At 33.9% G+C, this 144,179-nt stretch overlaps 1 protein-coding gene across 1 annotated transcript; it reads left to right on the top strand.

Annotated features, from left to right (window-relative positions):
* Nucleotides 1-45,507: 45,507 nt before the first annotated feature.
* SEC63 (SEC63 homolog, protein translocation regulator) lies at nt 45,508-115,076 on the top strand. The gene is made up of 21 exons (XM_051997490.1): nt 45,508-45,718; nt 68,735-68,834; nt 72,162-72,276; nt 74,084-74,196; nt 83,565-83,626; nt 84,206-84,264; nt 86,461-86,511; nt 87,205-87,313; nt 88,999-89,093; nt 89,268-89,400; nt 90,807-90,899; nt 93,597-93,751; nt 94,275-94,422; nt 97,768-97,850; nt 100,514-100,573; nt 100,859-101,029; nt 102,553-102,711; nt 104,418-104,519; nt 107,830-107,928; nt 112,196-112,300; nt 113,976-115,076. Exons 1-21 carry the CDS (start codon nt 45,595-45,597, stop codon nt 114,117-114,119), a joined length of 2,280 nt encoding a protein of 759 aa, XP_051853450.1. The 5' UTR covers nt 45,508-45,594; the 3' UTR covers nt 114,120-115,076.
* The last annotated feature ends 29,103 nt before the right edge of the window (nt 115,077-144,179 follow it).

The following is a 144,179-nucleotide window of genomic DNA, read 5'->3' as shown; positions in this document are numbered from 1 at the left end:
ATGCTTATGATATTGTTTTACTCAGAATCTAAGTACAGTTAGGTCTGATTAGTACTTGAACAAGAGATCACCTGGGCCAGTTCCAATGGTCTTGGGATGAAGGGAATCATCTACCCCCAGAGAAAAGACTGTGGGAACTGAATGTGGACCACAATATAGCATTTTCACTCTTTTTGTTGTTGTTTGCTTGCATTTTTTTTCTTTCTCATTTTTTCCTTTTTCATCTGATTTTTCTTGTGTAGCAAAATAATTGTATAAATATGTGCAGATATATATATATATATATTTATATTGGATTTAACATATATATTTTAAAACACATTTAACACATATTAAATTACTTGCCATCTAGGAGAGAGGGTGGGAAGAAGGAGGGAAAAATTTGGAACACAAGGTTTTGCAAGGGTCAATGTTAAAAAATTATCCATGTATATGTTTTGAAAATAAAAAGCTTTAATAAAAAAGAGATCACCTAGGAATCCCAGACACTTGTAAACTCAATCATCTTAAAGTGAAACCATGTCACTGGGAGATGGGAAAAGGAGTGGTAGTGACAAATTACATACAAATGGAAGTAAACCCTGACACAAACTCTATTCACCTTGTGTGGGGGCTATTTCAGTAGCCTTCTGGTTAGATTTTATGCCTCAAATCTTCTCAGACTTTTATCTACCTTTCATTCAGTATCAAAGTAATCTTACTAAAGTCTAAGTCTAACCATTTCATGTCCCTATTCTTCCAATAAACTCTAAGACTCCCAGGATCAATATAAAATTCTCCATTTGGCATTTAAACTCTTTGATCACTTGGTCCCTTCCTACCTTTAAACGTTACTACAATGCCTGGCACATAGCACTTAATAAGTGATTCTTGATTTAACCTGACTTGTTTTGGACAAATTGAGTTTGAGAAGCCTATGGGACACTGAGTTGGAAATGCATGATAGGTGAAATCAGATAGAGCCTCACATCAAGGCTGGAGATAAAGAACTAAGAATGATCCACAGAGAAAAGACAATTGAACCTAGAAAAATGGATAAAATCACCAAGAGAAACAAAGAGAGGGCCCAAGGAGTTTATAGAACACATAAACTTAAGGGACACGTATGGGACAGGTGCAAGACCCCCTTTCCCAAATTAACTAATTACAGACATCTTCAGGTACAAAGAGAAAGCATTATTTAGTCCCTGCAGGGAGAGGCCCAGGCATATACACCCAGAAGCCATCCTAACTCCCATCATATGGATGGGACCTTGCCAGCTTCCAACTTACTGAGATTTAAAAAGCAAAAGACCCAAGCCTTTACATTGGATAGACTAAAAGGATGTACTCGTCCTTGATCAATGGTCACCAATGTTGTCTGTTCTCATTTCCTGTAACTTCCTGTCACTTCCTATAACTTAAAGTCTGACCTTTTAGAGTTATGTGACTTCCCAGGGTCCTTCTTGGACCCAGAATCCAAGGCCTGATCTCCCAGTTCTGGGAATAGGGATCATGTGACTTAGGCCTAGTCTCACACTGAGAAAACTTCATCCAATCAGTCCTATTCAGACAGGACATGGACAATATTGAATGAGACCAGGTGAAGTTTTCTCAAAAAGTCTATAAGATGGAATAGATCACACCTTAGCTCTAAGTCACATGATCCCATTTACAGAGGTCTGCATATTACAGGAAGTCACACAATCTTGATGAGGTTAGTGGCAGTCAGAGAGTTGTTAAAATCTCCTGATGGTTGGCACAGAGGTTCTTCATGAAAGAATTTATGAAACCTGAAATATTAATTGGCAAAAATGAAAATTTGTTGTTGGATAGGAAGCCAGTTCTGCTAAGAGACTGACTTCTTTAGTAGCAAAGTCCTATTAAGGAAATGGAGGCTGACCCTGAGAAGAGAATGCCTTCTCAGCAGGCAGGATCCTAGCAGCTGCTTTAGACCTTCTGCAAAGAGTGAGTTTAGAAACTGCTCTTTAAAAGGAGAAAAGGAAGCCAAAGTTCCTAGGCCTAGATGCTTATCAGTATCTGGCCCAGATCTCCTATTGGAATTAACAACACTTCAAAGGGGTGCTTTTTGACCAAGATTTCTAATTGAATCAAAGGGTCTGGTCTAGCATCCCAGAAAGATAACTTATCTGGGGGGAGACAGATCAAAAAGGAACACAGTTTCAGAGTGATAATATTAAAGGGAATATACACTTTCAGAGTAAGAATCTTAAAGGGAACACAGTTTCAGTAAAATGAACAATTTCCCTCCCTCTTCAGTCCTAAGGACTAGAGGTCTCTAAAGGTGATACTTTGATGATACTTTAGGTCAGCTTCAGGAAATGACAGGAAGTGACATGACTCACAGGAAGCACACAACATTGGTGATGTACTTTTTAGTTCATCCAATGAAGACTTGGATCTTTTACTATTTAAGCAGCTTCACTATTTCCAGCTTGCCAGGTCAGGCCCATGTTGGGAGGTAAGATGCTTCCCAGGTGTGCTTGGGCCTCTCCCTACTGGGACTAAATAAATGCTTTCTCTTTGTACCTGAAGATGTCTCTGATTAGTTAATTTGGGTAAGGGAGTCTAGCACCTGTCCCACACAATCTTACTAAAAAAGAACTTCCATCCAGCAAGACAAAGCACAGTTAACAGCCAAAGTGAGCATGAGACTTATCATCTTTTAAATTTTCCTTTGAGTAGGATCAAAATAGGGCTAGCAGTACCACTTAGTGGCTAAAACATTAAAAAAAATGGAATCACTAAAGAGAGTTAACTTTTTAGATAATTCAAAACTAAATCTGCCTTCCTGCTTTAAAGAATGCTAAACTGGGACATTTTTACTTCATGTTTTCAGTCTGTTAAATGAACATTATTTTTTTTTTTTTGATGTTGTTACTTGGGAAATTGGGGGTTTAATTTTTTTTTAATGCTGGTTTAATATAAATACAGTAATTGAAGTGCCAAATCACCTATGAAGGATAGAGTTTGAGGAGACTGAGGTAAGAGAAATGCCCTTTTCTTCAAACACTCATTGATTTGCAAAAAACAAGTAAAGTGAGAGCCTGGTCTACCATGTTTAAAAATGGAGGAAAGCTTCTATTATAGGAACAGATGCTTGGGAAGGACGCTGGGAGAAAGGGGAAAACACTTAATGGTAATTATTATACTGCTGACTGAATACAATTGCCTTTCAACAGGATAACTCCTTTGTAGCATTGAACAAAGTCAAACATCTTTCAAGCTCTTGCATTGGAAATCTTTGTATTGCTACCTGTGACAATTACCTCTGAAACAGACTCTTGGTGGAGAGTGTTCTTTGCCAGCTGATGCTATTTACTGGCTGTCCTCTCTTTTCAAACAAAACAAAACAAAACACTTTTTTAAAGGAGGTAGGGGGCTAGAGAGGCGAGAGAGAGAAAGCAAGAGCTGGAGAGAGGTCAGATGGAATATAAGTGCTCTGCTACTTGCTCTCTTTCATCAGCACAAGTGAGCTACCCACAGATCTCCCATTTGTTCCAACCCTTCCCAGGAGCTCTTTGCAATCTGAAAGCAGAGCCACTATCAGTAAAAGCCTCCCAACTAACAAAGACAGAAGTTAGATGAAGGAGTTTTGACATATGATCCACTAGGGGTGATGTCACCGACAGCTGACCTATCATAAGACCTCAGTGACAAGGCCAATAAGAAACCCATTTGTGAGTTTGTAGTGCCTCACTCCCCTGCCAGTCCAGGCTTGGAAACAGATTGACTAACATAATGGAGTAATTTTGTAATCTGTCATAATGCTATAAACTAGAGCCTCACAGACTTTGACCCCTTACAGGTATAATAAGCTCTTTTATTCAGCCGCACATGCTCTCTCCATGGGGAGGGAGAGAGGGGGCCCTTCCTCTAATTATATATCCAAAGCATATGTTTTGCCCAGAAACAAAGCCTTATATTCATTAGTAGCAATCTTATAAGCTAGTGTGTTTTTTTTTTCCCCTAGCCAGTTAACTAATTGACAGTTAGGAGCCTGCATTAGTAACACGCTGCGCTCATGTAGTCACTTAATCCGACAGTTTTATTAAAATTGTAGGCAAGCCTTTGTGGCTGGGGTCTGTCAGCATTTATTCGGAAACCTGCTTACCCAGAGGTCTTAGCTCAGCTGTAGGAAATCACTTTAGCAGAAAATTGTTCTCTTAAGTCCCCTGGCCCAGGAGTCAGGTATATTATTCCTAGAATCACAGAAAAAAAAATTTTCTCTTAAGTCCCCTAATCCAGGAGTCAGATATATTATTCCTAGAACCATGGAAGAAAATTGTCTTCTTAAGTCCCCCAGTCCAGGAGTCAGGCATATTATTCCTAGAACTATGAAAAAAATTGTTAAGTCCCCCAGTCCAAGAGTAAGGTATATTATTCCTAGAATCACAGAATACTAGAGCTGGAAGAGACCTCAGAAATTATATAAATTCAATCTTTTTGCTTTCTAGATGAGGAAAGAGAGAGACGCCGGAGAGGTTAAGTGTCTTGTTCAGTATCATAAAAGCAGTAAGTAACAAAGAGAGGGCCTCTTTCAAATCTTTAAATCAAAACTTCAAATCCAGTAGTCTTTCCATTATACCATATCGATAGGAAAGGAGGCAAATTCTAATTCATTTATTTAATAATTCTCATCAATTCTAGTCTATTAACTCTATTATGATCTTTGGCCCCTTTAAATATACATCGAGGAACTCCAAGATAAAGCTAGTCTGTTAAAAAACCTTTAGATTTCCCCTTTCATGTGCACCCCAGGAAAGGAAGGACACAAGTAGGACCAGGGAGTAGTGCCTGGGAGGAATTGGTCCATAACATCTCACTCCTTCTGATTTTCATGAATTGTTCCACTTGGGTACCAAGATCAATTATTTCTATGTTCTCAAAGATCTGCAAATATTGCTAGCACTCTAAATTTCTGCATTTTGTGAATAGCCCCTGTTAACCAGTTATTGCTCCATATAAAGCTCCCTTTGGGAATATACGATGAATTCTTATTTATCAGGTAAACACTTTTTCTGGAAGTCAGAAATGAAAGGGTATATTAAATAGTATTTAAAATATCAATGAATTTGAACCTTTGTAGTATAATGTATTCTTTGATGGTAGGGATTTTTTTTTTTTTTTACTTTGACTATATAATGCTAGCATAGTACCCTAAATGTAGATATTGATCAATAAATACTTGTTGGATTGAATTGCTGAAATATAAACTTCTGTTTGTCTCTGACTGGCTCAGAAGTACCCATGCCTGAGGGGTTAATATGAGAACCAGTCTGTTGTATTGGATAGAGAGCCATTCTTAGAATTAGGAAGAGCTGGGTTAAATTCCAACAGGACAGCCGTTGCCTTTGTGATCCTTGGAAGTGATTTAAATTTTCAGTGCCCAAGTGATTCTCTAAGATAATAGTTATAGAAGTTATGAAATAATGGCTAATCTTCTATGACAAAGGGAATTGCCTAGCTAGGATCTCCTAATACTAATCAAGAGATAGATCTAAATATCTATCAATCTATATATGTGTGTGTGTGTGTGTGTATGTGTAAATATGTATATATAGATGTATGAATTAATAGATACATATACATATTACATACAGCATATGTATATACACATACATATATCTTTCAATTTACATATTTTCATACATATTACATACAGCATATGTATATACACATACATATATCTTTCAATTTACATATTTTCTTATCTATAATCCATTTCCATAACATGCTTAACAAACCATTTCTTGTTCTTCTACCCCAACCCCAACCCTCTGCCCTAACATGTATTTCAAGTCAAAAAAGAAACTGAAGGCATGAAAATCTCTGTGGACACTGATGTAATTCTTGTAATTAAGTGTTTAGTCCTAGCTGTTTTAGTAACAGAGGAACATAGGTTCAGAGCTGTAAGAAACCTTAGAGGTCATAGGGTCCCAAAAACCAGGAAACTGAGGTGCAATAATGACTAGAGCTAGAGCTATGACAGCATATGAAAGAGGAACTATAAGGAGATTTAACAGGATTAGCTTTATCTTGGAGTTTCCCTATCTATATTTAAAAGAGATAGAAATCATAACAGAATTAGAGTGGTGTTGATGAGAATTATTTAAGTCACTTACACAAGGTTCACAAAGCTAGTAAATATCAGGGCCACTCGAGCTTTGAGTCCAGGATTTTCTTATTCAAAATATAGTGTGCTATTCACTAGTTTTTCCTTTTTGTCTTTTTTTATGTGAATATTACTCTGCTTTCCCAACATTTCTCAAGGATAAGGAAAACAAGTCTCAGATATAGTATTTTCCTTGGAAAAAAAGGCTTCCTCTTAGATATAGGAATAATTTTTTTTTTTACTATTTCTATTCTTAAAAATAATTTTAAACGATTGGTTATATAGAGCTTTAAATATGATGCATGAGTCTATTGATTTGATATTAACATATTTGTGTTTATGAAATCACTTTCAATAAATAAAATACAATAATGACCTTGGAAGAAACTATTTAAAAAAATACAACTCAAAGGATCCAATGGGAATGACTAATAAAGTAAGAGCTCAGTGATTTGAATAGTAAAGACAAGTAACAGATTCCTGGATGAATGTGGAGCATAGCATCATCCCTGGGCAAGAGGCATTTCAAATAGGTGATGGCAACCAGTTGTCTTTAGATCTTAATAGACAACAGTCATGTTCTTCTCCCTGGATGATTACTTTGTTGTAAAGTGTTTAGCTCAATGCCTGGAATGGTATAGGCATTTAAGAAATGTTTGCTCTTTCCCTTCTTCTCTGCAACTGCACCTTCTCATTTCTGGTGATAACTATTTTGTGTAGAACTCATTGTATTTCAATATTTTTATAGGTAAATCTTCCCAGGAATAAAGAACAAACTAAGTTTTAAATTAAAGATTTTTATTTTCAAAATATGTGCATGGATAATTATCAGCATTCACTCTTGAAAAACCTTGTGTTCCAATTTTTTCCCTCCCTTCCTCCCAATCCCCTGCCCTAGATGGCAAGTAATCCAATATATGTTAAACATGTGCAGTTCTTCTATACTTAGTTCCACAAATATCGTGCTGCACAAGAAAAATCAAATCAAAAGGAAAAAAATGAGAAAGAAAACAAAATGCAAGCAATAAGCAAACTAAATTATAGCCTCCCTGAGGAAAGAGACCCTATCTTATACTTCTTTTGTGTTTCATCCTCTAGTGCCTAGCACAGTGCTAAACACACATTAGGTTTAAAATAAATACCCAGTGAGTGAATGAATGAATGAATAAATGAGTAGTTTAGCCCTTTCTAGGTCATAGTATAGAATTGAAATCCATCTGAAAATCCCGCTTCACTTGGGTAAATACTATTCAGGTTCAAATAGGTGATAGCTCCCGGAAATTAGGTCTTTTCCAAAGAGAAAAAAATCAGCGTGATTGACTCATATGACAAAGAAGGGGCAAGGTTCATAATGCAAACCACATCATCCACAGCTTGGAAACAGAGGAGTATAACAATAGAGTCTCAAGATAGATGTTGGTGTGATGGCTAGATTAGCTGGAAAAAGCCAGATGCTTCAGAAGGCTGTATCAGAGATAGAAGTAGAAGAGGCAATGTGGCAAAGTGGATAAGAAGTGGTTATGCCACTGTCTCCTTGAATTGTCCTACCTCAGTTATTCTGCCCCAGTCTCCAGGCTGCAACACCATCCTTCCCTTTTAATCATTAGAATGTTTGATAAGGATAAAGATCTTCTATCTTAGACATCGCCAGAATGTTCGGTGCCTCTCCCCGTTCTGTCATCCCAATTTATCAGAATGTCCAGTGCCTCCCCTGTTATGTCAGTGTTCTTGTTAATCATCAAAACCCTATAAAGAATCTTTGAATCCCACATTCTTCACTGTATACTTGGAGACAAGAGTCCGATCCAAAATCCAGTCAATTAAACTCTCCAATAAATTAAATTATTATAACTCTAATCTCTATCTTGCCTCACTTTCTCTAGCATTACAGAAGGCAGGAGAAAAATATTTATTAAAGACCTACTATGTGCCAGAAACTATGCTAAATATTTTACAAATATTATCTCATTTGAACTTCTCAACAACCCTGGGGAGGTAGGTACTATTAATTTTCTGTTTTTTATAATTGTGGGAACTGAGGAGGACAAATTATGTAACTTGCCCTGGTTACACAGCTAATAAGATCTGAGGCTCAGATTTTCCTGTCTACAATCCAATGCTCTATTGATCATGCCATCTAGCTGCCAAGAGGGTTATACTGGAATTAGGGAGAGAGCCTCTTTGATACTAGCTGGGCTGCTATGGGCTGGAGACTGAACCCTCCTGAGTCTCTGCTCTCAACACATTATCTGACACATCATGTTGTGGTTGTGGTCACCATTTGGGTCCTTTTAGCAATATCCAACATTTTGAGACCTCATTTTCTTAACAGAAATATTAGAGTGGCTTGCCATTTCCTTCTCAGCTCTTTTTACAGATGAGGTGACTGAGGGACAAGAAGGAGGAAGATCTGAGTTAAATCCCAACATGATACCTATTGGCTTTGTGATCCTTGGAGATGATTTAATTTTTTAGTGCTCAAATGATTCTCTAAGACAACAGAAGTTACAGAAGTCCTAGAACAATCTGCCATGATGTAGGGAATTGCCTTGCTAGAGCTCCCAATACCAATAAAATAGGTCTAGATATGTGTGTGTGTGTGTGATTTAATGCTCCTCAATTAATGTAGTCAAAGGAGGTAATCATGAGATAATGAGGTGCTAATGTGTTAACAAGGTGTTCACACTTTAGGCAGTGGGAAGCTCTAGATTGAATTAGAAGGGCAGCTTGCTATTAGCAGACTCCAATAGAGGAGGGATTATGCTTTTAAAAAGCCCAGGCTTGGATTAGGACTTTATCACCTGTAATTCAGAGCTATCATTGACAGTCCTCTGGTAAGAACATACAGTAACAATAAACATTATTCAGAGTTCAGATAGAGATCTGCTCAATTCTTATAGTGCCTGCCAGAGAGGTGCATGGGTATGAGATTGAATTACAGGCATCTCTGCCGGCATTATATTTGATGATGCTCAACAGGGAGGGTTAAAACACGGCATTTTAAAATTGCTGGCAAGGTTTAATCTTACCCTCAGCATTTAGAGTGAATGGATTTGATTTATTGATTCAGGCTGTTCAAGTTTTATAATTTAAACTGTGTTGAAAGCTGCCACTTAAGGAGACTCTTATGGGAAATAAGAATAAATCCATATGGGGTGAAATCATAGTAATTTGCGCTGTTACAGCATAAGCTAGTTTATATTTATGTAGCCAAAGTTACTGGTACAGATGAACCCTGTCACAAACAGTTTCCTGCTTTATTCTCTATTTCTTCCTTCTCACCAACACCCTGCTTTGCCTTCATTTTCCAGATTCTAACTGACAGAGAGCCCAGAAGTACAGAACTGAATACATAACCACCAAGGGATGCTATCATCAAGGACAGCTTTCATAAATTAGGTTGGGGGCAGCTAGGTGGTACAATGGATAGCACACCAATCCTGAAGTCAAGAGGACCTGAGTTCAAATCTGGTCTCAGACACTTAACACGTCCTGGCTGTGTGACCCTGGCAAGGTCACTTAACCCCACTTGCCACAGCCAAAAAAAAAAGTTGGGACAGTCTAATTATCTGGTGGGACTTTTAATAGGGCAGAAATGGTACACTGTGGCAGACTCTCAGATTTCTGGTCTGATCTATCTTCATTAGAAGATGCAGAGAAAAAAAAATTGGCCATGTTTTATTGTTTCCTGGAATCAATCTGCTGAGATTGATACTTCAATGTTAACCACAGGCTTTACCTGGCCATCAGACAGGAATTCAGTATACTCCTTTATGGGAGTGATGGTGTGAGATGAATGTGGTGGGTGATTCAAAATCTCCACCCTCTTTAATCTATAAAAATATGGATGCCTAGAAAATGGGGCATGGAGCCATGAGTTAGCAGTTATTATTATTAAGTTTCTAATAAAGTTATGTGTGTTCAGAGAGTAACATTTAAATTCATCAGCATTTAACATAATATTACAGGTAGGGCTTAAGAAGAAAACCAAATTGCCCATTCACATTTTTTAAAGCATGCTTTTTTGTTGTTGTTGTTGTTGGTATAGAAAGTTTCCAGTGAGAAAATTCTTTTTACCAATTCATATTGGTACCAGTTTATATTCTCAGAATTGCCTGGATCACCAAGTTATTAAGTGCTTTGCCCAAGGTCACAGCAGCATGACATGATGGATAAGGCACTAAACTTGGATTCAGGAAGACCTGAATACAAATCCTTGCTAGCTTTGTGAATCTGAGCAAATCACTTAACTTATCTTTTTTCTTATTTATGAAATGAAATGGTTAGACCCTTTGTTCTTCTAACCTGTTAGTTCTAAATCAATGCTTCTAATATGTCAGAAGCATTCAGTCAGTAGAACTTCAATCTAGAGCTTCTTAATTCCTGTGCTAACTCTATCCTTTATTGTTATTCACATCAGACATCTTTTCAAATCAGATGGTGACAACATAGCTTACTTGGGTTCAGAAATTCAATTTAATTAAACATAGATTTATTGAATCCCTTCTATGTGTTATGTTCTATGTGATGTACTAAAGGAGGATAGTGCTTCTAACTGAAAAAAATGTATTAATTGCTCTTCCACCTTTTGCCAATTAAGAAGCTATAAGGAAAACCCACATAAGTCATCAGCATTCTTATATATCACTAACAAAACCCAACAGTTAGAGTTACAAAGAGAAATTCCATTTAAAGTAACTACTGATTGTATAAAATATTTAAGAATCTATCTGCCAAGGGAAAATCAGAAACTTTATGAGCAAAACTACAAAACACTTTCCACACAAATTAAGTCTGATCTAACCAACTGGAAAAATATTAAATGTTCTTGGATTGGGCGAGCAAATATAATAAAGATGACAATACTACCTAAATTAATCTATTTATTTAGCGCTATATCAATCAGACTCCCAAAAAACTACTTTGATGAGCTAGAAAAAATAACAAAGTTCATATGGAAAAACAAAAGATCAAGAATTTCAAGGGAATTAATGAAAAAAAAATATCAAATGAAGGTGGCCTAGCTGTACCAGATCCAAAATTATATTATAAAGCAGCAGTTACTAAAATCATCTGGTATTGGCTAAGAAATAGACTAGTTGATCAATGGAATAGGTTAGGTTCAAAGGGCAAAACAGCCAATAACTTTAATAATCTAGTGTTTGACAAACCCAAAGACTCCAGCTTTTGGGATAAGAACGCATTATTTGACAAAAATTGCTGGGAAAATTGGAAATTAGTATGGCAGAAACTAGGCATTGACCCACACTTAACAGCATACACCAAGATAAGGTCAAAATGGATTCATGACCTAGGCATAAAGAATGAGATTATAAATAAATTGGAAGAGCATAGGATAGTTTACCTCTCAGACCTGTGGAAGAGGGAGGAATTTATGACCAAAGAAGAACTAAAGATCACTATTGACTACAAAATAGAAAATTTTGATTATATCAAATTGAAAAGTTTTTGTACAAACAAAACAAATGCAGACAAGATTAGAAGGGAAACAATAAACTGGGAAAACATTTTTACAATCAAAGGTTCTGATAAAGGCCTCATTTCCAAAATATATAGAGAATTGATCTAATTTATAAGAAATCAAACCATTCTCCAATTGATAAATGGTCAAAGGATACGAACAGACAATTCTCAGATGAAGAAATTGAAACTATTTATAGACATATGAAAATATGCTCCAAATCATTTTTAATCAGAGAAATGCAAATTAAGACAACTCTGAGATACCACTACACACCTGTCAGATTGGCTAGAGTGACAGGGAAAGATAATGTGAAATGTTGGAGGGGATGTGGGAAAACAGGGACACTGATACATTGTTGGTAGAATTGTGACCACATCTAGCCATTCTGGAGAGCAATTTGGAACTATGCTCAAAAAGTTATCAAACTGTGCATACCCTTTGATCCAGCAGTGTTTCTACTGGGCTTATATCCCAAAGAGATTTTAAAGAAGGGAAAGGGACCTGTATGTGCCAAAATGTTTGTGGCAGCCCTGTTTGTAGTGACTAGAAGCTGGAAAATGAATGGCTGCCCATCAACTGGAGAATGGTTGAGTAAATTGTTGTATATGAACGTTATGGAATATTATTGTTCTGTAAGGAATGACCAGCAGGATGAATACAGAGAGGATTGGAGAGACTTACATGAACTGATGCTGAGTGAAATGAGCAGAACCAGGAGATCATTATATACCTCAACAACGCTACTGTTTGAGGATGTATTCTGATGGAAGTGGATCTCTTTGATAAAGAGAGCTAATTCAGTTTCAATTGATCAAGGATGGACAGAAGCAGCTACACCCAAAGAAAGAACACTGGGAAATGAAGATAAACTGCTTGCATTTTTGTTTTTCTTCCCGGGTTATTTATATCTTCTGAATCCAATTCTCCCTGTGCAACAAGAAAACTGTTCGGTTCTACACACATATATTGTGTCTAGGATATACTGTAACTTATTCAACATGTAAAAGACTGCTTGCCATCTGGGGGAGGGGGTGGAGGAAGGAAAGGGAAAAACTGGAACAGAAGTGAGTGCAAGGGATAATGCTGTAAAAAATTACCCTGGCATGGGTTCTATCAATAAAAAGTTATTTAAAAAAAAAGAAGCTATAAGGAAACATGAATTGATGGAATAAAGAAAAATATTTACAATATAAAAACTGCCTTTTGAGGGAGTGCTTCTTATGCTGGGAATCAAAAGTTTAGGGCAAATTTTAACAATTGACTTGTCAATCTAGAATTGTGATGGGAGGGGACATAGATTTGTGTGTTTATATTTTCACTTATGTTTGCATGGAATATCCACAAAACTATTACTATTATCTATTATTGGCACCTTGATAAGGCTATGATCTCTTCAGGGAGAGTAATTCTTCATTTTATATAGATCATAATCTCTTCATACCTTCTCAACCTGTTGGGTTCTCATCCATATTTTTTGTAAGTCCTCCATGAAGGATTCATTCTTTTTTTGATGAGACAATTTGATGGATTGATCATTCAGATACATAATTATTAGTAAAGAAAGGAAGGAAGGAGAAAATTTTATCTAAGAGCCTACTATGTGCTAGACACTGAGGTGAACACTTTACAAATATTATCCTATTTGATTGTTATACAACCTTGGGAGGCAGGTGCAATTATTATCCCCATTTATAGTTAAAGAAATGGAAGCACAAGTTAAGTCCTTTGCCCAGGGTCACATGGCTAGTAAGTTTTTGAAGCCAGGTTTGAACTCAATTCTTTCTAACTACTTCATTATTAATAAGCTATGAAAAAATGACAAAATAGATGGGAAATATACCTGAAATAGAAAAATAAAAGAGAACCAAGTGATGAAAAAACAACAATTTCATTGTTATGCTCATGATTGTTGTTACAATGAATGCTGAAGAATCTGGGTTTAAGGTGTATATTTGAGAAATTGTGCCTCAACATGACAAATATGAAAATATATTTAAAATAATGAAACATATTTAACCTATATCAGATTGCTTGATGTCTTGGAGAGAGAGGAAGTAAAAAGAGGGAGGGAGAAAAATCTGGAATACAAGTCTTGTATTCATTTTTACAAGCTATCTTTATTGTGTTATTGTGTTATTATTAAAGCTATCTTTATATGTGTTTGGAAAATAAAATATTACTGAAAACTTAAAAAAAGAGATATTGTGCCTGTGATATAATGGTCCCAATATTTTGAAAGCACATGTCATCCTTTTTCTTTCATTTATATAGCATTGTCTATCATTTCCAAAAGGCTAGAAATGGAGAATGAAGAATTAGATGTTGAATAATTTAACAGACCTGGGATCATGGGCTCATATTGCCTCTACCCCCAATGTTTTTATTCAGATATAATTCTGGTTTAATTGGTCCTCCCAGAAAAGATTTTAGGGTATTTTAGAGTGTATTCTTATATCTCTGGTTCATTCCCAAACTCAGAAAATCTCAGAGCTTCATTATGGGGATACCACTAACTAATTACCTACCTATGTGTTGTCATCAATTCCCTTTGCAAGCACACATTTCACAAAGCTCAAAAGAGAGGAGGGAAGTAGGGAAGGAGAAGTTTACTTAACAGCTATAGGAAACACACAGAATTCTTATGCTAGGTTATAGAAAATATTTGCCATTGGACTTTTAGTTGAGATGGCCATACAAAAAATCCTAGAAAAGCCCCACTGTCCTGCAAATAATCCAACAAAATTATATAAATGTCCCAGAAAAAAGAGTGATAAGGGAAAAAATATAAGCTCCTCTCTCCAGCTGGGACTATACATACTTCCAAATTAAGACTTTGAGCAGAAACAAAAGAGACAAAACCCACCGTGTATGGTCATCCCAGAGAGGAGCATGAGGAGCCATCAAATATTTTTTTCATAGGAGAAGAGGTTACATATTTGAACTTATATTTTAGGAATATAATTTGAACAGAGATAATATGGAACCATATAGGATTATCACAGGGAACTGTGATACCTTAGAAGACTGTGGGTTCAAATCTCATCTCTATTCCTTACTATTTGTATGATTTTAAGCAAACCACTTAACCTCCATGGCACTTGATTCCTTCATCTAGAAAATGAAGGAATTGGATTAGATATTCTCTATAGTCCCTTCTAGTACTAAATCTGTGATCCTACTTTCTTCTTCTTTAGTTTTGTTAGCAAACATTTTAATAACAAATTCTCTAATCAAGGTTTTTTTTTCATTTTTTATGATAACTTTTTATATACAAAACATATGCATGGATAATTTTTCAACATTGACCCTTGCAAAAACTTCTGTTTCAACTTTTCCCCTCTTTCCCTCCACCCCCTTCCCTAGATGGCAGGTAGTTAAATACATGTTAAATATGTTAAAGTATATGTTAAATACAATATATGTATACATATTTATACCTTATGTGATCCTACTTTCAACACTGCTCTCCTAAGTTCCCCCTGCTTTTAATCTTAGAGTTAGTTGTTTTTGCTGTCCATATTTAGTCTGACATGAAGTCTTGGTAATATATTTTGTTTCTGTTTTTAGCTCTGCACTTTCCATTACATTCCTACAGCCCTAATCTCTGCCCTAACCATTTTACATTATTTAAACAGCCTCATATCCAGTTTTCAGGACCTTACAGTGTGACCCCCTCATCTTTTTTAAGCATCATTTTGATCATATCCATCTCATTCTTAGAAGCCTCCAGTAGCTCCCAATTGCCTCTTGAATCAAATTAAAATTCTAATAATCAGCTTCAAGATTCTCCACCAATTAGTTGCCCTCACCCTCCCCTAACTGAGAGGAGATTTTACTGATAGTCTTAATGGAAATCTTTCTTCCTTTATTCCTCCCTACCTCAAATTTGGAAATAATCCTGAAAAAGCAAAATTATGAAGTATTCAAAATTGGTCTTCAGTATTCTTTAATGGTGAGAGTTTTAGGCTTCAAATTATATGCCTGCTTGTATCTATTATGCCTATGTACAAGGCCAGCCTTAGTCCTAGAGGAACTTTCTTTTTAAAAAAATTTTAAAGGTTTTTATTTTCAAAATATACACATAGTTTTCAAAATTCACCCTTTCAAAACCTTGTGTTCCAATTTTTTTTTCTCCCTCCCTTTTCCCTGTCCCCTCCCTTAGATGGCAAGTAATCCAACATATGTTAAACACGTGCAATTCTTCTATACATATTTCCACAATTATCATGCTGCACAAGAAAAATCAGATCACAAAGGAAAAAAATGAGAAAGAAAACAAAAAGCACACAAACAAAAAAGTGAAAATATTATGTGATGATCCACACTCAGTCCCCACAGTCCTTTCTCTGGGTACAGATGGCTTTCTTCATCACAAGACCATTGGAACTGGCCTGACTCACCTCACTGCTGAAAAGAACAAAGTCCATTACAGTTGATTCTCACATAATCTTCTTGTTGCTGTGTGCAATGATCTCCTGGTTTTGCTCACTTCTCTTACCATCAGTTCATGTAAGTCTCTCCAGATCTCTCTGAAATCATTCTGTTGATCATTTCTTACAGAACAATAATATTTTGTAACATTCATATACCATAACTTATTCAGCCATTCTCCAGCTGAGGGGATTCAGTTTCCAGTTTCTTGCCACTACAAAAAGGGCTGCTACAACCGTTTTTGCACATATAGGTCCCTTTCTTTCCTTTAAGATCTCTTTGGAATATAAGCCCAGTAGAAACACTACTGGATCAAAGGGTATGCACAGTTTGATAGCCATTTGGGGATAATTCCAAATTGCTCTCCAGAATGGTTGGATCAGTTCACAATTCCACCAATAATGTATTAATGTCCCAGTTTTCCCACATCCCCTCCAACCGTCATGTAAGGCAATCTCAGAGGTATGTAGTAGTACTTTAGACTTGTCTTAATTTGCATTTTTCTGATAAATAGTAATTTAGAGTATATAATATGACAAAAATGGTTTTAACTTTTTCATCTGAAAATTGTCTATTCACATTCTTTGACCATTTATCAATTGGAGAATGGCTTGTAGTCTTATAAATTTGAATTAATTCTCTTTATATTTTAGAAATGAGGCTTTTTATCAGAACCTTTAGATGTAAAATTTCTCCCCCCTCCAGTTTTCTGCTTCCCTTCTAATCTTGCCTGCATTGGTTTTGTTTGTATAAAAACTTTTAAACTTAATATAATCAAAATTATCCATTTTGCATTCCATAATATACTTTAGTTTTTCTTTGGCCACAAATTCCTTCCTTATCCACGAAACTTTTTTAAAGATGTTAATTTCAACAAAAGAATATATACATATGCCGTTTAGAGTAATATCCCCTTAAAAGTCTCTTTAATAGCCAATGTCTTTTCCTTATACTTTTCCCAGTTTGAAGAATTTATTTAAAATAAATATAACTTGTGGTGATTTTTAATTGAATGTTATTTTCAATGTAAATGGATATTGTTTTCATAAACATTCCAAATAAAGCTATTATTAACTGCTTGATCATTTAACAATTTAAGGCCAACTTTAAGGTTATAGCTTATATTGTGTTAATTTAAATTCATAACAATAGTTCACATGTATGTCGTATTTGAAGGTTTGCAGAGTGCTTTATGTATAATGTCTCTTTTGACTATCATAATAATCCCATGAGATAAGTGAAATTTTGAATCTCACTTTATAGATGAGGAAAGTAAGACTGAAAAGGATGAATTAAGTTGTCCAAAGTCACCTAGCCGGTAACTATCTGAGGCAGGATTACAATTTATACTTTTGAAATGAACAAATGCTACAAATCAAAATGGAGTCACTCCTTAGTCTGAGTCCAGTACTCTATTGTATTTATTAGCCATAGAAGACAGATAAAAGGATGTACTGACTACATTTTTGTTCTGGATGTTCTGGATTTTGTTCTAAAACCATTGGTTTCTGTTGTTGGCTTTGATTCCAGTAGCTGTGGCTTATTTTAGTTACCACTGATATGGATATCTCATCATCTTAACTCTATTTTTTAAACTTTTTAAAGGCATAAATCTGCCTACCCCTAGAATATTGGTAAGATGCTCCATACATCATTCATCTGCCAGTCTATTCCCTACTTTGGTTCATCCTCAGCTTTCCTGATGATTCCCTAGATTTCTGATCTGAAATTCCATCTTGTTTGTTAATCCAACCTGCTTCTCAGGTTCCTACATTCATTTCCTTTTTTCTCTACCCTTTTAATTCTTGATCTTGTTTGTTGATAATGACCTGATCATTACCCACTTCCTCTTCCACTATTTGATTCAGCTTTTTGATCATTTCTGCTTTTGTGCATTGTAGAATTGACCTCAGTGGTTTGACTACCAGAAAAAAGCAAGCACTCTTGACATAGCCCCTAGCTCGAGAGGTATTGGAAGCTGAAGAATGTTACTCTAGTAACAGTTTGAGTAGAAGAAAATGTTATCTTTCAGTGCTGGGAATCCTCACTGGAGGAAGAAAAACACTGATTCCAGCTACACCCAGTCCTTTCAATCTTCAAAAAATACCATTTTTCCTTATGAAAAAAAGAGGTAATTTTACTTTTGGACTGATTCTTCTTGGAGGTTTTACTGATTGATCCAGGAAAGACTTTTTGCTGAATCATCTTTTGATTGATAAATGAGGTATTACTCCTCAAATCACTCTATCTAGATCAAGACTTCTTAAATTTTTTCCACTTGTAATCACTTTTTGCTCAAGAAATTTTTATGTGACCCCCAGGTCACATAGAAAATAAGTATACAAATCAAACATTTATTGATAATCAATCATAATTATGCAACCCCCTCATTCAATTACAAGACCTCATATGGGATTGCAAGTTACAGTTTAATGAGATCTAAAGAATTTGAGGACTTCCCAAAGGAGCTCAGGCAGACTTTCATAAATCTCTGAGGACAAAGCCACCAAATTAGGTAGCTTCCCCATTAGGAAAAGTGAACATTATAACTCTAGAACAGAATATTTCATTAATTTTAGCCAAGGAACTGATGTAGAATGAGTTGATACTATTGATCCACTTAATGGAGAATAGTTGGTAAAACTCATTATGCAACTTTTTGATAGAAAAACCAGATCCCATATCACCATTCCTTTTGGACATCATTTGGACATTGAAAACTGGAATGAATAAATGAATTAGTGAAAAAGTATTTATTTAGTCAGACTATTCCTCATTTTGGGGACCCCAACACTTCTATCTCAATTGACTAGGAAAATCCATGCAAAGAAGAGGGAGGGGAATTCAATCAAGGAGTGGAAGAGGGACTGACTATGTTGTAGCTGACTTAGCTATTTAGCAGGATGCAAGAGGCATGGTAGAGGGAGGATCACTAAGTAGGTAACTGTCAGGTTCTGTGGTAGGGGGAGTATTAATATGATTAGGAGGAATAATAACCAAGGGGCATGTTGGCAAATATTTAACAACCAGCTCACTTAAAAAAACGCAAGCATAATTTAGTTTTAAATTTAATTAGTATAATTAACATTTTCTTCATCACTTTTTTAAGCCTAGATAATCAATAAAATAATAAATCAAGCCCTGATTTATGGGATCTACCAGTTTCCAAGTTGTAAGTGAAAATTTAACAATGAGTTATTGAGTGTTTGGACAAGCTAGTTTCAGTACATGACTCCTTCTTATGGAGTCATGTGTTCCTGACAATGAAACTTTCAGTCCCAAAGCCAAGTATCTGGATATTGGCCCTTTTTGATCTGAGAGATGTAAGGGAACTTCATATATGTAGCTTTGGCTTGATGGGAGCAAGTGCTGATACAATCTGAGCAAATACCACTGAAGAGTATTCTCTGCAGTTAGGCCTAGGTTATTATAAGAACATGCCCTTTAGAGATTCCTACTTCAGGTGGAAAATCATGATAAGCAGATTCCTGGACATCATCTGCTCTCCCTGGATGTCATCCCCTTGTTTTGAGTTCTCACCTTTCAATAGCTAATATTACAATCACTTTCAAATCACATTTAGGATCAAGATGCAATGTTTCATTACATTTAGCCCTTCCCCCTTTGTATTCCATTCTGCCACTACTACCTTTATTATATTGACAATGCAGAGCTTCCTGTAAATTATAGGGAATTTTGACATGTTTTTTTAATATTACTGAAGCTCCTTTCTTCTACAATTATGCAATTAGTTTGCAACTAAGAACTAATCAGTGCCCAACCAGTATTCCTTCCCTCACCAAAATAAAAAGAAAATCTGACATAATATATGTGTATTACATATAGCAATATATAATATATATACATATATGACATAATATAATATAGTTCATGGAAACAAATCTCAAAAGGAACTAACTTCTGAGAGTATCAGGTCCTCTCTTTGAAAAAGAAAAATGGTGGGGGTGAGGGCTTCACTTGTACCAGAATTACAGACCATCAACACTATGAATATGAGAGACTAGTACTTTTTCCCCTAATATTTGGAAGCTAGGCAGTAGAAAAAGCCTTGGATCTGGAGGCAGGGAGACCAAAACTTGAATCCTACTTGAATTAAACCTGACTTTTTGATAGAATCCCAAACATCAATCCTACAATCAAGATGATTGAGCTCCTTTCTGCACTATTTTGAACTAGAAGAATTCCTTCTTTCTACCAATGATACACATTATATTGTACTAAAATTGTACTACTTTCCAATAATAACCATAATAATGATGATGATAACTAGTGCTATAAGGTTTGCAAAATGCTTAAGAATCTTAACTCATTTCAGGAATATGAAATGCAATTAATACATTTAATTAGGGATCCAAAATAAATGGAATGCCTGAATAAGCCTGACAAATGCACAACTTATAGGGTCTATTATTATTATTCATATTTTCAGTTTCCCTCTATTTCTGTAAATAATTGAAAATTGTGTCTTCTATATAGTCAAAAAGGATCAAAGATTTAGACCTGAAAGGTAGCTTAGGATTAATGTATATAACCAACTCATTTTTACAGATGAAGAAACAAAGACCTGAAATATTAAGGGACTTGTCATATACATAGTAAATACCTGAAGCAATGTTTGAACCCAAATCATCCTGTCTTCTGACAATAATTTTCTCTATACCAACTGATGCCATAAATAAAATCAATAGGAGGTGTACTTTTCTCTGTTTGGAGTGCCAGTGGTTTTGGCTCAATGAGGCTGTTACCAATGTCTGTCTCTCTTTTTGTCTGTTTGTCTGTCTCTCTGTCTATCTATCCACAAACATAATTATTTTCAATTATTCAACTTAACATTCTTTATCTTGCTTGTTCAATAGGAAGATATCGGAGGCAGGAGCTCAAATTTTGTATTCTTTGATTGCCATCTGCTGGTTGTCCTCTATATTTAGAAAAGTATTCTAAGGAATATTGGGATAGCTTAGTTATTTTTCAGCAGTTCTCTCAAACACGGATATTTAAATTTTTAAAAATATTTTATTTTATTTTATTTAATAATAACTTTATATTGACAGAATCCATGCGAGGGTAATTTTTTTACAACATTATCCCTTGCACTCATTTCTGTTCCGATTTTTCTCCTCCCTCCCTCCACCCCCTCCCCTAGATGGCAAGCAGTCCTATATATGTTAGATATGTTGCAGTATATCCTAGATACAATATATGTTTGCAGAACTGAACAGTTCTCTTGTTGCACAGGGAGAATTGGATTCAGAAGGTAAAAATAACTCGGGAAGAAAAACAAAAATGCAAATAGTTCACATTCGTTTCCCAGTATTCTTTCTTTGGGTGTAGCTGCTTCTGTCCATCATTTATCAATTGAAACTCAGGTCTCTTTGTCAAAGAAATCCACTTCCATCAGAATACATCGTCATACAATATCGTTGTCGAAGTATATAATGATCTCCTGGTTCTACTCATTTCACTTAGCATCAGTTCGTGTAAGTCTCTCCAAGTCTCTCTATATTCATCCTGCCGGTCATTTCTTACAGAACAATAATATTCCATAACATTCATATACCACAATTTACCCAACCATTCTCCAATTGATGGGCATCCATTCAATTTCCAGTTTCTAGCCTCTACAAACAAGGCTGCCACAAATATTTTGGCACATACAGATCCCTTTCCCTTCTTTAGTATTTCTTTGGGGTATAAGCCCAGTAGTAGCACTGTTGGATCAAAGGGTATGCACAGTTTAATAACTTTTTGGGCATAATTCCAGATTGCTCTCCAGAAATGGTTGGATTCGTTCACAACTCCACCAACAATGCGTCAGTGTCCCAGTTTTCCCGTATCCCCTCCAACATTCATCATTATTTTTTCCTGTCCAGATATTTAAATTTTAAAAAATAAACTGTTGGTACCAAACCAAACCAAACAAAACCATTCAAGAATCTTAATAGAAGAACTTGAGATCACAAAATACAAAAGAGTTAATTTCAGTCATATGAAATGGAAAAACTTTCACATGAACTTAATTAGTTCTAATTAATTTATACGAACTTAATTAGTATCTGAGATAGAATGTTGTCAATTGGGAAAAATATTTGTCTCAAATATCTCTTATGATCTCCAAAGCACATAGGGGATTAATCCAAATATACATATAAATAACCCCAGAACCATTCTCCAATAGATAAGAAGGGTCGAAAGATAAGAACAATTTTCAAGAGAAGTCCAGCTATTAATAACTATATGAAAGATCCATATCCATACACTGGTAATCTGAATAAAAAATAAAACAATCCTAAGGTTTCACTTCTGATTCAGAAAACTGATCAAAAATGATAAAAGATGGAAATAGTTAAAACTGGAGGAGCTACAGGAAAGCAGGAACAATAATTGCCAGTTAATTTTTTTCTTTATTAAAAGGGAAGATTGATGGATGAGTGGGAGAAAAATATATTTGGAAATGAATATTATGTAAAAATAAAAAGAATCAATAAAATCTTTAAAGGGTAAAGAAAACATGCCTCTTAAAAATACCACACCTAATACAATTGTTTATAATTCTATACATCAGCAAGCATTTATTAAATACTTATGTGCCAGGAAAGGATAGAGTAATTAAGCTTGAAGACTGGAAGACTCATCTTCCCGAATTCAAATCTAGCCTTGTCTAAGGCTAGACACTTCCTAGTTGTGTGACCCTGGGCAAGTCCCTTAATCCTGTTTGCTTCAATTTCCTCATCTGTAAAATGATCTAGAGAAGGATATGACACACCATTCTTGTATCTCTGACCAGAAAATCCCAAATGAAGTCATTAAGAGCTGGATATAACTGACATCACTGAATAACCAAAAAACATCTGTTTGTAAAGGTCCTTGAAGCACTTGAATAAAATACAAGGTTGAGTATAATAATACTATATAAAAGTGCCATTGACTAATAATGGCTCGTAATCACTTTGCTATTACCTTATAACCAACACTAACACAGGCTACTATAATATTGTTCAGTTAACCTGTTATTTATTTGTCTTTCAACGAAGTCAGGAGAGGTGAAGGTGATTAAAAATAACTCAACAACAACAACAAAAAAATGTGCCAGCACTAATGGGCATGAATACCAAAAGAGATTTTTAAAAAAGGAAAATTACTTATATGTATAAAAAAGTATTCATAGGAGCTCTTTTTTCAGGGTTAAAAAAAATTGGAAATTGAAGGGATGCCCATCAGTTGGGAAATGGCTCAAACTGTGGCATGTGTTTGTGATGGAATGTTATTGTTCAATGGGAAATGATGAGCAGGATGTTCTCAGAAAAAAAAGTAATTTGGAAAGTTCTCACTGAGCTCAAGCAAAGCAAAATATACTGTATACAAAGTATTAGCAACGTTCTGGGATAGCCAATTGTAAATGACTTTGCTATTTTCAGTAAACTGATTGTGTCCGAATACAATTGAAGTGTTCTCTCTCTCTCTTTCTCTCTCATCTTAATTTTTCTTGAGGGTTTTTAATTTCACTAGAGTAGGAGATCTATGTTTTCTTTTGCAACTTGATTTTTATAGAAATGTTTTGCATAAACTTCACATATGGTTTCTTAATTGTGGGTGAGGATAAGGGAGAAAACTAGAATTCAAAAATTTTAAAAACTAATATAATTTTTTTATTTTGAATGTTACTGTGGGAAAATATTAAATAAAAAATCAAACACTAAAAAAACTTTAAAAAAGAAAGATAAAATAACTGCAATATTAAAAAAAAAAAAGAAGGTGGTATATGGAAGGATCATCAAATAGGGAAGTAGATGATTTGTATCTGAGAACTGACTGTGCCCTTGGCTAATGGTGTGATCTTGAGCAAGTTACTTAACTTAACTTCAAAGTCCTTACTGGTGAAATGAAGAGCCTAGACTGGATGACTTGTAAAGTTCCTTCAAGCTCAGACTTCTTTTCATTGTTAACTGTTCATTTTAAAGAAGAAGATCATTGGATTATAAATTTAGAGTGGGATTTGCACTCAGTTCTCCCTTACTCCAACCAAGTACTGTACTTTATACACTATAAGTAAATGAGCAATTTATGGAAAAGTTGAAAGTAATGGATGAGGAGTTAGGATAGATGCCCTGAGCAATGTTGTTTCACAGCTACTTTGTTCATTTATTACAAAGGGTAGAACAGAACATTCCCATGTGTGATCTATTTCTTTAGCAATTCTTTTGATACTATGTTCCCTTCACCCAAGGACTGGTACTTGATCATTCAGAAAAAGAAAGGATGAAAAGCTGAGGAAAGGAGCATAGATATAATTTAGAAAACTTTCTCATTTTACATATGTGGCAAATAAGGTTCAGAATTGTGATTTTTCCAAGGTCACACAGTTAGTTAGTTGAAAAGACTGGACAAGATCTCAGGGTTCTCTATTCATATGAAGTTCAACACTTTTGACTGCACTGAGATATTCAAGGTAAGAATTTCAGGATAAAATACTTTACAAAGCACATCATTCTTGAGCTAATTAAATTATAATGTATTATGGGGTCCTCCTCTAAGGTTTGAGGCTTGCTTATAATATACTAACCATATAATCTTGGGCTAGTCATAGCTTTTTTGTTCTTCTAGGAAGTTTTTTAAGATTTAAATTATAGATAAATTATTGATGCACATACATATAGAAAAGTTCTATACCAGAAGTTCCCTCCAATGATGAGATCACAAGTTTATGCCAAAAAGAAAAAAAAGGAAAGGAATATACAAGAAGCACAGGAGATCTACAGTAGGAAAGTAGAAAGAAGTTGTGCTTTTTCTTTAGTAGTGAAGTGAATGGAACCTTTGGTCCTAGAGTCAGGAAGAACTGAGTTCAAAGCCAGTCTCAGACATTTACTAGTTGAGTGACCCTAGGCAAATCACTTAACCCTGCTTGTCTCAGTTTCCTCATGTGTCAAATGAGCTGAAGGAAAAAAATGGCAAACCATTCTAGTGTCTTTGCCATGGGTGGGGATCATGAAGCAGTCAAGACAAAATAAATGACTGAATAACAACAAATACCATCTGTCTATATAACTTGAATCAATATAGCTTAAATCAGATACAAGGCTGAGTATAGTTATTACCTCATCAAGTTTTCCTCACCCATCAATAATGGTTCATAATTACTTTGTTAATATACTGTAACCAAACACCAACACAGACCTACTATAATATTGTTTAGTTAATCTATTATTTATTTATCTTTTGATAAGAAATTTTTTTCTTTTCCTACCATCTGTCTAGGACAGTTAGAGAGTGCAGTGGATAAAGTGTTGAGCCTGGAGTCAGGAAGACCTGAATTCAAATTCACCTTAGTCACTTAATAGCTGATCCCAGACAAGTTACTTAATCCTGTTTGTCTCAGTTTATTCATCTATAAAATTAACTGGAGAAGGATATGGCAGCCCCCTTCAGTGTTTTTGACAAGAAAACCCCAAAATGGGGTCATGAAGAGTTAGATATGACTGAAATAACTGAACAACAAAAATATTTTTTGAAGTGTTACTTCTTCTTGTAAATTTGACTAACATCCACTAGCATAAACATTTTTCCATGCAAAAAAACAAAACCAGAAAAAGAGGATTCCATATAAAACTATTAATATTCACTATATACAATTGGGATTTTTTTGTTATTACAGTTACATATTTCAAATTTAATATTGTCATTGCAACATTGTCATACTTGCCTGTGCATGCTTCTAAATTTCCTTCTGCTCTATACTGTTTTATTTATATTGGCAAGAATCCATTAATACTCTTCTGTTTTTTTCTTCCTTTTAATTTTAGAGCATGGCTATTCATTGCCTACAGGATAAAATAGAAAATCTTTGACTTAATAATATTCAGGGCAATTTATAGTCTGCTTTTTTATTGATAACCATCTCTCTGTTCAGAACCTGAGAGTCTTGTTAGAAGTTTTCCCTAAAAAAGTCTGTTGCATTCCTTTAGACTCTTTTATATTCTTTTGACAAGAAAACCCCCAAACAGGGTCATGAAGAGTTAGATATGACTGAAATAACTGAACAACAAAAATATCTTATTTTAAAATGTTATTTCTTATTATTATGAATTTGATCAACATCTACTAGTATGAACATTTTTCCATGCAAAAAAAAAACTGAAAAAGAAAATTTCATATAAAACTATTTATATTCACTATATACAGTTTGGAATTTCCTTTGGACACCTTTGGACTTTTGTATATTCCTTGGCTTTTCCTATAATGTTCAACCTCCACTCTAGTAAATTCAAATTCTACTTTTCCATCAAGGTTCAATGTCTCAAGGCAGCTAGGTAGCTCAGTGGATAGAGCATCAACCCTGAAGTCAGGAGGAGCTAAGTTCAAATATGATATCAGACACTTAACACTTCCTAGCTGTGTGATCTTGAGCAAGTCACTTAATTCCAATTGCCTCGGGGGCTGGGGGCTGGGGGAGGTTCACTATCTCCTGCCTCCTCCATTACAGCTTTTTTGACCACATGATCTGGACATGATCTTTCTGTCCTGTTCTCTGTAGTACAATAAGCTAGAGACTCTAAGTCTGTATTCTACTACTACTACTACTAATTATTATTTATATGTTGCTTTAAGATTAGCAAAGTTCTTTATGTTAACTCATTTGATCATCACAATTGTATGATAAGTCTATCACTTATAATGGTATAGTATGTCTATTACTAACCCCAGTTTTATAGATAATGAAACTATACAGTGGATCAAATGATTTGATTAGGATTACATAGCTAGTAAGTGTCTGAAACTTGCCTTAGGTGTTCTATATTCTAACAGGTATTTGAGTCTCACATAGGTGTTCCTGATGCTAAAACCTGTATTAAGAATGCCTTATTACTTTAATTAGTGTTCTACCTGATATTGCTTTATTTTTACTCCCTATATATAAAGAATTAGATTAAGGTGTGGAAAATCATTAAGATATCTATGTCATCTACTACTAATTATGCAATACCTTAATCTGGTTAAAAGTAAAATGGTCAGTGTTTTCTTCGTTTATGCATGAACTGTGATGGTTTAACTTGACTGGTTAATTCACTTATTTAATATGTATAAAGCCCTTTCTTGTCAAAGTAAATGCTTGACAAACATTTTTATTTTGTGTCCTTCAAAATGCTATTTATATCCCTGCCTCTGCTTCAGTTTTCCACTTTTCTCCTCTCTGCTCTATTCCTCTATTTAAAGGTGATGAAACTGGGACAGGTAACAACAGAATCTTGATTTGATTCCAAGTCTTCTAATAGCAAAATGAGCTGGAGAAGGAAATGACAAACCATTACAGTATCTCTGCCAAGAAAAATTCAAATGGGGTCGTGAAGAGATAGACAAGACTAAAAATTACTGAACCTAATAGCAAAGTCAGTATTCTTTTCATTTACTACCTGTGTGACCTGTGTACCACTTGAACCTCATTTTCTTCATCTAGAAAGTGAAGGGGTTAGATTACTCAGGACTTTTAAAGCTTCAAGACCCCTTTTCACCCAAGAAATTTTCATGTGACCTTGAGTACACAGGATAAATAGATATACAAATCAAACATTTACTGATAATAAATCATAATTTCATGACCCCCACTTTCAGTTCCAAAGATCCAAAAAGGATCATGACTCAGTTTAAGAAGCTGGTGACTAGATGAACTCTTTGATCTCTTCTGGCCTAAATTTATTTTTCTACTTTTAGGAAACTGTTTTAAAATGCTAATTTTGAAGTAATTAAGGAATATTTTATTTTATTGGCTTTATCAGCATATATAAACTATTTTCCCCTCAGAATGTATGAATTAATTTAGGAAATAAGTTATCAGATATTGTTTTCTTAGGCTTGAAAGGGAAAAAAAAATGTACAAATCATACATTTTCCTTTTAAAGCAGCCATTTTAGTGATTCCAGATTCCTTCCCTGGCTCATTGTTCCTGATCTGAAGTGCTCTAATAATAATTCCCATCAACTAACTATTTAAATTCTGCTGAATATGTATCATCATCAAGTCCACCACCTCCGGAAATCATTTCTACATTGCAAATACTGACTTCAAGAATATCTTCATATTCTTGTGCCTTTCTAAATTCTGTTTTCAAACAAAATGGACATTTTTGTAGGGTATGAGATTTTGGGGACCAATTCTATTTTAAAATTTATTTTAAAGTTTAAACAAAAACTAATAAGATAAAGCTCTCTGTGTTCTGCTATACTACATGTAACTTATTATATCATGGTTTCCAATAACATTCATATTCTTGATTCTGACATGGAATATATTTTCTTTCATGCTTTTCTTACATAATTAACTCACTTAGTTCAAACCCTTCATTTTTAAGATGAGGAAGGCCTAAGGAGATTGTGACTTGTCTAAGGAAATGGCAGTACAGCAGGGAATAAAACACATCTTTTGACTTCAGATCTGCAGCAATCAAATTCAGTTACTCAGGCTTCAACAAACCAAACAACATATAATACTTGGGAATAGACTTTCCATTTTATAAGAACTGCAAGGAAAACCAGAAAACAATTTGGAAAAAATAGGTTTAGATCAACATCTTGCATCTTATATCACAATAATTAATGAATTTAAAACCATTAATAAAGACCTACAATGTTTTAAGCACTAGAGATACCATCAGAAAAGCAACATAGTCTCTACTCTCAAGGAGCTCATATTCTAATGGGAAAAACAGTATAATTAGGAAGTTTCAGGAGGTAAGAATGAAAGACTCAATGGTTCTTAGAGTTAATTAGCAAAACAGAAAGTAACATCTTTCTTGATGTCTTTTTTATAAAGCCACATTCATTTCTGATTTTGAATCCTTTTCACTATGTTAAGGACTTTGTTGATAAGGATATATTGTCTGAGAAAAGATAATGACGAATATTGGAGGGGAAGTGGGACACTAATATATTATTGGTGGAATTGTGAACTGATCCAACTATTCTAGAGAGCAATTTGGGACTATGTCCAAAGAGTTATCAAACTGTGCATACTTTGATCCAGCAGTGTCTCTACTAGGTCTTATTATTCCAAAGAGATCTTAAGAGAAGGAAAGAGGACCCACATGTCCAAAAATGTTTGTGACAGCTCTTTTCATAGTGGCAAGAAACTGAGTGGCTGCCCATCAGTTGGAGAATGGCCGAATAAGTTATGGGATATGAATGTTATGGAATATTATTGTTCTGTAAGAAACCATCAGCAGGATGATTTCAGAGAAGCTTGGAGAGACTTAGATGAACTGATGCTTAATGAAGTGAATAGAACTAAGAAATCATTGTACACAGCAACAAGAAGACTAGGATCAATTTTGATGACCGTGGTTTTCTTCATCAATGAAATGATTCAGACCAGTTCCAATGATCTTGTGATGAAAAAAGTCAGAGAGAAGACTGTGGGAATTGAGTGTGGTTTACAACATAGCATTTTCACTCTTTTTTGTTATTTGCTTGCCTTTTATTTTCTTTCTCATTTTTTCTGTTTTGATTTGATTTTTCTTGTGTAATAAGATAATTGTATAAATATGTATGTATATATTGGATTTCACATATATTTGTACTATATTTAAACTATATTGGACTACTTGGCATCTAGAGGAAGAGGTAGGGGAAGGGGGAAATCAAAACACGAGGTTTTGCAAGGGTTAATATTGAAAAATTAATCATGCATATTTTTTTTTGTTTTGAAAAATAAAAAGCTTTAAAAAGACAAAAAAGAATATAATGTCTGTGTTTTCAGGAACTGTGATTGCTAAGAAGACAGGGGCTGTAGCACCTACAGAAATAGGGTATGTCTCTATAAGCATTACTTCTAAAGGTCTGTCAAGATACAACTAAAGCATAAAAATAGAAGAAAATGGAAGGAGATTCTTTCTGGTGAGGCATATTCACACATATATAATTATTATATACAATAAAAGATAATGTTATTAGATGATATATAATAGATTGCTGTATTATTGTAATATTATATATATGTATATACATATATATTAAACAATGGATAGAGCAAAGAACTAGAAACAAGTTTATGCCCCTCAACTGGGAAATAGTTGAAGAAATTGTAATCCATAAATATAGTAGAAAATTATTGAGCTATTATGGTGCCAACATTCCAGAGAGTATCTATATCTCATGCTTTGCATAGCATCCTAACATCTCCACCGAGCTTTTCTTTTCTTTTATGCCCTGCCTTTCTTCATTGCTTCATCCTGTCTGCTTCACTTCCCCTAAGGATTAGAGGCTTACTATTATAAAGACAAGAGATGAGGAAATTCACTCCTCACCTTTCACTTGAAAGATTGGGGATAATGGGTATGAAATGTTGCTTATACTGTTTTGTTTGAATGTTGGTTTTTTTTCCTTTTTTTGACATGAGGAGGGTTGATGTATGCACGTAATTGTTATCATATTTGAAAAGAAATTGTAAGAACATGAAGTAAGACTCCTGAAGGTATCAAGTCACTCGAAAGCCATTGGTTTAAAATTATTAATTCACTAGTTACGGTTCTGGTTAAAAAGGTTATATAATATCTTAGCAAGGAGTGAGCACCAGATCTGAGAAGATGGAGATATCCATCTCCTGGTTCTATCAAAAAAAATGACAAAAGCAAATAATCTTTTCTAGGTGTCAGTGGCAAGTATTATAAATTTATCAAGAACTATGCCACAATTATTAAGATTTTTTAAAGACAATATTTCTCATGGATATATAATTGAGAAGAATTGAAAGCAAAAATAAAAAAGGTGGCAACCCTTGTTACTATTTCTAAATTACTGGCACAAAAATATGTGAAAAATTTTTATAAAATTTTAAGGACACACACACACACACACACACACACATATACACACCACCCATTAGTCCCCAGGCTCTTTTTTGGAAGGGTTCCCTGAACTATCCCAGGGAAAAAGAGGTCTGTCAATTGAAAGGGATTTAAACTACTTCTCCGGAATATATGAAGTCCTCTGAGGGGGCAAGGATCTCGAGACCAAAACAAATCTGTTCTGTCTAAAACCAGACAGATCTTGTCAGGTAAGTTGTCCTGAATGCTGGATCCAAAAAACTACTAGATAAGATAGTACTTCCCTTTTATGGGATAGCATCAATTTGTGGGGAAGTTGGACACCTGACATGGTGACACAATTGTTGAACATTAGGAACAAATCTCTTGCCCTGAGTACAAATTTGCCAGTTGGAGGCAGGCTGATACTCGTATTAGCAATGCTGTTCTTGTCCTTAATGATCAACATCAATATGGTCCTGTACTTAGTAATCTTCTGATACATTTTCCAACCTCTGCTATTCTTGTAACGGTTTCAACCAGATTGTTTGTATTATGTCTTATAGATGCTGACATGTCCCATAAACAATTGTTTGCAATGGAAGATGTTAGCAAAATTCCTTCATTGAGTCTGACCCCAAAGGTAAGAGCCTTTGATTGCCTAGTTCTAGACTATCTGATCTCCAGGCTACTTGGCCAGACTCATGGCTATTGCTCAGAAACTAATGCAGATGAAGATCTTCTTTGTCTTATCCCTTAAGGCTCTCTCACATGCCAGCCATGAAACTTGGAGTTCAGCCAACTGGAAGACTTGCCAATACCCCTTCCCCCTAGAGTATCTCCTCTTACTAGATTAATGACTGCTGGATTCAGTTGTGGATACTTCACTTGTAGCACATGAGATTACTGGTCAATCAGACAAAATGCCATTAAGATGAAAGCCAAGAGCTCTGTCTTTAGCTGCTGAATGATTTGCTTTCAGTCTTGTTAAGATGGCAGTCCGGCTCATCCAGAATAGTCAACAATATCCAGAAAATTCTGGCTTGGCTTTTCTTTACCTTCTGGGTACAGTCTCTTTTGGGTCCATGTGGGTGGGAGTTCACTAAAGGACAAAATGTTCTAGGGTATGGATTGGACGCTTTGCTCATACAGCACAGCACCTTCTGTGATAGGTACACCATGTTGGATAGACCTGTACTAGTGTTTCCCATGTGATAAAATAATTTTTAAAGTTTTTTAAGAGATATGTTGAAAGTGTCTTTGTATTACTTTTTCTGACCACTTTGTGAGTGCTTGCCCTGTGTGAGTTCTCCATAAGATAATTTTTTTTGATAAATGTACATTTTATATATCACTCAGTCCATAAGAGGCAACTCTGATGATCCTAGGGTTATCTGTTCAGTAGCAATTAGGGCCCAGTAAGAGGTAAACAATTGCTTTAAAAATAGCATAATAAATGTCACTTTGGGGAACTTGGAGCTCTAGATACCTAACAGCAACTTATTCTGCCCACTCTATGACATCTGCCAAAGTTTCTACTCAGTTTCTAGAAAGATGGGCTGCCAGGGTGAAAAGGACACAAGGGAAGAGGCTGCTGGATGGCTGGCGTTGTACCTTCCAGCTCTATACTTATTCTGGGCACTATTTGAAAGACATAAACATATGGGTGGTTGGATAAATTGAAGCCATTAGGATACCTAGGTGAGGAATGTGGGTTCTCCAAAACTTGAAGAGTCCAATAAATCTCTGACTTTTTTCTTTCTTTCTTTTAAACTTATTATTTAATATTTCCCCTCAGTTACATTCAAGATAATTTTTTACATTTAAGATTTTTGTGTTCTAGTCTCTCTCCCTTATCCCCATACACAATAAGAAATCACATGTGAAGTAATGCAAAACATTTCCATGTGAAAATAAACAAACAGATCTCTCACCCTAATGAAAATAAAAATATTCAAGAAAAATTAAGTTAAAAATAGAGAGATTGAGAATGCTTCCATCTGTATTCAGCCTTGATCAGTTTCTTCTGTGTATGATAGGTGTTTTATCATTAAGTCCTTCAGAGTAGTTGTGAATGATTATACAACTAAGAATAACAAAGTCATTTACAGCTGGTCATCTCAGAACATTGCTATTATTTTGAAAAATATCTTTCTTTCACTTTCCAGGTTGTTTTTTTTTTTTTTTTTTTTCCCTGTGAGCATCCTATTCATGATTTTCCGGAGAACAATAATATTCCATCACAGAAACTTGCTTTGAAATTTTTTTTTTTACATTACTATTGCTTGTAAGGACTGAAACTCCAAAAAGGTGTGCTTGAATCAGACAACCGAGCACTTAAGGCTAATTATCTATTCTATGTGAAACAATAACTCTATTAGCATATATTTGGATAAATGGCTCTTCTCACCATTGATGCTGGCTCAGTGTTTGGTGTTAAGATAATCAGAGCAAGGATTGGAGGGCGGAGGGAGAGAGGCCAGAGTCACTTGGTGGCAGTACCAGGAGGAGGGAAGTTGGTGACTCCGGACTCCAGAATCGAGGATTCTGCTTGCCTGCCTCTTTCAGTTCTCCCCTTAAAGACCAAGGGCTTTAATTCATCCTGACTCTGGCTGACCCCGAGGCCTCCAGGGAGCTAGTCTGTACTTTACAATTGCTAATTGTATTTCCTCCATTTATTCTCTTCTCTCCTCTCACCCTGTCACTTCTTTAAGTGATTTGCTACCGACCACTTCCTCCCTCAATATGCCCTCTCTTTTATCACTCTCCCCCTTTCCATATTCCACTCCTCTCCTATTTTTTTCTGCAGGGTAAAATAGATTTCTATACCCCTATTGAATATATATGTTATTTCCTATCAGAGCCAACTATGCTGAGAATAAGGCTCACTCACTCACCCTGCCCTCCCTTCTTCCCCTCCAGTGTAAAAGCCTTTTCTTGTCTAGCTTCTTAAGATTGTGGGGAAGCAGATGTCAATAACTTATTGCAGACTGTGCTTAGAGTCTCTGGGTCTCACCTATTACATCCCTGTAAATTCAACTGAACAGGCTGGACCCCAGATTTTTTAAGTCTTGATTTCCTACTTCTTGTCCCTCAAAAGGCTCACCATCTGATCTAGAGCCTCTTCCACTGGGTTTTCTTCTGGCCCAATCCACATTATGTCATTAATATATGCATCAATACCCTCAGAAAGAGAGACCTCTTTCATGTCTTTGCTCACTACAATTAGGATACCTCAGATTGGGGTTGGGGATAAAAAGGCTTCTAGTACCTAGATACTTGATATCATAGTACAATTTTATTAGCACCTCCATAAGCTGCTCACAAATTATTTTCTTATAATCTCTGTTTCGGGTCTAGTGTTCTCTTCTCTAAAATATGATCGTTCTCCAAGAGCAGGTTTCTTGGGGGGCTTCTAGGAGCAGCTTTATTTTCAGTTCAGTGTAATAATCACCTCAAATGCAGCCAGGAGTTAAAGTCCAGTCCTTTATTGTCTCTTCCAAAATAGCCCAGTTAGTTTTCTTAGAGGCCTATCTCTCTCCTTGGTTCTGAGAGCTCTTGTTGCAGTCCTTTAGTTCTTCCAGCTTCTGCCTTTAGCTCAACTCTGACTCCTGGCTTCTCAATCTCTCAGAGTGCTCCCAGTAGACTTGTCCTTTTATATGCTCTTTTAATGTGAACTCAAAGGTTGACTCCTATTCTGAGAGTGGGATTGCGGGCTTCTGACTTGTGAATCTTCTTTACTCCTCTCTAACTTGTGAATCTTGTAGAACTCCAATGAGTACTAAATACATTAGTGAGCTAGAGAACTGTTAAGTACCATGCTAAATTAGATAACTGACTTAGCACCTTGTAAGAATTCTAACATCAGGGTCCATATCTAAAGCCCCTTCCTGAGGATATATTATTCCTTTCCACTCTTCTTTAGGGTAAGGGAAGATGGTGAAAGTATGTCACACTCCTTCCCAAAAGAAAGTATTCCTTATTGTCTCACCCACAAGAATAGAGAAAAAAAAATCATTGGCAAGATTGATAGCCCCATATTACTTACCCTGAGTCTGAGTTATTTTATCTGATTTATAATATTTATTTTTTTATTTTTAAAGCTTTTTATTTTAAAAACATATGCACAGATAATTTTTCGATATTGACCCTTGCACAGCCTTGTGTTTCAGATTTTTCCCTCCTCCCCACCTCCTTCCCTAGATAGTAAGCAATCCAATATATGTTATACATGTAAAAATGTATGTTAAATCCAATAGGTGTAAACATATTTATACAATTCTCTTGCTGCACAAAAATCTGATTTATAATATTAACAAGAAGAGAAACAATAGTGGAGTTAAGCATGGTGATGTTATTCAATGGTCTACAATCCACTGCAAGCTGCTGGATATCATTTTTATAAGTAACACGGGGTTGTTCTAAGGTGATCTGGGATAACAAAGTATACTAGCTTCTTTTATCTCCATTATGGGACAAAACATGTCTTTCACTTCTATGGGGACCCAGTATTGTATGCAATAATAGTTCATGTAAATTCTAAGATATCTATTTGGTCCCACAGTACTATGCCTGGAGGTTATTACAAAGGCCCTCACACATATACTGAGTCTGTAAAACTCCTTTTCTCTATAGCTTTCTGTAGTCTTCCTTGAATAATCCAAATTGGGCTTTGGAGGATACCTTAGGTTTGGGTGGGGGTAAAAGGGCTCCTTGGACTCAGGTATTTACTATCTCGGTACACTATTATTAGTCTCTCCATGGTTGCCTATCAATTATTTTTTAATAATCCCTGTTGCAGGGTCCATATCCAAAATCTCTTCCAGGGGATATATCATTACCTTTTACTCCTTTACAGGATTTTTGGTGGGCTCTATATTTCTTTCTCTCCCATACAAGTGCCTATTGACTACAGTCTTGACTTTCTGTTGTTATTTCACAAATTGAATAGTCTACACCTGTATGGTTGTGTTATGAAGACACTCATACCTTGTCTGAAGCTATTTCTGTGGGGATCCCTCTAGAAGGCAGGATCTAATTGTCCCTGAGATTAGTTGGGCAGGTAAGTGGTAGGCTTTGGGGGAATGCATAAATTCAATTCATCAAACCCATTTCCTTTAGGAATTTCATCACTTCCCTTATAAATCTGATAAATCAGCTGAAAGGGGAATTCATCTTTACAAATCTGTTGCAATTTTTCAGTCCTTTTCAGTTGTGTCTGATTCTTCTCTGCCCCATCTGGGGTTTTCTTGTCAGAGATAATGCCAATAAATTGTGGCAACTTAGACAAACAGGGTCACACATCTGGTTAGTGGTAAGGCCAGATTTGAGTTCAAGAAGATTTCTTCCTGGTTTCAGGTCTGGCACTCTATCCATTGCATTACCTGAAGCTATGCCAAATGTAGATATGGCTCTAATGGCAGAGCTTCTTAATTCCAAGTTGATGTTGGTTTGAAATAGACACAAATAATTGAATATTTAACAAAGGTTTACTTTGCATCAATGTGGCAAAAATATGCAATGAGTCTATAGTAGTACTTATCTTTTCTGGATGAAGCCCCTACCTCATCTCTGTATTCTTCAGGGGATGGAGACTCATGTGGTTTTAAGTACCCACCAGGTCTGAGAGTGGCAGATTGATTGCATGTGATTGGAACTTTTTATGCTCCTACATGACCAGAAATTTATGCAGAAAAACTGAGGTCAGTGTGTATATAGCAGAGTTGGAATTTTGTCTTCTGTAAAATCTCCCTCAGTTCTGAGTGGGAGGAAAAAAATGTTGCATGGAAGAGAAATGTTGGTCCTATCATAATGGATAAATGACACAAATAAATATACACGAAATAAAAGGAAATTTGGTTAGAAAAGCACTAGCTGCTCATGAGATCAGGAAAGGTCTCATAGGATGTGGTATTTGAAATGAGTTTTAAAAACAAAAACAAAAACTAGGTATTTTAAGACATAAAAGTATTGAGGGAAGGAATTCTTGCCACAAGGGCTAGCTCCTACAAAGGCTCAAGGACAAGAGATGGAATTTGTATGTGAGGAAGTAGTCCACATTCAATAAAATTGTTATAAGTAACATTATTTTAGCATAATATTCTAAGTAAGTAACATTATAAGTAACAATGCTGGTGACAAAACATTGTAAAGATCAGAGAACAAAATAGATTTAATGATTAGTGTGGTTCAGGTTTAATTTGGAAAATATTTTGATGTTTTTTTATTCTGGTTCAATAATTTAAAGCACATATATGTGTACATATGTATGTATACATGTATATATACATATAGATAGTTATTTCTAGGTTTTTTGTTTTTTGTTTTTTTTGCTGAGACTATTGGGGTTAATGACTTGGCCAGGGTCACATAGCTAGAAAGTGTTAAGTGTCTGAGGTCAAATTTGAATTCATGTCCTCCTGACTTCAGGGCTGGTGCTCTATCTACTGTGCCACCTAGCTGTCCCTATTAGTTCTAGATTTCAAAGCAGCATCATTGATATTTGAAATTTTTGTTTAGTTCATGGTTCAGGAAGTAAATATATAATCATGCCCAGATACATTTTTCTACTTCAAAGGGGCTAGGGAGCCTCCTTCTGGGAAAGCCTTAGAATTCCTTAGAGAGACTTGGGAACACATTGGGATATTTTATAACTGGCTATAGTCTTCAAATTAAGTGGTGCAAAGCGGCCTCTTTGGCTGCAGTTGTAGAACCAGAACTGGGAGTACCTTCAGAAAGCCCCAGTCTTTTCCTTTTCCTTGGTTAATTCTCTTATTTGGGTTTGACTTTTCCACTAGCATTGTCTGGTGAGAGACAATACTGTAAGAAAGAGGAAGAGAACTTGAGGCTGACATATAGTCCCATGAATATGGGTTTCATCTCTTTGCCTCCCTTGTTATTTTCTTTCATTTTAAGTGAAAGAAATTGGAGGCTATGACCTTGTAAGCTTTTAAAGATAAGAGATTCTGGAATCTGGAAGTCTAGAGGGACAATCCATGCTGGGTTTTGCAGTCAGCCCAGTCCAAGAAGGGAAGACCTCCTAGATTAAGCACAGTAGCAACTAAGACTTATGCTGTCTTTGGTTATGAATTTGTTAGGATCAATGGTATCAGAACTTGTTTAAGTGTTAGTCCATTCTCCCTAGAAGGAAAAATGACATAGAGCAGAGTGTGCCCTTCACATTCATCAGTGTTTAGTTTTTTGTTCTTGCGATGTCATCAAAGTATAAAATTAATGTATATTAGTTATTTAAAGGAAATTGGAGTAATAGTCACTTGTGATTCTCTCTCTTTCTCTCTTTTGAAAACATTGGGAATCAGGGCTTTAGTATACAGCATTAGTGAAAAATACTTCAACTCTCAAGGACACGCCTAGAATCTTGAGGCTGACCATAATCAGGATAATAAGGCTAAATCACACAGTTTCTCTGAGTGAAGCCAGCTACATCTCTCATTTAGGCAGATGTCATTCTGTTATAGTATATGTATATATTCAGTACATATATATGTATATATACACACAAATGTACACAAGCTGTCATTCTATATATTATAGATGAAATAAACATGTATATTATGTATAATATATATATTTTATAGGATGATAGAAATTAAGAGTTGGAGGGAAAGGGAACTTTAAAGGACATGTAGTCCAACTCATACCAAACTAAGAACTCCTTCTACAACATATAGGAAAAATGTTTAATTTGCTCTTGTTTAAAGAAACTTCTTAGTGAAAGGGAACACTCTCCTTCCTAAGGCAGATCATTTCAACTTTGTATAATTTAAATTATTAGATTTTCCTGACAATTCTATTTAAATTAGACTCTCTGCAGCTTCTACCCATTCTTCCAAGTTTTCCCTACTGATACTAAAAACAAATATGATCCATCTTTCATATGACAGCCATTCATATACTGGAAGGTGGTTATTGAGCCTTGAGAGACAACATGGTACACCAGATATTGAATTCCATTTCAGGCACTTATTAGCTGACTGATATAGAAGAATCACTTAACTTTGCAGAGTCCCATTTTTCTCATCTGTGAAACAAGGATAAACATTCTTATACCACCTACTTTACAGCTGTTGTGAGAGAAAGCTTGGCAAACTTTTAAGTGCCATATAAATGTAAATTATAGTGATGTTACTTTCCCTCTTCCTTCCACCATGCTGCCAATCTTTTCTGTTTAAGGATGACAATTCCTAGTTACTTTTACAGATACTTTCATAGCACATTCTCGAATCCTTTATCCTATTCACCTTCTCTTTGCTACATCCTAGCTTATCTCTCTCTTTCTTAAAATGTGATATCTGGAAAAGAATACAGTTCTTTAGATAACCAGAGCAGAATAAAATGCATTTTTTTTTCTTTTGCTCTGAAAACAATGCCTGTCTTAATGCAGTCTAAGACAGAATTAGGTTTTTATTTGTTTGTTTGTTTTTTTTTTTGGTTGCCATATCATACTATTGATCTTGCAGTCTGATAAAACTCCCTGGTGTGTGTGTGTTTCAAATAAGACCTCATATTAAACCATGTTTTCCCTATCCTTATTTGTAAAGTTGAGTTTTTTAACTCAATATACAAATTTACATTTGTCTTTATTAAACCAATTTTATTAATATAGGCTACCATTTTAGCTGATTGATATGCTTAAATTTAAAGATTACATCTCTGATATCATATTACCTGTTCCTATAAAGTTCTTGTCACATGCAAATATCACAAATGTTTTAGTTGTTCCATCATTGAAGTCACTGATAAAAAAGGCCAAGATCGTACACTAGAGACTACCTTCCAAGTTAACATTGGACCTTTCTTTAATGACTAATTGGGGATTGATTATTCAACCACTCCCAAATCTACCTAATAGTTTTGACACTGAACTTATATCTCTTCATATTTTCCACAATGAAAGCAACAGTTATTTTTCAAATACTTTGCTGAAATAAATATACAATTTAGACAGCATCCCCCAATCTACCATTCTTGTTATCCCATCAAAAACAATGAAATGAGATTAGTCTGGCATGACCTGTTCTTGATGAAGTCATGCTGGCTTTTAATGGTTACTATTTCTCTTTAAATACTTATAAACTATTCTGTTTAATAATATGTTTCAGAATTTTGCCAGAAATAAAAGTCATGCTGACTTGTCTATTATTCATTTTTATTTTTTTAAAACTAGGGCAGCATTTTTCCTTCTCTAGTTTTATAGGACTTCTCCCATTTTCCACAGTTTTTTGAAAGATCAGCACCAATGTCTCTATCAGTCAACAAACATTTATTAATAACCTACCACATGTTACTATGCTAAACAATCACAGTTGCCAGTTCTTTCAGTACTGTAGGTCACAGTGACTTGAACTCATTGAAAGCACTTAAATGATCTTTTTGTTTGATTCTTTCTAACTACATCATTTTAAAATAATTTTTATTTATGCTTCCCAAAGAATTGAGTAGTTCAATCTTCTCACCATTTTTTAGTCATTATCATTCCATATGCTACAAGCATTATTCTTGTTTCTTCTTTGATCTTCTTTATTCCTTCTTTGATCTACCTATAGTACCTGCCTTACAGGGCTGTTTTGAGGATGAAATGAGATATGTAGAAAAATTTTGTAAAATTAAAAATACTTTATAAATGTCATCATCTATTATTATGAAAGCTGGAAGAAATTTGTCTGTTTTTATCATTCATCATTAGCCTTCTCTTATTCTGGACTTTTCCCAGGACCATGGTAGTCTTCTGTATTCATCCATTCTCAATTATTTGCTTTTATTTCCACCTTCCGTATGGTTCTTTTTAAAACCAGAATTATTGATGTAATAATAATAATAATAATAATAAATTTTGGCCTCTTTATAATTCCCCCACTATCAGAATAATTTTTTCACACCTTCCTATCCCTCTAAGGATAACTTCTGCAAAATGCTTTGGTTTGATTTGATTTGGACTTTATCAAATGAATCATTTGTTCCAACTTTTGGTTCACTTTTGTTTTTAGACCTTGGTATAAGTCCAAAATCTCAATAAAGAAATCACTGTGGTATGAGAAAACAACTGAGGGAGAATATTTAATGTCAGCAATTTCTATTGCTTCCACATTGTAAAGTTGAAGTATTATTTTTAAGGCAAATCTGATTAAAATCTGTATAAACCAATCACTCAAAATGACCAATTTTAAATCATTAAAAATTACTGATGGTAGATTATAACTAAAATGACCCGATAAATTAAACTGGAAACAGAAAGTATTTCACAGTAACTGCTCACATTAGCACAGCCAAGATGATTAACTTAGGTACGGAGGAAGGCAGGATATTCACTGTGATTGGCACTGAAAAATCACATACACTATATTTACTCACACAGACCCCTATTTCTCTCTGATGTATTTCTCTTTAAAATGGATGGTGAGAGAATTATGTAAGCTCAGGCCTTCAAGGAGCAAGTTTGAAGCAGAAAAAAATAAAGTCTATGGGAAAATTATGCACAGGAAACATTTTTCTTAATTTTCCTCTTAGAATAGGTGTATAGGAAATACCAAAAGAAGAGGGGGAATGGATTAAAGTAAATATGGTCTACAAAAAGAAAAATTTAATTGATGATAAATATATAAAAATGTAATAACAGCTTGGCAAAGCCATTTACCATACAGTGGAAGCCCATTTAACTAGTTGCTTTGGATTATACCACAGATGTAATATTGTCATTAAGCAAAAACCCCAGCAATTCTCTTCCTTCAAAGTCATCTAATAAAGAATGATATCATAGTATAAATATGAACTGAAAGATATTTTATAAAACAACTATAGAAAGTATTTCAATCAAGCCACAGTTAGGGATAACTTTGAAGTATAGACAGATCATCAATACAATAAGTATAAAATGTGGAGTTCATCCTGTACCGATATTTCAAGAGAATGCAAGACCTCATACAGTTGCTTATTTATACATTTATTATTATTTCATTTATTTTAATAAAATTAATATCTCCTACTTTGCTATAAACAACTTGAAGACAGGAGAGTGTGTCATATATAAATGTCATATATAAACTCTGTATTGCAACAAGGGTTAAGCATAAGTTCTTCTATATATATTTTCCATGGTTGTCATGCTGCAAAAGAAAAATCAGATCAGAAGGGAAGGAGAAATGGGGGGGGAGAGCAAAATGCAAGCAGACAACAACAGGGAAGGTAAAAGTACTATGTTGTGATTCATATTTGGTCCCGAAGTACTCTCTCTGAATGTGCATAGCTCTCTTTGTCACAAGATCATTGGAATTCAACTTATGAGTTAAAGACTAATTCTGTCCATTAGCATTTAGAGTTCAAAGGAGCTTTAAAATTCTGGTCAAATCACCCCATTTTATAGATGAAGATACCGGAACAAATTGAACTTTAATGATTGCCAGTAGAGCTGGGATTCAAAAGCAAATTATATAATTACAAATCCAATAGGAAATTTTTGTTAAGTACTTTGTTAAATAATAATAATCTTCTCCTTTATGAGTCCCACAGTACTTTGTTCCATATATTACAAAATGCTTCATCTTAAGGCCATTTATGTTGTTTTCTTTCTAATTTTTATATTAAATGAAGTACAGAATTCATATTTTATCTAAATGTTTGTCTCCCCAAATAAATATTGCTCTGAAAGAGAACAGCTCTTTATAACTGGAAACTGAGTGGATGTCCATCATCTGTGGGAGAATGGCTCAGTAAGTTATGGTATATGAATGTTATGGAATATTGTTGTTCTATAAGAAAAGATCATCAGGATGATTTTATAGAGGCCTGGAGAGACTTACATAAACTGAGGCTAAGTGAATTGAACAGAACCAGATCATTGTACATAACAACAGCAAGATTATACTATGATCAATTCTGATGGATGTGACTCTTTTCTACAATGAGATGATTCAGGCCAGTTTCAATGATCTTGTGATGGGGAGGACTGTCTGCACTAAAAGGGAGGACAGTGAGAACTGAATTTGGCCACAACATAGAGTTTTCACTCTTTTTGTTGTTGTTTACTTGCGTTTTGTTTTCTTTCTGATTTTTTTCTTCCTTTTTGATTTGGTTTTTCTTGTGCAACAAGATGTTTGTGGAGGTATATATGCAAGAATTATGCATGTTTGGCATATATTGGATTGTGTGTCCTCTGGAGGAGGGAAAAATTGGAACACAGGGTTTTGTAGAAGTGAATATTGAAAATTATTTAGGTATGTATTTTGAAAATAAAAAACTTTAATTAAATAAAAAAGGTTAAGCATAGTGTTCTGCACCAAACAGATGTTTAGTAAACAATTTATTTGTACCAGATGACTTATTTAATGAATCACTGCAAATCTGATGCTGCACAAAACAAATAAGAGCCTAATAGTGGCAGAGGACCTAGAACAAATGCGAATGTAGAAATAAAATAAATAATATGGTGGAGTAGATAAAAGTACTTTACTTGGTATCAAGAGATTCAGGGTTTTTTTTTTTTCCCAATAATATTTCATTTTTCAAATTCATGTAAAAATAGTTTTCAACATTCATATTTATAAGACTTTGTGCTCCAGATTTTCCTTCCTACCTCTCATCTTCCCCCTCCCCAACTCAGCAAGCAGTCTAACATAGGTTAAATATGTGCAATTCTTTTAAAATTTTCATATTTGTGCAAGAAAAATCAGACCCAAAGGGATCATGTGGAAGAAACAAACAAAACAAAACAAAACAAAAAGGTGAAAATATTATGCTTTGATCTACATTCAATCTCCATAGTTCTCTCTCTGGATTCAGATAGTGTTCGCTATCCCAAAGACACTCAGTTTTTAACTCTGCCTCAACTACTTACAAGCTACATTGATCATGGACAATGATAAATGTCCTCATCAATGAAATAGGACTAGCAAGTGTTATCCTATCTCTCTCCCTCTCTCCCAAAAACTCTTTGTAAACCTTGAAATACTAAAAAAAAAAAACAAAACCAGAGTTGTTATTTCACAAGTTGGAATAGTTTCACGAAAACCAGTTGGACACCTTACAGATCTAGTTGTCTATTACGTTTAGATCACAATAGAGAGGGTGGAACAAGGAAACTTCCTTCACTCTCCCAACAAAAGAGCATATGTAAGTTATATGGGCAATAATCCTCTCTACATCTAAATTTTGTTTATAGCTATTCTAGTTTCAACTGTTAAATCATACTTTAGTTTTACTACATTTTACTTTTTTAAAGAAATTTTCCATTTTATTTCATTTGATCCTCCCAATGTGATGTAGATTGAACAGGTATTATTTCCAACTCAATAATAATTCTCATTTACAGTGGCCTTAAAAAAACAGAATGCAGGTTTTTCACAACTTTGTGAAGTAGGTAGTAAATGTGTATGAGAATGACAGAGTAACTTGCTCTGAATTCTACAATTAGTAAACATCAAGGTCAGAATTTGTCATCTCATTTAATACTCACAGCAACTCTGCAAGGTAATAATAATATATTCAATCATATCCAACTTTTCACCATCCCATTTGGGGTTTTCTTGGCAAAGATAGTGGAATGATTTGCCATTTCTTTCTCCAGTTCATTTTACAGAAGAGAAAATTGTATCAAATAGGGTTAAGTGATTTGTCCAAAGTCCACAGCAAGTCAGTGTTTGAGGCTGGATTTGAATCCAGATCTAACACTTTATCCACTGTGCCACCAACTGCCAGTAATAAAACAAGTAATAGTTTTTATTTATATAGTGCTTACTAGATGCCAGGAACTTTGCTAAGAGCTTTACAATCATCATGTCATTAGATCCTCTTAACCTTCAGACGTAAGTGACATCATTACCCCCATTTTGCAGATGAGGAAACTGAGGTAGAGATGAAATAATTTTGCTCGGTCACCCAGCAAAGAAGTACTTGATGTTGGATTTGAACTCCAAGACAATGTAAATTTAGTCATGGAATAGTTGTGGAAAATGCATTTTTAAAGTTTTAAACGTGTTTTATGGGAGCTCTTTAAGAAAAAAAGTTTTTATGCCGGCCTCGCTTAGTTTTCCCTGATAATTCTCCTGTCACTTTCCCAGAACTATGCCCTTCATTTTATGGATAAGGAAGCAGAAATTGAGGAAAGTCCAGAACCCGCTACACAGTTTTTTTGCTTGGATCTACCGGGATGGAAGAGGCAAGGCACCTGAGGCAGGGGCGACCGGCTTGCCAAGGCAGACAAGTGTCCGGAGAATCCCTTAGGGCAAACGTCCAGGGACAAGTTCCCAACGTCCAAAGCTGCTTCCGCCATTCTCCCAGAAGCTCGCGCCGCCGGAGCGGGGAAGGAGGGGCTATAACAAAGGGGGCGGGGTTTGAGAAAGGGGAGGTGCTTAGAGGTAGGCGGGGCGTCGCGTGTGTTGGGCGGGGTCTCGTGAAGTCCCATCCCGGACCCGAGCGCCCGGCTGCGCACGCCACGTCTCCTTAGCTAGTGTGTGCCGATGAGAGGTGGAGGAAGTGGGGGATGGGGGGGAGGGAAAAGAGGGGGGAGGGAGCAAAGTATCCTCTCGCGAGAACTGGCTTAAGCGGCGGCGGCGTGTCCGTGAGTGTAGCGTGGGGGGCGGCGGCGGCGGCGGCGGCGGCGGCGGAGGAGCAGCCCTAGCTGCGCCACACGAAGCCTGGGGGGCTGGGACCGGGACCGGCGCCGGGGCCGCGACCGCGCAGCAGGGTCGTGGTGGCGAGAAAGGGGAGGAGAAAGAGGAGGAGGAGGAGGAGGGGGTCGCCATGGCCGGGCAGCAGTTCCAGTACGATGACAGCGGGAACACCTTCTTCTACTTCCTCACCTCCTTCGTCGGGCTCATCGTGATCCCGGCCACTTACTATCTCTGGCCCCGGGATCAGAATGCCGGTGAGTCCTGCCCCGGCCAGGCTTGGCCTGACCCCGGGACGGGCCCCACTATTGCTGTACCTGGGTCCTGGCGTTACCGCACGTCGGTCCAGCCCGTCCCCTTTCCCCCCCTTCTGGGCCTGTGACACTCTTTCGCCTACCTACCCACCCACTGTGGCCGGTCAGGCCTGACCCAGCCCGGCCGGGCCCCAGGCCTCTGACTCTGCTCCTCGGGCGTGTTTTCTTCTGGGTATTCCCTTCCCCCCAATCCCTTTACCATTGTCTTTCCACAGGAATTTCGCTTTCTTCCCTTATTGTTCCGGGCACTCATGGAGCTTTGTCTTTGTTCTTCCTCCCTCCCCATTCTCTTGTTTTTCCTCTGTACTTTTCGGTGGCTTATTAGTGGGGTTTGGATTTGGAAGGGAGTGGAATGTAAATTAAAAAGGTAAGGAAAGAGTAAAAAAGTAAGGACGGAAACCAAATGCATAATCACAGCTTTCATCACTCCCCAAACCTCTTCCATACCATCCTTCAACCCACGCCCCCCAAATATATCTGGTGCAGCTGTTCCAGATGTTTTGTGAACCGTCTGGGCTGGATGACATGTTTACTGCTCTAACTGCTGGCTTCTCTTTCTCTAAACTCCCCCCTCCCCCCCACTTCAAAATGGATTTTTTCCAATTTCATGCCTGTATCTTATATGCCTGCGAGCAGTTGGAGTTGGAAATTATGCCATTATTCTCTTTCCAAGACCAAGGCTTTCCTGTTTATATGGAAAAAGTGAAAGCATGAAGGAGTTAAGTCCCTTTTAAATAATGACCTTATTAGTGGTTTTGAGGGAGCTAGTCTGTTAAGCCTAAGTCTTTCAAGGTAGATGACATGGTTTAGACTGTCTCAGCTGGGTGATTTAGAAAAATTTGGGGATAATGGTTGAATTTCATTTGTTAGGTATACCAAAACAGATGGCAAGTGAAGTAATCCTTCAGAGGCTGTTAAATAAACAATATCATGACCCAATGGATTGTTTATGGCATAGGTCGCAGAAAACATTAGTGACTAGAGGATTTTGTGTGTTAAAGATATTGAGGAAAAGTTCCTTTTTAACCAGTAACCATATTAACTTGTTTAAGCTACAGTACTCTAGGGTCAGTGAGTGTTGGAAAAGTAAAATGTTGTCTAGGTGGTACACATTTACTTTGGGAAAGTTGATGACAGTAGAGCTGTATGTAATTCAGTTCAGAATTTCTCTGGGTTTAACAGTCTGGTTTGAACCATAGAATTTTGCTTGATGTAATGGAACCAAATTGTGTTCATCTTTGTGTTCATTAATTGTAATAAGATTAGATATGTGTCCATTAAATGCAAAGATTTGCCTAGAGTTATTAGACTTAATGGTTTTCAGATGCAGTAGTTAGCGTAAGAAAAATAGATTTGGGATTATTTTGCTTTTTTATATTCTGTGCATTCAAACCTGTGTTCTTGGGATTGAATTTTAATTGTATACTATCCATAAGCTTAAGCCCATTGCAATGAAAGCATTGTATTTGTGGGTGCTTACTTTTATAAAAAATGTATTTATTTTAAAAGATGTATTTATTTTTGAATATATTGTTTTTTTTAAAAAATTGTGACCATCCTTATCTGTTCTGGTTAGCATCATGCACTGATTTCAGAGATCAGTAATCAGTCAGCATTTAGATTTTTGTGGTTTCTTTAATATTCAGAAACTTGATATTTGTCTGAAACATTTATATAGTAGTTTTTAATTTTGAAAACAAAGTTTGACTTCCATTTATCCATATCAAGTATCTCCACACTTGATCAACTCTGCAAAATGGGCAAAGTGATATTGGAAAGAGCTGGGACTTTTGGTTGGTGGAGATTGGGCAGTCTCTAACTTCGCAATCAATATTCCTTGCTCTCATTTTCCACTTGTGAGAGTGTCTTAGTCGGAATATGACCTTTGCCTGGATACATACTTTGTGCTTACGTCTGTTTCATTATAGTGAAAATGAAGAAATACAAATTCAAGTTTTATTATAATAGTAAATAGCACTTGTATTTTTAAAAATAACTTTAACATAACTTAGATTGCCTCTGTAATAAAAGGCTGGTAAGAAAAAGATGCGTCTCTGAACTTAGAAGATAAGCTTTGAATTAATATTACTTTAAAGTTGGAGCATTGTGATATCTTGAAGCATATGGTACTCAAATTTCACATGAAATTGCCATCTATAAATTAAATGCAGCCTTTGACTAAACTTTTAATTTTTAGAACTGAATAAAGTCTGAAAAAAAGAAAATAGCTTATAAGAAAAGTTAACTGAAATGCATTTTAAAAGGTTTCAGCTGGAAATGTTTTTCTGTTTTTCCATGACCATCATCTGTATCAAAAAATCAGTTTTATAGGCAGTTATAGCCTTAATAGTGATTATAATAATCTTCAAAAAGATTTCTTTGTTGTTTTAGTGGAGCCCATATATACTTCTTCTCAAGGATGTCTTTAAAAAAAAAATGTCCTATCACTTTGATATTTTGAAATCATAAGTCTCTGGACTACAATAAGTACCATTCTCAGTTGACAGATTGGGATAGCTGAAGCTTGGAGAAGCTTAATGGCTTATCACAGGCAGGTCTGGTATGATCATTTATGTTACTTAGACTCTAACAAGCTATTGTAATCCTTCTATCACACAAAATTTTAACCTGAAGTTTGACTGCTTTAAAAGAAATGTTTTGATAACTGCATTTTTATATAATTGGCTTTTTTTTTGTAATACTATATATTTTATTCATTTAACATCATTCTGAGAAAGGTCTCATAGATTTCATCAGACTGCCAATGGTGATCCATAATAAACAACACCCTTTCTCTTACAGTTTAAAAAAAAAAAAAATCTAGTGTGCTAAATGTAACTGTAATGGATACACTTTTGTGGTGAAAGAAAGGTCTTATTTTCTCTTTCTTTCTCAGAATTATTTGCATATTTGTTCAGAAAAATGACTGGAGGCTTCATCAGACATGAAATGTAAAAAAGTAATTTGATTTATGTAATAATATGAAGAGCAAAAAGTTCACCACATTCTTTCAGAAGGAAGGATAACCTTAACAAGTTTGTTAATTTTTGAGATTAAAGATATCTTTAGTAAAGTGCAGGGACAATTTAGTAGGTTAAAATTTTCCTTTAGTAAGGCTATAAGTAAGAGAGACTGCTCTGATGTTCTTAGAAGTTTTCATATATTCTTTTCAAAATTGAATTTAATTTGAGATTAAATACAATGTATCATGATCACTTAAAATTGAGATTTCATTTAAAACTTTTAATGTCATCTTAACTCTGCATCACCTAATATTTCTGACATTCTCCAAATTTTTATGCTTTGGCTTTTTATAGATGTTAGTTATGTAATTTAACACTATGTTCAGGAATGTGTTAAATTTTATCCTGTCTATTACTTTTAAAACAAGATTGTATTTTAATATTATGTTGTGCAAATTTGATCATCATACTTGCATTCCAACTCTTACAGTTGAGAGGGCATAGCTTACCAAATACTCTTTACTTTTAGATTTATTTGCCTAGAGTAAAATGTAAAATAACTGAGTATAGTTTTTTGTTTTGTTTTTTTTGTTTTGTTTTTTTTGCTGAGGCAATTGGGGTTAAGTGACTAGCCCAGGATCACACAGATAGGAAGTGTTAAGTGTCTGAGACCAGTTTGAACTCAGGTCCTCCTGACTTCAGAGCTGGTGCTCTATCCACTGTGCCACCTACTTGTCCAAGATGTCAAAGCCTTTTTTTTTTTTTTTTTTTTTTTTTTTAATTCCTCTCCTAGGTTAAGGATTGCAGATATTTGGAATACAAATAAAATACACTTTACCTCTTTCAGAGTTATAAGGCTCTGTGGAAAATGACTTTCTTCTACTTAGGTAGTTATTTCTACTAGTTTCTTCTACTTTCTTCTAGTTAGGTAGGCATCTGTTCTAAATAAAATTCAATTATAGTTTCTTTTCATCAAAATTGATAACATAATTGACTTCACAGTTTAATTTCTTTCTTCACCATCTCAGCAATGTGGATGAGCACTTGTTTTGACCTTGGAATTTGAGTGTGAGAGTCTGATTAACTTAAAATCTGTTCTTGATACTGTTATAGTTTTGATGATCTATACCCTTTTCCTATCTTTTGGATTTTGTGCACAGCACATGTGTCAATTTATAGAGAGAGGAATTAGAAGCTCTGATTACAAATCTTAGTTCCTTCCCTAACTTGCTGTATGACTTTGGACGAGTCACTTAACTTCTCTTGGTTTTCAATTTTAGTTCTTGCATTACCTACCTCACAGGGTTGCTGTGAGGAAAGCACCTTTAAACTGTAAAATGCTCTATAAATGTGGATTATTATTATATTACCAGGGTATGGATCAGAGAGGGAAAAGAAGATGAAAGTCACCATAACAGATTGTTGGAAGGGAGAGTTGAAGCAAGCTATTGGCTATAATGAAGTCTTAGTCTTATCTTTGCTGTGGGTTTTGCTATTTCTGATTAAGAATGGACTATAATAATACCTTATTGAAGGAGGTGTATGTTTAATTTTTCTCTCATTAGTAAACTTGTTTGTGAAGTTTTACATGTCATAAAAAGTAGCCAAATAGCAAGATTGCTTTATAAGCACATTTTGTGACTATAGCCCTAGAAAGGACTCTAGAAATCGTCTAGTGCAAACTGAAACCTTTAATAGGTAGTTCCCTAGGTGGGTCATTGTGTTAGAGCTAGAAGGAATCCTAGAAGTTACTTAGTTAGAAGACCTTCATTTTGCTAATGAATAGATTGTGATCCAAGATCGTTGTTTTGTCCAAGGTCACTGAAGAAAGTAAGCAATAGAGCTAAGATTGAAACAATGTATCATAACAGGCAGAAAGCAAAAGCAATCTTAGGTGTCTGGAATAGAAGCATAAGGGAGACAATAGTGTATGATACTTGGTCAGACTACAAATTTAAAGAGTACTTAGTTCATTTTGAGGTGCTTTGAGTCTCGAAGGACATTGACAGGAGTTATAAGGCTCCTTAAAGAGGATGCTCCAGGATGTTGGCTCTTAAAACTGCACTATGCTAAAATTGAGTGTTTAATTTGGAGAATGGGAGTCTCAGTGAAGATATATGCTAGCTGTCTTCTCTTTCAGAGGCCTTTCATGTGGAAGGACTTATATTGTTTTGCTCTGCCCAAAGGGCTGTTCTAGGAGCATTGGATCAAAGTGGTTGAGAGGCGTATTTCATCTTGTTGTAAAGAAAAAAAAACTTGCCCACAACTACAATTTTTAAAAGTTGAATAGATTTCATTCCCTATAGATTTTTGAAGAAGAAGCTTGATTGCCAGTTCTTGTAGAAGAGATTCCTTCTTTCTTCTTATTTACCTGTGGGTTGTTCTCAGGTGACTCTTTAAATCTCTTCCAATTTTGATCCTGTGCTTCTGTGTAAAGGTCAAGGGACTTGTGTAAAGTGTAGTAAGTGGTAGAGCCAGTCTTCTGACATCATGTCTGGTGATTTTTCTAGCACACATTTTAGAGTGCCTTTTCTCTCTGTGGTCTTTTTTTTTTTTTTTTTTTAAATGACCTCATCAGTTCTTTGAATTTAATGATGATCTCTATGCCAGTGATTCTTAGATCTATATTTTCAGACCTTATCTCTTTTGTACATCAATCTCACCATATGCCCATTGAACATTTCACCTGAATGCCCAACAGAAATCTTCAATTCATCATATCCAGAACAATGCTTACTTACTACATTTCCTTTTAAACTTACTCTTCTTCTGAACTTTCCTGTTCCTATTGAGGGGATCACCATCTGCTGAGCAAACCTTGTGTCATACTTAATGTTTTCCTTATAATTCACCCCACGTCCACCTCAGTTGCCAAATCGTGTTTCTGTATATATAAAATCTTTTGGATATTCTTTTTTTCCTATCATAGCCACTATCCTACGTCTGGTCCTCCTATTTTCTCACCTGTGCTATTATAGCAGCCTCTAATTTCAAGTCTGACCATGTTACTATTCTACTTAATACATTTCAGTAGTTCCTTATTACCTCTAGAATCAAATTAAAAACATTTCACAAACTGTCCTACTTTTTTCAGCTGTCTGATAACTTAGTCCCCTTCATGCATAGTATGATCCAGACAAACTGGCTTCTCTGTTTTTTTTTATACATGATATTTCATCTCCAGTCTGTTTGCCTTTTGCAGAGGCTTTCTTCCATACTTGGAATGTACTAACTCCTCACCTTTGGCTCTCAGAATCCCTGCTTTCTTTCAAGGCTTATTCAAATGATATCTTCTTTATGAATCCTGTCCTCATTGCATAGCTGCCAGTGCCTTTCCTCCCAATTCACTTAGTCATATCTATTTTGCATATATGCCCATAGAATGTAAGCTCCTCAAAAGCAAGGAGTGTTTCACTTTGTGTTTGTATTCCCTGTATTTAACACACTTAGCACACAGAAGGTGCTTAATAAATACTTGTTGGGTTTATTTTAGAGTTGGAAGAAACCTTAAAGATTAGTGGTTTGATTTTTAAATAGCTCTATATTTAACAAAGAATTCATTGTTTTCACATTTGATTCTCAACAAAGGAAGTAATAAAAGTATTCCCATTTTGCAACATTGAAAGTTGAATTGAAAGCATTGAAAGTTGAAACTGACATTGAAAGCTGAATTATTTGCCTAGTGTTGCAAGTTGATAAGTGACAAAAATTGATTGGAATTTAGATCTCATAATGAATGTTCCTTCCACTATATATTGCTTTAACTCTAAGTGAAAGATTTTAAATTACTAACAAAATTATTTCAGATGTTGTATATTTAATGAAAACAAAACCTTCATTAATTCTTTCAAAATTAAATGCTATTCCAAGTTCACAGAAGTATTTGTGTTATACTTACATTAATTAATATGCTGATTTGTGTAGTAGACACACAAGATCTGGCAAAAGTCAGAATAATTTTTTTAAAGTAAAAAGACAAACTTTTTTTGAAAAGATAATATATACCTGTTTGAGCTCAGATTGCAAAGATGTTTTACTTTATTTTAGTTATTTGTGGTTTTCAGTTTAATCATTCTATTTTTTTTTTAATCTAGGGATGGAAAAGTGGTTTTTCTTTTTTAAACTTACATTTGTTTCATGTTGAGAATAAGACTATTTTCTGTATACCAGATTTCAGGAATAATGTTACACCATTTCACTAACTCTAATTGCATTCTTTATTGAAATGTATTGCTGGTAGCAAAATGACCCAGTTTATACTGTTAAAAATTTCTTTCCTATATTGCTTTGGGTGCAGGAATAAAAAAAATTTTTTTTAAACTTTCAGACTATTTCTCCATTCTCCCAGCACAGCATTATTTTCTTGGTAAGGATTTTGGATTCCAAAGCCCCAGTTTTTCTTTTTGCAAAATGCTTTTTCTTTTCCCTGACCCATTTTTGACAATTCAAGTAACTTTGATATTTTCTTGTATTTTAGGTTCTATAATAAATAGAAAGTCTTGAGCTCATTGAGAGATAGGTTTGTATATCTTTTTTTCTTGTAGCAGTGTAGATTACATCTACTAGAAAAACATATCCCAAACATTTTCTGCTCACATTTTTTCCCACTCCGTTACTTTTTCTGCTAATATGCCTTAACTTTTTTCTATGATTTTTATCCTCTTTGTTCTTTTCCCCTTAGTGAAATTTCCCTCCTTCCCCCACCCGTTTTGGTTTATTGAAGAAGGCCACTTCTTATTTGATCAAAGATTGGAATTTCCCAAAGGAGAGAAGACAAAAGATTGGGTATAGTGTAATCATGTTTTACTGATAGTTTTGACATTCTGGAGTGAGGAGGTTGGCGAGGTGGAGGAGTAGGTCATGATTTGATGAGATAAGGAGCTTCCTTTTTCTGTATTCTCTTGGTACTTCTTTACCTTATTTCCCTTTTTTCCTTCCCCAAATAATTCCAATAATTTCTCTTTGTTTTTCTAATATCTGCCTGAATGTACTGGGCCCTACAGTACAGGTGTTTGCAGTTCTTCGGAGTCATTGCCTGTATTCTATAGGATTTATATAATGAATTCAGCACAGTCAGTTTATCTACAATATACTTTGCCTATAATCTTTAATTTCACTTGACCTTTTATGAAGAGGAGTTAATTATTTTTGTCTCATCCTCATCAAATTGCTTCACTTTAATATCATTAAATTTGTTTTCTTATTAAAAACAAAAGATGATAGTTACCTCATAATGAAGCCTAATTATGAGGTGACTCCCACAATATCCAATCAGGCCCTATGCATGCATGCATGCACATATTTATTCCTGTGGTTTTATGATAAGTGTAGATACCCATACTGGAAAATCTAGTCCTTATAATTGTAACATATTAAAAAATACAGTTTAGAGATAGAAGGAATGTTAGAGGTTATCTAGTTCATCCATTAAATGCACTTAAGTGGCATCCTGAAATAGAGTGCCAAGCTAACATTCAGGAGGAGTCATCTCCCTGAGTTCAAATCTGGCCTCATACAATTTTTGGTTGTGTGACCTTGGGCAAATCACTTATCCCTATGTGCCTCAGTGTCCTCATCTGTAAAATAACCTGCAGAAGGAAATGATAAACCATCTAGTGTCTTTGTTATGATCCTAAATGAGATCATGAAGAGTCAGATACTACTGCAACTACTGAACAGCAACAGTCCAGCAATTGCATTTTACACATAAGAAAACTAAGGCACCGAGAAAGTATGTGATGTGTTTATTAATAAAGTCACATAGTAGTAAATATCAGTCACGATCTGAACTGTTTTTTCTACTATACCATGCCATCTTGATTTGTTTTGAGGTGACAAAATTATAGTTTTTGTTCTGTTAGATTTTTAAACCTTTGAAAGAAATGCAGTGATGTATTAAACCTAAATACTACTACACAGAAAATAGGGAATATGCCATTGAATTTTCTTATGCTCTTGGACAAGGCATTTTCCATTTAGGATTTTTCTTATTTAAAACTGTGAATAATACTTAAATGTAAAAATATTTATTATCTTTATGGCTTTGAAAGTATCCTTTGCAAATAGTTTTTTTTATCGGATCCTTTGTTCTGAGAGGTGTAATAACTAAGTTAAAGGAATCAATTATAATAGCTATTTTAAAATTAAACTAATTTAGGTAAATTTAGAATACAACAATTCCAACTTCACTGAGAGGCAGCATGGTGTAGCAGATTGAGAGTTAATCTTGGAATTAGTAGCTCTAGGTTCAGATCCTGCCTATGATACATTCTGGCTGTGTGATCATGGGCAAATCACATATTTTCTCGATGCCCCAGGTGATTCTCAGTTCCCTATACTGATTTAACTACATGTCTGGATCCAAAAGAGAAAAAAAAAAAACTTTTGTTTTATGAATGGCAGAGCTTTTAATGCATAATTAATTTAGAATTTGCCTTTAGTTTCTATGCCACTGTGGATGGAGTGTATATTTTGTATCATGGAGAGCATTATGCTGTGCTAGTAAAGACTGACTGAATAAATATTTTTCATACACTTGATTTTTAGTTTCTGGGTTGGAACAGTGGGATACCTATGTGCATGAACAAACAATTCAGGCTTGAAAGTCAGATGTAGTTTGTATAGTGATTTGGCTAATTGGTTAGGAGAACTATGGCAACATCATTATTCTGAACAGATCAAGAAATCTGCTTAGTGTTGTCATAATATTACAAAAAATAGTATTGTATGCCATTCGTTGGCATAATAGTGAATTCATACTTAAATAGTGAAGGAATTTGCATACTACTCCCAACAGGATAGTATGAGCTACTGTTGGGGCAGGGCTTGACTTGCCTTTTTAAAAAATCTTTGTATTTCTAACGCTTATTACAAGCCTTTGCCTGTGGCAGGTCTTTAATGCACACTTATTGAATCAGATTGTTTTGTGATTAGAAAGTGATGTTTCATTTGCTTCTCACAACAACTTTGTGATAGATGGTACCTCAGATATTATGCCCATTTTGCAAATGAGGAAACTGAGACTTAAAGTAGTAGTGTTACTTGCTTACAGCTTAGGATTTGATCCCAAGGCTTCTTCTAACCAAGTTCAATCTGTATCCTTTCTAGTGCAATAAAATGGATATAATATTTAAGAAACTTGCTTTCATTAATACCTGAAGTAAAATTTTTAAAATAAAATTTTTAAATTTTAAACCTGACATTTTAAAAATGCTGATTAAAAGTGTATTATAGTGGAAAGAATATTGAATAGAGTAAGGAGATTTAAATTGTATTCCTGGATATTCTTTTACAAGCTGTGTTATAATAGGTAAATCATAGTCTGTAGTCTTCAGTTTATTCATTTATAAAATTAAGGCATTTGATTTAGTTGCTTTCTAAAAGTCCTTTTAAATATAAAGAAAATGACCTGACAATTCAGGTATCAACTTATAGCTTGTTGGATTATATCTATTTGGGAAAATTTTCAGGTATTTTAAAGTTCTGAAATATTACATATGAATCTCACGATGTTAGAGCTACAGTGGACCTGAATGATTCAGGGATGTTTAACCTTTTTTTGTATTATGGACTTCTTTTTAAGTTTGGTAGAGCTAATGTGACCCTTTCTCAAAATAGTGTTTCTGAATAAAAAAAAATAAAATATGTAACTTACAAAGGAAACCATTTATATTGAAATACATTTACACACACATACTCTCAAGACTCCAGGTTAAGAACTTTTGATCTAGTCCAAATATTTCTCCTCCCCCACTAAAAAGTAACTATATAGTTGAAAATACTCTTGGTTTAGGTAGAATGTGACCTGTGCAAAGATATGCCAGTTAGCATTTATTGCATGTGATATAGCCAAACCTTGACACGCAGTTGTCATAGTCCAACATTCTTTCTATTATATATACTATGCTGATGGTTTTGTGTGTGCACAAAAGTTTAATTTTATGAAAGTTATATAAAACATTTTGGGAAATAATTTTAGTTAAGGAAATGAAAACAGTATTTGTATTTTAATTGTTAATATTTGTTATCCTCCCAGATCTGATCTTTCCCTTAAAGTCCTTTAAACATTCTTAAACAGGATAAAGCTAGAAAACTGACCTATTTAGAAATAAACTAGATAGAGGTATCTAGAACTGACAGATTTCTAAGTTAGATCCAATTACAATCACACCTGTAATTGCCTGCCTACTGTATATAAGTTGTATCTTCAAGAGCTTTGTCCTTGAACTGAAGATTTGTTGCTGATTTAAGATATTACTGTTTAAGTTAAGCTCTAAGAAGATCATGGGAAAGGGCCCAAACTTAATGACATAACTACTTGGAAATCATTTTAGCCTTATTTCAGACTACTACTTGTTGTTTCCTAGTTTTATTCTATATATCCTACCTTCATAGATTTGATGAAGGCTATCTCCTATGCTTAGCATATACTATCTGAAACTGTATTAAAAAAGCCTCTTTCTAAAGACTCATTTAAGATTTGTGTTATGAAACCATAGACCTTCTAGCTAAATGTATTTTCTATTTTTCTCAAATTATCTTGGATCATTAGTTGTGTGGGTCATATTTTATCTACTTTTTATTGTATTTAGGTATATATTTTATCCATTCTGCCATTTATCCAAGAAGTAAGGGATTGGGTCATTTTTTCATTTCTGTATATTTAGGACCTAGTGTACATATTCTTCAGTTTGTTCAAAGGGTTCTAAAGGCCTGGAACAGAACGAGTTTATAATGATTAGCCAACAAGTTAGATGAACAGTGTCGTAGATAGAAAGGATAGGAAAAATAGTAATAGATAGGGGAAATGGGAAGAGAGAGAGGGTGGGAAGGAGAGAAGGAGGGAGAAATAAGTATGAGAGAATTTTCATTTGTGGTCACAAGTGTTCTATCCAGGCAGATTGTAAGTTTCCTTAAGGTAACTCAGAAGTATTTATTGCTATAAATCTGAGCTCAATTGAATAGTAGAATACTTTTTTAGTTCCATTCTAAGATAATGACACTAGCTTATAGCTATCTGTTCACTATTCTTATTTTGGTAGGTCATCACAATCAAAAGACAGTTGTCATAATATTAAAAAGAAAATTGGGGGAAAAATAAGTAATAGTTCAGAGAATTAAGTGTAATGGGAGCACTGATTTCATATCTTGGAAGTATTATAATTATTAAGATTTCCAACTTTGTGTTACTTGAAGGTGATATGAGAAGTTTGTTAAAAGTGCTGAGGAAAGTAGTTTGGAGTTGGAATGAGAACATTCGCATAGGATTCTCATTAAGTCAAAGCTTTTTTTCGCCAAAGCAGGCAGGCCAAATAGAGTGGGTAATAACAGTTAGGGTCAGAGGAAGAAAGCTTTTATACCAAAATTTTGGTCCTAACCCATGTTAGCAATACTAAGGCTACAAAAAAACAGTTTTGTTTTTTTCCCCCAGACAACAGCTTAGCTTCAGGGTCTGTTAAAAACAGTTAGTCAAAACAGGAACTTGGCTGCCTGGGTTCAAGGAATAGCTTAAAGGCAAGTATTCCTTCTGTGGGCCCAACAAATCTAAATATAGTTATGTTTGTGATTTTAGAAAACATTTATGTTAGCAATTTTCATAAGTTAGTTTAGGGTCCAGGGTTAGGTTTCACTATGTCCTCTACAAAGAATTATAGATATTATTTGGAATATGAAATCCTTTTCTTGTTGAATTGGAAAAAGTCAACAAAATGTCCTAATGAAAGGTGAATTAATTAATTCCCTGTTACTGAAGTTACACAAATTTTGATCCACCCTTGGAGAAGCATATCATATCTTTATTAAATGTCCTCACAAGGTTTTAATTCTGTTTAAAACAACTTCTTCAAAACTAGTCATGGACCCACACTTAACACCATACATCAAGATAAGATCAAAATGGGTTCATGATTTAGACATAAAGAACGAGATTATAAGTGAATTAGAAGAACATAGGATAGTTTACCTCTCAAATTTGTAGAGGAGGAAAGAATTTGTGATCAAAGAAGAATTAGAGGTCATTATTTATCACAAAATAGAAAATTTTGATTATATCAAATTAAAAAGCTTTTGTACAAACAAAACTAATTCTGACAAGATTAGAAGGGAAGCAATAAATTGGGAAAACATTTTTACAATTAAAGGTTCTGATAAAGGCTTCATTTCCAAAACATATAGAGAATTGGCTCTAATTGATAAGAAATCAAGCCATTCTCCAATTGCTAAATGGTCAAAGGACATGAACAGACAATTTTCTGATGATGAAATTGATACTATTTCTACTCATATGAAAGGGTGTTCCAAATCACTATTGATCAGAGAAATGCAAATTAAGACAACTCTGAGATACCACCACACACCTGTCAGATTGGCTAAAATGACAGGAAAAGGTAATGGTGAATGTTGGAGGGGATGCAGGAAAACTGGGGCTCTGATGCATTGTTGGTGGAGTTGTGAATGGATCCAACCATCCTGGAGAGCAATTTGGAACTATGCTCAAAAAGTTATCAAACTGTGCATACCCTTTGATCCAGAACTGTTACTGGGCTTATATTCCAAAGAGATATTAAAGAAGGGAAAGGGACCTGTATGTGCAAAACTGTTTGTGGCAGCCCTGTTTGTAGTGGCTAGAAGCTTGGAAAATGAATGGATGCCCATCATTTGGAGAATGGCTGGGTAAATTAGTGTTTATATGAATGTTATGGAATATTATTGTTCTGTAAGAAACGACCAGAAGGATGAATACAGAGAGGCCTGGGGAGACTTACATGGACTGATGCTAAGTGAAATGAACAGAACCAGGAAATCATCATACACCAATAACAATACTATATGAGGATCAATTCTGATGGAAGTGGATATCTTTGGCAATGAGGAAATGCAATTCACTTCCAATCAACCAGTGATGAACAGAATCAGCTACATGTAGAGAAAAAACACTGGGAAATGAATGAGGACTGCCTGCATTTTTGTTTTTCTTCCCAGGTTATTTTTACCTTTCTAAATCCAATTTTTCTTGTGCAACAAGAGAACTATATAAATATGTATACATGTATTGTATTTAAAATATACTTTAACATGTTTAACATGTATGAGACTACTTGCCATCTAGGGGAAGGGGTGGAGGGAAGGAAGGGAAAAGTTGGAACAGAAATGATTGCAAAGGACAATGTTGAAAAATTACCCATGCATAAGTTCTGTCAAAAAGCTATTAAAAAAAAAAAAGAGCAATCAGCATAAACAAACTGTTTAAACATGGGAAAACAAACAATTTCTTCAAGTCAGGATTCCCAGTCCTTAAACAGTTGATCCAAAGCAATAAAGTGGAGACTGAACATAATATATGGGCATTTCTTTGCAAAAATATACCAAGAAAGCACTATTGGTTGACAAGGAATAGAATCAAGGACTTCACTAATTTATTTGACTATATTCTGATAAACATTTAACAACTTTGTTACTGAAAATGTTATGTGTTTAATAAACTTTTATTACAAATTAATGTTCTATTTTTTATCGCACATATATGGTAAATTTCAGGAGTTATTTCTTTTCACTTTGAAATGTGGGTATGGGAAGGTATACTAGAAACCAAAAGATAGGGGTACTGAAAAAGGCTGGGAACACCTATTATAGATTATTATAGATTAAGTATTTTATTCTTTACTAAAAAAAAAAAAAAAGACAGTGGAGTAACTTGTGTTTTTGGGATACTTGTAGTGACCATTTCCCATGCCTGTGAGGGGGGATACTATCCCCTGATACTATTCCCATGTAGTGACCTATTCTTATGTAGTGACCAGTTCCTAGTGCATTTCTAGAGAAACTCATGTAGCTCATCTTTGTATTTAAATTAACATGATTTTAAAGGTATTTAGTACTTAATGATTTAATCCAATCCTTTCCTTTTACAGATAAAGAAATTGAGACCAGAAAAGTTAATTAATTTTTTAAAAAATGTACCAAACTAGTTAGTATCAAATAACTTTTTCTTTTTCTTCTTCTTCTTCTTCTTTTTTATTTTTTGGCTGTGGCATTTGGGGTTAAGTGACTTGCCCAGGTCATACAGCTAGAAAGTATTACGTGTCTGAGGCCAATTTTGAGCTCAGGTCCTCCTGACTTCAGGGCTGATGCTCTATCCACTGTGCCATCTAGCTTCCCCAGTAGCAGATAACTTCATGATTGTGCTTTTTTCCTATTATGTTGTGTTGCCTTTAAAAAAATTATTTCCTCAGCATTCTGCCATGGGAGACTAATAAATATTTTTTTCAATGAAAAAATCCCCCCCCCCCCCTGAAATCTTTGAAGGGAAAAGAGAAGGAGTAAAATTTTTAATATACCATATAAAATTTACTATTATATGAGAAGTTTTTAGCTCCTATTATATTGGTATGTAAAGATTTATTTTTTTCCCATATCAAAAAGAAATCTATTCGCCCCATCCCCTCCCATATAGTCTCACAAATCTGGTACTGGGGCGTTTATTTTGTACTAAAAAGTTCATTTACTTGCAGTGGCTTTGCTTTAGGACATATTTTAGATAGAAAGATTGTTAAAGTGAGCGAAGTGCTAAGATCAGAAGAAAATACTGAAGGGAAAAGTAGAATATTTAATTGATTTCATCATAAATTGAATAATAATGTTAATTTCTGCTTCCAAACCATTTCTTTCCTTTTCTTCCTTCAAAGTCTATGCATTTAGTTTATCCCAATTATTCCATCAAATTTCTTCACTTTTATTGTTGGATTACTGGAGAAAGTTTCAAAATAGAGATGATTTCACGTACTGGAAACTTATGGTGTAATTGTGGTGTATAAACTATGCTAAATTCTTACTTTTTATTATCAATGATTTTTGTTTTAATAATATTGACCTTTTATTATTTTCTAGAGCAACTGTTAAACACTTTTTCTTTTTTTCATTAATTTCCCCTACTTTCTTTCTTAACTGGTGATGACTTATATCCTTTTATCTTCTCACTGAGACTGGAAGCTAATCTTATAGGGGCTTCCACTACTCTCTCCTTCAAAATTTCTATGTTATTGTGAATTCTCTCTTCTTGATGCTGAAGAAAAGTTGTCTCTACAAAGTGCTTTTCCTCTCTTTCCTTTTAGATAGCTGCACCAGTAATCATTCAATCCCATTTTACTCATCTCTTTTCAATTTCTTTTCTTTGACTCCTTATCTACCCACAAAATATTAGCATATCTCATAATCATTAAGAAAATCTTCAACTACATTTATGACCAGTGTCCTCCTACTTTTTTATTTAATGATAATCCTCCTTGATTTGAACCAGATTTCCCGCACTATTTCATAGACTTGACCACTCTTGTCTTCACAATATTCCTTCCACCTTTCGCTTTCAAGACCCTTAAGTCTTTCTATATCTCTGAACTTCCTTTCACATCTCTTTTGCAGATATTCCTTCCAAATCTGCTTTTGCCTTCATTTATTCTCTTTTCTCATGGGATCCCTAGAATCTGAAATAGTTCCTCTAATCAGAAGACTTACAAATCTGCTTATCTAGTGTCGATTTTTCCTTATCTTCAGACCTGTATTTTCACCCAGCTTGCTAAATTCAATATATTCAGACCTTACATATTATATCTGACATTTATCTGATTTGGAGATGGAATATCATCTATGAGGAACAAAGAGTAGATTGGATCATAAGAATACCTGAAGGGGAAATCAAGTGTAAAGAAGAATAGAAAGGTAGGAAGAGGCCATGTTGTTTGAGTTTAACTGCCAAGTAGCAATTTATATTTGATTATGGAAGAAATAAGAAGCTACTGGAGCTCATAGCAGGCATTGGTAGTGACACAGACCTGTTTAGGAAAATCACTAGATTGAATAGATTGGGTAACTGGGTAATTTTAGCACATTTCTAGGGAACATCACTATACATACTGAAGTTCCTTGGATAACAGGGAAGAGTAGAGGGGATAAGACTTGTACTTAGGCTTTGAACTATTTGAAACAGGAAGGGGAATATTCTGGCAAAGAATTTAACAGTAATCAAGATCTAGATTAGGTCATATATTTTGATAGCATGAACTTCAAGGGAAGAGAAGGTGCTGAGAGAATGTGGTAGAAGAGTTTGGAAGTGACAGAGCAAGGGTTTAATCCAGACTCCCCTACCACAACCAGTAAATCCTGTATATGAGTGAAAGTTCAGCCAGTATTGCAGAGTGTTTGATGAAAGAAAATGTTCACTGAAGAAAGCAAAAAAAAATTTTTTTCTGGGTAACAATAGTTTATAAATGAATCATGGGTTAATTGAAAGTGATTTGGTAAGGAAACAAAGCATGGCCAGTTAGTAATGATACATATAGTATTGATGGCCCACATCATATGATACATAGACTATACATATAGTATTGATGAATAAGTCAGACCTACTTTTTTGGTATACTGAACCCTTTAGATTTTGGCATATTTGGTCAACAACCTCATTTTTGTTACAGGCTTTTAGTTCTCAGAATTGTTGACGTGAAGTTAACAATCATAACTCTCACTTACATGAACTGATGCTAAGTGAAATGAGCAGAACCAGGAGATCATTATATACGTCAACAATGATACTGTATGAGGATGTGTTCTGATGGAAGTGGATTTCTTCGACAAAGAGAAGATCTAACTCAGTTTCAATTGATCAATGATGGACAGAAGCAGCTACACCCAAAGAAAGAACACTGGGAAATAAATGTACTGTTTGCATTTTTGTTTTTCTTCCTTTTTTACTAATTTTTTTTTTTTTTTTTTTTTTTTTTTACTAATTTTACGTATTAAAAATACGGGTTATTTTTACTTTCTGAATCCAATTCTTCCTGTGTAACAAGAGAACTGTTTGGTTCTGCACACATATATTGTATCTAGGATATGCTGTGCCATATTTAACATGTATAGGACTGCTTGCCATCTGGGGGAGGGGGTGGAGGGAGGAAGAGGAAAAGTCGAAACAGAAGTGAGTGCAAGGGATAATGTTGTAAAAAATTACCCAGGCATGGGTTCTGTCAATAAAAAGTTATAATTATGAGAAAAAAAAACCAATCATAACTCATTTGGTTTGTGAATTCTCAGGGTTTTTTTTTTTTTTTTTTTTGGTGGAATATTTAATTTTCTTTGGGTTAGAGCCTAAATTTTATTCAACATTAATCGTTCTGTGCTTGAAGTATGAACTAATGGCAATGTATACATTTGACAGTAGGATAGAGGGAACCTTTTCTGTTTTTTACATGTTCCTTGTATAGACCATATTATTTTAAAAATATGTCATGGAATTAAGATTTGAAAATTGGAGTTTTATTTAGATTCTCTTACCAAAATGAAATTGTTCAATAGAATAATAATATAAGACAGGATGCCACTTGTTATTCTAAAGTTTCCCAGGAATAGGAAGTACATTGTATTTAAACATAGAATGGAAAAAAGTGAGGGGATCAGGAAAATTTGCTGTTCACCTGAAGTAATAATAGCACTTAAAATTTATTAATCAACAAGCATTTATTAAGAATAATTACATACCACAGACTGATAGTTTGTGGGAATACAAAAATGAAAGTGAAACAGTTTTCTGGTTTCAAAGACCATATATTCCACGATATACATTTATAAAGCACAAAATATATACATGAAGAATACAAATGAGGTAGTTTTAGTAGGAAGTGCATTAGAAGTTGAAATCAGGAAAGGCTTCCAAAAAAAAGAGTATCCACATTCAAACTGAGTTTTTAAGGAAATGGAATTCCAAAAGCTGAAAGTGATAAGAGAAAGCATTCCAGGCACAAGAGGCAGCTGAGGACAAAGGCACTGAGATGGAAGGATAGAGTGTTGTATGTGAAGAACAACAAGTAAGTCAGTATAGATGGACTTCAGAGGGTAATAATTTGTAATTTGGAAAGCTGAGAAGGGGCCAGACTAAAGAATTAAAATGCCAGAAATAAGAATTTTTATCTATTTTATCCATCCTAGAGGTAATAGGTATTGGGGCTTATTGAGGGCATCTGTGTGTGAGGTAGGGGAAATAATAAGAAGAGTATGTATGCCTGTGGCATGATCAGATCTGTATTTAGTAAAATAATTTTGTGTGGCGAATAAATTGGAGTGGGGAGAGATGAGGTATGAAAACTAAATAGAAGATTATTGTAATGGGTAGTCCACTCAAAAGACTTGAACTTGGTGCAGAATGAGTAGAGAATTTATAAATACTTCATAATGATTCTATAAAGTGGATAGTACAAATATTCTTATTCTTACTTAACTATTAAGGTTACTAAGTAAGTGCTGGAATTCAAACTTGAGTCAACATATGAGTTCACTATTTCTATCCCCTCCCTTCCCCCGACTATACCAATCCGCAGTCCATTGATCTGCCTATCCCTTTCCTCTCTTTGGAAGCAAAATGTTAGGATATCAAATTAGTAGGTAAATTAAAATTAAATAATGATTAACTTAAATAGAAATTTATGAGGCCTATAAATGTATAAATTACTATCTTTCTATCATAACAAAATAGCCTACATGAATATTCTAGCATACACTACAGCCTTCCAGATATAAAATCTATATACCTCTGAAATTTAGAGCTGTCTTAAGTCCAGTTACCTGTTACTTTTCGGATGAAATACAAACTCCTCTATTGGTTGTCTTTCCAGTCTTGGTTTTGTACTCTCCTTTTCATGAATTCTATGTTTCAGCCAAACGAGACTTCTTAATTTCTATTTGCATTATCTTTAGTTTCTGTGACACTGTACTGACTAACATACTCCATGTCATGACTATATTTGCTCACCTGTCTCTTTAAAAAAAAAAAATCCCCAGTTCCCTCAAAGTTAAGTTCAAGACTACCTAATACTTGACTTTACAGATCTCTGTAGTTTCAAGTGTGTGCTCCCTTCCCCAATTTATCTTGTATGCAGATGCTTAGAGATACATAAACATTCATTTTTTTTCCCTGAGGCAATTGGGGTTAAGTGACTTGTCCAGGATCACACAGCTAGGAAGTGTTGAGTGTCTGAGACCAGATTTGAACTCAGGTCTTCCTGACTTCAGGGGTGCTGCTCCTATCCACTGTGCCACCTAGCTGCCCCGCACTCATTTTTTCTAATAGAATATAAGTTCTCTAAGAACGGGAACAGAGAACGTGAATTGTTTCAAATTTTTCTCTTTATCCCTAGTGCCTAGCATAGTATTTGACACACGGTAGACTTGTAATAAATGTTGCTCTATTGCTTGATCTATGTGATCTAGCCCCGCCATCTACTTTGTCTTACTTTCTACTTGGTTACTTCCTTGTACATTTGTTTTTTTACTTTCCTACCCATTGAAACAATTTTACAGTTTAAGTCTTATCCTTCCTTCAAGGCCCAAGTGAAATTTTAACTATCAAATGAAATCTTTGATCCAGTTCTTAGTGAATATTATTCTGAACTCCCTTATACTTATTGTTTATACCACTCATTTGGTACTTAATACAAAGTAATAGATATATCTGTTTTATTTTTGTGTTCTGAATGTGTACATTGCCCAAAATACAATAGGTCCTTAAATATTTATCATTAAGGTTGAATTATTTGAAATAGGTATTGACATTTATTTACATAGTTAATAGTACAACTAAAGTTAGTACGTTGGACTGTATGACACTGAAGTTCCTTCTCTTGGTCTTAAATCTGTGTTTTTTTCCCCCTGATCCTTTTTTGAATCAAAGCTTTTTATTTTCAAAACATGCGAATTTTTCCACATTGACCCTTGCAAAACATTGTGAGTTCCAAATTTTACCCTCTTCCCCCCACCCCCTTCTTTAGATGGCGAGATATTTTTGTTTCTTTTGTGCACTACCAGTGAATGGAATCAAGGTGGTCTTTATTTTTAGTCCAGTTTACTTCTTTAAAAACCCATCTCTGAGAAATTTTGAATTGTAATAGGGTTAAATCTCACTTTAAGGGCGGTCAATCTTTAAATTTGAAATATAGGCACTTAATAGTGAATATTTTTTGTTCTACTAGCTTAAGGTAGACTGCCTGGTTCATAAAGATCTCTTGGGAAAAAATTTAGTTATATTTTGGAAGAAATTTTCAAATAAAAGAAGCATATTTATATTTTCTTGATGGAATGACTTTTGGTGACTTGAATTTTAAGTTATAATGCTTTGATATATTGTTTCCTTTACAGTCAGTGAAAATTTCTCAGAATTCTGGATTTGAAATTAGAAAATATGAAATTTTAAATTGTAACTCTTCCCACTTATTGTCTATGTGATTGTGGGCAAATTATGAGTCCTTATGGACTCTGGTTTCCAGATAAGAGGGTCAAATTATAGTCCTGGGTTTTTAACTTTATTGTAGGGTTTGTGAACTTAAAAAAAATACTATATTTTAGCGTAATTAGTTTCAATTGTAATATTTTGTGTTTTATATATTTAAAAACATCATTATGAAGGGTTTTATAGATTTCACCAGAATGCCAAAATGCCCTATGAGTTTAAAAAAAAGTTAATCCCTGAACTAAACAATTTCAAAGCTTCCTCTGGCTTTAAAGTTACATGATTTAATGAGTATTTTATTTAGGATCATAATGGCTCTGGAAACGACAGCATTTGAACTCTGAAGTCTTATAAATCCAAGTTCATCATATTGCTGATTTTTAAAAAAGTATATTTTGTTATAAGCTTACATTTGTTTAATATTAAATTTACTGTTTGCAAAGTATTTTCTTTACAAATACCTTTGAGGTATTAGAAGTATTGACAAGGTAGTGTGGACATACATCTGAGGCAGGAATTGAATCTAGGTTTCCTTACTTCACATACAATCCTCTTTCTACTATACTTTCATGCCCCTTACTATTTAATAGTAGTGAGTTTAATGAAATGGTACATGACATGTCTACTTTAGTCAGATTCTAAGTGAGAACTAAAATTGTGTCTTTTTCAAATTTTCCAGTATCACTATTAAAATTCTCATCTTAAACTAAAGGCTTGTTTGTGGTTTGGCTGGTGATGTATATGTATACACATAAACACATGTGAGATTATATAGTGAAATATTAGTTATATATGTGTGTGTCATACACACATAATCCAGATTTGTGAATCTTAATTAGATTTAATCCTAATTTTACAAAGAGCTTCCTTTTTTTTTTTAAAGTTCCAAAATAGCACTAAATATGTAGATAACTTTGAAGAAATTGCTCAATATGTTTTGATAGTATTTAGTATAAGGAAGTCCTGATAAGCTCTCTTCCTTTTTTTCTTTTTTATCAATTCATCAGATTTCTTTGTGGTAATATTAAAAATAGCATTTATTCAGTCCTTCAAGATTTGTAGAATTATTTACAATTATTGTCTTTTATTATACTCAAAACAATCCTGAGAAATAGGTGCCATTATTATCCCCATTTTACAGGTGATGAAACAGACAGAAATTAAGTAGCTTACACAGGCTTATACATCGTATACACAGTATACACGATATGTAAGCAAGACTGAATTTGAACTCATCTCCCTGACTCCAGATCCAAAAGTACTGCTGCCATCTAGTCCCCTCTGCCAAATCTTTTGTTACATCTCAGTTCTGCTTTGATATGCTTTACATCTTTGATTCTTTCTTATCACATAATTGAAGAAGAAATAAGTTATTCTTTTGGAAATAATTGGCTTTACAACTTAAAAAACTTTTGAGATTGGAGGTCAATGTTAGATAAATTTATTTCTCTAGTATTCCATTTAGAACAATTATTTCTGTTTCTAGATTTAAAGGAAAAATAATTTTTAAAATTTGAATGATTTTTCATGCAATTCAAGTTTATCTCTCACATAACCTTTATTTTGATTAACAATAGTTGAAATCTTAAACTATGTTCTGATATTTAAAAAAAATAATTTAAATAGCAGTATTTATTCCAATATGGTATAAAGGTTAACACAGTAACTACTTTTGTCTTTGCTATGAAGTAAAAGGTTAATTGTCTCTTTTTAAAAATTTCTTTTTGACAGAACAAACGCGATTAAAAAATATCAGAAAAGTATATGGAAGATGTTTATGGTATCGTTTACGGTTATTAAAACCCCAGCCAAATGTAATTCCCACAATAAAGTAAGTATTGATTCTTTTTTCAGAAAGAATTTGATTGCCTACTAAGTTCAAGGCATTGGTGAGAAAAAAATTAAGTTCCTGGTCTTGCAAGATTAAGTATGTTTATAAGTCAGTATTATAAAAGACAAAATGATAAGTGACCTAAGAAGGGTTCATATAAAACTGAAAGTTTAGAGAAAGATTAGCTTGTTTCTGCCTTGGGGCAATTAGGGAAGCTTTCATGGGATTGAGTAGTACCTTAAAGAAAGAGTGTAGAATTTTAACCAAGTGGAAATTGTGAGGAAGATATTTTAGGCAGAATAGTTAAGCAAAGGAAAGGAGGCTGTAAGTAAAGGATGTGTTGGGGGGGAAATCAAATAGTCCAGTTTGATTAGAAATTGGGAGGTGGAGGTTAGAGAAATAGATTAGGCCCAGACCTTAAAGAACTTTGTTAAGCTAAGAATTTACTATTAGCAGTAAATAGTAGATATATCAATCAACAAAATATTCAACAAATGTCTACTGTATGCTAGACTGTGCTAAGTGCTGGGGATACAAAGATGTCTGTGCTGTCAAGAAAGTTACCTTCTAATTGGGGAAGACAGCATAGAGGGAGGCAAAATAATTACAAGGTAATTTTATTGACAATTAAGGGAATCAGGGGAAGCCTCATACTGAAAGTGAAATTTGAGCTGATCTTTGAAAGAAACTAGGGGTTTTAAAAAAGTAGAATTGAGAAAGGAGTGAATTACTGTCAACTGTGGGAATCCAAGGCACGAAAAGTGGAATGGTATTTTGATTGGACTGTGAGGGGGAATGATACATAAGAAAACTAGAAAGGTAAATTGGGGAATAAACACTGAGAGGCTTTGAAAGCCTATGTATTGCTCCTTCAGGATAAAGGGAGAGGCCCTTAGTTTCTAGAATAAGGGAGTGAAATGATCATATCTATACTTTAGAGATATTATTTTGGGTGCTTTGTGCAAGGTAGTTTAGAGGGGAAAGTTGAAAGATTTTGTGCTTTAGGAAATCTAGTGAGATAGTGATATATGGGGAGACTGGGACTCAGACTTAATGTAGGGAAATCAACTCAAAGCATCTTATCATGGCTCTAGAAAGAAGTAAAGAGTATTTAAACTACCATGGTGGTGGTGAAAATTGATTGAAGGATTTAGTAACTAGAATGAAGATTTAAAGGAGAGAGAGGAATCAAAGGTAATTGACATTTTTACCCTGGATGCCTGGGAGACTGGTGGGGCTATTAATAGGAAGTAGGAACATTCGGAGGGGAAGCCCTCTTGTGTTCATACTTTTTGCTCATGGTGTTCCTATGCCTAGATAACCTTTTCTCTTTTTTGCTGATTTTCTCTCTAACCTTTAAAACCCATCCTTCTCTTCCTTCTCTTTTAAGTATTCCTCATCCTTCTTGTCAATAACTAAACTTTTTTGGACTTCACATAGCTTTTTATTTTGTAGTTCTAATGTGTTTGTCATGTAATGGCATATATTATAGATGTCTCTTTGTTTTGTCCTCCACCCCAATTAAAATAAAAACTCCATGTGGGCAAGGACTGTTTTATGTGTAAGTTTTGTATCTCCATTGCCTAGCACAGCAACTTTTACAACAGTAGGTGCTTAATAATACCTGACATAGTACTTTAAATTTTGCAAAATACCTTACATATATTATCTCACTTGAGTATCAAAAAAAACTTCATGAAATTATCTCCATTGTACAAATGAGAAAACAAATTCAGATAACTTTGGGTTGTAGTACTTGAAGGGAAAGGATTTTAAAGTGATGAGTTTATTTTTGGATAGATTGAATTGATGTGAAAAGCACATTGAGGTATAGATATCTGGGAAGCAGTTAGAAATAATAGATTGAAGGTTAGATTAGAAATGTATTCATAGAGATTTAAACTGGAATAACAAGTTAGAAAGAAAAGAGCATTTAGAATAGATCCTTGCAGATGAAAGAGGAAGAGGAGCCAGTGAAGGAAGCAGAAAGGCAATTTTTTCCTCATCGTTGTTTATGCTATTATTAATACATTTAAGTAAGTCTTGTAAAACAAATTTCTAACACTACTACTAGCAATAGCACTTTCAAAGAAATAATGTGATAGTGATAATCAGATCACGAGGGCAGCATTACAGCTTGACATCTAAGACTTTTACAGTAAATAGATGTTTAAATGCAACATTCTCATTTTAGTTCCTTCAGATATTTTAATTTGGGTAGATGTGATTACATTTTGATTTTCTTTTAAATATGTGAAAAGATAGAAAAATGTATTTCTTAATTATAAAATGCTTTCCCCTGTTTGCAAAACAGTCCTGTGTTAAAAATAACTACTATTACAAAAATCAAACTCCACAAAAAGTGGTTTTTCTTACTATTTGTATAGGATTAACTTTATAATAGTCCTCAGATATATTTAAACTATTATATTTTAACATTTTACATATTTAATATTTTACATATTACATTACATATATATTTTTAGTATTATATATTAAAATACATTTATATAAAACAAAACGTAGAATTAATCTTTTTAATGAATAGTTTAAAATTGTTGTTTATAACATTTTACTGGCTGCATTTTAAATTTAGACTTTAAAATACATGGTTTATATCATTTTTATTCTTCTGTTCTGCTGCCTGTTGATATTTAAGTTGATAATTGATGATATTTTGAATCTCTTGAGTGTTATTTTCTCTATAATTTATTTTACTGGGAACACTAAACAGTTTGTGATTCACTTTATTTGAAGGTAAAGTTTAAAAGCCATTTATCTTCAGAAAAAAGGCAGCTGCTGATACTAACTCAGATAGTTAAAAAGCCATCGTGAACTTTTATGTTTCTTTAATCCTGGAATAGCTTTCAAAATTTAAAAAAAAAAAAAATTGTAGTCCCTAGTTTGTCTTTTCCCACATTCCTAAAAGTAGGGGCCAAATGTGGGAAATTTCAAAGAAAAAATTTGTGAACTATATTTTAAGAAAGAACATGGAGGCAGCGTAAAGTGAATTCCATTAGTTCCTTGTCTCAACATCCAATGTGGAATTATCATGTTATTTTTTGAGTTTCCAGTGCAAACCACCAAACCCAAGTGTGCACCTTGTTTTTATTTCAATGAAAAGATCCCATAATTAGTAAATGGATTATTATTATTAGATAATTGTGGACACTGAGTTTAAATGTTAATAGCATACTTTTGTTGAAGTGAATCAGATTTTTGTGTTTGTTGTTTTGATCATCCTGTTTATTTTTCTTGCAGTTACTTTCAAACAAATCAAAATATATAAATCTGTTTACATCATACTCGTTTTTTCCCCCCAAACAGGAAAATAATTCTGCTTGCAGGGTGGGCATTGTTTTTATTCCTTGCATACAAAGTTTCCAAAACAGACAGAGAGTATCAAGAATACAACCCTTATGAAGTCTTAAATTTGGATCCTGTAAGTAGTGTTTTTTGTGTAATGCACATTAATTTAATGAATCCATGAAAATTAGTGTAGGCCCAGCTCCTAACAAAAATTAGATAGTGGGCAAATAAATAAAAGTTTAGAAATGCAACTCTCAGTTCTGGTATTAAATTTTCTTTTCAGGATATTTTCATCAGGATTAATTTTTGATATTTGTTTAATCATTCTGTTGCTGAGAACTTGGTGAACTGGTAAAAAACTTAAATAGTAAAAGGTTTTTTTTTTTTTTTTTTTTTCCCTTGTGTGAAGCTGTTTAAATGATCGGAATCAAAGATTCTGAGATCTAAGATCTGGGAATCATAGATTTAGAGTTAGGAAAACCTAAAGTGAGCAATAAAGATTAATCACCAGGCATTTATTAAGCACCTATTATAATCTGAGTGTTGGGGATACAAAAATAAAACTATTCCTGCTGTCAGGAAGCTTCTATTTTATTGGGGGAGAGAATATATGTGTATATATGTTTATTCAAAATACATAAAAATAAATAGAAGTTACCTTTTTGAGGGGAGAGAAGGCACTAACAACTAGAGGAATCAGGAAAGGCTTTTTATAGAAAGGGGTGCTGTAGCTGAGTCTATTGGAAATTAGGGATGCTAAGAAGTAGAAGTATGGTGGGAAGACATCTATGGTATGATCAAGGTCTTAAGAAAAACATCATGATTCAGCGACATTAATTTGCAATAAATAGTTGGACAATTTCAAAGTTGCATGAAAGCTAAGATGATTTAGAATTGATAGTGTCAAATATAGGGGAAAACTTAAAATTTACTGAGATGTTCTTCCCCACTCTCCCTTTGATGTGAGGTGCTATTTTCAGATTGATGAATAATGTGGGGGGGGGGGGTGGGCGGGAAACAGCTCATTGGCAGAGTGGATAGAGCACTGGCCCTGAAGTTAGAAGGACCTAAATTCAAATCTAGCCTCAGACACTTAACACCTCCTAGCTATGTGACCCTGGACAAGTCACTTAACCCCAGTTGCCTTGCAATCCCTCCCCCCAATTAAAAAAAAAAAAAAACCAATAAAAAAATAACTAGGAAATTTCTTTTAGATGCTACTTAGCATTTTAGAATGGAAAGGGACCTCCTACTTGATCTACTTGGGTTGCCTTATCTTACAGATGATGAAAACAAAGCTTTCTTAAAATTGAGGCTTGTTCAAAGTCTATAAATGGCACAGGCCGAACTTAATTTCTTTCATCTTTCTTCCCAGTTCCTCTCACTTTCCCTGCCCCTCAACATAGAAAAACTGTTGAGTGGAATGGGTTGAGCCTACAAAGCATGTTTATATAATAGTGTTTGGATTGCATGCTATGTAGTATATACAATACTATTATATAGAATAAATGGCTCAGGTTTTATTAATTGATTGCTATTAAATGAAAAAAATCATAAATAAGCATGATAACTTTTTGGTCATTTTAATACTCTAAAAAAGTATAATGAAAAGTTTTAGTAGTAATTATTAGTCAAGACATTAAATGGATTAAAGGTTTGGCAACAAATGAAACTGGATAAGTCTTCTGATCTTTATGTTGAAAATTAAACTATTTCACTTGGTGACTCTTTTAGCTAAAAGTTTTAATTTACTCAAATATTTTCATGATGTTTAAATCTGAGTGTAATACTTTGTTTTATAGAATGTCAACTGTGAATAAGTGATAATGATAATGTTTTTTCTTAGTTCATTGTTGTTTGCATTTTAGGTTATGTAATATGATGGATTGTATATTTAGTGCAGTGTCATTGACTTAGTACTAATATTTTTTTTATTTTAGGGGGCCACAGTAGCAGAAATTAAGAAACAGTATCGTTTATTATCACTAAAATATCATCCAGATAAAGGAGGAGATGAAGTTATGTTCATGAGGATAGCAAAGGCCTATGCTGCGTAAGTATTTTACTCACACTCTCTAATATGTACTAAACATTTTAATGTAGTGGTAAAAGTAGTTTATTTTTTTCCTTAAAATAGGAAAATAAAAGTACCTCTTTGGTTATTACCTTTATATTGACAAGTATTTTTGCCATATGAATTATTGAGTAATGATTTAAGTAAAATGACATGTTAAGCAAGCCTTTTTGGAAATTTTAGGTTTTTATCTCCATATTCCCCTTTCTTTCCCTTTCTTCTCTTCTATTCTGTTGGTTCATTATCTTTCTAATCTATTATGCTGGATTATTTTTTTTTTAATCTATATACATGTATATGTGTCTATATACATGTATATGTGTGTAAAGATACATACAATTTCTTTGTTTTTCTTCTTTTAGAGAGTCTATCTGATCTGCTGTTGAACCTTTTCTCTTTATTCTCATACTTTGTTGTCCTCATCATGACAACTTACTCCTTTTCTATCTGCTATTATATGTGGATATTTAGGGTTTTCTTTTGGCTATTTGTCAGTTTTTCCCTTAAAGAAGACTTTTAAAACTTCTAATTGTTTTTCCTGCATTGCTTAAAGTAATATTGCCAAAATACAGGTATTGTGTGTGTGTGTGTGTGTGTGTGTGTGTGTGTTTGTCTTTTCCTCTATTTTATTAAATTGTATTTGTTGGGGCAGCTGGCTGGCATAGTGGATGATTGATTGATCACTCTGACCCCAGAATTGGGAGAACCTGAGTTCCAAATATGACTATAGACACTTGGCATTTAGTGGCTGTGTGACCCTGGGCAAATCACTTAACCCCAATTGTATTTGTATTTTGTACAATTGTGCCAATTGTACAGATGGTTCCTGTAGACATTTGTTAATACAATAGAATAATTTCATATGTAGGATGTTGCAGAAATTCTTAACTTTTTTTTGTCATGAACTCCTTTGGCAGTTTGCTAAATGTTCTACATTCCTTCACAGAATAGTGTTTTTAAATACATAAAATCCTTAGAATTATAAGAAGAAACCAATTATGCAGAAATACAGTTATCAGACTATATATATATATATTTTTTTTAATTTCACAGACCCAGGCTAAGAAACCTTATCCTATAGTGATCTTTCTCCCATCTGTTCCACTTTGATCTCATAGTTACATAATAGCGATGAGGATTAGTAGATAGTCTCTGTATATTGTGAGCTCTATTTTTCCCTTTTTTTTTTCCAATTTTTTTCTGAAGACAAAAGAGTCTATTTCTCTTTGTTATTGAAGTGAGTTCAGTGATTGATGGGAACTGTCAGGATTGGAGAAACATGATAAAATTGCCAGAAGCTTATCTTCTTTCTTATTCCTAGCAATATTCACTTATCTATTAAATAATTATGACCTGGAGAAAAGAATAATTGCATTTTGAGGAGAGTTTGGGTAATACATGTTATATATGCTGATAGTTCCTGCCCAAGGAAGTAGGACCAATATTGCTATGATGGAAATAACATAATAAATATGAATCTTGGCAGATTCCTTTTTGTACTGTGAATGGCATAGCTCAGAAAATGGGATAATTTGTCCTGTATTCTTAAAACACACCTACCAGTGCTACCATTCAGTCACAGTGTCTTGAACTTTTAGGTAATTTAAAAAAAAAAAAAGCCTGCAAGGTGGTGTTTTTATTTTTCTTCCTTCCCAATTCTTTCCCTACTCCTAAAAGCAAAATAAAAAATTTCCTATATTCTTATCTTTCATCTCTTCTCCCCTCTCTCTCTTCCTCTCTCCTTCCCCCCAATTATCTACTTAAAGCCCCAGATAAATATTCCTGGGTAAAGGTACATGGAGAAATAATTTACTTATAGCCTGAAGTTAGATGTTGAAAATAATTGACAAGTCACAGTTGACAAACTTAGTCTAATTAGGTCTTTTGTACAAAAACAAGATAATAGTGTTTCAATACTTTGCTTCTTATTGGCACAGTAGTCCAGTCAGTTATGTTTAGTGGTGGTATAGAAAATGTGACAGCTATATTACCATGCTCTTCCAGCTTTTTTTTTTTTTTTTACAATAGTACGAGAGAATAAAGGTATGGAACTATCAAAATTAAGTCTTTTGATGGTTAGGGTGTTGAATATGTGATTGTTGTATGTGACTAGAAAAATGCTGTATACATAGAATCTGTTGTTAAGCCAGTTTTCCTCTTTATTGCTATAGTTTAGATGTATATAACAAAGATGCTTATAAACAAAAGGTTAGGATATAGGGTAGAGTTAAAATACTTTTTCTACATAAATGTATGGGTTTATCTATATTATATATATATCAAAATCTTGACAATTTTGTTTTTATTCAGTGAATATCAAGGAACCATTGTATTTCACTCATTCTTCAAGCTGATAAATATGCTTCTCTTAGTCTTCTGGTCTAATAATGTTTACATTTATATATTTCTTTAAATTTTTACAATCTTTTCCTTTTGAAAATAAATTTTATTCTTTGGGGGATTGAGCTTGATGGATCTTGAATTTGGGAGTTTTCAGCTGTAGTAAATTAAAGCTGAAAGGGTGTCTTCCCTAAGTATGACCAGCCTCAGTATGGTACAGCCCTAAGAAGGAGGGGTTGCTTAAGGATGGATAAACTTACTGAGGTTCAAGTGGAGCTGGTCAGATCTGGTTTTTTTTTTTTTAAATTTTTAATTGAAGCTTTTTATTTTAAAAATATATGCAATGATATTTACCATTGCCCTTGCAAAACTTTGTGTTCCAATTTCCCTTTCCTTTCCTCTCACTCCCTCCCTGAGATGGCAAGTAAATATGTTGAACATGGTAAATATATATGTAAATCCAATATAGGCATATATACAGTTATCTTGCTGCACAAGAAAAATCAGATCCAAAAGAGAAAAAAAATGAGAAAGAAAATAAAATTCAAGCAAACAACAAAAGAATTGAAAATGCTATATTGTGATCTACACTCAGTTCCCACTGTCCTCTCTCTGGGTTTAGATGGCTCTCATCATTACAAGATCATTGGAACTGGCCTGAATCATCTCACTGTTGAGAAGAGCCATGTCCTTCAGAATCATTGTATAATCTTGCTGTTGCCGTGTACAATGATCTCTTGTTCTGCTCATTTCACTGAGCATCAATTCATGTAAGTCTCTCCAGGTCTCTCTGAAATCATCTTGCTGATCGTTTCTCAAAGAACAATAATATTCTATAACATTCATATACCGTAACTTACTCAGCCATTCTCCAACTGATGGGCATCCACTCAGTATCCAGTTTCTTGCCACTATAAAGAGGGCTGCTACAAACATTTTGGCACATACAGGTCCCTTTCCCTTCTTTAGTATCTCTTTGGGGTATAAGCCCAGAAGTACCACTGCTGGATGAAAGGGTATGCACAGTTTGATAACTTTTTGAGCATACTTACAAATTGCTCTCCAGAATTGTTGGATCAATTCACAATTCCACCAACAATGTATCAGTGTCCCAATTTTCCCAAATCCCCTCCAACATTTGTCATCATCTTAGCCAATCTGAGAGGTGTGTAGTAGTTATCTTAATTTGCATTTCTCTGATCAATAATGATTTAGAGCACCTTTTCATATAACTTGAAATAGTTTCAATTTCTCCATCTGAAAATTATCTGTTCATATTCTTTGTTGATCAGAGCTTCTGTGCTTATCAGTAGTGGGGTCAGACCTCTGAGTGACTACTGTACTCTGGGCAAGATGAGGAGATCCAGTTTTCTGTCCTCCTAAACTCATTGAGATTATGCCCATAGCTATGAAAAATATGTGAAATATATACTTAATAAATGTTTATTGATTGATGTTTTTCTTCTGATTTTTTTTTTATGGGATGTTCTTTAATCTTCAGGTCACACAGTCGTTTTGAATTTAATATGAAATATGTAGTAAGATGTAATTTAAGATATAATATATAAGCCTAATTTCTGCCAATTTCCAAAGTTTTTTTTTTTATTTTTAATTAGTATTTTACTTTTCCTCAGTTACACTTAAAGATATATGTATATATTTAACATTCATTAAAAAACAAAACTAAATCAATGTAACCAAGAATAGAAGGAAAGCAGAAAGCTGGGGGCCAATTTTTATAGCAAATGTTTTTGATATGGGCTTCATTTCTCAAATATATAATATAAACTGAGTCAAATTTATAAGAATACAAATCATCCCCATTTGATAAAGGGTCAAAGGATATGAACAGGCAGTATTCAGATAAAGACTTTAAAGCTCTTTGTAGTCATAGGAAAAAATTCTCTAAACCATTATTGATTAGAAAAATGCACATTAAAGCAAATCTGAGGTATGACCTCATACTATCAGATTGGTTAATATGACAGAAAAGGAAAATGATAAATGTTGCAGGAAATATGAGAAAACTGGTACACTAACACACTGTTGGTGGAGTTGTGAACTGATCTAACCATTCTGGAGAGCAATTTGAAAGTATGCCCAAAAGACTATCAAACTGTTCGTAACCCTTTGATCCAACAATACCACCACTAGGTCTGTATCCCAGAAAGATTATTAAGAAAAAAGGGAAAAGACCCTATTTGTATGAAAATATTTATAGCATTTGTTTAAGTGGTGGCCAAAAATTGGAAATCAAGGGAATGTCTATCAATTGGAGAATGGCTGAATGGGCTGTGGCATATGATTATGATGGAGTTGTTTTTGTGCTATATGAAATAAAAAGCACGATGCTGGAAAGACTCACACGAATTGATGTTAAGAGAAAATGAGTAGAACTAGGAGAAAGTTGTAAACAGTAACAGCAATATTGCAAGATGATCAATTGTGAATAACTTAGGTATTTTCAGCAACAAATGACTCAAGATAATTCTGAAGAACATATGATTTTAAAAAAAGCTATCCAGAGAAAGAACTGATGGAATCTCAATACAGATAAAAGCATACTTTAAAAAAGGATGCTGTCCATTCCTTTTTTATAGCAGCTTTCATGTAGTCCAGTAATTTTAAAATTATTTTTCCTCATTTTATTTTCTAGATCAGTTATTTTCCAAAAAGATAGTTCATATTTTCAATGTATTAAAAACATTTTTTTTTTCATTTTCTTTGATTGATTCTTGATGTCTCATGGAGATATTAGTGTTCATTTCCCTAATTCTGATTTTTATGGAATTATATTCTTCATTGATCTTTTGTACCTCCTTTTCCATTTAGCCATTTCTACTTTTTAAGGATTTGTTTTCTTCGTTCAGTTTTTGTATATCTTTTTCCATCTTTTGTGTTTCTTTTGCTATGCTCTTGACTTCTTTTTTCCTGGTTCCCTTGCATAATTCTCATTTCTTTCCCTAGTTTATCTTCTACTTCTCTTATTTGATTTTTAAAATACTTTTGTAGTCTTTTAGGGCTTCTGTTTTGGGACTGAGACCAATTCATATTTCTCTTTGAGGTTTTGCTGAAAGCATTTTGACATTGTTATTCTCTTTTGAGTTTGTGTTTTTATCTTTCCTGGTGGTTTTTTTTTTTTTTTTTGGCTCATTTTCTAGCTTATTTTATGACTTTTATAGGTTAATTCTGCTCTTGCACTGTTTCAAATTCCTTGACCCAGGAACCTAGGGTCTTGGCTATGCCTAATGTGTTTGCGTCTCCAGGCCTGGTTGCTTGCCTGCTGCACTGTTCTTTTTAACTCAAGTGAGAGAGAACTTTCTTGCACTCCTAAGTTGTCTTGTGCTGGAAGATTGTTTCACCTTATCCTTTTGTAGGGTCTGCCATTTCAGAATTCATTTTGAGACATTATTTAAAGTTGTTTGTTGGGGAATTTAGAACAGCTCAGATAAGTTCCTGCTGCTTCTTTGCCATTTTGGCTCTAACTCCCAATATTCCCCAGCATTTCTTATCAAAAAGGAAGTTCTTTCATAAGTAATTTGTGTTTTGGGTAATTCAGTTTCGTTATTTGATTTTCCCTATACACTACTCTTCATACACCACCTTATCAGGTAGGTACTTCAAGTTTTCTGACAACATGCAAAATTGAGTTTAAAACAAATTATATTTAAATTCAGAAAGCTGGAAAGTTTAACAATAAAGTGTTGCTGGTGGTGTGCTACAAATATTCCCTTTTCATTTATTTGCTGATCATTAGCATGAGGCTTCTAATGCTGCTTTTAGTTCTTATGTTGATTTTCTTGTGAATTAGAATCTCTTCTGATGCAAATATGTGATATTTTTTGGTGAAATTGAAAGGCATTTTCACTAAGGGAAATTAAAAAAAAAACCCTACAACATAATTGTTTGTTTTCCTTCTCTCCTTCCCTCCCTCCTTACCTTTACCTCTTGTCTTTTTTCCCTTTCTCCCTCTCTCTTTCCTTCTCTACTTCCCAGCCTTCTTTTGAACCCTCCCTTCTTCTCTCCCTTATTTTTTTCTTTCATCTTATTTTTTCTTCCTTATTTTCTTTATTTTTTTCCTTCTTTCCCTAGATCAATATATTTGTCATGAATTAGGATATATGTTTTCTTCTCAATCCTCTTGCCCCCAAGGTAAAATATAATGAGTTAATATTCTCTGTGTGATCCTTTATGATGTCTTTGCCCCTGAGTTGGTGTTTTTGTCAGACCCCTAAAAACACAATCAGCCTCTGTTCACAATAGACATTATGATTGAAGGGACTTCCTGATGTCCATCACAAGTACAGTAATAATGGCTAGAGTCCACTGGCAGCTTGGGAGGTAGCTGAGTTCTCTTAGCTGTCTCCTGATGATATAATTGCAACTGAGCTTGGAAATTATGTTCAGAGGCCAAATTTTAGAACCACTGGATGAAACCATCTTAAAAATTTTTTTTCTGATAAAGTAGTTGATCAGTGGCATAGGTTAGGTTCACAAGACAAAATAGTCAATGACTATAGTAATCTAGTGTTTGACAAACTCTAAACTCCCAGCTTTTGGGATAAATACTCACTATTTGACAAAAACTGCTGGGAAAATTAAAAACTAGTATGGCAGAAATTAGACACTGACCCACACCTAATACCCTAGATCAAGTAAGGTCAAAATGGATTCATGATTTAGACATAAAGAGTGATGCAAATTAGTAGAACAAAGTATATAGTTTACCTTCCACATCTGTGGAGAAGGAAGGAATTTGTGTCCAAAGAAGAACGGGACATCATTATTGAATAAAAAAAGACATAATTTTGATTATATTAATTTAAAAAGTTTTTGTACAAACAGAAGTAAAGATTAAAAAGGAAGCAATAAACTGGGAAAGCATTTTTACATTCAGAGGTTCTGATAAAGGCATTTCAAAAATATATAGAGAATTAATTCAAATTTATACAAATTCAAGCCATTCTTCATTTGATAAATGGTCAAAGGATATGAATAGACATTTTTCAGATGAAGAAATTAAAACCATTTCTACTCATGAAAAGTTCTAAATCACTGTTGGATCAGAGAAATGCAAAAGACAACTCTGAGATACCACTACACACCTTTCAAATCGATTAAGGTGACAAGAAAAGACAATGACGAATGTTGAAGGGGATGTGGGAAAACTGGGACCCTGATATATTGTTGGTGGAGTTGTGAACTGATTCAACCATTCTGAAGAGCAGTTTGGAACTATGCTCAAAAAGTTATCAAACTTTGCATATTCTTTGATATGCAGTGTTTCTACAGGGATTATATCCCAAAGAGATTTTAAAGGAAGGAAAAGGACTCATATGTACAAAAATGCTTGAGGCAGCCCTTTTTGTAGTGGCTAGAAACAGTTGGAGAATGGCTGAATAAATTATATATGAATGCTATGGAATATCATTGTTCTGTAAGAAACGACCAAAAGGAAGATTTCAGAGAGGCTTGGAGAGACTTACATGAACTGATGCTAAATGAAATAAGCAGGACCAGGAAATCATGGTACATGGCAACAACAAGATTATATAATGATCAATTCTGATGGATGTGGCTCTTTTCAACAATGAGATTATTCAGACCAGTTCCAAGGATCTTATGATGATGAGAGCCATCTACATTCAGAGAGAGGATTGTGGGAACTGAGTGTAGATCATTGTATAGCATTTTCACTCTTTGTTGTTTGCTTGAATTGTATTTTCTTTTTCATTTTTTTCCTTTTTTGATCTGATTTTTCTTATGCAGCAAGATAATTGTATAAATGCATATTTATATATGAGGGGAAGGGGAGGAATTGGAATGCAAGGTTTTGCAAGGGTTAATGTTGAAAAGTTAGCCATGCATATCTTTTGGAAATTAAAAAGCTTTATTAAAAATTTAAAAAAAATTTTCTGAAATTTTAATATGTTCACCTATTATTTATTCTATACTAGATTGAAGTATTCTGACTGAGTTATCCCCTTTACTTTTTAATAATTTTTCATCAAACAATTTTAAAGTATTAAAAGATATTTTGAGTATTCAGCTGATAATTTGACATTTTTTAAATGATTCAAGGTGAACATATAGTGGAAATTAAACTATATTCTTTAAAAATAGAGTGCACTATATGCTTGACATAATTCTCAACAAATTTTTAAATGTCTCTAAGGCCCCTTCTAGCCCTAAGTCAATTGTTATCCCATGTATTACATCCTGTGTTGTTCCACACTACCCCTCAGGGGTTATTGAATTGAATGTAGCTTTTTGTGTCTAAGCTGAATAGTTCCAGATAGCTCTGCTTACTGATGTTTAAATTCCTAAGTTTAATCTTTTCAAATTATTAGTAGCAAATTTCTTTCCTTGCTATTACAGTAAAACTAATCTTTATGTGATCTTATGTTTGAATATACTAAAACAGGTCTTTTACTACATGATCAGTTTCATTTCTTTTTCTAGTCATACATATCCTTGATTTTTGTGAGTAAATAGTCACTAGCAATATATTTTAGTTTTGTACTCATGTTTTAAGTAACTTAGAATTTTCTTTCTTAAGGTATATTTCCACATGATTTTTAGGCTTTCCACATTACTGAAAGAGCAGTAGTATTTAAAGGATGATCACTAGCTAGGGAACAGCTTAAGATTCTTTAAAAAATGAATTGTTTTTGTAATTTTAAGTTTTGTTTGGAACGACATTGTGGTGTATCAGAGCATATGAACTAAGAGTCAGAAAATCTGAGATCTGTCTTGGCCCTTCCCTTTATTCTGCGACTTTGAAGAATTTACACAACTTTTATGAAATACAATTTCTCTTCTCTAGCATAAGAATCATAACACCTGCCCGGTATACTTCTTTAAATTGTTGTAAAGATCATGTAGGCAAAGTATGTAAAAACACTTTGAAAATTGTATGTTTTAGAAATGCAGGGTGGCATAATCTGTGCATATATATTAATGTTAGCATATCTTTTTGACTTCTGATTTTTTTTTTTAAATATTAGTTTAACTGATGAAGAATCTCGGAAAAATTGGGAAGAATATGGAAATCCAGATGGGCCACAAGGTAATGGATCTTAAAACTTCCAGTATTATAGGAGTGGTTATTGCAAAATTAATAACTATATTAGAAGGCATACCTTTGCTTTTTTTAAAAGATGAGAGAGTGAATATGAGTATTTATAAGAATCTTGAGTGAAACATTTATTCTCTGTAGAGTTGTGTTATTTAAATACATTTCCCCCCTTATTCAAGAAACTAGGTTGAAGAGTTAGGCTCCAGAAAATTTTTAGGAAAAAATATAATCAGGAAATAAATATAATCAGCATACTTGTTAAATCACTACCAGCTAACTTATAGAAACATGGTTGAAAGTTGTTTTTTAAAAATTTAAATTATTACAAAAATTCAGGTCCAAAAATAGGGGAAAAACATTCTTTTTGCAGTTATTTTGTAAGAAGTTATTTGAGTCCTAAATTTTCCATTAAAAGCTATAGAAATAATCTTGTAAATTTGAGAATTATAAATTTGGTACACTCTCTAGTAGTTTTTTTTGGTCAAATAATTAACTAAATAGATAAATAAATTAAAAAATGAGACGTCGCTGAAATTCTTTTTAGAAACTTGAATATTTTTATGCTTTTAGCCACAAGTTTTGGAATTGCTTTGCCAGCTTGGATTGTGGATCAGAAAAACTCAATTTTGGTAAGTGTTCTCAATGAAAGGCTTCTGAAATATGATGATTGTATGTGATATGAGACTCAAACACAATTTTAGTGTATTGCCTTGTTCTTATTGGGGCACTTATTGGAGTCAGAAAGACTCCTCTCCCTAGGTTCAGATCTGGCCTCAGGTACCTTGTGATTCTGGAAATTACTTAATCCTGTTTGCCTCAGTTTCTTTATCTGTATGATGAGCTGGAGAAGGAAAAGGCAAACCATTCCAATGTCTTTGCCAAGAAAACCCCAAATGGGATCCCCAAGAGTTGGATATAACTGGAAAAAAAGAGACTGAACAACAAACCTCTTGTTATGTATTGTATAACTCTTAAGATGAGTGAGGAAATTGGTCCATTTTTATTGCTGCTGAAGAGACAGAGAGTGAGTGTGTGTGCATCATGGCAGTAAAAATTCCAAAAAATACTCATAAAACTTAATATGGGTGATAGTTCCTTGTTTTGAAAAGTTTGAGAGTAGCTTCTAACCCACTGTGGCAGCCTTTTATCCCTACCCTGTAGGATTTAAATTATCTGAATTTCAAATATACTCTATGGGCATTTTTAGGAGGAAATAAGTTGTCAGAAGAAGTGATGATGTCTTTATTGCACAAAACCAAACCAAAACAAAAAACTAAATAATTTGGAAATCACTTTATTTCTTGACAAGTTACAGAAGATGAAAGGCATCATGGTTAAATGGTTATCAATGGATTTTGAATAAGAGGATGTGGTTTTGAATTCCATCTGTGCCAATTAACTCCCTCTTTGCAATCCTCTGCAAGTGATTTAACTTTTTATCTTCAGTTTCTTCATCTGTAAAATGAATGAGGCTTGGAATAATTAATTCATAAGTTCTTAAATCTCTTCAAAATAATCTTTTAATGATCTCAATGGTATTTTATTTTTTCAAATACTTTCAAATGTTTTCAAATTTTTTTCAAAAGTAGTTTTCAATATTCATATTTTTTATTAATATTAAATATTTATATCAGGTATGCAGTTTACATGCATATTACTGAGCAAAATTGGATTGCAAACAAATATACAAATATCTTAACAAGCATTACTGGTACTACTGTTAAAAGCATATTAATGGAACTGGTAAAGAAGAATCATGGAAGAGGACTGTAACCCATGGCATTTTTCTTTTTAACCAAGCCCAAACTCTCGGTAACACTATAATGGCAATACTTAAAAGAAACAAAGAAAACATTTTCTCCTTCATTTTTACTACTATTTTTCTACTATTTTCCACATTTTTTACTACTACTATTTTTTCAGAATCACTTGCTTTGTATTTAGTGAATTAGGCAGGAAAGTTAACAGTACATGCATTTTGGCCAGTGTCAACTTCTTTTGTAAGCAAAAGTTTAAGGGAATAAAGCTGGCCACATTGGGAATCTGCCTTTTCTTCCTGTGCAATGTAAGCCTGCATTGTACTTTGATTCAATGATTGGAGATGGGCATAATATTGGTTTTTATAAGATGTAGTATTCCATTTTTTTTCTTCTTCACTCCCCTTCCAATACAGCAAGCAACCTGATATAGGTTAAATATGTGCAATCCTTTTCCATATTTGTCATGTTGTGCAAGAAAAATCTTAATCCTTATGTATGATATACTTCACATTTTTACTTACTAGCTTGCTTTGATTTATATAAGATTGTTTAAAAATATTTTCAATTGAAAATGTCTGTAGTTATTAAATGTTATCTTGTTTATGGCACAGTGACAGCTCTGTAAGAAATCATTGTGTCTGGCCACTGCAGTTTTACTAATTTACCGTAGTTTGTCAGGTTCAGAGCTTGCCAAGGAGAATCTGTACACAATTACTAGATCTAATTAAGGGGAAAGAGTAGGTTAGGAATCCAAAATAATATAAGACAAGGCTTAATGTAAAAGGTAATAGTAGTTTAGGAATCTAGCCAGACAAGACAAGGCATTTGAGAAGCCAACACCTACTGGGTGGGAGTCAAATGCCAACAACCAGGATACCATGAAGAATATCTGATATTAAAATGAACATTTCACTAAGTTAGAGATTTCTTCTATCCTACTGAACAAGTTAGAAATTGATGATAAATCCAGTCTCTTACTGCATATTTATTCTTTCCTAACTTATCTACCCAACTATATATTCTTTATGATATAGGCAACTCTTTTTCCCTTTTTTTCTACACCAGGTTTTGCTTGTATATGGATTGGCATTTATGGTTATCCTTCCAGTTGTAGTGGTAAGAATTTTAAATGAGGTTTTATTATTATATTATATTATTTTTAATAATAAACTTAAGGTAGATTATTTCTGAATTTCACTTATAAATGATGTTAAATATTTGAACCTAAAAGCCTTATTTTTTATTATATTTTATCTAATTTGCTTTTTACTTGCTTGATATTAAAGTTAATATCTTGAAAATATTAATTATTCTACTTAAACACTTGGTCCAGTTGTATGGTAAGAATTTTAAATGAGATTTTATTATTATATTATTTTTAATAAGAAGCTTAGGACAGAATATTTCTGAATTTCAGTTATAAAGGATGTTATTAAATATTTGAGCCTAAAAACCTTATTTTTTATTATATTTTATCTATGTTACTTTTTACTTGCTTAATATTAAAGTTAATATCTTGAAAATAATAATTATTCTACTCAAATACTTGGTCCAGAATTTATTTAGGATACTTTTTTTTTATGCTCTTGTCTTAAGTTTTAGCTGAAACAAACATTGAGATACTGATTTATTGATAAACACAAAAGTGATTTAGGTTTAACAGTTCAATATAAGCCTCAACTAATTGTTGATCTGGAATATCTGTTGGATTAGAGATTTGGAGGGGCAGAAAATCATAAAGTTTTATAGTTTTTAATCCAAGAAAAGAATTTGCTGGTAGTCTTTTATATTATTTTATTTATGTCTTAGGGCTCTTGGTGGTATAGATCAATACGCTACAGTGGAGACCAGATCTTAATCCGCACAACTCAAATCTATACATATTTTGTATATAAAACCCGAAACATGGATATGAAACGTGAGTAAAGCAAATGTATTCTGTCATTAGTTTTGTACTTCAGGGCTATTTTCTTCTGTATGTTTAAAATCTACAAATCCTGTAGCATTTAGTTAATACAATCTTATGGTTTTTTTTTTTTTTTTTAATGATAGAAATGCTTGTACTGGAGAAATTCTAATTTCCAATATCAAGACAATTCTAAATAGTTTTCTTAGATTACTAAAGTTGTGAAAGGATGCTAATACATTTAATACTTGTTAATTTCAACATCTACTATTTATTCCTTTGGTTATTTTTCATGTGAAATTTTAGACTAAAAACTAGGTGTACAGTTTTGTATTTAAATATAATTTTACATATTGGGAGAAAACTGGTAGTTTGTATTTGAACTTAAGAAGGTGACTAGTCTTCTTTTCCTCCTGTTCATAGTAATTTACTAAAGGTACATTTCTGTGCTGTAAAACTACTTTTCTTTATAAATATTAATCATAACCTGTAGCATTCCAGAACTATTGTATTGTAGAGTTTGAAGCCAGATTCAGATTTTTTGGCACCAATTAGGTGGGCCTTTGCTTGATGACCTCTAGTGATAGAGAAATCATATTATTTTGAATCACTATCTCCTTTTACACTTATGGACATTCCAATATGTTCATATATGTTTTCTTGTATTTTCTGCTCAGTTTTGTTTCTATATCCTTTTGTGGAGTGAGCGATTCATTATTTAACAGAACTACAAATATATTTTGAATCCACATTTAACATGCATATTTCATTAATACATATCTTTTAAAAATCAAAAATGCTATCCAGGTCTTTTGATTTGTGTTGGACTTATCTATAGTTACATTTTTGATTCTCATATAATTTTCTAAAAGGAAATTAAATGGGCTATAATTTCCCACATGGGGTATCAGACATATGTGACTGAGATGTAAACGAATCTCAAATTCTTGAGGGAAGGAGGAATTAAATTTCTTTCTTCTTACATAATGTAGTATCTTTGCTTGTCTCAAGCATAAATTTTTTATTTTCTTGAGAGTATTGCATGTTTTATGATAATATTTAAGGAAATTTTGGCAATAATGTAATAGTATTTCTGTTTTGTGCCAGGAGTCTGACATTTTGAGGACATTGACATTTTATTATTATTATAGTAAACATTTCAGTACCATGTGGTTAAGTAGTTAAAAAATCAGTACTAAAGGGGGCTTCCTTTTAAACCAGACAATGTCCAATGAACCTGTAGTGCCATGTTAATCTAGCTTAATGTGGGTTAAAATTTTGGATATATTTGGCTTTTGCCTCTAGGAACTTAATTTTATAATGGGTAAAGAGAGTTTGCGCATCTCTCTCTCTCTCTTTCTCTCTCTCTCCCTCTCTTTTAGGGACACTTGGGTACAACTGCTTTGAATAGGATTTGTTTATTTTTAACATGTCATATTTTGCAGTCTGAAGTTCATGATGTATATGTTTCTGCAAAATTATAGTAATATATTAATTTTAACAGTGTCCTCAAAACAATACTTTGGGAAAACATAATAAAGAGTAAAAATTGTTTCTGCCATTGTTGAAGTTTCAGTAAATACTTAATGTATGATACAAAGTGGTATTTATTACTTTAGTGTTAGTGAAGTTGTCTTAAGGGAATTTAGTACATATGCAAATTGATTTTGTTTTTCTAATTTTTATTGTTTCTTTAGGTCTGATAATGGTTTTAGCTGGAGCGTCTGAATTTGATCCTCAGTATAATAAAGATGCTACAAGCAGACCAGCTGATAATATTCAAATACCCCAGGTTAGGTCCTTTCGAAAAAGTACTTTGTTTGATGTTTGCATACTAAATCCAGTGCTATTCTGAAAGAGAGTGTGTGTGTGTGTATGCATATGTGTATATGTGTGTGTGTGTGTGTGTGTGTGTGTGTGTGTGTGTGTGTGTGATATATGTTAAGTATTTATCTCATTTACCTAGCTAATCAGAGAAATTGGCAGTATTAATTTAAAGAAGAATGAGCCTCCACTTACCTGCCCATACAGCTTGAAGGCCAGAGTTCTTTTACTGTCTCATCTTGCTAGGATGAAAATTCCTGAAACACTTGAAGAAGGTAATTATGATTCTAACATCTAAAAGGTTTTAATGGAACCAAAACATCAGATTTAATTAGATCTCATGCTATAGTGTTTACGTAGCTATTCATTTCTGCTCAATCAAATAATTGCTCAAGGACCCTTTTAAAAAAGGAATCTATATACTATGTAATTACTTTACAAATAGCCTGATATGTCAGGTATTTTGATGTATTGAATTTTAGTGTTTTGTTTCAAGGTGACAATTCTAATTTTGGGAAGGTTACTTTCAAGTTATGTGTAGCCTTTCTCAGAAGAACAACAAAAAAGCTTTCTTTTCCTTTCAGAGCCTCAAGATAATGGCCTTCTTTTCTTTAAAAACAATATTATAGATAGAAGGTGGGAGAGTAGGGAATCATATGGATGCTTCCATGGATATCATTATAATCTAGTCATAAAAATGAGAAAAAGTTTCTCTGAGATTTTTGATGATTTTATAGATACTTTGCATAGTTTTAGATTCATGTCATGGCCAATACTAAAGCTTTTTTGTTGACTTTCCATTAAAATTTTATAAATCCAAAACACTTAAAGATAAAGTCATGGATTGGAGAATTTTTTTTGAGTCATTAACAATTTGGGGAAAGCTCTTTATTTTCAAGATCTTTTTAAACTGAAATTTTACAAAAAATAATTGCAAAACTTTTTATTCACAAAAGAAATCTTAATAGGTGTTTCTGAAAACTAGGTGGCTAAATAGTAATTAATTGATGAATTGTCATGGCATTATCTTATTACTGACTCAAATCAGGAATAAGCTTTATTTTGCCTTGGCTACCAAAGAGCTTTATAAACATTTGTGTCTTTTCACCAAATTTCAGTGTTAACTTGTGTTCATCTTTTAAAATGATTTTTTATGTAGGTTAAAAATATGATTAATGCAGGAATCATTTTCTGTATTTGGATGTAAGGATGGATGACAGACTTAAATATTATTCTGAATAATACTTTTTTTACTTTAAAAAAAATGCTCTTCTTTGTTTGAAGGAGTTCATTTGATATTTATTCTTAGTTTATTGCCTGTCAGTAATTATAGTTAACTTGGAAATTTCACCAATGGTGGTAATTACTCAGACTTCTTAAATAAAGCAGAATTAAATCTGTTAGAGAAAAATATAGAGAAGTAAAGTACTAAGCTTAAGATTTTTGTTAAAAATTCTAATTTTGGGTTTGAGGGATCATAGGGGTTTCCTGATTTAATTTATTATGGTGAGGTTTAGCAGGATTTTTAAGGTGACCGTATAAAATTGTAATCAGTGCAATTATCTAAGTTTTTCTTGCATGTGGAAGTGAGTTTGCATAGTTCTTGTTGCTACAGTTGATAAATATGATCTAGTCATTAAAAATTAGAAAGATTTCCCTGAGATCTTTGATTATTTTGTAGATCAGCAATTTATCCTGAAAAAGTGCCCTGCCTTACTGCAAGAAATGGTTAATGTAATCTGCCAACTAATAATAATGGCTCGGAGCCGTGAAGGTGAGGAGGAAATATAATTATCTTGTCCTCTTTCTTGCAAGCATATGTAGATTACAATTCACAGATTTACTCGTACTTAAGTGAATTCTGACCATCAGTGCTTGGATTTTTATTTATCTTTTTTCCTCTTTACTTTTTTGTTTCTGTTTTATATAAAACACACATAACAAAAGGATAAGAATTACTTAATTTGTTTTAAAGTGTTAAAAAAAAAACCTCACATATAATACCAAATAGTTTAAAAAAAAAAAGAAAGAAAAAAAGGACATAAAAGTATGAGGGTATATTGTCATTTCTAAATGGAATCCTAGTTTTTTTAGGTCTTTCTCCTATTTTGTCCTTCTTTGTCTCAGCTGTTAAGTATGATAAACTGATAGATCTCAATATTTGTTATGATTATAAAAGTTTTATTGATGAGTAAAATATAAACAAATTTTCTCTTAACATTTTCTTCTTTTGTTAACAAAGTAAAACCAATAGAAAAAGGAAGAATCCTTGACAACATACACTATATTTTACATTTGTAGTTCCTCACATTGCTGATGAGAGGAGAGAGATGTACCATAATAACTTCTTTGGTATCTCAATTGGTCATTCTGTTCAATAAGCTTTTTGTTGCCTTTCAGTGTAATTTTTGTTTATGTTATTGTAATCTTTATATTTTCCTGGTTCTACTTCACTGCATCAGTTCATGCACATTTTCTTACTTTTCTTAGAATTTATCATATTTGTTTCTTAGGACACAAAAATAAATTCATTAAAATCATATACTCTGCTTTTTCAGCCATTGCAAAATTAGTATACATTTACTTTATTTCTAGTCAGTCAGCCAACAAATGTTTATTAAGACCTTATTATATGCCAGGCACTTTGTTTAGCATTGGTGGCAGAAAGAATGGCAAAACACCATTATTGCCCCAAAGCAACTTATATTCTAATGGGGGAGAGAGCATGTAAATATGGACATGACTCTATATATATATAGCAACTGTGAAAGTCTTGAAGAAAGTAGCATTTGAGCTGAGTCTTGAATGAAGCCAGATAGATGGGTAAGGAAGTACTATATTTCAGGAATGGGAGACAACCAGTGGGAAGGCATAGAGTATCATATGGAAGGAACATCAAATAGTCCAGTGTAGCTGAATCAGAGTACAGGAAGAGAAATAAAGTAGGAAGAGGAAAGTAGGAAAGGACCATGTTTTGAAGGTCTTTAAATGCCAAGTAGGTGATTTTATATTTGCCCCTTAAAGATAATAAAGCGCTATTAGAGTCATTGAAAAGGAGAGCAACATTGTCAGAACTATTTTTTGGGAAAATCACTTTGTAGCCATGTGGTAGAAAACTAGAGTGAGTAGATACTTCAGGCAGGGAGATGAATTAGGAGGCTTTGGGCTGCACTTGGTGATGGCTATGTGAGTGGAAAGAAATGAATGTATATAAGAAATGTGGAGTTAAAATGACAAGATTTGATAGCATATTGAATATATGGAGAGTATGAGTATGAGGAGTTTAACATGACACTGAAGTTGGGAGGATGAATTACTGGAAGGATGATGCCCTTCAAAGTAATAGGAAAACTGGATTAGAGGCAGTGTGGGAAAGATTGGAGGAAGAAATAAACAGTTAAGTTTTGGGCCCATTGATGCCGAAAATGTTTAAATATAAGCATTTATAAGATGCTTATAAAATAGGCAATTTTAAATATATAAAAGATGAGTGGGGATGCCAGTGGGACTAGGATTCCAGAGAGAGGTTAAGGCTAGATAAGTAGGTCTGGATATTGACTACAAGTGGTAAATGAACATTTTTTTCCCCAAACAAAATATTTTATTTCCCAGGGTTTTATTTCAATGTTATTGCTAGGTTTGATTTGCAAAGGTTTTATTTTTTTCTACTCTGTCTCTTTTCTTTCCATTTGAATTTTTTGGTGTTAGGTAATTCTCCACTGTAAAAGTAAATTTAGAGTCATTCTCTATTGCCTTTTAACTCTGGAACTTATTGTTTATAGATTGTACTGGTTACTAATAAATTCTCACATTTTCTGAAGAGGATTCCAGAAACCAAAATTGTGAAATCACAATTAGTTTTTAAAAACACATACATTTTCTTAGTGAGATTGACAATATTTTCAGGTTATCTGTTTAATGGAAGTTTCCTTCAAAAAGCATTGATTGATTTTATAATTTATCTTATAAGATTTGAACATGTTGATATGGAAGAAATTCTTAAGAGGAGAAGAAAGGCACACCTAAGTTTAAGATAAAATTTATCTTTAGCTGTTCCTTAAATGAATTTGTATTTTTCTATCAATGTTATAGAATTTTTAGCAAAATGCAAGAAATAATAACAAAGGTACCTGAATTCTTACCATGCTATCAGCTTATTCTTGCTAGTGACACAGGGCATGTTAACTTATGATGGTCAATAGAAGTACCTGTCAAATAAGTGGTTATAACAAGATTTTTTTAAGCTTTTGAAAAGAGAATTTAGTTTTTATAGTTCTCTTCCTTGTTCTCTTCCTTGTTTATTTCTTAGATGGTGTTTTTCATAATTGAGGTTTGCTGGATTTAAAATAATGTTGTTTCTTTTAATATATAAATATTGAAATTAATTCTTCTGCTTTATTTTGTGTTGATTATGTTAGCATATTGTAAAGCATGTAAAAAGTGCAACCTTGTTTTTTTCATTCTCTCTAAGAAAGGGAGTTTCGTGCTCCAACTTTGGGATCCCTGGAGAATTGCATGAAGCTTTCCCAGATGTCTGTTCAAGGTCTTCAGCAATTTAAATCTCCCCTTCTTCAGCTTCCTCATATTGAAGAGGACAATCTTAGACGGGTTTCTAATCATAAAAAGGTAGATAATTGACTAGATTTTGAGTCTTTAAAACAAGTACTTGTATGTGTTAGTTTTGGTTTCCTTAGACACTCTAAGAGAATAGCTTTTGTTTCTAATATGAAGTAGATAGAGACCATTTGTTGTTTTTGTAGTGATGGTGTAAATTGCATGGTGACTTTTTTTTTTTTTTTTAAGTGAAATGGTCTCTAGAAAATGCTTTTTGTTACCAGGTTATTATATAATAATCAAGCTGATTGTTGCATTGTAATATTCAGTTAATTTTTTCTACCCAAATTGTCAGTTTGTGCTTTTGTACATTTTAACTTTGAGGAAGAAGGTCAAATAAAATGTTGAATTTGATGTCTTAAAATTCTAAATAAATAGTACTTTGAGAAGCATAAAATATAAAACACAGCTTAATGGTTTTTCAAGTCACTAACAATTTGTTTAAAATACTCATTTTTCCCCTTTAATATTTAGTAGGATTATTTAAGCTTATTTATTTATTTATTTATTTATTTTATTTTAATATTTTTTTAAGTTCAAAATAAAAACTATCCAGGATTTGGTGAGTTTAAAAGAAATTGATCGTCGCAACTTACTGCACTTCCTAGAAGATGAGAAATATGAAGAGGTTATGGCTGTCCTTGGTAGTTTTCCATTTGTGACAATGGACATAAAATCACAAGGTAAGTGATGATATTTTGTTAGTAAACACTGCTGCCTGTTTTGAAATATTAGTGCTTAGATGGTTGCTTAAGAAATCAAAATCCAACTTTCCCTTCTTTAACATTACTTGTAACTCACATGTCCGGCTCATTAGGAAAATTTATTTTTAAAAACAATGTCCATATTTTTATTTTAAACTTAAATACAAAAATAGGAAAAAAAAAACTTGCCATGTGCACAGCAGAACATGAGAGGATTCAAAATATAAAGCAATTAAATTTCCATTTCAAGAAAGCCTATGTAAGAAATACTATACATTCTGTTCAGAGCTGCCCATCTTTTCTTTGCTTCCTTATAATAGGTTTTCTTTTGTTATCTACTGTGCACTTTTTATTTTTTTTTAATGTACTTTTTTCTTTAAACTATCTCCTATACCTCTCTTCCCATATGACAATCTCATGACACTGACCTCCTTGCTGTTTCTCAAATGAAACATTCTATTCCCCTCATTGGACATTTCCACTAACTATTCCCTCATGACAGAGATTCTCTATCTTCAAGTCCAAGCTAAAATCATACATTTTACAGGAAGTCTTTCCCAGTCCCCTTTTATTCTAGTGACTTCTCTGCATTGGTTATTTCCAATTTATCCTACATGTAGCTTGTTGGTGCACAGTTGTTTGTATTCCCCATTAGACCATGAGTTCATTGATAGCAGAGACACTCTCTGCTTTTATATCTCCAGTGCTTAGCATACTGTCTGGGATATAAGCACTTAAAATTTTTTATTGACTGATTCTGTACTGCTTTCTTAGTATGATAATGTGTATAAGACTTAGGTTTGGGAGAACAGTCTGTGTTATGAAAAAATTTGCAAAAAAAAATTCCACCTAAAAAAAGCAGACCTCATCTCTTAGATATGGGCAGCACTCATGCACAAAGAAAATAATCGGTCCAGATTGTCAGCAGGATCCAAAATATAACAAAGTGAATTGATTTGTACATAGTGATTTGAAATAGGTAAACTGCAAAGTCATGTTTCAAGGAAGAGTCAAATGATGATAGGACTTAGGTGAAATCTTATGTAGGTAATATCTCTCTGCATGTCTTCAGCCCGGTGTCATCAGAGGTCTAACATTCTACAGTTCTGTCCCTGTGGTCAACCCAGTCAGCATATTTTGACCTTCGCCTCTTCTTTATCTTGTGTTTCAGCCTACACATTCACTTCTTTCTTCCTATGGCTCATGTGGCAGGGTGGAAATGGGCAATGTAGCACTAAGACCCTTTTCTTAACTTTCCAAAGGAGGTATATGATGTGTTTTTTATTTTATTTTTTTATTTTTATTTTTATTTAATTTAAATTTTATTTTATTTAATAATAACTTTGTATCGACAGAATCCATGCCAGGGTAATTTTTTACAACATTATCCCTTGCACTCGCTTATGTTTCGTTTTTTCCCCTCCCTCCCTCCACCCCCCCACCCCGCCCAAGATGGCAAGCAGTCCTATATATGTTAAGTATGTTGCAGTATATCCTAGATATAATACATATTTGCAGAACCGAACAGTTCTCCTGTTGCTCAGGGAGAATTGGATTCAGAAGGTAAAAATAACTCGGGAAGAAAATCAAAAATGCAAATAGTTCACATTCGTTTCCCAGTGTTCCTTCTCTGGGTGTAGCTGTCTCTGTCCATCATTTATCCATTGAAACTCAGTTAGGTCTCTTTGTCATAGAAATCCACTTCCATCAGAATACATATGATGTGTTTTTTAGAGGAAAATAGTTTTCATTTGGTGAGCTAAGACATAAACATTCTGCAGTATTCTATCATATTTTTGTGTTTACTCTCATTATATTTGTTCCTTAGACTCAGTTTTGAGGAAGAAGTAAAATTATTTTTCTCACTATCTTTAGGGACTACAATTGTCAATATTAACAAGCATGTAGTAGGTAACATTTTAGAGCTGGAGGAGGAAGTCTTTATTTTTTATCCTTAAGACCTCTAAGCAAAACTGGATTGTTTAATTTTCCACAGATATATTTTGTGCCTTTTTGTCTCATGTTATTCCTTGGCACTAGCCTCATTTATCCTCCTCTTTACTCTATTTGAATCCCTCTAAGTCTTCAATGCAAACTCAAGTGTTCCCATCTTCATGAAGATTTCCCTGATCTTTTAATTTGCATCCAGCCTAGGGGAACAAAGAACTAACTTTGAGTTTGGTTATGTGCTCTGGTTAAGAATGCTTAATAAATATTAAATGCCACAGGGGTATATATAATACAGTTGGCTGGATTTATACTTAGTTGAATGATGGAACCATAAGAATATAAATTAATAAAATGAATTTAACTTAAAAGGTTCATATAATTGAATATGGAAGAGAATATTGTAGAAGATATGGGGATCAGGATGTGGAAAATCTTAAATGTCAATTTTTTTTGTCTTGTATGCAGTGGAGAGCCACTGAAAGTTTTTTGAAAAAGGCTAAATTATACAAAGTAGTGTCTTAGGCAAGTTAATATAGCAATATAATATAGGAATTAATTCAAGGGGATGAAAAGCTAGCGAGGCAAAGGCAGTAGATAAATCATAGAATAGTTTGTTAACTCATTGAAGATATAAGGGGAAAAGAAGAGGTGAAATCAAAAATGATTTCAATTTTCAAGTGAAGATTATTAAGGCAACAAAATCAGAGAAACTAAGAGGTATTTGAGTTTAAGATAAAGGAAAAATATCCAGGTACCAGGGGGTGACCCAAAATCTGTTTTTCTGTGTCTTATGAGTTAAGAATGTTTTTTATATTTTTAAATACAATAAAATTTTATTTTAAGATGTAAAAATCACAAGTAGCTCTTTAGTTTGCTGGTATATCCCTGGGGTAGATAATCACTAATGGCTGAAGTTTAGGAGAAAAATCAAAATTAGCATTTTTATATTATATATGATAATTTAAGCAATGAGGATAGATGAGGTCTTTGAAAGAGGGAATGTAGTGAGTGATCAGAGCTGAGAACTTGAGCCATGACTTAGGCCCATATTTTTGGAGAATAGGAGGGATTTGAACCAGGGCACCACAAATGTCACAGAAGACAAAGTAGACTAGGTCATCGTGATTCTACTCTATTTCTAAGAGATACTGTAATGCCAGTAATATTTTTTTTTGTTATAATTTTCAGACTATTACCAAGTTGTAGTTTCATATTAACTAATATTTAATAATACAATTTATTTGGTGAATACCAAAATATTAAATTTATAGGACTTTTGCTCTAAGCTAGTTTTGATGGAATTTTACTGTATAGGTTGACTTAAAACCAAGAATGATTTTCATTTTTTAACATTTTATTCCTTTTGTCTTACAGTGTTGGATGATGAAGATAGCAATAATATCACAGTAGGATCCCTTGTTACAGTATTGGTCAAATTGACAAGGCAAACAATGGCAGTGAGTAATTCTTTGCATGATGAGTCTAAAAACATATAATATATTCTTTTTTGTTTAGATTTATTTTAGTGGTGCTTTTACTTCAAAATCTCTGTGATTCCATTGGTATGGATATTTTTTTTCACAGATGTAAATTATAGCATTTCCTTCTTTCTTTGATCTGCTCTTGCCTTCTCTCTTCCCTCCCCTCCTTCCTTCCCCTTCCCTACCTTAGTAGAGAATTTCATGAGTTACTGTGGATATGCATCATCTGATAACCAAACCAGTGGCAGACCTAGGTCTGTACTTGGGTCTTTAATCAAAAGAATTGGTTACATCTCACAGAGACCAAACTTTCATCCTGATGTCTTTCTTCAGATCTTCTCCAATTGTACTAGAAGAACCATTGTTCTGCTCCAATTTCTATTTATTTTTAGCTGCTCTATGTTTACTCTGAAGTAGTTTTGTCTTATTTGTAGGGGAAATACGGAAAGCTTGGAATTTTCTGATCTAACCTGCCATCTTTCTAGAATCCTTTCACTAAGTGATTAAAAATTTTTTTTCTTTGTTCCTTCTAAATTTGTTTCTTCTAGAAATTCTTGTTGAACTTGTATGCAATTTGTATTTTTCTTTGAGGGATAGTTTGTAGATGTTTTCAAGTTATCTATGTTTGTATCTTGAGCTTCCTTGTCACCATAGTTAGAATTTTTATGGTTGAATTCTTTTTGTTGTTGTTGCTCACTCATTTTTCCAGCTTGCTTTGGACTAAATATTGTATTGGGCTGTGCTCATCTCTGAGGGTTTATGTAGGATTTCTAGCCTGAACTTTTTTTTTTTTTTTTAATGTCTACAGCTTCAGTAGAAAGGACTCTTTTGGTGTTGCCCAAGCCGTGTGATCTGATAAAAGAGTTGTTCACTGTTTTCTGGTTGTACTCTGTTAATTCCTAATCTGGTTTGGATCTGTTGGCTTGTATATTGTTGAGTTTCTGTAGAGTGCAATTCCGTTATATTCTCTCATAGTTGGTTCCCTGGAAAGTTCTACAAAATTTAGAACAGCTGACTCCCCTTTGGTTTGAGCTCATAACTTAATTTATTTCACTGCAGTCTTAAATGTGGGTCTAAAGGACAGAACTGAGTCCCTCCTCTGCTCTTGAGCTCAGAGCCATATTGCTAAAGTTCTAGAACTTCTTCCTTGTTCCATTTGCAGGTAGGTCCCTGCTCCCTAAGGGGGGTTCAGCCCCCTTTGTGTTCTCGTACATTCCCACTGCTGCAGCTGCTGCCCCTGTAGCCTGCAATATATTGCTCCTTCCATTTCTGGCGGCATTGCTTTGCCATTCTCAGCGCCAGCCCTCAGTCCAGGGTCAATAGTCTTCCTCATTTCTTCTTAAGCTTTCCTGAGCTAGAAAAATAACTTTCTTTGACTTTTTCTTGGTTTTCCTGATCAGAATTTAGTTTGGCATGTTTTCTAGGTTGTTGGGGAAAGGAGAGAGATGGGGAAGATGTATTGGGAGAGGTAAGCAAACTATTATAGAGAAATAGGGCTTAGGGAGCAAGGGGAAAGAGTATTTCACTAGCCAATAGTATAGATCATGTATGGATAGAACGAAAGTTTAAGGAAACAGATTCAAAATCATTAAGACCTATAACTACTGTGCCATCTCTTTCCCTCCTCCTGCTCTTTTTCTTGTTCTGTGTCCTCCCACTTTTGTGCCCTTCCCCAACACACACACGCACACACCCTCACATCCTCCAAATGAAAACAGAACAATTAAACAATAAATTTACAGAGATTGCCGATGCTGCTAATTAGGGAACTGACTTGAGATCTTTTGTGCAGAGAGAAGAATCCTTTTTGGCCCCCACATATCTATCTTCTGTCCATCTACACCAAAGTACTACTTGATTGTCTTTGGTTCCTGTGTGTCATCCATCATCTGTCTTTATCCATGTTAGACCTTCATGTATCTACCCCCTTTGGTTCTGTCCAAAGCTCATGTGGCTGCCTCTCCCTCATTCTTCCTGGCTCCTGCATGTTCTTGAACCATGTGCCAATCTTCTTCCTCCTTGGGTATGCAGTCTCTTTCCTGTCTTCCTTTTTTCCCATTAACAGTATCAGTAGGCATATTTATATATAAAAATTGTTTTACATACATAAAATTGTATGTAAAATTGTTTAAGTGGAATGGTCCACTTAAGTTAAAGCAAGAACTATTTATGATTAGTTTAAAATCAGTCTTTTTAAATTACCTTGCTTCTGAATAGCAGTATTTTTTAATGGAAATCTGAGTAAACTGAAGTTGATATTAAAAAAGTAAATTCAAAAAGATTTTCTATATTGATTGTTATACTGAAATTTTGCTATAATTTTCACTGAAGCCTGAAGATCTCTTTAGTATCTTAGCTGAATTATATCGGAGAGGATATTAAAGCTGTAAAATTCATTAGTCTAAAAACTTCCAAGGTAATGATGGATTATAAACAATGTATGTGTATTTTTGCAGTTAGATAAAGTGTTGTCTGTGGGGTTCTGTTTTATACACCTAAAAAAACCCAACCAAAACTAAAAGCACTTTTCATATTGATACTGCTTTGTTATGAGAATGTTTGTTATTTGATAGTAAATTTATCAATTGACTTGATTTCTGCCTCCCTCCCCCCCCCCCTTTTTTTTTTTTTCCTTTCAGGAAGTATTTGAAAAGGAACAGTCTATCTGTGCTGCAGAAGAGCAGCTGGCAGAAGATGGGGCAAGTTAATTAAGAACTTTGGCTTTCATGATAACATCTGTGCTAATTGGTTGAAGAAATAATCTTTTAATTGGGGAACTGATTGACTTGTTCATGTAGATTTTAGGGAGTTTTAAAAAAACATTTATTATATTCTTTTTAATCTAAAATTTTATTTATTTAGCTTTTGAAATACATTACCACAGTTCTCTATTGTATATGTGCATGCTAAATTAATTGTAGATGTAATTGTTGTTCTTTTTAGTGTGCTATTCTTTGCACTTAACCTTTTCTGGTATGTTATAGCAAGGTGATGCCAACAAAAATAAGACTAAAGGGTGGCAGCAGAAGAGTAAAGGACCTAAGAAAACTGCTAAATCAAAAAAAAAGAAACCTTTGAAAAAAAAGGCTGCCTCTGTGCCATTGCCCCAGTCAAAACAGCAGAAGCAAAAGCAGGCAAATGGTGTTGTTGGGAGTGTAAGTATTTTTTGTGTAATCAGATTGTCTTGTATATTGTTCTGTTGATTAAGCAAATTGGAAAAAGACTCCAGAGTAGTAGCTGAAAAGCAAGTAAATAATTTTGTACCTTTCCTTCTCTCATCAGCCTACTTTTTTTTTTTTTTTTTTTTTGGTGCCAAAATTAATTGTATCTAGGAGAGGGATGACTTTTGTCACAGGTTGCACACACACACACACACACACACAAAATTCATTTTATCATTATTGTACAGTACTTAAAACTTTGGGGATGGTTGAGTGTAGCCAAAATAGCAGAGGGAAAAGTGCATTCGAGATGAACTCTCCCAACAGTCACTTTTTCAAAAATTAGTCACATATTGGGAATAAAAACCTCACAAACAAATGCAGAAATATTTAATGCATCTTTTTTTTGGACCCTAATACTGTAAAATTACATTCAGTGCCTTGGAAGAATTAACCAGAAACTAAGTAATCAGATCCTAAAGAATGAGTGGGTGAAAGAATGAATCATAGAAATAACTTCTAGAGAAAGAACTAAGAAACTCTGACTACATATTAGAGCACACTTTCTTTCATTTTATTTTATTGCTTTATTATTTTTTTATCATGGCTAATATGAAAATATGTTTTGCATGACTTCAGATGCATAATGTATATCCTATTGTTTGCCTTCTCAATAGATAGGAGACAGGCAGAAGGGGGAGAGCATTTGGAACTGGGGGAAAATTTTTTAAAGCATAATTTTGAAAGTTTTTGTTGGTGCATTTTGTTTCTCTTCGGATCTGTCCTCTCCCGTCCCCCTTACAATAAGTGTAAGAACAAAAAACATTTTTTAAGGATGAAAAACATATTGTCCAATAGAATCATATTCTTTGCAGCATGGAGGCATCCCTGTGTTTTAAATCTTATTTTAGAAAAATACAAACTCTTGTAAGTCCTGCTAAATGGGAAGAGGCTTTGAATTTGGGTTTATTGATGAATCTATATATATATCATTAGAGATACCTCACTGAAGTGCAGAGGATCTGAGTGCAGGGTGATAAAAGTCATCTCTGTAGGAGCAATAATTAACCACACTAATAAAATGGTGATTCCTTGAAATAATGAATATAATATTCAGATAACACAAAACTAACAATGCAAAAGTAATGTTTAGTATTTTGAATCATATTAGATCTTAGAACCTTTAAATAAAAAGTTAGTACTTCATTTTAAGCAGTCTTTAGAAAGCCTTTTCCTTAAACCTCTCAGACAATACTATATCATCTAAATAATTTCCTATGTGAGTTTATATTTTCATAATTCAGTTCAATAAAACGTCATTAAGTATCTGTTCATTGCTCTTGGCTTTGGGTATACAAAGATAAAAACAAACTAAACCACTTCAAAGAATTTCCATTCTACCTAGGATAGTTAAGCTAGTAATTACTTAGCTGGGTTATAACTTTTTTTTTTTTTTTTGGAGCCTTTCTGTTCCCTGATAATAATAAAGTTTTTCTGTGGCTGTATTTTCTTTCTAGGAAGCTGCTATAAAAGAAGATGATGATGATATATCTGACAAAGGTAGTGATTCTGAGGAAGAAGAAACAAATAGGGATTCCCAGAGTGAAAAAGATGATGGAAGTGACAGAGACTCTGACAGAGAGCAAGATGAAAAACAAAACAAAGATGATGAAGCAGTAAGTCTTGTATTATGAGCTCTTTAAATTTATGAGCTCTACCTCCATTTACTCATTCTCAAAATTAAAAAAATATATATATTTATTTTTTAAATATCATTATATTACTTGGATTTTATTTTATAATAAGGAGTTTTAAAGGTTAAGGTCACAAAGCAAGTTGGGCCACAATCTGCTAACAGATCCTATTCTTTACTACTCAACCCTTTAACTCCAGTGTTTACAAAAAAAAAAAGTTCTTAGATCTAAGATGATCTATTTTGCCTTCTATGCTGGGGGGTAACTAATTTGAAATAAAAGACTCAGAGAAATATCTTTTTTAAGATTGGCTATATCCAAGCATGTTTGTGGCATAAGAAAAAGAGGCAATGCAGAGAAGATTGCAGATGTATGAATGAAAGGGTTTGACAAGAGAATTTTTTTAAAAAAGGTTGCTTTTTTTCCCCAGCAGAAAGTAAGAGCAAAAAAAGAGAGACAGAGAGAGAGAGAGGAGAATTAAAATCCTGGCAGAAAGAGGGGATGGGATCTGAGGACATAGGGAACCATTATCCTTGGCATTGAATTATAAAAATATCTCTTGAGGATTAAGAGGAAAAAGATGATAGTAGGAGTCTCTAGAATGCCTTCAGTCTTAGTAAAGTAGAGATAAGAGGTGATCAAGGATTTAAAAGAGAAAGGATTTAGCACTGGCACTATAGAGAATATCATAGAAATTTTTCTATTCTTCTAAATACCTAAGTAATAATGAAAGCTCAACACAACAGTCCAGTATATTAATTATAAATATATAGTGGTTGAAATCAGCTTGATTTTTGCAACTTTGTCCAGGAGTGTTCAGTAGGAAAAATGCAGTTGCAGAGAAATTGGCTAATAGAAGGTTCCAAGGTTGGGAATTAGCAGGTTGGGGTTGTTGTAAGGTTGGAGACGGGATTGAGTGAGAGCTTCTTGGTTAGTGACTACAACAATGTAACAGTAGCAGTGAGAAGTCAAGAGCTGTGTATGGAGACAAATTAAGTCCTAACAAGGGAGGTGACTGGAAAATTAGGAATAAGTCAAGGGACAGGCAAGGTCTACTGGGAGTAAAAAAGGACAAATGTTATGTAATGGAAGAATAAAAGTGTAAAAATAAAGGTTGGTGAGTGAAATTTGAACATGCAAAAAATTAAAACTAGTACAATTCTATGGAACATGTTGTGAGCATGCCTTGTGTGAGACTGCCGTGAGTGAAGAAGGGTGATTGTTGAGGTTGAAGATTGTTATGGTGAGGTTTGTCTGTATGAATGTTGAAGTTAGTAATCTGAAAGTAAAAAATGGGAGAAAGCAAAATGAATATAATTGGATAAGTGACTGGGAAATTGGGAGAGGATAGTAATAAAAATGATGATGAGTATCTGTTTATATACACTTTGAAAGAAAAGATTATTGAGGAATATAAGAAGATGGGAAAAAGGAATATAATTATACACAATACTGTGTACTAACATGACACTACAATTAATAGCACAAATTAAATGAGAAAACAAAAAAAAAAAATTTCCCTAGGATTTGCAAATGTGGGATGGGGTTGTTGCTTTAATTCATAGGAAGAGGTAAAGTACTAATTATGTAGGCCTCAGAGTAGAATATTTGAGTATGTATTATGTTAACCTCATTGCCTGATTTAAAAATAAAATGATTTGTCATTTATTTGAATCATTCTTCAATAGGAGTGGCAAGAATTACAACAAAGTATACAACGGAAGGAGAGAGCTCTGCTGGAAACCAAATCAAAGATAACACACCCTGTTTACAGTCTTTACTTTCCTGAGGTAAGTTGTATGCATTGTGTTATTAAATATTTTTTTCATTTTCTTCAGTATTTTGCAGCTTGTATGTTTTCTGTGCCTTATGCTAATAAGTGTTGTCCTGATAATGGCGATTGTCTTAAAAGAGGATCATTTAGGATGTCACAAGTGACATCTTTTATCTTTCATGTAACAATTCCTCTCTGGGGCAAGGTTCTTCATTATAATAGGATGGTTCCCCTTTGAGACAGTTACCTGTGAATGCTTTTCTTGAATTTTATTTTATAGAATGTTCCTAAATTCAATAAGAAATATTTTGTAAGGTATATTAAGGAACTTGTTGTTAAATTCATGAGCTAGTATCTTAAATCTAATAAATGAAACTTGATGGGGACATACTTCTCTAGGATTTCTAACATAGTTCCTTTTTTTTTTAACTTTTGACTTGAAGAATTCAGATTCATTCTTTACATGCCTTTAGTACTTTGGCCAAAATATTAGAGTAGTCATTTCCCAGGAGAAATTCATATTGAGGGATGTGGGAAATTTAGGGACTAAAATCTTCATAGTTTTCCTATATGAATCTTGAAAGTGGCATGTATATTCAAACCAGTTCCAATTGTTCAGTAATGAAGAGAGTCAGCCACACCCAGAGAGAGAACTATGGAAAGTGAGTGTGGACCACAACATAGCATTTCCACTCCTGTTATTGTTTGCTTGCATTTTTGTTTTACTTCTCAGGTTTTTCTCTTTTTTTCTAGATCTGATTTTTCTTGTGCAGCAGTATAACTTTATAAATATGGATACATATATTGGATTTAACATATACTTTAACATTTTTAGCATGTATTGGACTACCTGCCATCTGGGGAGGGGGTGAGGGGAAGGAGGTGAAAAGTTGGAACAGAAGGTTTTGCAAGGCTCAGTGTTGAAAAATTACCCATGCATATGTTTTGTAACAAAAAGGTATAATAATAATTAAAAAAAAAGAAAAAGTGTCATGTAGCTAGAATTCAGACATTTTAAAATTTTAAAATATTTTATAATTTAAATATTTATTTAGCTATAGGATATCTCCATGTATTGATGAAAGCACTGACCTCCATTAATATCTCCTCCTTGAACAAAATTCCTTTAAATGAAATTGTTTTGGGAAGTAAGTCTTGCTGGGATTGTCATAGAGAGCAAATTTCTCAAATTTTTAAAGGGGAGATGGAATCTACATCTTGAAACATGTCTCTTTAGTTCAGTTTCTTGAAGAGATGAATCTGACAATGGAACATAAATCTTCACTGTACAAAATTAACATGTTAATGTAAAGGACTGCTTGCCATCTGGGGGAGGGGGTGGAGGGAGGGAGGGGAAATATCGGAACAGAAGTAAGTGCAAGGGATAATGTTGTAAAAAATTACCCTGGCATGGGTTCTGTCAATAAAAAGTTATTTAAAAAAAAATAAAAAAAAAATTAACATGTTAAGTGAATTTTATGTTCTTGCTTTTTCAAATGAAGTGCAATACATAAAAAGTTTGTTAATTTAGGATTACCTGAGAGTTCTGTACATAAGAGAACTCGGGTATTTTTTTCTTGGTGGTCTTCAGTTTTATATAATCATAAGTATGATACACTTTAATATTAGAAAAATAATTACCTTAGTTTATGTTATTGTATATCTTAGTCATATAGAATTTTAATATAAAATACATCAAAATAGAATTATTCTAGGATGCTTTTTCTTTTGCAATTAGTTGTTTTGAAAAGACCCCAGTTTTAAACAGTTGTTAGTGCTTGCATAATAAAATTGCAATATATTGATAATGCAGTCCTTGCTGCCAAAAAAAAAACCATGGGGTGGTGGTTTACATTCCACTGGAATTGAGAGAACATGTGCTTCCATTTGGGGGCAGGGATAAAAAGTACCCACCAAAAGGTAATAATTTTGCTGTGCCTTGAAGAATGGAGAGAAGTTAAACAAATAGAGGTGATGGATGTGGGAGAATATTACAGCTACTTGGATCATTCTGTATAGCTGAAGATTAACAGAAGACCAAAAAAAAAGAAAAAAAAAGAAAACATCTTTAATCATTTTAGTGAAAAATCTTTTATCTTGTTTACTTTTTTAAAAGAGGATTCTTGAACTTTTAATCTTTTCTTGAAAAGTTCATTAGGAACACTAGTTACTGAGCTTTTTTAGAACCAGTTGATTCTTAGAACCTGTTGAGCTTTATTCACTTCTTTACTACTGTAGTTACTTTTCTAGCTCTTGTATCTACTTATCTTATCCTGTTATCACCTGGCACTTCTTATTGTCATCTTTGCATCTTCCTGCAGCATCTTCCTTTTTTTCTGCATAAGGGTTAAAAAACACAGGATGTTAAAAACTGGTTAGATTGCTGTATAGAATGAGAGCAAGAATGTTGGCAGAGAGCAGACCTTCCTAGGGAGGGTCCCTTTTCTATCTTGGAGCTCATGTGGTTGCTTCATCCTGCTTTCTCCAGTCTTTTGGGTGCTTTTGCTAATGATGACACTTCTTCTTGTGATAGATTTCTGTCACCCCTCTAATCCACCTTTAGAAATACTCTGGTTCCATCACCACCTTGAAGCTTTTCTTATCCTCCTCATCTCAAACTGGTTTCTCCCTCAGCTTGGACTTTAAATCAGGTATGGGTTGTAGTAGACCACCGAGCTCCTTTCCAACTCTGAAGATCTATGGAACAACTTTTCCTCTGATCTCTCTGGTTTTATAATTTCTACGTAGCATTTCTCTGTCCCTCACTATATATTATCAATCTCCTCCCCTTTTTTCTTTCCTAGCAGCTTGTAGTGCCTTTCCCTCTGAAATTATTTTCCATCTACTTTGTACATAATCATATCTTGTATATCCAATAATTCAGGTATTGTCTTTCCTATTAAAGTGTGAACTCTTTGAGAGTGGCTATTGAATTTACCTTTCTTTGTATCCCCTATGCTTGCTTAGCATAATGCCTAAGCACATAAGAAGAGCATACTTTTCAAATTGATTATATATTTTGATTGCTCCTTTTGATTTACTTTTTGGTTCTTGATTCTCTGATAGGTGAGCTTTCCAGATAAAAGAATCCTATTGTTTGTACTTTTTCTTTTATAGTATTTGTCAAATCATCTGATTATACGTATTTTTAATTAGGGAAGTCCTTCTAAATTTACCCAGTTAAATTGGTTTTAAATTTTTTATTGATGCTTTTTTCTTTTTTTATGCTGTTGTCTCTTTCTGATATATCTTGCTTCCTGTTTAATTTAAAGTTACTATTTTTTTCCCTAATGACTTATAGGTCTTTTTCTTCTTCCCCTCCACAGGAAAAACAGGAGTGGTGGTGGCTTTATATTGCAGATAGGAAGGAACAAACATTGATATCTATGCCATACCATGTGTGCACATTAAAAGATATGGAAGAGGTAATTAATTGCATAATACCATTTCAGCATTTATGATATGTATGCACATACTAGCACTGTTCTTTTTGTTTTTGATCTTTAAATTTTATGTTTATTTTCTTTGTACATTCTACCAAATCATTTTTCCTCCAGAATACTTTTTGGTTTTTCCATAGAAGCAAAAATCTTTTGCTTTCAGTTAGGATTTACATATGGTGGATTAGGAGTAGATTTTTTTTTTAATATTTGCTTTTCAACATTTTTTGCAATTGGAGTATTTTAACGTGGAGAAAAATATAACTTTACATATTTCTTCTTTTCAGGAATTGTATTACCTACAAATTTTGCAGGGTTTTTTCCCCCCACTAATCTGTTGCTCAATATTTAAGCCTTCTATTTAACAAATAAATGCTTTTCTCTCCTTTGAATTATTTAAGAATGGAATCTGAAAGAATAAACAAGAAATACTTTTACAACCACATTGTTATGTTTCAAATGATAAATTTAATCTAGATTAATCGACAATTGTGGCAAAAAAAAATTATTTTTGGTTATTTAGGGATATAATTGCTTTCCACTTGCTTTACAATTTTTCTCCAAATATGTTACATGCCATACTCCCTAGAAGAGATGTTCTTAGTTTGCCTTTGTGTAGAGGACTAGAAAAGAGCAGTAAAGCCTGGGGCTACTTTTGTTACTTCTGTAATGTTAATTTTTTTTGAAAAATCATTTTCTCTCATCTTTTAGCCGAATGGCAAGATGCTTAAAATATTTTATTGCTGTTTTGTTTAATGCTCAAAATATATATAGTTCATTGGCTGTATCTTGCTTTTATAAATAGCAATTTGAACTTTAATTTTTTTGGGGGGTGTATGCACACATGCATGTATACAGCAACATAGTTTCCTATTTTTTTTATGTGTTCTGATCATAATAATAATAATAGCTAATATGTATATAGCACTCACTATGTACTGGCACTGGAAACACTTTATAATTATTTCATTTGGTCCTTACAACAGTGAGATAGGTGCTATTATTATTCCCATTTTATACACAAGGAAACTGAGTCAAACAGGTTACACAGCTGAGTAAGTGTCTAAGGCTGGATTTGAAATCAGATCTTGTCTCCAATAACTAGCACTCTATTCCTATGTCATCTAGTAGCCTATATTCCCCATGAAGTAGATCTGCTTAGACATAGAATTTGATATATTGGGCTCTCATTGCCCATGGCCATAAGTCAAGACTAGAAAGGACCTTATAGATCATTTAGAACAAATTCTCTCCTTAATTCACCCTTCTCCCCTCTTTTTTTAAAAACAGACGAGGAAACTTATTTTGTACCTGCTAGATTTTTACATTGTACACCAAGGACGTTTTTCTGTCCATTTTAGTATTTCTGCCTCAAATCTCTCTTCTAATTAAATTCTTTCCTACTTCCTAAACAAATCTATCCCAATTACTTTTTTTTTTCTCTTTAAGAAGTTTAATGTGTATTATCAATCAGCTAATCAACAAACATTTAAGTACTTATTATGTGTTAAGTAGTGAGGTAGGGCTAAAGATACAATTGCCAATGAAACAGTCTCAGGTCTCAAGAAATTTACATTCTAATGGAGCAGAGTACATGAACATATGAAAACATATTAAAAACCAAATACAAGTTAGCCTATTTGAGTTAAGAGTGACAGGGAGGTGCTATTGTCTAGGGCAGAGTTTGTTAAATTTTTTTCCACTTATTATATATAAACTGAGAAATTTTTATGTGACCTTTATAAGTAAATAAAATAGGTATACAAACCAAACATTTGCTAATAATAAATCATAATTTCATGACGTTTATATTACGAAATCCCATCTGGAGTCACAAACTACAATTTAAGAACTTGGCTGGCTCTAGTATCCCAATTACTTTAAACCATTTTCTATTTGAGAGTTTTAATAAGTGTGTCATGGTTGTCCAGATACTGCTTTACCTTAATGATGGGAGAGGCTTTTTTATCTTTATTTTGATATAGTACCCTCATTAGTACCTTTCCCTTTCCTTCCATTTGTACCATAATTTGAAGGCATTTCTAAGGGTTTTTCTTAGTGCTTTAATGTGCTATGATGTTTGATGCCCAAAGCAAAGTAGTAAAGAAAGACATTAACTCTTTCCATCGCATCTCCAGGAAACTTGAAATGATTAGAAATAATGAATAACAGATCTTATTGCATCTTACAGATACAAACACTGGTATACTATTATTTTATTATTAAGAACCTTACTAATTAAAAAGGATGGCTGTGAAAAAAAGGTACTTCTGCTTATGTTTGTTATTAGTCTTCTCATTCTTGATATCTTCATGGAATTTATTTGCAAGTGTATTGTGTCATTGCTTCTCATATCAACAAGTATCTACTGCCAGAGATGACTTTTTAAAATTAGTTTGTATTTCCAATATTCCCCTCTAAAAGAACTTTCAAAATGTCATTGTCTTCTATAAAAAGTAAGGCCATATCAGTGCCATCTTCCTTGCTTTGCCAAGACTGCCTGCTTGTTCACAGAAACTCTCAGACCCCTTTGATAAAGAATAGTGTAAAAGTCCAAATTAAGGGTGTGTGGGCATATCTTCACAAAGAATGAGACTTTAAAAACACGCACAGCATCTTTTGCATTGTTGTGAATGACTAGCATGTAGGATTATACTGGATTCAACTGCTTTTGGAAACAGTGGCTTGTTTGCAGGCTTGCAGGCAGTTTAGATCATTCTAATAATGAGAGATTTTCAAGGCCTCAGTTCTATGTTGATTAATTTCCAGTTTAATGTGATAACTCAACCTTACCTTTTCCCCTTATTTTTTAAACTATCAGTGTTTTCCTTTATTTTTTGAATTTGCTAACCCTTTTTTATACTAGAGCTGTCTTAACTTACTTTAAAAGAGCATATCCTCAAATTCCATTTTGAAATAGCACAATTCATAAACAATTTCAGCAGTCACAGAAAAACACCCCACTAATTTTTTAAAAAAATTATAATCAAGAATAAATTAAGAATAGTAGGAAATTAGTTTTATTCTAAATTTTATGTATTCATGATTTCTTAGTATTTAAGAAAGTGATTTAAAAAATCTAATTTTATTGGTGACTTATCCAGGTTCATCAAATCAGAGATTTCATGCTGCTTCCTAGGATAATATTCTATAGTCACAAGTTCTCTGACTTGCTAAAAAAAAATTATTTCCAGCCAGCAGTGGCAGAGTCCTATGATATTTAAGATCTAAATATAATAGCTAATTTCTCTTTAAAGCTTGGACAGAAGGAGCATCTAAGGAAATTTTTACCTTTTTGACATATATTTAAATCCTGGTACAACCCTAAGATCTTTGGAAACCATGAAAAGCTACTCTCATATCATAACAGAACTATTTCTCTTTATAGCCATAATGACATATAGTGAATAGTTTATATAGCAGAAGATCACTTTGGTTTCAAACTAAAAGGCAGATTCTCCTAAACCAAGATTATGGGTAAAGGAGTTATTGCTTCTTTTCTCTGACCCTTCCCCATTAACTCTTCTGTCTTCATAGCTTATGACTTTGTTTCTTTATGTATTTGTAAATTGTTTTTAGAATAAAAAGTTACATTGTACATGAATATATCCATTATCTGGGTAACATAGCTATTGATTGCCAAGAAAATTCCCTAACTAATCTTGTCCATGAGCTGCTTAAAAGTGAGAAAACAATAATTCAGCCAATATTATGATTAACTTCCATACATTATTCTTATTTCTATAAATGCTATACATAATATCAAATATTTTTTACAGAGCTTTCAGAATTCCTCTTAAATTTAGAAAGATATTATTTTGAAAATGCCAATGTATAACTTGGATCCCTTGCAATTTCTTTCTGTCACGTTAAAAATCATTGGAATACAAATGAGTGGTTTCTGCTTCCTAGGGTTGGTTTCTTTTTGGTTTATGTATTAATTTTGTATTGAGAGACTAAAAGGGAGCATTGACTTTAATCATTAAAGACATCTTCACATTCTGTCTTCATCGCTCACTTGGCTATATGTCAGTGAACAAGTCTCTGGGCTTGTTTCCTCAGCTGTAAAATTGGTTTTAATAATACCTACCTTACAATGTTGTTATGAAACTTAGATGTGATCATGAATTTAAGTATTTTATTTTGTAAACCTTGTAACATTAGAGAACCATCAACTGTTAGGCATGATTTAAGTCTTGTAGAGTCAAGGATCATTGCTCTGAAGTTCACACATTTATCTTTTATCTTTCAGGTAGAACTGAAGTTCCCTGCTCCAGGAAAACCTGGAAATTACCAGTACACAGTGTATCTAAGATCAGATTCTTATATGGGTTTGGACCAGATTAAACCATTGAAGGTAAGAATCAAAGACCATTCAGTAAATACATTTCCTGTTTCTTGATTTCAATAATTATTTGATTAAGCTGTCTTTAGTGTTCGTTGAAGTAAGTAATGGAATAGGAAAGAGTTCATCAAATGTCTTTTATGTGCAGAATTGTTTTATGGGCAGGTATGTTTTTAAGAATAACTCTCTGGAACCTTTCTGGAAGTTTAATTTTAAAATTTGAAACAGTTTAGAAGCTTGAATTGACAAACCAACTGAAAACTCTCTATATGCATGAAGTATGAAAGAACTTTTTGAAAAAATTTTAATGAAAACTTTAGGTTGTATTAACTGAAGTATCGTGACTAGAATAAGAGTTATGTTTTATTGTACTTTGCCATAATTATCTGGCCCAACATGTCAAAGAAAAATAGTATTCATCTGACCATTATGTTCAGTTCTCAGTATCACCCTGGCAAAGCAATAGTGACAAATTGGGTTGCCCAGAGGAAAGAAACCAGAATAAAATGAAAGCTACCAAAGCCCATATCAAAGACCTTAAAAGAATTGGGAATGCTTATTTTAAAGAATAAAAATACTTGGGGGAGGGTGGGAATGGAATTAGGTTTGCAAATGACAGTTTTCTAGCTGTTTTCAAGTATTTGGAGGACTATCATGTGGAAGAATATTTAGCCTAATTCTGCTCTAAAGAGCAAAGCTAGTACCAATATGTTAAAATTACAAGGAGTAAATTTGGTTTCACTCTAAAACATTTTTTTCTAAGTTGTTCAAAATTGGAGTGGGATATAAAATATTTCCCTGTTGCTGGAATTGTTTACATAGAGATTTGATGGTTACCTAAAGAGAATGCTATAGAAGGAATACCTGCTAGAAGAGGAGATGGGACTCAAGGACCTCTTGAGGTGGCTCAGATTAATCATATTTTTAGAAAAATACATTCTTTGCTCCTGACCACTTCCTCACCCCAGTAATGGTTTTTCAGTTTTTTTCCAGTGGGAAAAACTAAGACTTGTTTACTGATCTCCAACATGAACTATTTTTGATGATCTCATCTTAGGACTTTAATATTCTGCAGTTTGCTTTCTCTAATGAGGAACACAACAATCTACTTATCTGAAGCACATACCCACTAAGAATCATGTTATTGCTAGAGCTTTCCTTTTGCTGCAGAAGTCATTCTAATTTACAGTACAAGTGATGATTCAGAAGGCACAGAACTGGTTGAGATTCAAGGGCAAAGAGAAGTGAGGCAGCAAAGATCGTCTTACTTCACCTCCCATTTGTATGCCATAGGTATAGAAAATAGTATTTATAAAAATGTATTCAAAAGATACTGAAAAATATAGCCATTGTGTATCTCCTGGGAAATAGGCATCCAAAGTCTTCTTCAACTTTTTGATACATATCCAACTTTAGACTATGGTTGAAATACAAAGGAAAATCAAAAATTCAAAGCTGAATGCTCTTTGGATAAATGACAGCTTATGGCTATATTTCTGGTATTATGTTAGAATTAAGATTTTTACCTTTTTACCTTGATCTCCTGACTTTCTATTTGCTATATGTAAGGAATAAATGAAATAATATATCAAGTGCTTTGTAAGCTATAAAATACTGTTTCTAAGCATCAGCTATTATTGTTATTAATAAAGATTGTAATTTTAACATTCAAAACTTTCTTTTACAGTTGGAAGTTCATGAAGCTAAACCAGTGCCAGAAAATCATCCACAGTGGGATACAACAATAGAAGGAGATGAAGACCAGGAGGATAGTGAGGGCTTTGAAGATAGTTTTGAAGAAGAAGAAGAAGAAGAAGATGATGATGACTAAACAATAGTCTGAACCGACTACACTATTTGCACACATTTGCAAACTTTTTCCTGTTATGTTGGAACTGTACAGTAAACCAGAAACACAGTGCAGAAGTGTTGTTGAAGAAAGTTTAGTTTCTTTGCCCACTATGAGTGCATTATGTAATTTGCCAGTGGAGGTCTAGCAATATTTTGCCATGGGTACAACCTGGAAGATGCTTGTGGCTTATTTAAGCCTCTTAACTGTGGGATGGTGCATTTATTTCAACAATGATAATAAATCTTTTTTATTATAACTGTCCAAAAGTGTGGGCTGTGTATCGTCTGATCAGTCTATGGTCCCAATAAAAGAAAAAGTACCATGAAAAAAAAAAAAGCTCAATGAGCAACTTTCTGCAGTCAACTTTATTTTTTAGAAAAGTAAACATCTTTTAGGTATCATCTGCACAAATTTTAATCTTGATAAACTGTTACTCATTTTCTCAGTATTTTTCACTGATATGAAAATATTATGACAACTTCATCAGTAGCTGTTTTTACTTTTCTGGTCATCTTTTTGTGTCCAGTCTTTAGGAAGCACATTCCACATAGCATAGAGGGCTACATTTTGGGATTTGCCTTTTCTTAATTGCCCAAGATATTAATACAAATTATAAAAAAATATTGACTATGTCATAAAATGCTCTTAATGGCTTAAAACATTTTTAAGCCTCTATTTCAGCAGATCAATGCAAGATCTAATTTTTTTGATAAACTGTGTGTCTAAAAATGACTGTGGGACCATATGTTATCTGATGTTGGTGGCTTACATATTATGCCTTTTGTCAAAGGTACAGTATAAAAGCTGAAAGACATTCTTAACTTTTAATCTACCTGACTCTGTCAGAAACCTTTTAAGGAGAAAACACAACATGCAAAGGAGGCATCTTTTGTATTCATTTTGAACTCCTATCAATAAACCAGATGTTTGATTCAGTTTGCATTTGTAATGGTGTTTATCTTTTTCACCCCTAGAAACGGTTTATACATAGGGGGAATACATGCTTTTATTTTTTCATTTAAATATTTGTTTATAATATTGTACAAAAATGCTGAAGTTACTGGTATTTCTGTACAGTAGAAGAAAAAAAAGTTACCATGGATTGGTATTATCCCTTATCCATCTCTAGTCTCCAGGCAAGTACAATAGTTTTTAATGGTTATAAAATGTAGAGATTAATACAAGTCGACCACAGTGGTAAGATAAATATTTTTAGTACTAGATATTGAGGAACCATAAATCTATAATACTAAATAAGAGTTGATTTTGACATTTTGTCATTTAGGAAAATTATAATCCTGTCTTATGAAAAATATCTAGAGGACAGAATACAGTATTTCTGACCTTGTTTACTACAGAAGATTGCCACTTTACATGCAAAATTACATTGGTATTTTCTTTGTTTATCACAGTAGTTGGAAATAAAATTTTAAAGTGACCTAAATATGAATTGGGTGTTTTTTGGTTTTAAATTCAATTTAACATTTCATAACATAGTTTTAAAAATTGTTTTATTTTTAACAACTGTTCATAAATAATGTCTTAGCAGTTGACAAGTTGTGTTGCCCTTAGTTTGCTGTGTACTGTACATTAGAGAATCTCTAAAATAGATGATATATATAAATTTAGAGCTAATTGTTCTTTAGTCAGAATGCAGTAGGCAGCTACAATTCAAGCTCACTTTTGGAGAAAGTTGACCATAGGTCTGGAAAATTTTAGTTGCCTACAGACAAAATACTGTTTAGGGTTTTATTTTGAAGCAAACAAATAAGTTGTTTAGGAAATCTGAGATATAATGGGAACTTTTTAAAAGGAAGTTCTCAATCTATTTCTCCTCCCTCCAAAAAAAAAAAATGAGCATATATATTTCTAGAGAGAATACTTAGATACATTGTGGAGATGGCACAGTAGATAGAGCACCAGCCCTGAAGTCAGGAGGACCTGAGTTCAAATCCGACCTCAGTCACTTAATAGTTCCTAATTGTGTGACCCTGCGAAGTCACTTGACTCCAATTGCTTCAGCAAAAAAAAAAAAAAAAAAAAAAAGATGCATTGAATTTCAATCAATCATCTCTTTCCCTCTTTCCTCCTGTCTTTCCATACGAAAGGATTTTAAAAAATTCATCGTAAATAATTAAATTCTCAATATATGAACTTATTTGAGCTAGAAATTTATAGTCTTTTGTAGTTTCATAAAACTTGATTTATTTAATATTTGAATAACTTTCAATGATGACAAAATAAAATTTAGACACTTAGGACTATAAATGATTTTATGAGATCAGCTAGTTCATTATTCCAGTTAGATCAAATCTAAATCATCCCTAACAAATAGGAATTTCTCATGTTTTAAAATATATCTGCATAGAACAATTTAAATAAGAATTTGTCCTAACTCTTTTGAATGTATTCCAATCTTAATGTGGATGCTCCCTTTACCAATATAAATCATTAGGCCATCCATACATTATCTTTTCTGATTTTTATCTTTCCATAAAATCAACAGAACATGTCCAACATACTGGAGGCCTTTCTCTAGGTTTTTGTAATATTTTATGGTTGCCTGAGCAAAACTCAGGTGGTCCATCTTTTTATCTCTGCATCCCCTTTTCTGGTGATATGTCCTTGCCATATTTTATGCTACTTATTTTAAAGTGGTAATGTTTGGTAGTTTAGATATATCCACCATGCTTTATACAGCTCTTTGGGGTTCTTTGAAAATTAGTGTTCTATAATTCACTGGGAGGATTTGGTCTTTTTAAAGGGAATCTTGCACTTGATTATTGAATATACTGGACAACTTATCAAATATTATCCAGCACTCTTAACCCTCTTCAATTTGGCTTCTCTCGTTCATCTGTAATGTCTGAGTTGGCAATTACAATTATAATGCCTGTCATTATGATTCTATCTATAAAAATTCAGTTTGCTTATTTCAAGTGAAAGTTACAATTGCCAATATGCCTTAATCCATTTGATTTTTTTCTGTATGAATTTCTTGATTCATTTTTAAAAATGTCAGGAAATTTTTTCTTATAATTGGATTTACTTAACCCCATGATGTAAATATTATGTTAAAAGAATGCTTTCTTCCAATATAATAGCAAACAATGAGCAATTCATATAACTTCTTCCCATTTTGTAGGTTGGTCTTAGGAAGAACAATAAGGAAATCTGCAATCTTTGAGATTTCAGTTATATTCCAGCAAGCCATTGAACTAACATACTTCCCTCCTGATCCTCAAATGGAGTTCATAACTTTCCCCTACATTTGTCTTTAGCCTATATGGATACATATGGGATATGACACTGATGTTATGCATCTATTTTTGTATGAGATTACATTGATTGTGCAAGAGTTCCCTTAACTCACTTTTCCATCTTTTTATATTCTGTTGAAATTCCAAAGTGCCTAATGTAAAAATGATCTAAAATGTAGAAAGTTGTCTTTTTGGAATTGTAGCCAGTCTAACATTATTATTCCTCTACCTGGAAGATTCAATGGTTCCCTATTTCCTTTAGCATAAAAATACTAACTTTTCTGTTTAGTATTTAAAGCGCTTCTTAGTCTGGTTCCAACCTGTCTTTCCAGACTGATTTCATATTACATTTATACAATCAACATTCCAGCAAAACTAGCCTATTCTGTGCTTCTTGGAAATGGCATTCCTTGCTCTTCGACCCTGTGCCTTTTCAAGGAAGATGCCAGCAAATGCTCTTTCTTTTTACTTCCACATTTGGAGTCTGTATTTCCTGTTAAGCCTCTGCTCAAGTGCCACCCTCTACAAGTGGTGTTTTCTGATTCCCTTGTGAACGCTTCCATCACAGATTACTTTGTATATATTTTTGTATAATTTGGTATTTGCTTATTTGTACATGTTTCCTCTGGTAGAATGTAAGCTCCTTGAGGGCAGGGATTATTTCCTTTTTGTTTTTGTAGTTTAGCCTCTACAAAGTGCCTAGCACGTAGTAGTTGCTTAATAAATGCTTATTGAATTAAAGTTGAAATACTAGCATTGTATATTATTCTGTTAGCAAATTGAATCGACAAGATGTTTTCTATATGCATATCAATTTCAAAATGATCAGTTTTAAGACTTAATTTTCTTTCTGACCACTTTAAGTTGTTATGCAGAAAAATGTATTACATATTTTCAATGGTAGTACTCCAAACTTTCCTCATGGCCTGTATATATTCCTCTAACTTATATAGAGAAATTTTAGTTACTTGTTTAACATAATTGCAAATTGCTTTCCTGAATTGTTGGGTTAATTCACTGCTCCTACCAATGATATGTCACTGTGTCTATCTAGAAATTCTCCAATATGAACCATACCCATCTTTTGTTACATCTGCCATTTTGCTGGTTTGAGGTGAAACTAGAGTTGTATTGATTTGCATTTCTCTTATTAGTGATGTAGAGCATTTGTGTGTGTGTGTGTTTGTGGAGAGCTTGCAAGGTTTTTGAGGATTGTTCATATTAATTGACCACTTACCTAATGAATAGCTTTCTGATAGTTATCTTGGAGAGCAGACCCCCTTAAAAATATGATAAAGGAAACAAAGATTCCCTTCTCCCTCCATTGATAACGTCCCTTTTTACCTAGTTGCATTAATCTTGTTCATACAAAAACTGTTCAATCTCACCTAATTAAAATTATCTTTTATCTATTGCCATCTCTTCTATCTCTTATTAAGACTTCACTCCCTATGCATATCTGTAGCTCACATCCAGTTTCTTTTAGAACATTTCTTTTATCCATGTCCTCTCTTCTGACACTATTCCCACCCTGGTGCAGACCTCATCGTCTCACCCCTGGACTACAGCAAGAGTCTGCTAGTTGGTCTCCTACCTGGATTATTTCCACATTCCAGTCTCTTTTCTCAGCTTAAAATTGATCTTCCTTAAACCCGGGTCTGACTATATCATTACCCTATTCAATCAACTCCGGTGGCTCTTCACTATCTCCGAGGTCAAATGTGAAATCTCTTTGGCTTTTAAAGTCTTCTACAACCTGGCCTTCCTAGTCTTAAGACTACAATTCTCCTTACCCCCTTGTATTGTGCAATGCAATGACACTGGCTTCCTTACTGATCCTCACACGAGTCATTTTATATAACTTGAGCTTTTTGGCTGGCTGTCCCCCAAACCTGAAAGGCTTAGAGGCAGGATTTAAGTGGCTTTTCAAGAAACAGTGAGTTTTCACTGATTGTCTTCCATGCCTGAAATGCTCTCCCTCCTCAACTCCCAGCTTCAAGTCTCAATTAAAGACTCACTCCCAAAAAACTTTTCCATTTGTCTTTAATCTTGGTACTCCAAATATTTATATATAGAACTCCAAATTTTTATATGTAAAACACATGTATATCATAAGATACAAATATTTAGATCTATTTTTTACCTTTCCCTCCTTTCTTCCTTCCTTTTTTTCCCTCCTTCCTTCTTCCCTTCCTTCCTTCCTCCTTCCCTCTCTCACTCCTTTTCTCCCTCTTTCCCTCTCTCCTTCCTTTTCTCCCTTCCTTTGTTTCTTCTTCTCTCCCTCCTTTCCTCTCCCTCCCTTACTCTTTTCCTCCCTCTCCCTCCTTCATTTCTTTCCTCCCTCCCTCCTTTCTCTTTCTCCTTATCTATCTATCTAATATTGTTTGTACATAATTGTTTATTGTCTCTATGTTAAGTCCTTTAGGGCAGGGACTTTTTTTCCCCTTTGGCCTTTCTTTATGTCCCTGATGCTTAGTATACTTCCTGCCATATAATGTCTATAATCAATGTTAGCTGACTGTTTCCTTATTGAGTGAAATATATTTCTCTTCCCAATGATGTATGTGTATGTTTTTTCATTACTTTGAGAACTGGTTTAAGTTGATTTAAGAGTGACATTCTAAATGTTATTGTCACTCCTGCTCCCAACACTTCCTCCTTGTTGGTAGACTTCTACTTGCATACCCCAATTATGTAAGATAATTTCCTTCATCCTTCTTTTCCTCTCCCTCTTCCATCCTGCCATGTACTCCTCCTTCTCTCTTTTTCTATTCTTTAAGATTATCATTTCATAGCAACCATTCCTGAGCTTTCCATCTTATTAAATTTTCTTTATGACCCCTAATGATGATTTCTCTTCAATTTATTTTACAGGTCAGTTGTTTTTACTATGAGATTTCATTTTCTTCTATCTTTTCAAGCTTTGGACTTTATTTTAATTTTTTAAAATCTATATCATGGAGTCTTTTCCCCCTGAGGCAATTGGGATTAGTGAATTGCCCAAGGTGACACAGCTAGGAAGTATTAAGTGTCTGAGGCTGAATTTGAATTCAGGTCCTCCTGATTTCAGGTCCAGTGCTCAATCTACTGTGATATGCCCCTATGTCATGGAGTCTTTAGCTTTTATTTGGTCAATTCTTATTCCTAGAGTGTTTGTTTTGGTGCAGTTTTGTATCTCTTTTTCCAATCTATTAATTCTCTTTTCTATTCTTTCTTCTATAGTTCTTATTTCTTTTCCAATTTTCCTCCCCCAAGTTATTGGTTCATTTATATACAAAAATGTTTTAAAAAGTTCATTTCTTTTAGGAATTTTAGTTTAATTCATGTCCACTAAGTTATTGTTGAAGTCATTTTTTAGATATTTTGTAGTACTCTTTTCTGAGTCTCTATCTTGAGCATCCTTGCCACCATAATACATTTTTTAATGATGAAAGTCTTGCTTTGTTTGCTCATTTTAATAGCCCACTTCCTGACTTCAGACTTTTTGTTGAGGAATATCTCTGCACATTTCTGGAAGGAATGTCTGAGTTAGTCCTGCTGTGGTATTCTTGGAATACTGAGTATTTTTTTTTTCTAGGATCTCAGGGACACCTCAGGCTGACGTCCTTCAAAGTTTCAGTGCTCCCAAATTAATGTGATCTAGATCTGATCACATTCTGATTTGTGATCAAAATGTATAATTGTCTCCTTTCTGGGCTGAATTCTATAATTTCCTCACCTAAATTTGGATCTGAGAAATATGCCCCAGGTTTGAATTTGCCTTAATTGGGTGTTTCAGTAGACTGTTGCTATATTCACCCACTATGAACCAACTAGAAAGCTCTACAGGTTGAGTGACAGAACTACAGGTTCTCCTTTGGTCTGGATCTGCCCTGGTTAATCTATTGCAAGTTTCAAACTAGATCAGAGACCTCCTCTACTTCTGGAATCAAGCTGTTGCTTATTTTTGAATTTGCTTCTCTCTGAGAGCACAACCTAGGATCTGCAGCTATTCCCCAACGTGGAATACATCCTTAAGCCAGGACCTTCCTTAGTGTCTCCTAGATCTGCTGGGATTGTGTAGAGAATAATAGAGCTGCCAAGTGGCATCTATTTCTGTACCCTTCACAGTCCACTGTATAATGGATTTGCCTCTTCATTTTTTCCTTGGTATAAAAACCTTTGCATGGGGAGAGGAGAGAGACAAGGAGAAAGAAAAAGGAGAAGGGAGGGAATAATGAAAATAAATTACAGTTCTAATGATTGTGTTATCTTATTTATAAAAAGCTATCTCATTTATATGTACTCCCAGTACCAAATGCAGATATTGTATGCACCCTCAATCTCTTCCTTTCCTTCAAGAAAATTGTAACCATGAATACTCTGAATGGCCATTTCTGGATAGACCCCATCCCCTATCTATATACCTCTGTGTTTATCTCTATGTCAAACTGGGCTAGAAAATGACTCTGGGATTTCCCCCATAGTTTTATGATTTGAACTCCATATGGTGCATTTTGTAGATCTATTTGGAGGAGTTGTGGAATAGAACTCAATTGTACATTTTTCTGCTCTTCCATGATCTCAGTTTTACCTTCTTTCTACTTTTTTTTTTTTCTTTCCATGGTTCCTGTTGATTTTCTTATATGTCTCCAGTTTCCTTTGGAAGATCACCATCCATAGCTTTATCTATTAAAGTATCCCTCCAGGGTTTGCTCTGGTCCTCTTCCCCTCTACTCTTTATCTTCATGATCTTATCAGCTCATATGGTAGAAATTATAATCTCTATACTGGTGGCACTCAAATCTCTATATCCAGCAGTAATTTAATTGTAAAACTCTAGTCCTATGTCTATAATTGCATTTCTATGGTTTGTCTATGTCCCAAATGGAACTATTTCTCCCAGTAAACTATCTCTAAATATGCTTACTTCTGTTAAGAGCATCATCATCTTTCTAGTCACCTAGGTTCACAAACTGGAAGTCATTTTGCATTTTCTTTCTCTCTCAATCTCAGCATTTAACCACTTTTCAAATTTTAGTGGTTCTTCTTTTGTGACATTTCATAGGGCAGCTAAGTGGCACAGAGGATAAAGTCAGGAAGACCTGAATTCAAATTTGGCCTCAGACAATAGCTATGACCCTGGACAAGTCACTTTACCCTGTTTGCCTCAGTTACATCATAGAAAATGAGCTGGAGAAGGAAATGACAAACCATTCATGTATTTTTGCCAAGAAAATTCCAAAACCGAGTCACAGAGTTTGGACATGACTCAACAACAACATATCTCATGTCTATTCCCTTATCATTCGTGGTTTTTCAGTCATTCATTACAACTCCTGATCTATTATGATAATTTTCTATTTGAAACTTTTTAATTGATTTTCATGTTTTAGTCTATCTCATCTCCAATTCTTCACACAATGGCCAAAACTGATAATCTTAAAGAACAATTCTAATGACCTTATTCTGCCCCTTTCCCCCTATTCCTCAAAAATATCCCTAAATTTATTCGTAAAACGCTTAAAAACTTTGAAACCTACACCTATGACAGATTACTGTTGTTTTTAATCCACCTTCTAGTTAGTGTGACAGAAACTATCAGTTATATGTTATTCTTCTTGCCCAGGAAAGCCAGAAGTAATAATAGATTGAGAATGTGGGGGGGGGGGGGGGGGGATAAATCATTCAGCATAAATAGGACAGGCTTTATTTGTAAGTGGAATTAAGTTAACACATGGCTTAAATTTTGCAACCAGAATGACAGCAGGAGTGGTCCAATGTCATTTATGTTAGCATAATCTCTGAAGTAATAGAAAAGATTTCCCTCTTCATTCCAGCAGAGGGAGGCAGGGTTACAATTTTCTTGAAGGAAAAGAAGCGATTGAGGGTGCATACAATATCTGTATTTGGTACTGGGAGTATATATAATTGAGATAGCTTTTTATAATTGAGACAACACAATAATTAGACCTGTAATTTATTTTTATTATTACCCTCAGCATTACCTGTTGCTCCTTTTATTCTTTTCCCTCCTTTCTCCATCTTTTTCTTTCTCCTTGTCTATTTCCTCTCTTTTCCTTCCATCTTTCTATCTTTATTTAACTGTATGACTCAAGTCAACTCACAACTTCGTTGGGGACTTACTTTCTTCAGTAATATGAAGGAATTGGACTGGATGATCAATCAATCGACAACAATTTATGAAGTGTTTGGCAAAACAAAGATAAAAAGAAAAGCCTTCACTCTGGATAATTTTTAAAAAATGTATGTATTTATTTAAAACTTAAATGCAGGGGCAGCTAGTGGATAGAGCACCAACCCTGAAGTCAGGGGGAGCTGAGTTCAAATGTGACCTCAGACATTTAGCTTCCTAGCTATGTGACCCTGGACAAGTCACTTAATCCCAGTTTCGTCAGCAAAAAACAACAACAACAACAACAACAACAACAACAAAAAACAAAATTTAAACGCAAAATAAGGAAAAAAGACAAAATAGAATAAGATGGGAAAAGAAAAATAAAACAAAACAAAAACCCATTGTCATGTATCCTGCAGAACATCGAGAAGGATTCAAAATATGTAACAATCAATTTCCATTTCAAGAAAGCATATATAATAATAGAAGATGCTGTATTCACAACTATCCAGTTTTTCTTTGCTTCCTTGTAAGTTATTCTTTTGTTCTCTGCTGTGCACTTTTTACTTTATTCTTTTTTTTCCCTTTTCCTCCCTCCCCCATCTCCATAAGCAGGCTATAGTTAAATAGGGATATATTTAAGTATATACACACACACATACATACATATACACATTTGCCCGCTCATATCTATATACTCACATACACATACATATACATATCCTGGATGATTTTAAAGCCTTCTAGGTGGATAATTTAGTATTATTTTTTGTTTTCTTTTTAAATTGCTTTTTTCAAAAAAGTATTCCCCCCCAGTTACATATGAAGAAAAATTTTGGCATCCATTTTTACAAGATATTGAGTTCTAAATTTTTCTCCTTCTCTCTTTAACTTCCCCTCTTCAGAAGATGGTAGACAATTTGATATGGGTTATACATGTGCTATCATATAAAACATTTTCCAGGATCATCTCTGGCTTATTTATCTTTGCTTTAGGATAAGGTTGTTTCCAACTTTTCAGATTGAAAGCAGGTCAAACTCTGTTGAAAACAAAGGGCAGGAATAACATCTGGACTTAAGTTTCCTTCTATGGGAACCTCCCGGTGAGGATACTACTTCTTCCAATGTGGGTTGACATCTTTTCTACAATTTATAGTCTTAGGGAGCTGCCTAGGAGACTGAAAGGTTAAGTAATTTGTCCAGGGTCATAGAGCCAGAATGTCAGAGCTACACTTCAACTCAAGCATTCCTGACTTCCACGCTACTCTCTGCACATTCTTTTGTCATACTAGAATTGTATTACATAACACAGTCTTGTCAACAAGTAGTCTATTAGATAGGCTTTGGAAATTCCTTTATTCTACAAATTTTCCTATTTTCATGGTGTTTATCATGTCATCTGACCTAGTGAATTTTATTTCTAAATGCTTCCCAGAATGGAGTTTCATTTTATTGGAGTTGGATCCAGTTAGTCCATTTGCCCTGATGAGTTTTTTTTTTTAAATAAATAAAAAAGATCTCAAATTAGTACCAAATTTTAAGTTGTACAAAGCACTTTTACATACTCATTGGAGAAGGTATCTATATCTATCTCTATCTATGTATCTACGTTATATCTATCTATATATAGTTCAACCATTTGCAAATGCCAAATTCAATTAAAAAATGAATAAATGATACCCTAAACAATGATAAATACGTTTTCTCTTTTAGGAAAATTTTTTAGGGGTGTAGGTATAATTTTATAATAATAATATTCTTATTTGAAACCCTTTTTATCTATTTATTTTTCCCCTATTTATCTCTACCTCTACAACCTGTATCTCCCCTTTATTTCTTGGTTAAACTTTTTGTGAAAATTATCTGTACTAGGTACTTCTCCTCTTTTTAAAATTATCTGTAGACTGACTTCTTACTTCATATTTCAGCTGAAATTGTCTTCTCCAAAGTTACCATTGATCTATTAATTGACAAATCGAGAGGCTTTTTCTCAGTCCTTTTATTTCTTGACATCTCTGGCACCATTAACACTACTCATCACCTTTTTCTCAGAGATACTCTCTTTTCTAGTTTTTTTGTGATATTGCTCCCTCCTAATTTGCTTTCAATTTGACTACCTCTTCTTTTTCTGTCTCCTTTGACGCATATTCTTTCACTCACAGTACAGAACAGTGTCCCTGAACACACTCTTCTGAGCCTCTTCTTTTATTCCTTTATGGTATCTTGCTTGGTGACCGCAATACTATCAATGGGTTCAGATATTTATATGCAGATGATTATCCAGATTTACATATCCAGCATCACCAATGGCCTTTTAGGTATCTTAGATGTCCTTTAGGAATCTGAAACTCAATATATTCAAAACATCCTCCCCCTACACTCTCCCATCTTCCCAACTTTTCTCTTAGTCTTTTGGATATCCTTCTAATCACCTGTATTCAAAACCTTAGTGTTATCCTTGATTCCTCACTCTCACTCTTCTCTTGTAGCCAATCTGTTGTCAAGGCTTGTTCTTTTTGTCTTCACATTCCTAATACCTCCCAGTCTCTCTACTTATGTAGCTGTTAAACTGGTGCAGGCTCTCATCACTCCCCTGGACTATTACAATAGCCTCTTGGTATGTTTTCCTGACTTAAATGTCTCTCTACTCAGCTCCCAAAGGAATTTTTCTAAGGCACATCCCCTACTCAATAAACAACAATGGATCCCTATTATTTCCAGGATAAGTTCTCTGGTTTGCCTTTAAGGCTTTTTTCAGTGTGATTTCTTCCTATCTTTATAATCTTCTTCACTTTACTTCCTTTCTTCCCCTCTGTTTCCCGGTCCACCCCCCCACATACTCTATGATTTTGCAACACTAGCCTTCTTGCTGTTCCTTGAACATGAAATCTTTTCACTGGCGTGTTCCTCATGCAGTATCTCTAACTTTTTGCCCACTTGGCTTCCTTCAAAATAAATCTCAGATCTCACCTTTTATAGGAGACCCTTTTCAGTCCCAACACAACTGTCCATTGCTTTTGCCTTCTCTCTAACATTAGCTTCCATCTACTCTTACTTACTTTTACCTCCATCTTGTATGTATATAGTTATTCACATATTATTTCTATCATTACAATTTGAGCTCCTTGAAGGCAGGGATTAAGTTTTTGTCTTATTTTGTATCCCCAGAGCTTAGCACAAGATCAGATAGTAAGTGCTCAATAAATGCTTCTTGAATGACTAAAGCTCTCTTTCACCCTGAATCCCATATGAGCAAGAAATAACATCCAAACTGATCCTGTAATTTTTCTTGGAAGGCTAAATGATTCTTTTATGAAGCTCTTTAGAACTATTTGAAAATTGTCTTTTGTCTTTAGTGTCTGAGACATTGACTTTATTTTGAATTTAGTAAGAAAAATAGTAGTGATTCAGTCTGGTGCAGTGGTTAAAGGCTCAGGTTTGGAGCTCAATTTAACTATTATTTATTATAATTATATATTATATAATTAATATTATATAGAATATTATATTCTAGATAGATTCTAATAGAATATTATATTATTCTGTTTATAATATTATGACATAATATGATATAATATAGTTATATTGCTGGATATTATGCCAGGCAGGGGAGATATGAAGACAAAAATAAAATAGTTACTCCCCCAAAATAATGTTCTACTGAGGTTGTAGAAAAAAGTCCCAAGCATTTTTGTACTCTTTTATCTTCCCCTGGCTTATACTGCTCTTCAAGTTGGTAACTGCCAGATGTCCTTTTTAAAGCAAGACATATTTAATGTGGGAAAATTGGAATACTAATGCATTGTTGGTAGAGTTGTTAACTGATCCAACCTTTCTGGAAAACAATTTGGAACTATATCCAGAAAGCAATTAAACTGTGCATATTCTTTGATCTAGCAATACTACTATCAGATTTGGATACTAAAAAGATAATTAAGAGTGGAAAAGGACCTACATATACAAAAATATTTAAAGCAGCTCTTTTTGTATGGAAAACAAGTGGAAATTAAGGAGATGGCTTAAAAAAAAGCTGGGGAATTACTGAACAAATTGTGATATATGATTATAATGGAATACTTTTGTGCAATAAGAAATGACAAGCAGGATATTTTCAGAAAAACCTGGAAAGACTTACATGAACTGATGCTGAATGAAATGAGAAGAACCAGGTAAACATTGTACACAGTAATAGCAACACTGTACTATGATCAGCTATGAATGAACAATACAGTGATCTAAGACAATTCCAGAGGACTCATGCTGAAAAAAAATGCTATTCACCTCTAAAGAAAGAACTGATGGAGTCTGAATACAGATCAAAGCACACTATTTTTCATTTTTAAAATTTTTTTTGTGTTTTTTTTCCTTTGGTCTGTTTTTTCTTTCTCAACATGGCTCTTTTACAATTATGTAAATCATATTTCCATATCAGCCATGTTGAGAAAGAAGAAATATGATTTACATAATTGTACACATATAACTATATCAAATTGCTTATTGCCTTAGGAAGGGCTGAGAAAATTTGGAACTCAATTTTTTAAAAATGGATGCTAAAAATTGTCTTTACATGTAATTGGAAAAATAAAATACTATTTAAAAAGAAAAAAGTTATAAATTTTGGGAAAAAATCAGGAAAAATGTGAAACTATGAATAAATACTCTATATTATTAATACAAATATCATTTGAGCACAGCTTCCTGAGGATACTGAAATCTTTGAGGATAGCTGGGTGTAAAAGGAAATTTTTTCTAAACCAAGAAGAGTATTTGGAGAGGAGGAATATAACTGGGTTCAAGTTCTGCTTATGACACATGGTAGATGTATGAACATAATCAAGTGGCTAATTTCAGTGCCCCCAGATAATTTTTTAAGATGGTAACTCACAGGGGAATTGCCAATCATTGGTGAAGAGAGTTTGTACAGTCACAGGCTGTGGACCAAAAGGGAAAAGAAAATGGAAAGGAAAAGAAAGTGAAGAGAAAAGAGGATAAAAAAGAAGAGGGAAAAATATTATTATCATTGTCCCCATTTTATAGGTGAGGAAACAGACTAAAAACACAAAATTATTTGCTCAAGGTCATAGAGATAATAAATATCTGATGGAGGATTGAAGTCCCGGTCTTTCTGACTTCCAGTCCTACAGTCTATTCAGCCATCCATTCTGCCTCACTAAATGTATTTGAAGGCAGCAAATCTTATACTTTGGGGATATTGGATTTAAAACAAGCCAGACTTATTTGGAACCAGATACTGGTAACCCTTCTTTGTGACTTAAAAAGTGAGAGAAAAATTCTCAGTCATATCTCTGTATAGTATAGAACTATATAAAATGTTTGTTTCAATCTCTAATCATAGCTGACATTACATAAGATTTAGGGGTTGAAAAGTACTTTATCTACATTGTCTCTCATTTGAATCTCAGAAAAACTCTGTAAGGTAGTTGCTATCGTTATTCCCATTTTAAAGAAGAAAAAACTGATGTGTGACTTTCTCTTTGGATCAGAGATTTAGAAGTATAAAGTATCTCAGAGGTTATATATTCCAGTCATTTTTCAGGGACGGAAATGGGCCCAGGAGGTTAAATTACTTGCTGGTAGTTACAAGGTTTGGTTGGTTGGTTTGTTTTTAAATTTTAACAATAACTTAAATATATTCTTTCCACTGCATCAAAATTAATTGTGATCTGTATTTTTTTTAAAACTCCAAATCCCAGCATCCTTGTAATAGTCCCATTGCTTTCAGTGATCAGGACTAGAGCAGAGATTTTCAAACTTTTCTATTCCTTAAATTTCTGCTTACCAATATTACTCTTTCTCTAAAGTTCACAATTGACTGTGTCCCACTCTCCCCACAAAACACACACACACACACACACACACACACACACACACAAGATTACAGTTCATCATCTTCTTTGGGTAACAACAGATGTTAAAGGAATGGGGAGGGGGCAGGAAGAGGTTGCAGGATTTGGACAAGAACAACCATTCACGCAGCCTGGAGTTTGCTATGATCCCCATCACCAGTTGTTGGTAGCCAGTTTGGAGTCTAGCAGTGGTTCCCTTTCCCACGACCCCCTCAGGCCTCACTTGCAACCCCCTGGGGATCCTGACCCCCTACTTGAGAAACACTGATCTGGACCCATTGTCATGGAAATTATGAGGATTAATGCGATTATCTGTAAAGTGCTTTTGAGATTTGTGGGATGAAAGGTAGTGTTATGATCCCCTGCATCAGGGCTTTGTGTAGGGGAAAAACCAAGAATTTCTGATCTGCTGACTTAATGATAGGGGATTACACTAAATGTCAGGAGGATGCTTCAGGAGTGTCTTGTTTCAGAAGAGTAAGAGTCAGTTCAGATTTCCTTTGGAGAGCCAAAGCTGGTTTTCTATTCGATTTATCCTTAGTGGTTTTCAAACTTTGAGCATCAATAGAGACTTTGACTTGAAAAAAAGGTTAGACAAAACTCTTGCAATAAAACTTTAAAAATGTTTTTTGAAGATGCCTCCTGTGATCAGCCTAATGGTATGACAACCTAGACATTAAAAAAAATCTTACTTTAGTTTAGTCTTTTTTTCCTAATCTGACAGTATCACAAACAAATTTAGGATATGATTGTTATCAAAATTTTAAGTTAAATTGATTCAATTATTTCCAAATGCTCTGGAAACAAATATATCAACTTAATTTTATAACAGTACGCTTGGGAACTTATCTTGCAAGGTTTTTCATTATAATTTTAATTTTCTCCTTTTCCTAAATTTATTTGGAGGGCTGATTCAGTCTTATCCTTTTACTCAAAAATTTTGGGGAGGATTTCAATTAATAGTTTTATTTGTAGCTTAATTTAAAAAAAATTTGGCCACATAACACACTAAATATGTTTGAATTTTTGCTTCTAAAAATTGTCTTTTTCCTGAAGTATTAAAGAAGCCAACTTTTAGACTCCATCATTAATTTCATTTCCAATAGTTTTCTATATTGATTGAACACATACACACTCTAACCATTGCTCCACTCACTGAACGACCTAGTTGCTTATTCCTTCTATCATACTCTTCCAGAGAATCAAAGACAGCTTTGTAGTTCTTTTTTTCCTCCTTTTTATTGTTTTCTTTTTTTCCCCTTGGTTATATTTGTACATTAATTCTTTTAAATACACATTTCTTTATGAATCATGAAACAGAACAAAAGGGAAAAAAACACGAGAGGAAAAAAACAGAAGAAAAAGAAAAAAAGTGAACATAGCATATGGTGATTTACATTTTCTCTATAGTTCTCTCTCTGAATTCAGATGGAGTTTTCTATCCAAAGTTTATTGGGAATGCTGTGGATCATTGAACTGCTATGAAAAAAATAAGTCTTTCATAGTTGATCATTATTCAATTTTACTGTTATTGTGTACAATATATTCTTGGTTCTGCTTGTTTCATTCAGCATCAATTCATGTAAATCTTGCCAGGCCTTTCTAAAATCAGCTTGTTTATCTGGACAATAATATTTCATTACTTTCATATACCATAACTTATTGAGCCATTCCCCAATTGAAGTTCCAGACATTTGTGGTGTATAGAGGACTCAAAAGTCGGTTAAATACGAATAATTTTCAGCTGAGATCAGAACCAGACATAAGCTTATTATTACATGGCCATTTGTAGAAAGGTTGTATTAATAGAGCCATAGAAATAATTATGAAGCTACACACAGGCTCTTACCTAGGAAATCTCATGAGACATAGGATAATTCAAGATAGAAGAGAGGAATGGGAATGGGCTTTCTTTGGATTTTGTCCTCTGTCAGTGCTGGAAAATATTGAAATATTCATCTTCTTCCCCACCTCTCCCTAACCCTAAAATTATGCCAGGCATCAGTAGCTATAGAATCCTGAGGACTCATCAATCTAGTCTTTAGAGGCAATGTTATTCCAGGCATTGAGATGTGGTAAAGTGATACTTTATGGATTCATCTGATGTATAAGTTCTATACTTTCTACACTGTTCTTCTAGATCAGAAGTTTAGTCAATTAATCAATCTTCTTTCCTCCCTCCCTTCCTCCCTTCCTCCCTCCCTTCTTTCTTTCCTTCTTTCCTTCCTTCCTTCTGTCCGTCCTTCCTTCCTTCCTTCTTTGTTTCCTTCCTTCCTTCCTTGCTTCCTTCCTTCCTTCCTTCTTTCTTTCCTTCCTTCTCCCTTCCCCCCTCTCTATCTTTCTTTTTCTTTTTTCTCCTCCTGCCTTTCTTCCTTTATTTCTTTTTCTTTTCTCTCTCTCTCTCTCTCTCTCTCTCTCTCTTTCTCTCATACAGTATTGTTCTGTGCCATGAAAAATAGGTAATTAATTTCACAATATGCATGTAATTTACCTGTAAATGCCATGCAATTTGAGGCACATAAACTAAAATTTGTGGCATATGAATAAATCCTTGCACACTTTTTTGAGAACTAATGATTTAGCAAAATAGGGAAGTGATGATTGAAATTCACAATCTTTCATCCCAAATGGTCCCAATTCCCATTTTTTCATTTGAGAGGAAATAGCATCAGATTGATGAACTGATTTACCCAAATTCCTATGCCCCAAAGTCTTGTATCAGCCACAAGAAGGATCCATGACTTTTGATTTCTAGTCTGATGTTCTTTCCACTTAACTTTACTGATTCACCTTTTCAACTCTTTCACTTTATTACCCTATTCAGGAGATCAAGAAGTTGAAGTTATTGTTGTGATTTTTCTTAAACCTTTGCATTTCCTAGAAAATAAGATGTACAAAATAGTTTATCTTCTTATTTTTCCTGATGTTCCTATATAGTTTTTGTTTGCTTTTTTTCTTTTTATTTTTTTCATTTGTTTTTTGGGCCATAACCTAATAGAGGGCAGGACTTATGTTTTGCTTGAGTGGCTTTTATTATGAGATCTTGTACAATGCCAAGGACATTCATGAAAAGGACATCTAAGGAATTAACATGTTTTAGGCAAACATATAACAACGAACATTGGATCATAGATAATAGAATCATATAGTTAGACCTTGAGGGGAACATTAAAAATCACCTATATCTAATCCTTCATTTTATAGATTGGTCAGTAAGTCAATCAATCAACATTTATTAAGCACTTACTGTATGTGAGAAGCTGTGCTAAGAACTAGGAATAAAAAGAAAGGCAAAAGACAGCCTCTCCATTAAAGATGCTCACAGTTTGATAGAGAAGATAGCATGCAAACAATATAAAAATAAGTATATATAGGAGAAATTGAAAATGATCAACAGAAAGTCCTTTTCTTTAGTAGGATGTGAACAACTTGAGAGCAAGGACTTCTACTTCCCACTTTTTTTTTGTATCAGGAACTTAGAACAATGCCTGAGACACAAGTGCGTATTTAATAAATGGTAATTGACTGATAAATGATTAAGTTACTTGCCTAGGTAAAAAGTAGTAGAACTGAGATTCTTACCCAGCTCCTCTGACATAAAATTCATCATTCTTTCTATTACTCAATGCTGAATTAAGCCCTCTCTGTATTGTTACTGCTAACCAGAAATTTTGCATTTATTAAGGTTGATTTAATAAAAAATCTAAACGTCCCATAAAGCCTTACTATTCATGAATATGTTTGTTCTGGGACTCCAATTGTGTCATTTGAGTTCCTCCTCTCCTCTTTTTCTTCTTCTTCTTCCTCCTCCTCTTTCTCCTTTTTCTCTCTCATATATTCTATATCTTGATTATTTTCTTGGCTGCTAAATGCTATTAAAATAGGATTTTATGGAACCTCCTGCTGCAATGAAGCGCAAGATTTCAAGGAGTCACATAAATCATTTATTAAGATTGTATTAGTTGATCACCAAGATTCTTTCCAGCTCTAAGATTCTGTGTGATTCTATCATTTTGAGTAATTGTCGCCTATAGGTATATTCACTGAAACTCTTGGTCCTACTTTGGCTCCTACGGGGTGCTCATTAAAAAGTCTTATAGGTACCCAGCCAGACATTGGAATTAAGCAGCTAGGATGACTGACAGGCTGATTGGGTCTATGTTCTTTCACTTCCTAATCCAGCCATCTCTTCCTCCACTAAGTGGGGCTAATGCACTTTATTTGAAATTGGAGCCTTTGAAAAAGGGCTGCATGAAATACTTGTTCTGTTTTTTTTTTTTTTTTTTAATCTCTTATTTCCACATCTGGTTTGGCTAGAGGTGAAGAAGGATAAGGGCAAAGTAAGGAGAACTTCAGCTTTTCCTTGGGGACTTTTCTCTCCCAAGTTGGGTTGGGATCAATTAATTCAGCCTCGATAATGGTTTACATGAGGCTCTGAAACCTTCTAAATCTTATAATTAAAATCTCAAGTCAGCAGATTTTCTCAATGTGCTACCTAACATTAGTAAGTGACTAAACATCATGGAATATTCTCAGCACTGGTTACTGGACAAATCTTCAGCTGAAAATAAGGTGACACCCAAAGAAAGAACACTGGGAAATGAATATAAACTACTTGCATTTTTGTTTTTCTTCCTGGGTTATTTATACCTTCTGAATCCAATTCTCCCTGTGCAACAAGAAAACTGTTCGGTTCTGCACACATATATTGTATCCAGGATATACTGTAATCTATTCAACATGTAAAGGACTGCTTGCCATCTGGGGGAGGGGGTGGAGGGAGGGAGGGAAAAAATCGGAACAGAAGTGAGTGCAAGGTATAATGCTGTAAAAAATACCCTGGCATGAGTTCTATCAATAAAAAGTTATTTTAAAAAATGAAAATAAGGTGACAGAGCTAGAATCTTGTTTGTTCAGCACTCAAGATGTATGGATGTATATGAAGGGAACCTGTAGGCACTAGCAATTGCTACATCTAATCTACTTATCAGTCAGAGCGAATTTGACAGTTAGCAAAAGATAGATATTTCTTTACCTTACTTTTCCAGTTCTAAAGGATAATTTGAAAGGCAGTATGACATGGTAAATAGAGAACCAGCAGAGGCATCTGGAAGCCTTGACTGCACACTGACTGTGTGACTTTGGGCAAATAACTTAATCTCTTAGTGACCAGACTTCTCTCTAAGACAAAAAATTACTGAAAAGGTATCAGTTTAAATTGTTAGGAGAAAGTATGGCTTAGAACTCCCTACACTGAGGAAGTTTCTGGTTCACAACAATAACAACAACAAAAAAAAAAACCCCAAACCCTAAACAACCAATCCTATTCCCCATCCCAAACAAACAAATATCATACTGCCTTAGTCAATTAGGCTATGCTGAGCATGCATTCAACTTTTTGCCTTTATCTCCTCAACACTAATCCAATGCCTAACATCTTGTTAGCATATTAAATGTTTCTTGATTTGAGTGCAACCGGTTGCCTTCTTATATATGGTGCTTGCCAAAAATCATGCCAGAATTAGGGAATCTTTATTGATTGGGATCTCTAAGATTATCTCTAAGGTCAGGCCTCTGGACATAGTCTTTAAGATTTGTCATGACCAAAAAAAAGTTATCCCTTTGCCGATTATTCTCTCTGCTCCTGAGGTTATAGACTTACAATTTGTTTTTGATGAGAATCCATTATAACCCTTTCCAGTTTAGTAGAACATGCCTATAATCACTTCTAAAATAATGAGTGGAATTTTACCATAGAAAACTAGACAACTGTAGGACAGGGTTTTTGACTTAGGGTCTGTGAACTTATTTAAATTTTTTTCTTACAATTACAGTTATTTGCTAAACCTGTCCTTCTGAGTCCAGAATCAAAATCCTGTTTTTCAGTATAATTTACTTCCCTTGCAATTCTGTATTTTAAGTATTTAAAAACCTTATTTTGAGAAAGGGTCCATGGATTTTGTTAGACTGCCAAAGTGATTAATGATGCAAAAAAGAAAATAATAACATATAAGAGAGTTTCTAGTCTTATAAAGATCAGGTCTTATATTCCTGCTATCATTACTATAATAGATGCTAGGTGGTGCAAATAGAATGTTGATCTTGAAGTCAGGAGGACCTGAGTTCAAATAGTATTTAAGACACTACCTGTGTGATTTTGGACAATTCTCTTAACTATTTGCCTCAGTTTTCTTATCTGTAAAATGACATGAAGATGGAAATGGCAAATCACTTTAGTATCTCTGCTAAGAAAATCCCAAATGGGAAAAGAAAGACCCAAATATGATTGAAAAAAAAAGCGATTCAATGACTGAATAAATGTTTCTATACTTTCCCAAGTTTGCATTGAAATGTTTTCTGGTACTCAAGTCTCTGCTGGAAAGAATTACAGTAAAGGGTGTCTAAATTCCAGGTGGCAATTGATTATCATTCTCTGCTTTCTCCCTTGAGTGACTAGATTTCTATCAAGAGTGTCTCTGATCTTTCAGTTGTACTTCAAATTACCTTTGGATTAGCTCTCATGCCTAATCTGGTGATCCACTGTCTTGTAACAGGACAGAGTACTAAGAGCCTCCCAGTAGATTCTCTGATGAGCGGGCACTACAATGCCCTGGCTCCCCGCACATACTGTGTCTAAGCTTGGCTGTATCCTCCTTGCCTGATTAAAATAGACCTTTTGTGAAGTTCTTCCAAAGTATCTTCTGCTGAAAAAATTGTTATGCTCCAAATATTTGTGGGTTCTGTCACTCCAAAACCAGTTCAGAGGCTTGATCTGGTGTTAATCTGAGGTTCACCAGAAGGAGCTCAAATAAAGACATGTCTATTCATGGCCATGTTGGCTCCACTCTGTATCTCAAATTCTCTTAAACTGATGAACTCCTGAATTGTTTAGATGAGGTATATTCCATTCTGCACTAGATACCATGATCAAGTGGAAAAGGGAGAAAGAGAGAAATTTCTTCTTTTCCTCCCTGTAGAGTCTACTCCCTTAGAAACAAACAAAAACAAGTAGTTTGTCTCTAGGGCTTATCTATTTAAAACCTTGTGAAAAAGCTTGTCTAATTTTTGTTCATCAAATAAGTTTGCATCCTTTCATTTTATCAGGAAAAAGTGATTTCATTATTAAGGAATGAAGGCACTAGTACATCTTTAGAGTTGGTTTAATATCTTGTCTGATGACTCCCCTACAGATGGTCCTTAATCAACTTGGAGGAAGATCTATAGTGGAATGCCCCAGGGATCATTTCTTGGCCCTGGCTATTTATCATTTTTATCAGTTATTTGGATAAAGGCATGGATGGCATACATACCAGATTTATAGATGACCTAAAGCAAGAAGCAGGGAAAGGAAAAATCAGTTTGTAAAAGGCTTGGCAAAAGACTCAATTAAACAAAGCCAGCTTGAGACCATTTAAGGATGAAAATGGAAGGAAAACACTAAGTAGATATTTAGCTAACTCTCCATTACTCTTTTCTACTTGTTTACCATGGAGTGCCATCATTGCCTAGTAGGCAATAGATAGATGAAAAAGGATTCCAGGGCTCCAATCACTTTCTGGGGCTATTTTGTGTATTGCCAAGATGCCCAGTCATTTTACTACTTAGCATGGAATGGAAAGAAAGACAATGGCTCTCATGACTAGGGCACTGGATGTAAAGTGACCATCTTGCCAGCTTTGGGGTAGGTAGAAATCTTCTTATATTTGAGAGACTCAGATCCAAGCTAGGCTTCTACATAGACTCATCTTTCAGAAGAGTAGAATTCCAGTGTCAAGTAACTCCATTTTCCTGAGCCTAAGACCTGCTGTTCTTATGGTTATTTGAAAGCTGTTATTCCACATTTCAGCTTCTCTTTATTAAACTTGGGGCCAGGTCTAAGCCATGGAACGAGGGTAGGCTAGTTTCAAAACCTTCTGTCCTTAGAAATGGCTTGCTTGAGCCACGGGGTTGGGAATAGTTGCAACTCATACTTTCATGAAATTTATTTGAATTAAATTGCGTCTGTGCTTCCACAAAATGGAAGTAACTTGTTAACATAATGAGATCTGAATGGAAAAAAGGCAAAGGAGTCGTGAGACTGTCTCTAGAGGTATATCTAGAACCTGCAAATAATGAGGAAACAGGCTCTTTAAAAGAGATCCCATGCAGATACCTTCCCTGTTGAATTATGTTCCACTGGTTTTTTCAGTATAAGGCTCTGAGTCAAGGAATCTCTCCCTCAGTAACTACTTCTTACCTCTCTGTACTATGTAACATCTCTGCCTATTTTGACTCTATGGAACAAAATGTCACACCCAGAAAAAGGTCATCACTTCTATACTCTTCCCTCCATGTTGCTAACTCAACCCTTGATTGACGCTACTTCTCTCACATTCCTCTCCCCTCTGATCGAAGAACTGTAAGATGGATGAACAAAAAATAATGACAACAAAATAATAACATGAAGAAGGAGGGCTAGAGGGAGATATATAGCAAACTCCTCCCGATGCCTTCCTTTATGGAGGGCAGAAACTGAACTTTCAGCTTTGCACTTTGCACTTTGCATTTGCTACTTTACCTGGTTGCAACCCCCTAGAACAAGATGTTCCAGTGCAGCCTCTGTATCCCCTACATCCCTCCCATTTTTTCCTCCTTTTGTACATTTCTTTCATGCTACTGTTGATTGGGATCTAGTTAATCAATATTATATAATGGAACTCTGACTTAAATTTATAGGTTCTTAAAAAGTTTGAGCTGAAAGGTCTCAGAAAACATAAGTAATAACTCATATTCTCACAGGATCTTCAGTTTTTCAAAGCTCTTTCCTCAATGCCATTCTCTAAGGCGGCCTGTATGAGTAGCATTGTTCATTCATTAATTCAATTATTTATTCAATCAACATTCATTTAATGAGTAACGAGTGTCAACTATGTTCTAGGAGTGGTACTAGGCAAAAATAAAATAGTCCTTGACCTCAGAGAGTTTACATTCTCCATTGGGGTAGGAGGATGGAGGTTGAAGAAGAATGTATAGAGATAAGCATACATACAAAATAAATATAAAGTGAATATGACAGCAATTTTTTCCAGACAGTGAGAAAAATGTCTACTTGAGGAGTTTAACTTATTTATTTTTGTCTTTACTTTTCATTAAAGCCAGTCATGGCTTCATTACTCAGCACCCCTGGGCAAACCTGCTTCGTGCATTTATTAACCTGGAGGCAGAAGGTGTAGGAGGGAAACAGCTCGTATTCCAGACAGGTATGTAATGGTGCATTTTATATGTTAGCTGAACTAAATTTATTATACTAGTTTTTATTTTAGGTTTAAAACTCTTATCTTAAAAATGTTTTTATTGATTTTTCATTTATTGTTTTTATATTACCAGAAAGTCAGGCTTTCCATGATTGGCAGACATGTACCAAGAATAGAAGATTATTGGAATTAAAGAGATGTGTTTCTGTTTTAAAGAGAATACTGGGGAGGGATCTTTATTTTTGTGTCTTTTTCTTTTTCTTCTTTTTAGTTCCGTTGAACCAATTAATGTCAGTTTGCTTTTACAAAGGCATATTTACTTTGAAAACGTTGCATGAACAAGATACAAACATTTCGCCCAAACCTTCAGGGACATACTTAGTCTATGCAACATCACCTGGGGCTGGTCTGGGACAGTCTCAAATTTTGCTCATCTACTTTCATAGGTCCCACTTAGTTCATGTTCACAGGTGGTATCACTGATTGAAAAGTCCTCAGTTGGGTCCCAAAGGTCACTCTTTGCTCCTCTGAACTGTCTACAAAGTCCAGTCTCTTGGAATACCTACAGGAGGCTTTAATCTCTTTATCCAGAACAGAAAAACACAATCTCAGAAGCCACGGATTTAGGCTTGTTTCTTGGGACCACATAGTCTTAATGGGGAAAACATCCGAGGGTTTTCCCTCCCTTATAGTATTGCTTTTTATTGAACCCCATGAGCAAAGGACTACAAAAAATTGTCCAAGAAAGCAACAGAAGAGAAAATGGACAAAAAGACTAGAGTGAAACTAAGCATTTTTAAAGATGCTCTCAGTTCCACAGACAATGTAGAAAATACTCCCCACTACATGATTGGCAGACAGGAACCAATTGTAAAATGTCTACACATATTACACAATTTTTCCAAGGTACTTTTATTCAATGTCATTGTGACCAACCTGGAAGTAGAATATCTAGTCTCTCTATTTAGGTAATTTTGATTAGCCAAGCAAAGTGATGCGCTAAATAAATAAATAATTTATCAAGAGCCCATGAAGTGTCAGGCACTGTGCTAAATGTTAGGAATGCAATAAAAAAAAAAAAAAAGAAAGACATTCCTTGCCCTCAGTGAACTTACAATGCAAAGGGGAAGACAACATGCAAAAGGATTCTTAAAAGTGGGAGGGGACTGGATACCAAGAGGTACCAGCACAGAGGCACCTTGTTTTGTGGAGTTGAAAGTTGGTGGAACAGCAGGTGTAAAATTTGGTAATCTGAGAGTGCAGTTTTTGTCCTCTATAAAGGAAGGCACTGAGAGGTGGAATCAACCAAATCTTGAGTTAGCACCATGGTGGAGTTTAAAAGGGATGAGCTTATCTTGAAAGGGGCTATTTATTCCAGGGAGAAGGGGCTATTTATTCCTTTAAGACAGGAAATGTAACACGGAATGAGTTCCCTGTAACATAAAGAAAAACAATGCCTGTAATATACATTTCTCATAGTTACTTATTGTAAAGATCAAGGGAGCTCATGCCTGTAAAATACTTTGTAAATCTCAAAGTGCTAAAAAAAAAGTCATTAATTATCATCTTCTTTATTCTAGTTTGGCATAAATTTTGATTTTTTTTCTCTTACAAATTTATTGTCTAACTGCCCCAAAATAATTTTTTGTAAATGCCTTGTGCAGTGGTAGCAATTCTTGTCTGTTAAAATATAATCCACTTTATTTCTTAATTCCAAGTTATGTTTCCCAATACATTTTCCCGTTTTCTCCAGTACCCTCTTTGCTTTGAAATCACTGAGAATTATATTATACTGTATGTTAATTTAATTAGGAAGATTTTACAAAGGTCTGTGTAGAACTTCACTATCTCCTCATCTTCTCCACTGTTCTAGAATAAGCCACAATGATTTTCATGGGGTTATTGTATTTAGCTAGGATGATCCTTGAACAGCACACATAATTTGTTGCTACTTAAATATGATTCAGCCTTCTAAACTCTAATGAGATGACCTTAAAAAAACCTTGGGTTACTTCCCTGTCATAATAAGGCTTCAATGTAGGACAGTTAGTTGGGTTACAAAAATATGCTAATACATTTAGAAAATGTTAGCTTCATGGCCTAGCATTTAATAATGGTTTAATAAATTCTTGTTGATTAATCATTTTAGGGTATTTCCAAATTGATGAAAATATAGATTCCTTTTCATACTAAGAGATTATCTTGCTTTGTTTTACCAAAAACAAACTAGGATGAATACCTAAATTCATGAAACAAGTCCCAGCCTAGCAGTACCAGACCTAAAACTATATTATAAAGCAGCAATCATCAAAACTTTAGTACTGGCTAAGAAACAGAATGGTGGATCAATGGAATAGATTAGGTACACATGAAACAATCAATAGTCAATGACTATAGTAACCTACTATTTGATAAATGCAAAGATTCCAGCTTCTAGGATAAGAATTCATTATTTGATAAAAATTGCTGGAACAAACTGGAAAACAGTATGGCAGAAACTAGTCATAAATCAACATCTCATACCCTATATATAAAGTCAAAATGCATTTATGATTTAGACATAAAGGATGGTACTATAAACACATTAGGAAAGCAAAGGATTGCTTCCTGTCAGATCTTTGGAGAAGGAAGGAATTTATGACCAAACAAGAAATAAAGACTTATTCAATGCAAAATGGATAATTTTGATTACATTAACTTAAATTTTTTTTGCACAAACAAAACCAATGCAGCCTAGAAGGGAAATAGAGAGATGGGAAGTTTTTTTTTTTTTTACGTCTAGTGTTTCTGATAAAGACCTCATTTCTAAAATATATAATAATTGACTCAAATTTGTAAGCATACAAGTCATTACCCAATTGATAAATGGCCAACCAATATGAATAGACAATTTTGAGATGGAGAAATTAAAGCCATTTCTAGTTATATGAAAAAAATGCTGTAAATCATTATTGATTAGAGAAATGCAAATTAAGATAATTCTGAGGTACCACTTTAACCTCTCAGGTTGACTAAAATGATAGGAAAAGATAATGATAAATGTGGAGAGGATGTAGAAAATGTAAATTGAAGCATACAATTTTCACTTTTTTTTGTTTGCTTTTTGTTTCTTGTGGATTTTCCCTTTTGTTCTGATTTTTCTTTTAGAACATGACTAATAAAGAAATATCCTTAAAATGATTATACATGTATAACCTATATCAGATTGCTTGCTGTTTTTTTTTTTTTTTTGGTGGGGGTGAATGATAGAGGAGGGATAGAGAAAAAAATTGAAACTCAAAAATCTTACAAAATTGAATATTGAAAATTATCTTTACATGTAATTGGAAAAATTAAATACTATTTTAAAAAAGGAAACAAGTCACAGGAATAAAATATACATCTGAAATAAGACATTAAAAAGAGATGTATAATGGATCAGAAAATTATTTGCATAATGCTATACTCAAGTATTGGGGAAATGTAAATATTTCACTATGAAGTATTTATTTGACAAATACTATTCAAAAACCCTCTAAAATCCTTTATGTCTAAATCATTAGCTATGCTAACATTTTCTCCACATAGAAATTGGAGATATTAGTTTTTTTAAACAAAGTGTCCCAAATTTGCCAACCTTTTTAAAAAGGGGTTGTTAATAGTATGTTATATAGCAAAGGTGATATTGAAAAAATATTATCTATCATTTGTTCTTAATATCACCTTCATTTCCCTGTATATTCCCTTTTCCTTTCCTACAGAGTAATCACTTATAATAAAGAATAAAAAAGTGGGAAGGGGAAAGCAGCTTAACAAATTTATCCAATGCATTAATAAAATTTAACATATGCAGTATTCTATATTCATAGTTACTCACATCTGCAAAAAAAGTAGAGGTAGGTACATTTTCATATATCTTTTATAGAACTAAGGTGATGATAGAGAATAAGAAGTTACCTAAACATTCTGATATTATAAAATAATAAAGAGGAGTTTATTGTTAGTTGTTGATTAAACTGAAGAAATTCCTGAACCAGGTGGGTGGAAATACAAAGCAGTGCCTATTGTATAAAGGTAAATTAGAATACAAAGAAAACTTCTCAAAATTAGTTGGCTGAAGATTAGTCACATTCTTGATGAGTCTTAAAGGTAAGAGTCAAGCTTTCTGGAGAAAAACAGAAAAATGTTCATCATTTTTCCTTGCTCCTTTTGGTGTCCTATTCCCATTTTCAAAGTTTTCTTGGAGTAAAAGCTCATGGCAGCCTGGATAAATGAGGGGAGGAAGATGTGGCTGCTATATAGTTGCTGGGAATAGTGCGACTACAGATCCACTGAATGCTCATATTAATAATCTTTGGTTTGAGGAATGGTTTATCATCATCTCATGCTTCTGGTTTTTTTATATTAATAATATAAGGGGATCTTTGTGTATGCACAGATCTGTTGGCATGACATCTTCCCACAAGGAAGAGTTAAGGAGTCTGCTTCTGGGAGAGTTATGATTATATATATATAATGTGTGTATATATATACATATATATGTACGCATCATACATAATAGTAGTTTGTAGTCAAAGGATCTGGATTTAAAACTTAGCTGTTCTGCATGACACTAATAGAACATTTGGCAAGCAATCAACAAGCATTTATAAAGCATCTACTAGATCCTTGTATTAAGTGGTTGAGATACAAACACAAAGAGTAAAGCAATTCCTATTCTTAAGGATTTTATATTTTAATTGTTAGTTACTTAGTATTTTGGGGTCTTAGTCTTCTCATCTGTAAAATAAAGGGAGAGGAGAACTAGGTAAACTCAGGGACCCTTATGCTCTTAATCTATCATCCTATTTAGGCAAACTCTTCCATAGTTGGGGTTTAGTTCTCATTTCCAGAATTATTGCACATTATCCTACATTTCAACCAGACTGTTCCACTTGCTATTTCCTGTACATTTCCTATTTGTGCCTTTGGACAAGCTGACCCCAGTGCCGGAAATATTCTCTCCTCTCAACTCCAGCTTTCTTCTTTTTTTCCTTTATTAAAGCTTTTTATATTTCAAAAAATATGCATGGACAATTCTTCAACATTAGCTCTTCAAAGACCTTCTGTTCCATTTCCCCCCCTTCCCCCAACCCCTCTTCTAGATGGCGAGTAGTCCAATATATGTTAAACATGGTACAAATACATGTTAAATCCAATATATGCATATATATTTATACAATTATCTTGTTGCACAGGAAACATCAAATTAAGCCAGAAAAAAAAATAGAAACAAGGTTAAATGCAAGCAAACAACAAAAAGAGTGAAAATGCTATGCTCTCTTTGGGTGTTGATGGCTCTTTTCTTCACTAAGCCATTGGAACTAGTTTGAATCATCTCATTGTTGAAGAAAGCCACATCCATCAGAAATGAGCATTGTATAATCTTGTTGTTGCCATATATAATGATCGCCTGGTTCTGCTAATTTCATTTAGCATCAGTTCATGTATGTCTCTTCTCCCTGAAATCATCTTGCTGGTCATACAGAACAAGAATATTCCATAACATTTGTATACCATAACTTATTCAACCATTCTCCAAT

This window comes from Antechinus flavipes, chromosome 4 (genome assembly GCF_016432865.1).
Source record: "Antechinus flavipes isolate AdamAnt ecotype Samford, QLD, Australia chromosome 4, AdamAnt_v2, whole genome shotgun sequence".
Taxonomy (NCBI): Eukaryota; Metazoa; Chordata; class Mammalia; order Dasyuromorphia; family Dasyuridae; genus Antechinus; species Antechinus flavipes.
The sequence above is the reverse complement of the archived record's forward strand: the minus strand, read 5'-3'. Positions and strand labels throughout refer to the sequence as shown.

Excerpts from the sequence above, each read along its gene's own strand:
- SEC63 (XM_051997490.1), top strand. The coding sequence starts at position 45,595 with ATGGCCGGGCAGCAGTTCCAGTACGATGACAGCGGGAACACCTTCTTC. Across the intron at positions 87,314-88,998 it reads CCGAAACATGGATATGAAAC|GTCTGATAATGGTTTTAGCT; the intron begins GTGAGTAAAGCA and ends TTGTTTCTTTAG. Across the intron at positions 100,574-100,858 it reads AGCAGCTGGCAGAAGATGGG|CAAGGTGATGCCAACAAAAA; the intron begins GCAAGTTAATTA and ends GGTATGTTATAG.